The sequence below is a fragment of the Fistularia commersonii genome, chromosome 10, assembly GCF_037954325.1.
Source record: "Fistularia commersonii isolate RoL2024-O1a breed Wild chromosome 10, RoL_Fcom_v1.0, whole genome shotgun sequence".
In the NCBI taxonomy this organism is placed as follows: Eukaryota; Metazoa; Chordata; class Actinopteri; order Syngnathiformes; family Fistulariidae; genus Fistularia; species Fistularia commersonii.
The window spans coordinates 15,057,700-15,195,063 of record NC_141293.1 but is presented as its reverse complement, the minus strand read 5'-3'; the positions used below and the strand labels follow the sequence as shown (position 1 = coordinate 15,195,063).

The following is a 137,364-nucleotide window of genomic DNA, read 5'->3' as shown; positions in this document are numbered from 1 at the left end:
TTCGTCCGCGACTGACATGCACGAACACTCGCTTTAAAACATTTTTTTTTTTTAAGCCCCCCCCCAGAAGATACGAGCGCTATATTGGTTGAGGGTCAGTTTCACCGATCAATCGCAAGGGGTGCATTTGCCTATTTCTCAACATGTTTATTTTATTTTATATCTGACATGTTTATCAAATATGAAAGCCCACGATCTATAACAGTATAAGAAAGTAGCGCGCTTACCTTCACCGGTGCACCTTCATTGACTCGACCAATAGCTCCCACCTGGGGGGCGTTGACGGGAATCCCGCAGAGGACTGATGGTTATCTGGGTAGTTTCTCTTTTTTTTTTTTTTTCTTTTTTCTTTCTTTCTTTTTTTTTTTTTAACCTCGCATCTTTCCACCCCGCGCGTTTAAAACCACGCTGACAGGGAGTCGCGCCGACATGGTGCGCCGGAAGCTTATCAGCGCGAAGTCCCAGATCGAATGAGGAGATGGAGAAGGAGGAGGAGATGGTGGAGGGGGGGGAAGGGAAGGGAAGGGAAGGGAAGGGAAGGGGGTGGAAGAAGGGGTGGGGGTTCGAGGGGTGGAATGAGACCGGGACAGAGCGCACGGCGAAAAGTTGTCTTCCGTGCGTCCGAAAAAAAGTTGACAGGGTTGGAAGAAGGGGGCGCGCAAAGAGGAAAGAAGGAAGAGCGACGGAGAGATCAATGGAAGGGAACGCGTGTGTGCGTGTGCATGTGCATGTGCATGTGCGTGTGTGTGTGTGTGTGTGTGGACCTCTCCGCCCCCCACGCACGCGTTTAAGTTTCTGCAGCCCCAGCGCGGACTGCGCTCTGAGTGCCAAAATTGACCTGCGTGGAGGAGGAGAGGAAAATATATGTAGACGGGCGGTGGCCTAGAAAGCGGATCGATCGGGTTATAATTTTGTCCGAAGTCGGGGGAAAATAAAGTTCACGGAGGAATGAAATTTGAAAACAGATGGCGAATCCCGTCGCCCCCTAAATAAGATTCGATCCCGTGGAATGGAGTGTAGATAATATTTGGTTGGACGTTTGATGAAAATGACGGATTTTTCATTTTGGACAGGGTGGGGGTTGATGGAGTGGCGAGTGCACGGGAGGGGAGGGTGGATATGATGTGTCTAGTGGTGGTGGAGAAGGAAAGGGGTGGGGGGGGAACTAAACTTGAGAGAGGAGGACACCCCCCAACCTTTTAAGATTTTCATCCCAGGATCTCATTCCCGTCCGCCCCCCCAACACACACACACACACACACACACACACACACCCTCACACACACATACATACACCTCGGTCCCCCAACACCCACCTCCTCCGGCTTGCCCCTCCAAGAGAGAGGTGGATGAAGGAAAAAAAAAAAAAAAAAAAAAAAAGGAGAGAAAACAAGAATACCAAATAAATGAGAAATTTTCGTACAGGCCCCGCTTCCGTGCGTTCCATGCTAGCAATAACAATTAAATATCGACCGCTTTCCCGGCCGGAGAGAACCTGAGATACCCTGAGACTGCCAAGTACTGAGACCCCCCCCCCCCTCCCCTCCGGTTCTCCCCGTCTCCCACATATGCACCGGCTCACCTCCTTTCCTCGTCACCCCCCCCCTCCCCATATTCAACCCCCGAGCCTCCCCTCCTCCCTCCTTCCTAATCCAAGTCCATCAGGCCAATCTCTTCTAATTTGGTGTATCTCATTTCTCTTGATTCCATCCCCGCAACCCATTTCGGCTGCATCGCCGATTTGGGGGAAGAAAGGTGGGTGGCGGCGTCCTCATCCTGGACACACTCTTGATTTTCTCCTGTTGCGAGAGGACTTCCTCACACCCACGCGTGTTAGTTTATCAAAATCAATTATGGGATCCAGATTAACGTGGCTCGCCACCCCCGTCATCCACTTAAAAAAAAACAAAAAAAAACCCACCCATCGTCGCCTCTCAGCCGGGCTCAAAGCTGATCCTGCTTCGCCCCTGGGACCCGGGTGTCATTATTTTTTACTGTTCAGGTTTAAAAAATTCACTTTTGAGCCGCAAAATGATCTCAGTTTGTAGCAGGTCGCGGAAGTCAACTTACTGTAACGCTCCGCGGCGTTGAATAAAGTAAGTCGAAGGTCAATGGGCAGGAAGCCTGACATAACTTTTGTTATTTGGTATAAATGATGCTGAGAATAGTTCCTTAAATGTCACCTTTTTGTTGCAGAACAAACTCGCGTCAAGTCTATTTAAGATCTGATTGGACGGGAGGTTCTTTCTATTCAACCGGTCTTGATTCTTTCTTCTTCCAACTTCTTCCATCTATTCTCTCTCCGAATGCCATTATTAAGTTTCAGAATCAAGCCGATGCGACCAAACATGGGGTTCAGGTTGTTTGTGACGCCGTAAAATCTTGACCTCCTATAAAAACGAACCCCCTTTCTTATCCGCTTTGGGAAAGTTGATTTTTAGACGCCTCAACCGAAAAGTCAAAGTAAGGCTCGGGTCGTCTTCACAAACATGAGAATCCGAATCAGCACGACGTCATAATTCGATAAATCGTCGCCACAAAAACGAACCGACGTGCAAACCCGTCGCACCGGATGGTTTCGTCTTTCGGCGAATTATTCGAGGAAGAAGAAGGAGCCCGATGAAGCGACTAGATATTTATTAGATGAGTTTATTTGTTTGTCCCTCAGCGGCGATCCAATATTACTTAAAAAACCGTGGGGATTATTCTGCTCTATTCTGGTGATATCCAACAGAGAGCAATTGGTGTGGTGTTAGTGAGCGAGTGAGGATAGTGGCGGTGGCGGTTGTGGGAGTGGGGAGGGGGGCGCTTTAGACCAAAAGACAAATAGTTGGACTCCATTCCTTTCCAACCACCTCCCTGGGTTGATTGACGGGCTCCTGGATTTGTGCAAGTCGTGACAAGACTGCCAGAGGAGGGGCATTATGTTGGACTTAGCACGTCGGGCCAACTTTCCGAAGGAATCGCGCACAACTATCAAAAGTTTCTTCATCACCGCCGTTGTGTCATTTCTCACTCCTCTTTATGTTTTTTTCCGCCTCAGAACTCTCCGCTTGCACCCGAGCCATTCAATTTCTATTTATTTCACCCTGCCTCCCCTCCCTCCCTCACACACACACACACACACACACACATCACCGAACGCTCATCTCTCCCCTTTTCACACCCGTTCCTCCACCCTGTTGTCACCCCGCTTCTACCTCACCCAGACCTCACCCACAATGTATAATTGATAAATGCATGAATTATCTACGCACCAATACCTGTCTTCTGCACACAGCGCCCTTCCTCCATCCAGAGGACGCGGATCCGAAGGCGCGGCGCTCAAAACTCCCTTTTTTTTTTCCCTACCTCATACCTCTTTTTCACTCTATTTCTCGGTCCTACACTCTTTGCCCCCTACCTATTCCCCTGCCATCCCTCCTAAGTCATCTCTCCCTGCACCCCTCCTCCCCCGGTCCATCTTCTTCCTCCCCTGCTCTCTCTTTCTCTCTCTCTCTCTCTCTCTCTGCCTTGCAGTCGCCTCTGCCGGCTGGTCCCTCTCCCCGGCGACGGAATTATGAAAAATGCGCCCATCGACAGAGCGCCTCAGCTTCGATTAGCCGAGATGGGACATGACAGGCCGCGATCAATACTTATACCGTCCTATAACGTGTCAACTAATGAATCAATCTCGGCTAAATTTTCCATTTTTCAAAAGCCGACGCGAGAGACTGGAATATCCTCTTTTGTAAAGATATTATTATCGATTTCGTCGGCAATTTGACATCGGGGGTAGTTAATTCCACTCTAGAATAAAATTGAAAACACTTGAGATTGAAGTGAGAGAGGGGAGTGAGGGAGAGAGAGAGGGAGAGGGAGAGGGAGAGGAGGGGAGGGCAAAGGCAGGAGGGGAGGGAGAGAAGGTGGGGGGGAGAGACGGCTGTTGACTTGATAAAAGAGAATGGGAAGATGGAAGGAAGGGGGAAGGAAGAAGAGATACTAATGGCGCTGCTGCAGAGAGCAACATCTATCTATCTATCTATCTATCTATCTATCTATCTATCTATCTATCTATCTATCTATCTATCTATCTATCTATCTATCTATCTATCTATCTATCTATCTATCTATCTATCTATCTATCTATCTAGTTTTAATCATATGGTGCATTTTTTGTAGTTGCCATCCTGTCAGTGTGTTTTTGCAAGAATATAGATATCTGATAACACTTGCTCATGTTTGACACATGCAGGTATTTTACCAGATTGAGGTGTGTGTGTGTGTGTGTGTGTGTGTGTGTGTGTGTGTGTGTGTGTGTGTGTGTGTGTAAACCCTGAATGAAAGGGATTCAGAATATATAATAGCAAGGAAGTTATGGAATTCCCCGCAGCGTCAGATCATTTGAATGGCATGAAAAACATCCCGTGTTATGTCGGTTGGTATTTTTTAAATGTGTGTCTGGGGTACCTCTGAAAGTGTGTGTTTGTTGTTTTTTTTTTGTATATGTGTGTGTGTGTGTGTGTGTGTTCCAGAGTGGCGGAGAGTCAGCATGTGTGTCAGAGTGAAATATAGATGGAGGAGGCCGGTGTGTGTGAGGGTCAGCAAGGTGCAGTGTAACTGTCGACAATCACAGCCTTATTTACCTGTCAAAAACACTATCATCCCACACAGCCCCAGCCAAGCAATTTCTCCTGTCTCTTCCTCCCTCCTCTCCCTCACTCCCTTTCTCTCTCTCTACCTCCAATTACAACCTAGAGGGCTATTTCTCTCCAGGACAAAAACACTCCCCGCGAGCCCTCCCTCTTCTTTCCGATAGCCCCCCCCTTTCTCCTACCCTTTGCTCGCTACCCCCCCCCCCCAACACACACACACACACACACTCTCTCTCCCTTGTTCTTTTCGTCTGCTGAGAGTTGGAGAGTGGAAACGAACAAGCTGTAAACACATGCCACTTATCCCGGTGTACGCTGTTGTGTATTTGCCGGCGAAAGGCTGGCAAGGTGAGGCGGTGGCCGCACGAGGCCAGAGGTTTTTGGGGGCCGCGCCGGTGAAAGGAAGATGCGGCGGCCCCAGCTGGGAAAGCAGCCTGATCAATCTCTCTGTCAATCTGGCGGAGCGTTGGGTTGAAGCGTTGAATTTTTATGGATTGTGTCGGTTTTGAGGTCTCACGGACAAAAGCGGCAATAATTGACGTTCATTTTGCGGTGATTTAAGGATTCCATGTGAAATTAGGAAACCAGCCATGAATCATCATCAAGCAACTATTGCCCATGTGGCGCAAGATGGGTATAACCGGTTCCTTCGTATCACAGTTTAGTCCAAATGCACGCATGCGGCTTTACCAGACCATTTCCACCTTGCCGCCTTAAATACTTAACACAAATCTGTATTAATGCAAAAATGAAAAGATTTCCAAGGTCATGTAACGTTTCCCCTGCCAGGGATTACGCCGAGAGCTACATAAAACCCAGTGTTTTAAATTTCATATTTGGATTTTTTTAAATTACGTCGATAGTATTTTTTTAAAAGTTGCCCGAGAAAGTGCATTTCAGGCATTTGTATTGCCCTCTTTAAAAGTACAGGTTGTTTTTCTGACAATGTGCAAGTATTATTACAAAGAAGCTTGTGGGTGGTATGCTGCAATATAGCGATGTATTTTTTAGGTTGCCAATTGTGGTGAAAAGTTATGAAAGCTATCCTGACTTCCATGAAATTGATTGAATTATCATTTGGAGGTCACTAATGTCAATACATCGATACTTGGGGTAAAAAAAAAAAAATTCTGTCAATTGTTTTCATCTTCTTAGTTTTAGGTAACCGCACGTTCATTTTAGAATGTCCTTTTCCCATGACTGTAGAGGCAGTGTAATGAATTTTCCGCAGAAAAGGGAAGTAATCCATCCATTATCTACTGCTTATCCTGCACTTGAGGTCGCAGGGATGCTGGAGTCTATCCCAGCTGTCATCGGGCAAGGGGCAGGGTGCACCCTGGACCGGTCGCCAGTCGATCGCAGGGCCACATATAGAGACAAACAACCATTCACTCTCTCGTTCACACATCCGGGCAACTTTCCAATTAACCTCCTGCGTGTTTTTGGACCGCGGGAGGAAATCGAAGAACCCAGAGGAAACCAAGGCAGACACATGCATACTCCGTACAAAAAGGCCCTTCGTGGTAATGGAACCAGGGGCCGCCATGTTGTCGGGTGGAATTGCAACCACTGTGCCACTGCGCTGTCCGGAAGGGGAAGTAAAAAACAAAAAACTAATTTGCGACACTGACATGACACATGGACACAAGAGGGTGTTGTTTTTTTTCATAGACTTTTGTGATGAGTGATGATATCACTGAATGAAATCTTGCATTAACAAACACTTCATGCCTGAGAGGACGCCTTGGTTTTCTTTAAAACGATCAAAAGGTGCATAGCAAAGCTTTGAATGTGCCTTTAGAAATGAAAACATTGTCCCAAAAAATGCATAAGATATCACATTTAATTACAATAGTTGAAATATAGCTTTTAGATATTTGGCGAGAATGCCTAAAAGGGTGCATATTAGAATTAATTTGTGTCAATAAGTGCGATTAAAGGTATCACAATCTTATCAATTGCTCATAATAACACTACAACAGCCACGTTAGCCCTTTAGAGACTGTCTCTGAATGGGGCTTATAACTTACTGTTATATATGATATGAGGAAATGCTACGCCACTTGTGGTTCAGTGCCACTTTCACACATAAAATCCCAAATTACAAGAGTGTCTTTTGCACTTCCAGCACCAGATCTGAGCCTGTTTAGGTCTTCCAACATACCAAAGTTTGTCTGCTCCCTGTGGTCTTTCCCAGAGGAACTCCCTCGCCACTTATGCTTGATGTTTTGAGGGGTGTATCAAGCTTTTGGGGATTTTAGGTGGCTTTTAGGTCTCGCACATGACAGTAGCCTGTTGTTACTGCACTTTTTTTGGCTGTTGCACTTTGTCATATTTCTTTTGGGGCTATGCTTGCCAGGATATACAGACAGTTTGTAGGTGTTGATTTTAACCAGCCTGTGCTAAGGTAGCAGCTAGCATTGAGAGCAGGATCTGACTTCTGCGCATGGGTCGCTCGCTCCCATACGGGACAGGTATACTTGGCTGAGTAGCAGAGGGTTTGTACAGGGGATTTCAAAGTCTTTGAATTAACAGCCCAGTAGCCAGTAAGGTTTGTGGATCATGTTGCTACTCCTCAAAATGGCATCTAACAGAAAAGCATCTTTCCAGGCTACCCCAAGGTAGACTAGGTGCTCACAGGGCTCGGGTGGATTGTTAGCTCCTTAAGAGCGTTAGAGAGCCTCACTTCCACCATTGTGAAGTTGGTATCTCATGCAACTATGCTAAGATGCCCATAGAGTCCTGGTTCACTCTTAGACAATGTTTTCCTTCAGCTCATCACCTTGGGCTGTTTTTTCTCATGGGAAAGGATCAGCTTCAAACATGTTCAGGTACATATTGGACTCTTCGGCCTCCTGGGTGATGTCTGAGCAGTTTTTTTGCACAAGATTAGTAAATAGATTATTGTTATTTCCTGTTGGTTTTACATGTTTGTTCTTCTCTTCCAGCTTGTTGGTGAAAGCGGCATTGATTTGGATCCTGATGGGACGGTGTTGGCTTGATGGAATAGGATCCAACCCAGCTACTGTGTCTCGTTCCATAGTTTAGCAATGTTTCTTGTGTTGTTTCCATGTTTCATGGCCCCATGATATGGATCCACATTTGGATGAGCGATGGGGTTTTAGCTGGGATGGTTACCTGTCAATCACAGGGCACAGCCATTCACTCACACATTCATACCTATGGACGAGTCTTCAATTCAAACTGAAGAAGCGTTCATAGACTGGCTTTTTTTTTGTTTTTTGTTTTAATAGTTGGGCCAAATCGCGCAGACACACGCAAACACGTGTGATGTTTTTTTTTGGAATTGAATCTGCTGCGGACTGTGTACCTGAGCTTCAATTAGACGAGGGTGTGGCTTCAAACTATTTGTGATTTCATAAATCCTGACCAAAGTCTTATCCATTTCACATCACATTTTTAGTGAGCGCAGAGAAAATGTGACACTTGGCCTGAAGAATTTAAGGACAGCCTCTTGGTGTCAAACTGAATTTACCTGACATCGTTCTGTAGAAACAAGAAGAGGAACATGCACGGAGGACTTTATGCGACTACACTGCCAACTTATAATTTGAAATGTGATTTATGAGATGTGGGATTGTTCATCGAACACACACAACCAGGTTGTGGTGGTAATTATGCATCGATGAAAGTGTGAATTAGACAAATGAATCAGAGTGGCGGCGGACGGAAGGACAGACAGTGACGGATTTGAACAGCTGTTCTGTCATCTGATTGAAAAGCCACTTGAAGGAATCGTTGCCTGATGCAGGTTTCCAGCGGATACTTCGGCGGCCTTCATTTCCTGGACTAAGTTCTCGCCTCCTGTGAATGAATAATTCGCACGAACGGCGCGCGCACATGCTCACAATCGGCGGCTATCCCCTGTCTGTCTTCGTGACTGGCTCTGCGAAAAGGCTATCTGACAAAGCCATTAACAGGGAGCTGTAATACCTGTGTCTGTAGCGAGCTGAGACGTTTATGGGCGCTGCAATGGAGCGCTGTGAGGTCTGACTGAGCGACTGACTGCAAGCTAAGTTGACAGATGAGAGCGAATGGAGAAGCTGGGGACAAAATAAATGGAGAAACAAAAGGGGACAGGCAGTGAGCGAAGAGTCACATAATCAAAATGACTGCAGGATATCCATGCCAGAATTAGTCAGTATGGTCTGACTTTTGACCTCACACAGCATTTCATATCTGAGAAAACAAAGTTTTTTCAATAAAGCAGGGTGACAGGATCTGAAAACGAACCCCCGCTACTATATATAGTCTTATAAAAACTCAAGATATTACATCATTATATTTAATCATTTCTCCAGTACATCTCTTAACATGTCTACGTTTTTACATCTACATTTTTTGAGTGCCTCTTAGCTAGCATTTAGGCCTAAAACCTGAAATGTTTGTGTGTTTTTTTTCTCATTCCCGTGGCTCCTATGCTTAAAAACTGCTCTTGAGGTTTGTAGCTTGTGTCCAGTTGCAAAGCTGTGGAAGTTTCGTCCCAGCCTAAGTCCTCTGAGACATTTCGGGTTTTGACGGTCACCCTCAGAAAACCTGAATCTTGCATATGTACTTGATAAGGTCCGACCTTTTCGATGCATTTCGTGTTAAAAAAGAGAAAGAAAGGATCTGTGTGCGGAAGCAGAATCATTTACAATCTGGTGTCCTGGTATCAAAAGTTATATGATGATGTGACACAGTGAAGAAGGTGAGATTTGGTCAAAATATGTGCCTTTGGTAACATTTGTTGTGGCTCCACCTGCTGGCACGGAGACCGCTTAAAAAGTGTGACAGTAAAGAGGGACGATTTCACTCTACCTGGATGAAGCGGCCTTTTGAGCTGAACACCTTTTGTATAAAATGATAAATGCGACAAAGTTATTGGAAATGACTTACTTTTACCCTGCCGATGTTTCGGGGTCTCATGAGGGAACTGAAGAGCCAAAGGGCTCAGATAGCTAAAGACACAGTACGCAAGTCGGAGCAGAAATGTAAAGCGGGAGACAGAGACAAAGCAAGCGACCAAGAGAAAGAAGAATGATGTTGAATTGAGTGTGTGAGTGTGTGTGTAGGTGTGTGTTGTAGTGTGCAGCCTGGGTAGCAGGCAGAGGCAGCTAAGCAGAACCAGCCAGCCCTCACAAACCAATCAGGCCTTCATTAGCCTGGGCGGGAGGGATCGATGGCCAGCCTGCATCAATTAAACAGCACCCGCACCATACTATATACACACAAATACAAACACACACACACACACACACACAGATTCTACACACCACTATCACCGTCATTTACTTAAAACTATTCTATAACAGCAACACAGCAGATGTAGATACACACTTAACACTGAATGGCCTTCCCTTTAATGCATTCATCATTTACAGACATTGGTGATATATGTGCTAAAATATAAATACGTTGTTCTCGGTTGATCAAATGTGTGCCATGTGCTTGTTTGAAATCATTGTTGTTTTAAGGAGGGCCCCTGGAGATCCTTTACTGTAATGCAACAACTTTAGATACCATTTCTGAAAAGTTCAAAATGTATTTCTCAAAGTCCATGAAATGTTAAAGGAATTAAAAAAAAAACAAAAAAAAAAAAACGCAATTCCACAGGATCTCCTCCATCTGTCCGATCTTTCACCTGCGACACGCACTCACACATCTATAACACCCAATTAAAAACAAGCTCACACATGGTGGATCCTGAAAACACACAATTACACACGCTCCGGACACACTTTTTATTAACACTCAATTACACACGCGCATAAATCACTGATGGAGGATGGATGCGCAAGGAGCCGGGGACTGTCGTATGAGAGATAGATGGCATTCCCTTTATCCCCTAGGCTTTTCACAAAACTGTGAAAAAGTACATTTAAAACCCGGAGACAAAAAAAAAAAACAAACAAAAAAAAAACACTGAGATGTTTGAACATAGTGGAGTTAATTCAATCTCTCATGGGTTTCCTTACGGAGCTTTGCTTTCCCAAAGGTTGATTCAGAAGGAGATGAAAAGAGACTGAATGCCAGAGCTTTGGGTGCATTGATGGAGATCAGTCAGGAATCCACGAACAACATGTGATGAAGAATATTATATGAAAAGGGTAAGTGTTCCCTGTAAGTACAGATACACAGCATTTACAGTTACAATTACAAAAAAAAAAAAAAATGTACATTCTGGATTCATTACAAATCAACTGAAATATTGCAAGCATTTTATTATTTTAATATTCCTGATTATGGCTTACATCTTGAGAAAACTCAAAAATCCTATCTCAAAATATTAGAATATCATGAACATTTTTTTTGTTTTTCTATTGCATTACAGAAGATAAAGAACTTTATCACAATATTCAAATTTTCTGAGACAGTCCTGTATATTATATAATGTGTTTGGCCTCACCTTGCATCAAATACACAGTCCATGATCCGAATCAACCAAACAAAATCAAGCTTATATCATTTTATAAAAATATAGAGTCAAAGAGAAAAAGAGAGAAGGAGAAAGAGCAATAAATGTTATTAATTTATTGATCAGTCTTTTTAAATAAACCTTTTAACAAATCAAAAATTTTTCCATTGCTACAAAAATCAGACAGGAATTTCACGAGTGCACCGGAAAAATTTATTGATATAAATTGCACATGACGATTCCTAAAAATCACAAGTTCTCCAAAAATGTCCAAAAGGATGAGGAGGTCATAAACTAATGATGAGCAACAATTTTTGGAAAAAAAAAACACAAGAGGACTTACCCATCGAAAAAGTGGTTGAAATATATCGGAGATTATGTGAAGTACTTTGTGAAAATGTCCATACTGGACATTACAGGGCTGTCTCAGAAAATTAGAATATTGTGATAAAGTTCTTTTTCTTCTGTAATGCAATTACAAAAACAAAAATGTCATACATTCTGGATTCATTACAAATCAACTGAAATATTGCAAGCCTTTTATTGTCTTAATATTCCTGATTATGGCTTGCATCTTAAGAAAACTCAAAAATCCTATCTCAAAATATTAGAATATCATGAAAAAGTAATTTTTGTTTTTTAAATTGCATTACAGAAGATAAAGAACTTTATCACAATATTCTAATTTTCCATTACAGTCCTGTATATTTAGTAGCACAGGAGTTTCCAAAGTTTACCTGCTTTGCCAAATATAGCGTTCTTAATATTGTGATATTCAGTTTTTCCACGACATCCAGGCCTTAGTGATAAAATTCACCCCAATCTGGCGCACCTTTCCTTTCATTCTGGCCACACCTGAAACTTTGCTCCACCTGTTCCAACCTGCTGAAACCCATTCTTTTCCACACTCTGTTGCTCTGTAACTCTTGCGCGGGTTAGAGCCGTCGTCTCGGATTGATTCCCTCCCTCCTCCAAACCCGTCGAAGCGTCGTTGAGCGAGACACTGAACCCCAAACCGCTCCCCTGGCACTGCTCATACAGCCGCCTTCTGCTCATGCTTGAACCCACCCATAATGGTGGCTTAAATGCAGTGGTCAAATTTCACCTATCTGGTGCTGTATGTGAAACCGAATGTGATGAAAAAAAGCGCTTTCTTCTTCTTTCTTTCTTAACCCTCGGTGCCTAAAAACCTTATCATTCAATCTAGGTCCCTCTCATTCACACACGTACTCTTGTCTTGCTAACCTTCACGCCTCTCCTTTGCAGGGTAAATCTACACCGCTCTAGATTTGCCACCACCTGCTCCCTGTTGTCACGACATATCACAATGTCATCTGCATGCGTCATTGTTTACGGAGATTCCTGTCTCATCCGGGATTCCTTTCCTCAGCTGTCAGGTTGTCTATCACCGTGGTTTAACAAGAAGAGCCGATCCCTGATGCATTCCCACCTCCGGCTAGAGCTCCCCTGTCACACCTATGGCGCACCTCAGCACTGTCTTACATGCTATCCTGCGTGTCCTGCACGAATACACGACATACTTCTCTGCCGCACCCCGACTTCCAAGAACAAATCCGATCATTTTCAAGATCTGCAAAGGCACAATGCAGCTCCCTCTGACCTTCTCTGTAGCTTTCCATCAACATTCTCAAAGTAAATACTGTGTCCATTGTACTCAGTACAGTACTTGGCACGAAACCTCACCGCTGCTCGAAAATGCTTACTCCTGCCCTCAGTCTAGCCTCCGCTGCTCTTTCCCATAATTTCATTGTATGGTTCATCAACTTTAATCCTGTGTAGTTACCACAATGCTGCACACCTCCCCTATTCTTAAAAAATAGTCACCAGCACACTTCTCTTCTCACATCCTCTAACTCTCTAGGATCCTGTCGAATGGTCTGGTCAAAATTCTACCACCCGCTCTCCCAGACACTTTTATACCTCACAGGTATATCATTTGGATGTATTCCCCTTCCACCCTTCATTGTCTTTTATACCCTCTTCACACTGCTTCAACTAATATTTGTATCTTTGTGGTCCATGACGTCCACCTCTTCTACTTTGCATTCTTTCTCATTTTCCTCATTCATCAAGTTTTCAAAGTATTCTTTCTATCTTCCCACCACAACTCTGACACCTGCCTATACATACACCTGACCTGCTGCATCTTTGTCTCTCTGTATAAGGCAGTGTCTCCCTCCTTACTGTCCAACCAAGTATCATCCAGTCCCCTCATGGTCCAAACCTCTTTCTAAATAAACATTTCTGCAATCAACAAATCTCCTTATCTACTTTCTTTCCAGATGGTACAATCATCTACCAGTCTCCCCGATCATATTTGCCACAGTTGTCCAGTCTTCTAGAAATTCCTCCTCATCACCCGGGGTGTGTCTCAGCTGTTCCCTGAAAACCAAATGAAATTCTTCCTCATTCAGCTTTCGCCAATTTATTCTCTGCTCTGCCTACATCTTCCTTGCATCCAGATCCATCCTACAAACTCGTCCTATGCGGCCGGGCTACACTCTCACCTACCACTACCGTATTTTCCACACTATAAGGCGCATTGGATTATAAGGCGCACCTTCAATGAATGGCCTGTTTTAAAACTGTTTTCATATATAGGGCGCACCGCATTAGAAGACGCATAGAATAGAAACTGCTGTAGTGGCTGAGGTTGCTTTATACATCCACAAGATGAAGCTGCGCTAAAGGGAATGTCAACAGAACAGCCAGATAAGTCAGTCAGTCAAACTTCAATAATAAAATACAATCCAACGTTCTGACAACTCCGCTCACTTCCAAAACAAGCTAGTGCATTCACAATAAGGTACCATACATACCGATAGCTCTTACCGGTATTTGCGCCACCTTTGTAAAAAAACAATTTTTTTCCAACTCCATTTGTCACAGTTCAAAGCTTTTCATAAAAGGAAAGCACCAAGAAGGATCGCCTCTAAATTAATTGATGTTCATGTCACTAGCTAGCGCTGTAGCCTTCATTCGAATAGTGACGCTTCCACTTGCTGCTCTCTGTTCTCAACCCTCTGTTCGAGTATGTCCTCCAACTGTGGCCATCTTGCTTTGTTTCCTCGGAAACTCTGTTTAGTCTTCTTTACTCGGCGCAGGTCATCTTGTTGCTCCCTCCACTTCTGCACTATTGATTCATTAATGTTGAATCCTCTCGCTGCTGATCTATTGCCGCGTTCTACTGTGCGACTGATCGCCTTGAGTTTGAGCTCTGCGTTGTAAGCGTGTCTCTTGAAAGGTGCCATTTTGAGGTCTTGGTACACACACAAGTGGTATGGGACTGGAATTCACCTTTACCGTTTTTACTGCTGCTACTTCGACGACACCCCCTGGCTACGATAGCCATAATTAACCAATATTGGTCCATATATAAGGCGCATTGGATTGTAAGGCGCTGAAATCTTTTGAGAAAATTGAAGGCTTTTAGGTGTGCCTTATAGTACAGAAAATATAGTACTTGGCGCCATGGATCTCCACGAGATTGTGTTGTCTACACAAGATGCTCTAATTAGTAACTTTATGCCTCAGTCTCCTCTGGAAGAAAATATTGAGGTAAGCCATTTCTTATTTGCACCACAATCTGTGCCTCTGCCTCCCTATCCTGGATACCAAATCTTCCTTGTCATCTCTGTTGCCTTCGCCGTCATGTCCATTGAGGTCTGTACTAAACTCCACTCTCTCACCTCGAGGGATTTGAATCACTCCAGAATGTCTCCTTCTATTCTACCTCACATCCTATGACCTAACGACATCAGAGGACCAAACAACGCAGAGCAACAACTTCAGTTTCTAGCTTCAGACTCATCACTATCTTACACTCTTTTCACTTTCATAACATTTCTGACAAACTCCCCCTCTAAAGATAACTTGTTTTCCATTTCTATTCCCATCAAAACCATGATAGAACTAGTTAGATTTCCTATTGTTCTAGCCTTGCTACCCTTCCACTGGTCTCCTGGTCACACAGTAAATCCATCTTTCACCTCTGCATCGGGTCAACTAATTCTCAAGCTTTTCCTGTCATAGTCCAAACATTCTCAGCCCTAGCTTTTTGCCAATCCTCTTAGTCTCAATGGACACGCCTTTCTCCTCTCCTTCTTTGACCCACTTTAGCCCTATTTCCACCGATACCATGTAGTGGTAGTTGGTAGTGACTGAAAGAGCAAGGTCACGGATCCAAGCAGCTAATGTGTGTTTTCTACTTAGAGATAGGGTGAGGAGTGCGTCATCGGAGTCATCTGGGAGTGACTAAGAGTAGAGTCGCTGCTCCTCCTCCTGTATTGTGAGGAGTCTAAGGCATCTGGTCAGGATGCCTCCTGGACGCCTCCCCAGTGAGGTGGTCCAGGCATGTCCAACTGGGAGGAGGCCCCAAGGATGATCCAGGACATGCATGGGACTGTGTGACTCAGGTGATCTGGGAATGCTTTGGGATCCCCCCATAAAGGCGTGACATAGTGGCCAAGGAGAGGGAAGTCTGGGTCTCTGCTTGTTCTCTCTCCCCCGTGACCCAACTCTGGAAATAGTGGTCAGGTCGAGTATAACTGTCCGTCTCGGTCCTTGCAGGTCGTCAGGTGTTGGAAGAGCCCAATCTTGGACTCTACTATTCCTGTGCAATGTGGGCAGGATTATGTGGTTTCATTGGGAAGTTTGGGTTGGGCCTGTTTGGTGGATGTCCTCTCCTTCCAAAGACAACACTTGCTTTCTGAACCATGGTGGAGGTCATCCTTATATAGTGCAGCACCCTCATGGACAGAGCAACCCCAAGTTGTCCTGTTTTTAACCATGTCGCCCCAAACCTTTCGGTCTTTGTGGCAATTATCAGTGGCACTTGTTTTGATGTTGTCCGTGTGTTGGTGTCAGAGAAGCGGACAACATCTTCACTCCATCTGAGCTGGTGTTGAGCAATGGTGGCAGTGATAGTGGGGATGTCAGCCTCCTCTAGCAGGGTGACATTAGTATGGCGATCCTCCCAATTTATAGTGGGGATTTTTCCGGACCTCCCACGGGTCTTTCTCCGACAGCTATGGGGGTACCGGTGTCTCGTAGGGCCTTTTCCCATGATGTTTCCCAGGAAATTGTAGAAAAGAAGAGTGAAGAGTAGCCAGCCTTGACAGATTGGTTGTTGTTTTAAATGGTCTCCCAATATGATTGTTTGTTTGAAGTGCACATGTTGCGTCCGTATAAAGTGCCTAGATGATTTGTATGAGGTCATTGTCAACCTTCATGCTAAACACAATCAAAAGCCGGTACTGAAAAGGCTTCTTAATGAGTAGTCCAATGTAGAAGATCTGTTCAGTAGTGCATGTTTTTGGTCCGAATCCTGCCTGTTCTTTGGCTAAAGTTTCCACTGCCATATTTCTCAATCTGTCAAAGACGATCCAGAGCATTACTTTGCTGGTGTGACAGATTAGGCTGATTTTGCTGTAGTTTCTAGCATTATCTCGGGCTTTTCCTCTGGGATGGGCCACAAAGCGGTTTCCCATATCCTTTGGCAGATGTACGTGAGTTCTTTTATCATTTCTTTGTCCTCCATGTTTCGGAAGCTTTACTTTGATGTTGCCTGGTGATTTACCGGTTTCTAAACCCCTTCTGCACCCTCTGCTTCGGCTTGAAGTGTTGGCGGATCATAACCTCCTCTGCTGGTTCTGGGGGGATTAGATAGACTGCTGATGTCTGGTGTCAATGCAAAGTTGTAATGTTCCTAACATTATTTGTCATTTTTTTTATTGTCCATCATTCGGTTACTGCTTCTTTCTCAGTTCGTGACGAACCAGCTTCGTCTTCGATTATTTTTTATTATATAGGTTGCTGTGTTTTAGTCAGTGTCTTCAATATGGCATAGGCTGCTTTGCTCTTTGCTCTTGTATCACTGCCTTATATTTTCATATTGTTCTTTGACCTCTGGCTTCCTTCATTGTTTCCTCATGTTTTGTTAACAGACGTGTACTGTTTTGCTGCCTCTAAGTCAAACTTCTTGGTCTTCCTCTTACACAAGTCTAGGATGTCATCATTAACTCACAGTTTGTATAGATATAGATATAGATATAGATATAGATATAGATATAGATATAGATATATGACCTTCTCTCAAATATTTGCTTTAAAATGCAACAGGAAAAGAAGAAATGAGAAAAACCAAAGAACTGGAAAAAAATCTGGCAATAACAGATTTAGAAAAACAAATTGGCTTTGAAACCCCGTCAAATACAAGTCATACAAAAAAAAGGCTTTTGATTTGACAAAAAGTGTCCTGTGTTTGGAACAAAAACCTCTGTGCTTATTGTGTAGAATATAATTACAGTTGTGAGAAAATCTCTCGAAGGTCAAGGTTGAAGGTCAGAGTTGGCAAGTCCGGAAAGATGTTAATTCACTTTTGTCTGAATGAGGAAATTGGACTCATACTTTATTCAATGTTTGATGTTTCAGAAATGCTCTATTGACTTCCTCTCAGAACGAAAGATGCAAAGCTTCCCCAGAACAAAGGATTATCAAAACTTTCCTATGAATATTCACGGACGCGGTGGCAAAACCCCCTGCTGGGGAAAAATATTCAAGTAAATTTGTCTATATTGCACAATTACCGGTCTGTGCTTTCTCAGCCTCACTCATCACCTGCTCACTGTGGCATTGACACATCAGTTTCCCACAGCTAACGCATTGTGACAGTGGTTAGATTATAATATCTGGCCCGTATTACCAGGCATTAAAGCTATTATGCCCCCACCCCAACCCCCAACAACCACTGCTCAGGTGGGCGGCTCCAAGGTTGAGAGAGAGAGAGAGAGAGACAGAGAGCATGGGAAATTGAGAGAAGACATTCTGAAAGCGTTGAGTGAATAAATTGGATGGAAGATTTTGAGAAAATTGGGGAAGCAGTTGTAAAAAGGGAGATGGTTCAAACATCAAGCATTTGAATGGAGAGAAATTGAGCATTTCTGTCTGATTTTATGGCATTTTAAGAGGATGTATCCAAGTAGAAATGGCAGCTTATTGTCATTCTGCGCCGAACATGTAAACAGTTTACAGAATAATGATGATGAAATCCGCTATTCACGCCGCTGTGAATGTGCGTGTGTGTGTGTGTGTGTGTGTGTGCTCCTTATGTCGGGGGGTAGGGGTGGGGGGGTGTCGGCTTATGTGATATAAAATGAAGAACAGGCATGAGAAGATTTGGATGAAGCTATTCTAATAATGAACATCTCTTGAGCCATCACTTCACATGATTTAATGTTTACACCATGCCACGCTTGGTTTCATATTGCTTTTCCGGCGCCTTCATTTGTTTCATCTAAAGAAACCACTTCTATTCAGCAGCTTTGTTGTTTTAATTAGGGGAATTAATAAATAAGAATAAATTAATGTGGCCTCCTCGCCTCCTCTTTTACCCCCCGGAACAGAGGCAGACACCGCTGTCTACCTCCCCTGCTCGCTCACCGATGCGGGATGTATTTGCGTGCTGTAATTAATGCTTAATAAGCAAGTGATTCATTATGATTAGCGTGCGGATTCGCCGTAATGGCCTCTCACTGTGATGGCAATCAACCTCACTCTGTTTATCCACACTTTTACCCCTCCGCGATCAATCTCTGTCTGAGCTCCGCTACACATCTACCACTGTACTCCATTGTTCTGGTCCCGATGAGGGCCATTTGTTGGGCCGCCGGTGGGGGTCTCTATCAATCTGAGTGTCATTAGGCGAAACCGAGGAGGAGGAAGGGGCCTCGCTGTCATCAAAAAGAAGTGGTTGGGGGAAGGGGGCGAGTGTCATAAAACAAGAGGATCGCTCATTCTGATGACGAGGAACGCTTATAGGTATGAAGGATGTGTTTATCTGAGAGGGGGGTTGTAGATTTGCAAGGAAAATATGGCACGAAGAAGTTTTCAGACGTCAGAAGATCAGTCACAATCACTCGCCGACCAGATGATACTGATGGTGGGTTATCGCAAACCCTCCAGTGTAAAGAAGTCGAATTAATTGTTGTTGTCATATTGGTGATAGGGAGCGGAGAGGCGCCGAAGTAGTGTGACTTCCCTAATGTGATATACAGTCATCTAACTTAAGACCCCGGGGGGAAGATTTTCATTTTTTGCTTTCAGGGGAGATGCTCGATGCGACGGCGATGAAAAATCAAATGGCTTTCAATTCAATTCAAGTGGTTTTTGTTGGACAGCGGTCAACCTGTGTATCATGAAATAAGAATGGCCCGAGCATCAAGAAATGACTTTGGCTTTTCTCTATTTGCTCTACTCTCAAACGCACAATAGAAAGGCTGATCACAATTAACTTTTGCCTGTTGGAGTGCAAAGGAAAAGTGTTTTTTTCTGTCTATCCTGTCATATAGAATGTCAAAATATAATTAATTGTACAAATGCCAATAGTGAGGACCATTTTAAGAGTCTGTATTTGAAGGGTTTAGCTTTCTCTGCAGTGTTTGTCACCCTCTGCCCCTGGATTCCTTACAGAGGACTTAGCTTTATGAAACATATTGCTTCGGTCATTTGCCAAGCATCCGGATGTGTTTATGTGTTTGTTTGCATTTAAGGGATCAAAACGGTGAGATCTTCAACAGCTATGGAGTGAGAGGCAGACGCCGATGATAACGTTCAATAGGATGAAAATAAACATATGCAGGAGGTCGTGGCAGAATGGAAAGCAGAACATCGGACTTTAGGAAACATTCCCATAAACACCTCTTTAAAAAAAGCACCCCGTTATCTTAACTATTACAATCATAACAATCCAAACCTGACCTTTGGGCACGCCAGGGCGGATTCAAGTTTCCCGCTTGGCTCCATGGACCATTCTGACAAGAGCACAAGACAAAAATGTGATGGATAAATAATTTTCCAATTCCAGAATAAAAGTATGGTTAGCTTTTTAGCTCTTGTAAGCATGCGTCTATAATATCTCTTGCTGCCTTAAGCAAGATGCTAAGCTGCAAAGCTGCACTTACCGCAAAATTGTGGCCAATGCTTGCAGTTTATTGAGGCAAAATTGGCAGTTTGCATCGATTCTAACAGCTTGAGAGAAAGACTGGAATGCAGTGGCTACGTCTATATATAGACTGATATACCAAAATACTTTTGTATGGTTGATTTAACCACATTTAAATGACATAGACATAAAGAATTTTATTGTGTTTTATTAAAAAAGATGAACAAATGACAAAGAACCATGTATTTTGTATTATCATGCATTTATTGTCAAATTATAACAAGGAAAAGTAAAGTGTTGAAAAAAGCATTTTGTGTCTGAAAAGTAAAAAAAAATGAAGCTCTGTATGATTATTTCTTTTGCCTAAGTTTGCCTTTATTTAAAAAAGTCTGTTTCCATATATCCCTGCAGGCTTTTTTTTGTTTTTTGGGGGTTTATATTTTCACGGCCCTCAACAAAAAAAAAAAAAAATCACATTTGTTACTATAAAGGAGTATCCAGGCATTTGCTTGTAGTTTTGAATAAAAATGTTTTTTGGGGAAAATAATATTTTCTATTTCACCCAAAAAAAAACACCGGCAAACCCCCAAACTGTCCATAAATGGTTCAGTTAAAGTTGTGAAGCATTTTCTATATTATGATAAACAGAAAGATTCCTATAAAGGGTATAGCTGATGTGATGAAAATATACAATATTTTCTGGGGTCATTTTTTTGTGTGTTTCCATTTCTTTTTTTCCATTTTACAGAAATATAAATGAAAGTTAATGCCGCTGGTATTTTCTGAAATTTGTGACAAGTGGCAAAAGAGAAAACACTCATTTAATTCCCTCTTTTTTCGATCTGCTTTAACATTCAGAGATGTGCATACTCTCATGAACCCTCTGTCTGAGCAGCAACTTCACTTGACAGCGGGTCGCTAGAACCATTTTAAAGCATTTAGGAAAGGTTTGCACTTTCCTTCAGCTCTCTCTCCTTTCCAGCCGTAGCTCCTAGAATGTTCATTGCCCAGAAAATTATTTCTCTAGTCATTTCAGCGCCTTTGTGAGCGGCAATCAATTTCTCTTCTCTTCATGATGGGCCCGTATGTGCGCACAGAAGTTTGACCTTCTCTAAAAGATCTATCAATTTATCCGTCCATCCTGCAACCTATCCATTAATGTTTTCATCTTCCCCTGTTGTTTTTTTTTTTTTTTTTTTGTTCTCGCTGGCTGCCGACTGTTGGGTGGTAAAGTGGCCCTAAAGTCATGTGCTCATCAGGGCCCAGTGTGTGTCTGTTTGTGCAATTATACCTCCGTCTTACAGTTCTACCAAAATCAGCCGGCGGAGAAAATGATGGTCATTTCGACTGAGGAGAATATGCACTTGAGACAAAGGAAAACCCATCTGAAGCATGGCGATAGTTGTGAAACCCGGGAGGGGACGGGGTCGGCCTGGGGCTAAATGACATATCGCATTACCAGCTAGGGGTCACCCAATTTCTCCTTGCTCTGTCACCAGCCTTTTAGCGGCAACAAAACTGTCCAACGCCTACCCTATCGTTCATGCGTAGGTCTGATAGTGTCACGCTCTCCCCCCTGTGTTGCAAATGATCTGCTATCGAGCTATGAAAATTAAAATCAGAAAACTAACATCCCCTCGTGCATCAGCAGGCTTGGACTTCTGGGAGAATAATAATGTCACGGATTGATGATATACAGTCAGATTGTAAGATTCTTTATATCGAAACCATAATCATTTCGCTGTGGTTTTTTTTTTTTTGGTGGGGGGAGAAACGTTACAAAGAACACACACACACTAATAAAAAGACACGCCTTGCTTTTTTTTTATCTGGCACAGGGAGACAGAACGGACAATAAGAGGGGCTGCAAAGCCATCAGTGTAAGGAAACATTTATTCAAGAAGTGTTTAAAATGTTTATAGTGGTCAAATTATGGAACTGCAAGAAATGGGTTGGTTATAAGGCCTTTCCTTTAGTTCCATTGAAAGACGCAAAGATCGATTCAACATTCCCAGAGCTGAGTTGTATTTCAGCTTTCTTAGCGTCTCAAATTTTTCACCTTTGTGTAACTAAAGAGCAGAACGCTGAACGTGGATGTCCAGTCATTTTCTTGCATTTCATAGAAATACATTTCAGTCTAAAATCCAATCTCTGATTATCCATTTCTGTAAACCTTCACATTCCAAGCAGCACAAAAAAACAAAGAGGTCAGGACCTAAGGAAGTCATAGCAAGGTAGAAGCCGGTCTCGTCTCGTCTCTTCCCGAAAGGAATGTTTAATAATATCGAAATATTCAGGAATTTGTCATAGACTGCAGCGATGTAACTCGGGAATGCACCGGATGATCCAACCAACAGCAGGTAAGGCTACAGAACAATGCTAACACATCGCTAATAGCGACTAATGCAGACCGAGAATCTTGCTTACACCAACTGAGGAGGAAGCTGGCTCGATATAAGCTCTATCGTTTTGTAGACGTGATCGTAGGCGATGTTTTGAACTTGTTTTGCTTACTTGATTCGCTGCTTCTGTCTCGGCTATTGCGCTTATAGAAATAACACAAAATACACACAGACAATTCCAAAAATTATGAAATATTCATTCATCGAGCCCACAATAGCCAAAGTTTGTTTCCAAATTGGAAGTTTGATGAGAAAATGTAAATCCACTCTTAAATATATTTCAAAAAAACACTTTTTCAATCAACAAACATGATGTACAGGGCCTTGTCACCCCAGCCTGGTTAACCATTTTTGGATGAGCGGCAGATTCATTTGGCATGCTTTTGGGTAAAATGTATCTTCAGTTTGTTCATTTGTGTGTAAACTTAATGGCAGTTAATCTCCCCGATACAAATGCTTATCTCGTAAATATTCAGTTGGAACAAAGAAGCCGACAAAAGGATCATTAGTGCCTCAAGGAATCAAATTATGTGCAGAATTGCTGTGAGATTCAAGATGAAAAGTCACATTTAAAAAAAATTCATCCTTATGCTTGTATGACAATGTCACGAGACAGATGTTGTCTAAAATGACCCTTTTTATTGTTTTTTTTACCCAAGGAGAACTCTCTCTCTCTCTCTCTCTCTCTCTCTCTCGCTCTCTCTCTGTCTTCCTCCTCTCCTTCAGCCCTTCTCTTCTCTCTCCTATGCAGAGCCTTTCCATTCTCATCTCTCTCCCTCACTTGTTGTCTCTTTCCTTCATTCGCGCTCCTTTCTCTGTCCCTTCCAATCTCTCGCCTCCTCTCGTTCCCCCTCTCGGCAGCTCGCAGGACAGTATTATATATTCCAGTCTCATGCTTTGCATGATTTGGGCAATAGATGAAGCCATATCCCTCTCTCCTCTTCGGGCTCTCCCCTCCCTCTCTCTCTCGCCTTGTTGTTTAATGTTTCAATTTGGAGGAAGCAAACATTCAATCAGACAGATTAACTGTTTAATGCATGTCATCAGTCAAACTGTCTACGAAAGGGGGGCCCCTCGGCCTGCCTCTGCCTCCCCCTTCAACTGCTGCGACGTCCTTCTCACTCCCCTGCTCTCTACGTGCGCACTGTCTACTCTCATATAGACGGGCCCATCCAGCCTCCAGCCCAGACGCATATGCACACATACACACCCGCATGTTCACAAGTGCACACACACACACACACACACACATGAAGGTTCAAAAACATATCGCACACAAGAGCACGCGGAACCCGCGTTCATGTGCACAAATCATATTCAGGCGACCTTATGCATGAAATGCTGCATGCTGATATACATATAAATACAATTTAAATCAAGCAAAGAATCTGCCAGGACACCTGCAACTGAAACAGAAAATGTATTTTTTTGTGTTTGTATGCGCTTCTGCTTCCATAGCATGTCATTTCAAACATTATGCGCTTTAAGGATACGTCCAAAAATTCACTTATGACTGGAAACCTGCGTTACACAATTAAGTCACAGCATTCAAACGCGCGTACGTCCTTAAATTCCATCTCTTACCCACACGAACACACACACACACACACACACACAGACCCGCGCACGCGCGCGCACGTACACGTCCCACAGGCCAGTGGATAGGGAAATCAAAGTGACACGGAGGTAGAGCAAGGGAGAGTGAGAGATTAGAGGAAATGAAAAGAGTAAAGAGGAAAGAGGGAAAGAGGGATTGGGAGGCCGAGCGTGCTGCAGGTGGAGCAGACTGTAAAATAGGTAGCAACACTCACACAGAGTTTATAAATGCTACTGTATGAATTCTGGATTAGTGCCCGTAGAATTGCATGGCCGTAATTCAAAGCACAAACGGCGACGTCATGCGTGTGACTCAAAGAGCGCAGATACGTCGGTTTTCGGACGTTACACGAATTATGTAACGCGAACAACACCAAGACTCCCATATGGCTCGACTATCCGCTTCTGCTCTCTCAACGGGAATACAGCTAATCCTTATAATTGCATACATTTCCAAGTAAAAATAAGAATAAGAACAACTTTATTTATCCTGAAGGACATTGTTGTGCCAGAATTACCAGTAAAACCTAACAATAATAAATAATAGTAGAAAATTGTATAAACAGTAAAAAAAAAAAAAAGGGAGGGAGAATAAGAAATACAAATAAACTATAAAGTGTCTAAGTAACAAGTCAAGGCTATAAAGTGTCTTAAGGTCGTAAGTACCAGGTGAAAGATAAGGAGTGCACAAGAGTATAATATTGCACATGCAGCTGTTATGAAATGAAATATTGCACAGTTATGAATATATATACAGATAAATTATTACGATTTACAGTAAGTAGGTGAGTTTTTTTTTTTTTTTTTTTAAGGTTTAAGATTTTGAGATTCCCTGCGGCTGAAGGGAGAGGAATTAAAAAGTCTGATAGCCTCAGGTAGGAAAGAAAGTGAGTTGGAGTCGCAAATATGTATATTCATTTCACGGAGGAGAAGGTGAACGTCCACCGAACGACCACTTTACACGCACTTTAAATTGCCGGATCCCAACGGGATTGGATGACGTGGCGCACAACGCTTGTGAGAAGCCATTACCATCAGCTCACGTGCAAAATCCTTTTCCCTCGCACAAAAGGCACGCTCGCTCCCTGCGAGGATTTTAATATCCAACCTCTCCATCATTTTCTCCTGCGCTCCCATTGTTTTGTTTTTTTTTGTTTGTTTTTTTTTCCCCTCCCACTTTTTCATTATTATTTTATCTCTCGGTGCCGTGGAGCATCTTCTGCATCTCCCTCTCTCTCTCTCTCCCCTTTACTCACTGATGGCAGCGCAGAGGGTGGCCAAACCTGGTAAGTATCGACAGGGAGCTCCAGTGACACGGAGAGAGCCAGTCAATGCCCAGACACCCAGGGCAGGGGTCAATGACAAAAGGTAGGGCCGCCTGGAGAGACGGAGGGAGAAATGAGGGGACTGAATGGAAGGGCGGTTGATAGATGGGGAGGTGCGAGAGATATGCAAGAGAGATAGTATAAGTTTAAGGCAAGACGAATACAAGGTGAAAGAAAAACAAAAGAAAAGCATGCAGCAGGACACGCCGGAGAGAGGAACACGGAAAAATGGGAAGATTAGTGATAAATGGGAAATTTAGCACACATCTGAAGCTCTTCTTAAGTCTGGGAATTAAAGAAACAATGCAAAAAAAGTCAGTCTTCATGATGGAGTTTGAGGTGGAGATTTGGGGGAAAAAAAACTTTAAGATCTCCATCAATTGTTCCAAATGATTGTCGTCGGTGGATTGTTACATTTTAGCTTTACAGTATCAGAGGACATTTACGTTCAACCGTGGACTTCAAAAACAACAAAATGTTTGCATTTTAATTCGAGATTCACGGTTTAACACGTGTAACACGCGTGTGTGTGAGGGCAGCCGGGCGCTTCAGCGAGGTCTGGTTCCTTCCCCTCACCCCGCTTTGCCACCTGGATGACAATATTTAAAAAAAAATCATGATTGCTTCTTTGACATCTAGATTATGGTTCACTTAAACCACACCCTAAAAACTTCTGCTGTTTTTTCTCAATATCTTAATGCCGGTATAAGAGGTCTTCACAACTTCAGCTGGGAATGCAGATACAATGTTGACCTGTAAAACTTTTATACCACATGAATTCATGGCGATAATACGGTCCAGCCATGATGTCGGGTTCTGTTTTTTTAAATAAATATTCCATTCAGTCGTAATGAAACCGGAGAAGACACCATGGAAGTGAAGATGAACCGCGATACGAGGAATGAACGTTCCCCCGAGACCTCCGACGAGACACGCGAGACGGGCTGCTGGACTAGGATTAACAGACGAACGCACACACACACACACACACACGGAGGGTGTTTGTGTATTGACACAGAGAGAAAGTGTCAGTGTGTATTGAACGGCGGGAGGTAAATGGGCCGATCCTCCCTTGCACATCCTCCATCTCTCCTTCTCTATCGGATATCAGTCCCTTCTCCTCTAATCATTTCCTTCCTTTTGGCCCTCTCTTCTTTCTAATGCAATTATCCCTCATTCCTCCTTTTCTTCCTCTTCCTGTGTCCATCCCTCCGTTCCAGGCAGGCGGAGAGAGACTCGATCGCCAAACCTAGCATGTGACCTGGCAAATGGAGAAAACATGAAAGAAAATGTGCTTTTGCCACGGGGCATCCAACACGCGGGGAAAACTTTAAGTGGTGTTTTTGTTCGTTTCGAAAAGTGAACGGTCCATCGGGGGGGCGTTCGATCCGCGCCTGTGTCGACAAAAACATAGGATTGGTCCTGCGTTTGCTAACCTGTAGGAATGAAACGGGAGGCGCGTGAGGACGATAATTAAGTCGAGTTCATTTTCTGGTTTCCGGGTGAGTATCCTTCCGTCCCCCTTTTACTTCGGGATGTTTTTGTTTTTTTTTCTTTCCTCTTTTTCTTCATCTTCCTCGTTTCGATTCCGGGTAACAATCCGGCGTCGGCCGTTGTCACTGTTATTTAACGTTGCACATCGTTTGTTCTTACCCGCTCGTCCGCTTTGTTTTGATCAGCCCCCTGTTTCCTCTGTGAGTCACCAAACATCGCTTTTATCAGTCCTCCTTAATATACTTCTCTAAGGCTCATGGAAACACAAGGCCAAATAAATAGAATAGCTTTTAAAGTGTCACAATAATATTTTAGACAGATTTAAAACTACCGGTGTCTTCTATTTCAACTGTTTTGTATTCAGATGTGTATATACAAATAGAACTGCGAATACCTTCTTATAATGTTTTCATTCATTTGGGGACCTGGCAGCGTTATGTGATTTTTGTTTTCCGCTCAAATTTTATTCACAAGTCCCTTACAGTTTAAATCCCAGTCGCCTCAGACGACTAGTTTTTAGACTTACTAGATTCCAGCATGAGGAAATACTTTCAAAAAAAAAAAAACAAAATCAAATGTGTGAACGATACCTTCCGCGGAATGTAAGGATGTATAATCTTCTCCATCGAGAGGTCGTCGATAGGTTTTAATTTTCCTCCGTATGGAAATCTGTAACATGAAAGAAACTCAAATAGGAAACAAACACAGAGAAGGATGACAAGCTCTGAGAGAATAGAGATCTCAGTCCTCGGCCTCAGGCTACGATCCTGTTAACACTTCACCTGCTGTGAAGCGTCTGCAGCTTCCCGTGGTGTTCGGCGACTCGACCGCAGGCCCCGTCGGCTCACCTTTCACAGGTTTTGCGGAGCAACGTGCACCCCGAGCACGCCGCAAACCTGTCAACCGTGTTAACGCGACACTGACGTCACGTATTTCGGCGCTTTATAGACCATCTGGTATCATTTATATTAGTTTAATGTTTTGTTTATAAAAGAGTCCATATTGACGACTTCTACTGCGATACCGATCCATCGGAATCATTTCGGTGTCTGTGTGGTTTTTTTTCATAACATCAGTTAAAGGTCGAGCTCTTTCTCTTCACTTCTTTTCTGGTGATCATAGCAACCAATGCATTAAGTTGGGAGATGTTCCTCTTGATACCTGGTGTCTTCCTTCCTTCAGCAGCTGAGATTTCCCCAAATGCATCTCTGAATCTGACAGTTATGGTAAAACAATCGGATCAATAATTAGAAGTTCAAACAAGAACTGAAAGGATTGTAGTTTGAGGTGTATGGATCCCATGTTGAAATCACACATGGATCTAAGAACAGATGTGGATAGAGCATACACACACACACACTCACATACACACACACACAAGAGCTACAAATAAATGTGTGCAAATACAAATCTGATTTTGAGGCCCTTCCGTCTGTTGATTTTCAGGCCGACCAAAGACGTAGAAGCCTGAACTGACTCCTTGTCTCCCTTTTCTCCCTTTTCCAAGGTGTTCTTGTTTTGGGGTGCGTTCAGTGTCTATACCAGGGCTGGGCAATTATTTTGGCGGTCGGTCCACATTTCTAATTTATGCGCGGGCCAACTAGGTATCATGTGAATGAAAATTGTAATTTGAATATTTTTTAGCATTTTATTTTTAACAGTAAAATCATGAATAATCATATAAATGTACCGACATTATTTTGTATGTAATCGGCCGCACAAAATTTAACAAAAGAAATAAGGAGTTTCTAAATTCACTACTGATTGAAAATATTTATTGGTCGTCCCAAGCTGGTCCCTCCTCAATTTCCAACAAAAATTCCGGGTGAATTCAATTTGATCCATATGTGGCTGATTTGTTGCAAATATGTAGCTACTTTTAAACGTTATCCGTGCATGTTCCAACTAAAGCAATTTCATGCTTATTTTCAATGAATTTCTGCTTGAATGTCAATGTTATTTTCAAAACATTTGGAGGGAAATTGATTGATTTATTTTTCAAACCATTTTTTCCAGGTTGTGCATCGTTTTTAATTTACCATTAAAATTGTAATATTACAAGAGTCAACCCAGTCTTTTCTTGTATACTCTGCATCCTTTTACTATATGTTAAAAAAAATCTTGGAGCGACGAGTGTGATATGACTACATGGACAGAAATGTCTTTTGAACAGATCGCATCGTAATGGGGGGATTTTAATTTCTTTTAAAACGTTTTGATGCATATTCCAAGGTAATTTCATCTAAACTATGAGGAGTTTCTTTTTTTTTATTTGTTTTCAATCAATTTCATGGAATTGATTCATGATTTTTTTTTTTCTTTTTTTTATCAATCACTTTAAAGTCATTTTGTGATAGCTTTAAAAACATTCCTCAGAATATTTCATGCGTTCATGTTTCAACGGAATTATAACTTTGCTTTTTAAATTTCAAGTCCTTCCATTTCCCCCATTTGTTTATGATCACTTTTTAAAGTTACTGAAGTCGATTTGCTGCGGCGACCCCCGAGGGGAGCAGCCGGAAGGAAAAGAAGACAAAGCTTTCAAGGCTATTTTTTTCTAAATCTTAACAGATTTTTTTGCAATTTTCTATCAAGTCAATTTGTGCATAATCATCGATTTTCTGGTCACTCCCTCCCTCCCTCCCCCTTCGACATGACGTCTGAAATATTTCATCATGACTACAAAATATTTTCTAGCATCACTTGTGCCACCGGTTTAATCATGTCACTCTATGTTAATGGTCTCATAAATCAATATTTGGAGAGGCCAATTTAAGTGAGATTGAAAACATGGGATTGCAAAGACGGAGAGAGCACATCCTCGCCACCGTGCGGTGTCATGATCCTGGCTGCAAAAGCCCCCCCACCCCCCCCCCCACCCCACCCAACCCCGCACGTCTCATCTGCGAGGTCGAGACCGGTTTGACGCTCCCTTTTCTTCATCGGCGTCGCACGTGCACACCTGAGCACCTGGCTTTCCCCCTACCAATGAACCCATTGTAGTCACGGGAAAGATTGAAATCGACCTTGAGATCCCAACCCCCACCTACCCGTAAAAACAAAAAAAAAAAAACCCCTTCAAACAAGATGCATCTCTGCAAACTACCGCGACACCAAACTGTTCTCCCGCTGAGTTCTCCCGCTAAGATGCTTCACTTCTCACTGGGGGAGGTAGGCTGCGTAGAAAAGAGAGGGAGGTGGGGGGGAGCAGACATTGGCAATGCAGACGACCACCTTTCTCCGCAAATTTGTGCGCCCTGTTTCCTGCACGCCCCCGAGCCGGCGCTCTACCGGAAACAGATGGTTCCCCGGAATGCCCTTGGGCGCATCTCCGGAGAAGCTGCGAAAGAGCCCGACGGGCGCGTGAAGCAGGGAGGGGTGCGTTTTCTCTCTCCGAGCAAACTCAAGTTCATCGGCGCCCCGCCACCGCCTCCCCGCAGCCAGATACTTTGCGATACTTGGGTTTAATTACTGTCAGGTGGAAGAGCTCGTCTGCGTCAAATGCAACACCTTAAATCCAGCGTGACTTTATTCACTTCGTCTGCGATATAATTGGCTCGTACAATAACGTCCGGGCATCTTGACAGCTCGGGGCGCACAAAAATTTCTTCTGCAGGAAATTTTCGTATCCAAAACAAATCCTCTGATACAAAGATGCCAGCATGAGACGTGATGAGCCGTGGTTTCCGGGTGGCAGATATGTGACAAGTGACTCGGTTGCCTGGAGAAGGTCACCTAACGAATAGGGGACTTCTGAACACCATGAAATTCCTTTTTTTTTTTTTTAACCCACATTGCCCACTCAACATGTGATTATTAAAACACAAACCAAACCAACGATTGTCCGGTGTCTGAACGACAAATACTTGGATGGGTTCTGTAATTACATGCAACAAAAATATAATAGGCTACCCGTCTATTAGCTTCTGTATCAGCGGCTCCAAACCCCCGGGTCGCGGACCGGTACCGGGTCGTGGATCAATTGGAACCGGGCCGCCCGAGCAATAATCAATTATTTCCAATGGATTTGTAACCATGTAAATGATGTGTTATTATGATTTTAGGTTGTATGTTGGTGCTCTTTCAATTTGGTTTGTCGTTGGCAGTTGCCTAAAGGGGTGCATTGGGGAGAAAGTATGGGGGTGATTGTTTCTACCTGACCTTCTTTTGTGGTTTTGAGGGCAGGTCGGTTCCGGTTGGCCGCGTGCGACAGCTTGAACCTGACTGTCCCGCAAGTGAGTACGAAATAAAGTCTTTCCTGTCCTGCCGTAACGGCGTCCTTTTCACTGGAAGAATCTTGGGTTCTTTACACCGTAACCCAAAAACTCCCACGGTCCTGGCACGCTACCCCTTAAAAATTAGGGTTACAGATTTATTATCCGAGTCTGAACAATCTTTATTTTGAAAAATCTTTTATTTTTAAAAATCTCTCGGTTACATTTCGGTCACAAAAATGTAACCCGCAAGCTCCAAGATGAGTAAAAAACAGACGTCAGGCGGGGAAGCTGCTAATAAAGTTGCATGTGAGTGGATTCGGGTTTATTATTATAGTCGCGATATAATCAACCTACGTTTACCCCCCCCCCATATGACAAAAAACAGTTATTGCTTGAGTTTTTCTTGTTCCTGTTTTTAGATTCATTCAGACAGAATACATTTTAACGTTTCAGTCAGGGAAAACACCCGGTTGACGGTAAAACATCCGTTTAATAAGCAATACTAGCGATACAACCAACCGTTCCCTGCTAAATTCCAGGTAAAAAAAAAAAAAAACAGAATTTCTTGCAACCCAAAAACCCCAACATTTGTGACTCGCTGCAATATTTTCCTCCAATCGTATTCACCATTCGTCACGGGAGGAACGCATCGCTATCGGTAGAACCAGAAAACGACGCAAAAATATGAATCGCAACCGGCGCCAAACCCAAGCGGTTTAAAGATACAGGCTTTACATCCAACTGCCAATTAATGGAGCGAAGGTATCCTTTCCAATTAGCCCGCCGTGATCCGCGGCTCATCCCGGCTTTTTACGCCCCGCTTGTCCGACACCCGATACTTTGATCCGGACTCGGCTTCCCGTGATTCGTCTCTCAGGAGCACCGCGAGGCCGGGGGTTAACCTTCCTGACCCCGCGCACCCTCAGCCGCCCACTCGTACGGCCTTCGGGCTCGCTTCACCGGAGCCCCCGACGCACAAACACTTCCCGGGAGAGAAAAAGAGAGAGAGATCCTTGATTGTTTCATCAAAACGTGTGTCCGCCGTGCGCACCGCCGCCGCCGCCGCCGCCGCCGCCGCCGCCGCCCTCTCGCTCGTCCGAGCAGCAGCAGGGATAAGAGGGAAGTCGATGCAACAGCACCAACGCGGTAAATGATCCATAAACGGAAGCCGATAGGCATCCGGTAACGAGGGACTTCATTTGAACTTTGTGTAACGAACGAACGAGGCGATTCTTGCACGGGAAGCGACGATCCCTTGTTTTTTTAAGAGGGCGTTTTAACCAACACACGAAACCGACGGGTAAATATATAGATGAAGAAATAAAGCGTAAAGGCGAAGTTTTATTTTGAATGCAAATGGTAAGCACAAAAAAAAAACACGCTTAAAGTCAGACAGAGAAGGAAAGAAGCGCCTTCAGCACCTCGCTATCTCTCTCTTCACCCCCTCCTCTTCTCTCTTTCTTTCCAGGAGAGAAAGAGAGAGAGAGAAAGAGAGAGAGAGAGAGAGAGAGAGAGTCGGCAAGGAGGCGCGACTCGCAGGGCCGCACATAGCTGATCAATATTCGATTTAGTTGCTAATTTAGGGTCTTTCTATAGCTGTCATCCCGTGATGTATGAGTCCTAACCTGAGGGTCGCCGCAGAAAAGACGAATAAGAAAAAAACATAAGAGAGAGAGAGAGAGAGAGAGAAAGAGAGGGAGAGAGAAATCAAACACCGGTCAACTTTTCACTTAACAATAGGGTGACTTGAATATTATTTATTACGAAGGAGCCAGTTTATGGGTGAATTGCTCCGATCGCCGGTGGGATGATGAAGCGCCTTGTAAGTACACGCCGTGCGTGTTTAGCGTGGAAACGTAAGGAGCTTGAGGAAAAAAAATAAATAGGCAAAGTGGGGAAATATTCATATCGTGGTGCGTCAATATCTCCATGTCTTGTGTTTAGGCCGCGATTTTTATGCGCGCATTTGATGAACGGCGTGCGCGTTGGCGTGGAACCCCCGCCTCACGCACGGGCAAGTTGGAAGTGACGCTCTCTGTTGTCGTGCGTTGCGTGCGGGGGGGCTTTGCGCGTCCACGCGTCGATGCACCCCATCCAATCGGGACGCCGCCGCTTTATTGTGCCACTTTAATGTCTTCCCGATCGATCACTGTTGTAAGGATGTTATCAATAATTTGAAAGGCCGATTAACTCCAATGTCTCCATAAAAAATCCCGCAACGTTTATCCGCTCTCGAAAATTTTAATTAACGTTTGCTTAATTAGTTCGAGATCGTTTGGGTGGGAGATACTTTATTTTAAGGTGGGAGGGGGCGTGAAAATGAACATAAAACCCCTGCTGATAAATTGATATATTATCAGGAAAGAAATGTTGTAGGGATTTCTTGGCGGAACGACGCACACACGGCCATCCATCAACGCAGGACAGCGCCAGACAACGCCAATTTGAATTATTTAATGACAGGCGTTGTTTATCCCCTTCTAAATACTGCATTTGGTTTGAATTGCCTGTGGAAAGACGATTTACAAAAGGAAACCCTGAGTAGTAAAGAGAGGGATGCACTTCGGGCCTTGCGAACAATCCAGTCGGATTACAATTTTCGGAAGGGTTCTGAGTTTAAATTTGAGGCGCGCGTTTCCCCCATGGATGTGCAACAATTGATTTTTGAAAAAGAACCTGGTCATGTGAAGTGTTGAATGAAGGAAATCCACGTCACTCAGAGCGATTTGTTCTTAAAATATTAGTGGATTTGCACCAATGAGGAACTGAGATATGCAAGGACAACCGAAAATGAAGCGGTGGTGATGCCGGGGAAGTGTCGGTAAATATTATGGGTAACCGATGAAATTGCACACTATGTCCAAACGCGCTCCCCAACACACACACACACACACACATTTTGGACGTGTGATTCTCACATTAAATGTCACAGATGCAGTTTGCTTAAGGGTCTCTTTGCATGTAAACTAGGAAATAGAGACAGAGTGTGTGTGTGTGTGTGTATTGGTCGCTGCCAGCTGCCACACAGCTGACCCCCACCCCCACCCCCACACACACACACACACCCCCCATGCTTTGGTGAAAGAGGGAGTTTGATTTCCCCAGACCCTACTCTCTTGGGAACCTGCCTGCCGCACACCCCTTCGCCCCCATCCTGCCATCTCCCCGGTACCCCACCGGTTAAATGGACAGGTCATTGACGTGCACGCGGACGCACGCTCGCACACACACATATACACACACACTCAGTCCCAGTCTTTCAATCTCCTCTCCCTATAGGCCCCCACGCTGCCATATAAAGGCCACATTTCCCCCGTCGTTACCGGCAAGTCACATGAAATCTCTCACCCCACAGTACTTGAGCTAATCCGACCAAACCCGGAATTACCGTCATCAGAAAATAATACGGGCGGGGTTTAAAGAAATAACCCCATAAATAATTGCAGGAGTCGTATTTGTAAATCTTACTCTACCCTTTAAAAATAAATGCCGTCATGAGCGTTGTCTAAAGACTTAAATGAAATTCATGTCAATTCATTGAGCACGAATGACAGCTCGTATGAAGACGTTTGCCGGGGATGAGATATGATGCGGATTCGGGTGCGTGGGCGCGGGAAGCGCACGTGCACGCGCGCGAGATGCTCGAGCGGGGTGTTAAACAGCGGTATTAATAAGCTCCATGATCAATGAGCTCTTCTAGTGTCACTCAGCCATTTAGAGACGCTGCATCTCTGTGTCTTCAACACCCCCCACACCCAAATAATTGGGTGTTAATGGGTGGGACGCGGGTAGAGATTCGGGCCGGTTAAGGCGGGACGGGAGGATTACGAGAGAGACGGGTCGCTGTTAACGGAGGAGATGATTAGCTGTGACGGCTGACCCTTAAGCGAGGGGAGCCGCGAAGCTTAGCGCCGTTAGCTGGAGATATTCCCTGTAAAAAGTCCGGGGAGAGAAGAATCGGGCCGAAAACAGGTTTCGCTCGATTCCCTTCTCTAAACTCCAGACGGCCCTTCTCTTTGTCGCGTCCTCTCACCCGCCAACTCAGAGTTGTCAGGCATTCACGGGACCCCGGGGATGCGTCGGCGAGGACGGCGAGGACGACGAACGCCTTTTGGCGTGAAGTAAAGGCTAAAACAACAAGTCAGGACATTGAAGCATTCCTAATTTACATAAACTCTTACAGAGACTGAAACTGGTGGCTGGCTTCCCTTTTTTTTGGGGGGGGGGGTGAAAAGGGGATATTAGAGCGATAGATAGATAGATAGATAGATAGATAGATAGATAGATAGATAGATAGATAGATGGATGGATGGATGGATGGATGGATGGATGGATGGATGGATGGATGGATGGATGGATGGATGGATGGATAGATAGATAGATAGATAGATAGATAGATAGATAGATAGATAGATAGATAGATAGATAGATAGATAGATAGATATCAATTTTATTTCTAATACTGCGTGTTGATTTTTTTCCTTAATCTGATTGATTCTCTAGATAGATAGATAGATAGATGGATGGATGGATGGATGGATGGATGGATGGATGGATGGATGGATGGATGGATGGATGGATAGATAGATAGATAGATAGATAGATAGATAGATAGATAGATAGATAGATAGATAGATAGATAGATAGATAGATAGATAGATATGGGAAGGGAGTGTAATAGTGATCAATCTAACAGTAAGAGTTCCTCCCTGCCATGTGGTATAAAGAGAGGCGGTAACAAAACAAACCCGGTTTCTTCGATCATCTCATCAAACCTTGGTCCCCCCCCCCCCCCCGCCCCTCTTCGACCCCCCGCCCATTTTCTGTCGAGCTCCGTGGGTCAATTTACTCCCTGCCTCCCCCTATCTGTCCCTCTTCTTATACACAGCGCTGGTTTCGTCCTGGCGGAGGCTGGCGGACGCCTCCTAATGGGCCGGCGTAGAGAGTGGCCGTGGCATCGCGGGGAACGGTCTCAAGTCTTTAGACGGACGAGAGAAGCCCGATTTTGTTTGCGCGAGGCTGAGATTACCCAGAGATCAAAAAAGCGGTGGCGGGGCGACACGCTGAAATAACAATAACGCACCCGTCCCACGATGCATACGGGCCCGGGAACCATTCATATGCACCTGGAGATGACGAGGTGACTCTTAATTCGGCGTCGGGGCGGGAAGTTTAATTGGCCATAATTCCACTCTTATGGGAGTAAACGTGCCTGAGCTTTTGTTAAGGGTTGGCCCTGAGCGCTGCCTGAAGGTTACCCCATTTACCAGCACATCACTTCACATCATTTTTGATTAAGCACTCAGCTCATGTGAATATAAACCCCGGTGTATAAACCGGTGTAAAAATACAGACTCTACAAAAGTATTGCGGGGGGGCCACGCGCCTGTCGATAAGAAAAAAAAAAAAAAAAATGACAGGACGCGATGACACGGTCTCGGGATTAAAGCTTTGGCGCGCGTGTGCGTCAAGGTGTAATCCCACGCTGGAGGGGGGGGGGGTCTACAGGGTGGATGGAGAGAGAACGGGGTTGGGGTTGAGCGGGGTGGGCGGTTGGGCGGGCGGGGGGGGGACCCCCGACACCCCCTCCTCCTCGTCCTCCTCCTCCTTCAAACATACACACCGAGAACTGGCTCCGGCTTCGCTGGAGTGGAGAACCATAAATCTTCATATAGCGGCTGTTTTGATTAATGCAGCCGAGTCGAGCTAGGGGGCTGGACCTATCCCATTATGGCCTAATGGAAGATGGAGCGGCGCTGTCTCCACCACTAGGCCCCTGTCATTTGTTCCACTTTGCAGTCCATTTGGCCGAGAGACTACAAGCCACTCCATCAAAAATATTTTCAGAGTTAATTTCCGCCCGCTTAATTCGCCTTGATTCGGATTGCGTATCGAATGGCAGGATCGATTTTCGCCTGGCGTCTAAATTAAATAAAAGAGAGAGAAAGGAGCTGGGGGGTATACTTTTAGTCGGCGTTTTCTTTCTTTTTTTTTTCCCCCCTCATTCCATTCTTTCACCTATTTTCCAGCCATCCTTTACCGCTGGCCTTCTTCTTCGTCTTTTTATGATGCATCTCATTTCCCCCTCCTCTGGAGATTTTGATTGAGCCGCGTTCACCGAAAAAGAGGAGGAGGAGGAGGAGAAGGAGGAGGTAGGCGCGGATCTGATCGTAGTCGGAGACGAAGGGGAAACCCGTCGAAAAAGAGACGGAGGGGGAACTCGGGTGGATGGATTTATGCGTTTGTCATAAATTACTGACACGCGCAAAAAAAGAGTTTGACAGCCGGACGAGGTAGGTTTCTATTCGCACCGCAGGAGATCCTGAAGGCTGAGCTGTGTGCGGAAAGTAGCGTAAATTAGGGGCATCGGGGTATTGGGGATGGGTGTCGGGTAAGAGGAGCGTGATGGCAAAAAATGAAAAGGAAAAAAGAGAAAAGGGGGGGGAGCAACGGTGACAAATTGGTCAAGTGTGTCGCGAATTCCCTTTTAGATTTAAAGCCGCGTGTAGCCCATCGTCATATCTTTCCAGAGTAATTTATTTTCTCATTTCTCTCTCTCTCTCTCTTGCTCTCTCTCTTCCTCTCTGCTTGCTATATTCGCCTCTTTCTCCGTCTCTGGGCGAATTTATCTGGTCGTCACCTGAACGGCGGAGGAGGAGGTCGGTGTAAGTCAATAAAAGTCAGACGACACCCTCTTCTCTCGTCTCATTGTTGCCTCCCACCCCCTCCTCGCCGCGCCCTCTCTTTCTTTATTCACCCAAGTTGTTCTCGCTCTCCTCGTTTCCTCCTCCTTCGGCGACGTTTCCTGTTTCGGCTCCTTTTCTCTGTCACGTGACCGCGAGCTTTCGTACCCGCTTCCTACTCGGGGCCCCCCTCCTTCGCCTCCAGGCGACCCTAAGAAAGCTCACGATGTGAGGATGTCTACGAGTTTGCTAGAAAGTTCTGATGGGGTCTGGAAACAAGGAGAAACTGTCATGTTTGTTCTCTGTGAGAAATAAGATTTAAAATAATTCATTTCATGAAGCAGCCTAATGTGAAATATGAACACTAAACATTTACATAACCATAATAAAACCATTCGCTTTCTGGTGCGAAAGACCAAAAACAGCCCGAATCATGAGGAGACAAATAAATGAGTTGCTTTTAAATAAATGTTTTTAGTTGATAAGGTCCTAAAACAAGGCTTTAAATTAAATGCAGAAGTTCACTTCTGTAGTTGTGAGCAGACTAAAGTGACATACGGAGGTTGAATGGGCTGCAATTAAACCTTACAAAATAATATAAACGTTAATAAGAAAGCCACAAAATTTAGCAAATTCTTTGTATGACATTTTGGACTTCTAAAACTTGTGCAATGCGCGCTTCTTTCCGACAAATATCGGTATATGACTTTTTACCGCTTTCGATTTCAGTGCCACGATTATGTGCAATTGAAATTTGAATCCAAATATGCAGGACTGATGCAGATCCGTCAAACGAGAAAACCATTTGCATCATGCAGATATAAAATGAACAACGATAACGTGCAAGTGGTCGGCGCCGCCGCTTCACGGCGAGGAGGCCCCTCGTTTCTATGGCGTGTGGAGTTTGCATCTTTTCCCGTCGCTGCGTGAGTTTTTCTCCAGGTTCTCCAATTTCCTCAAAAACATTCAAAAGGGAACCAAACTGCGTTGCGTGAGACGTGCGAATGACGGAGCCAACGGTTATTTCTCTCTATATATCATATTTGGCTCCAGCACCCCCACAAAGTTCACAAATAATTCCTAAATAAGCCAGCGATGAGCAAGGTGACACATTGAAGTTGCATTTTAATGATTAAAATGAGTGAACGAAACATGTTAAGCATTTACAACCGTTGGAACCGATGGAAAAAAATTAAAACCAACCCGATCTTAAACAGAGTGAAGCGGTAGAAGTGCCCCAGAATTGTATTTAGACCATATTGATATCTCGCTAAGCTCTTGCTCATATATATTAGCTGATATGTGCAATAGAACATGTAGCGGCTAACAGCCGCGGCTGCGGTGGAGGTTGACGGGAGGGTTTCGGTGCTCCGGGTTTCCTCCGGGGGTCACACTTCCACAGCAACCAGGACTGATGGCCGACCCGCCCGGCGATATGACTTGTTCACTCAGGCTCTCCAATATCGGTGTCTCTATTTTGGTGGCCGCATCTGTTATTGTCTGATTCTTAAGGAAAAAAAAAAAAAAAAGCAACTGAGCAGAGGATAATGAAATCAAAGAGCAACACACACAGTCAACAAGCCCCTGGTAAGAAACTCACTGTGTCAATATTAATCTCCATGACAGAAAGTCGAAATATGGCATCTGTCACACATCATCTTCCCTCTCTACTGTCTTTCTGCTGAGTGAAAAAAGATGGAGCAAGGTAGTGGCGGGGACATTGGTGGATATTTTGTCCACAGGCCAGAAAAGGAGAAAAGAGCTAAAAAAAAAAAAAAAAAAAAAAAAAAAAAAAACACGTGAGTGTGTTTTGGTGCAGAATAATTTGAGCTCTTGATAAAACAGAATATATAAATATGGAGTTGTGTCAAGGACTTTTGGTAAAATGAGGGGAAAAATAGTTTGATTGACTAAAGTAACATTAGTTACACATGGTTATTTGCAAATCAAAGAGTAGGGTGACTACTATATGGACTGTTACTGTAAAAACGTGTAATGTGGTCTATTAGGTCTGTTATAAAATCACCACTGCCTTTGTTTACTCATGCGCTACAGAAATGTTTTTTTTTTTTGTAATATTTTTCTGCCTTGATTCTGTTTTCATTTGGGATGTACACAGGATTATCAGGGGAGCCGATCCAGCTGCGAATTTAATGTGGACCAGTCACCTGTCAATGGCACGGCCACATGTTCACACCTCCAACCATTCATTCTCTCATTCACACCCACGGGCAGTTTAGGTTTTCAATTAATATACTGATTATTTTTCTGGACAGCTCGGGGGAAGTGGATACCTAGAGAAAAACACCTAACCAGGTATGCAGAAAGCTTTACAAGGAAAAATTGGAGAATCCAACAACCATTTATTTCAGATTTGTTTGCAATTTGGCGATAAATATGATATGATTTATTGATTTATTGGTCTTAGTCTTGTGAGGTCGCATAGATGGTGATAACTGGTCGGGCGTAGACTTCTGCAAAGTACTGTAGGGTTCACACGTTTTCAGGAGAAGTAATATTTTGGTTATCACTGTCGGTCTGAACAGCGAATCCTTTAGAATTGCAACATTTATCCACTGAAACGATGCAAAATTCAATGGTCAGGTCATCGCGTTCTCTATCCCAGACCCTCGATGTTCTAAAAGTAGCAAATATTTCATACGGCAAAGTTGATTAGGGCTCACAATAGTCTTATATTCTCCACCTGTGAATGGGAGCGGGCAAAACCTCTCTCGTGAAGCATCGATATCTTGGTCGATTTCCTGACATTCTGGATTCTCTCGCGTATCCGGTTCCACTCCTTCTATTCCCCCAATTCCTGTGAATATCAAATAGGGAATTAAAATGTCTTTTTCAATGTGAGCAATATAGGGAGTTTGGAAAGAGCTACCCCTTATTGCTATAGAATCAGCAAGCCGGAACGTTATCAACATTATCAAGTTCAAAAGAGTCAATGGTAGGCCTATATCTGATCAGAAATATGATATAAATATGAATAAATAAATATTATAAATTATCTTATCTTTTGGGATGTAATTGATCAAAAAGTGACAGCTTTTTGTGTGAATCCAGGGCGGCAAAACAGGAAACAGTAGAAATAAACACATTGGATTTCATTAATGAATAAGAACGACAAACATTAATTGGAGTGAGTGGAACAAAAGACGAGATGAGGCCAAGCAAGTAAATGAGTCCTTAAGGAAAATTAAATTTTTTTTTGCACATTTTTTTAAGGTAAATAAAGTTCCAAGGTCATTCAGTCCACAGTTGGGGACGTATTCCAGCTTTCAGTATGTGGAGGGAATTTGTCCCATCTTTCCTTTCAACACCAGAGCTTCATTTTATCATAATAATAATAATAATAATAATAATAATAATAATAATAATAATAATAATAATAATAATAATAATAATAATAATAGTAATAATGATAATTAAAAAAATAATAGTAATGTTATTAAAAACCGCTTTTAAACAAGGCACTATGCAAACAATAGGAAATAACAGCAAGACACAAGTGAATTAGATTTGTTTGCTAAACAGTCCAACATGTTTTTGGACTGTGGAAGGAAAACGGAGAACCCGGAGGAAACCCATGCAGACACATAGAGAAATTCTTAATTGTTACAATTTAGAAAAAAACGCAGAACAAAAAAATGCAGAATATTAACAGTATTGAACCATCGGCTTGGCGTGAGAGAGGAGGACAACAAGAATAGGGTTAGACGGAGAATGTTGAAGATGCAAATATTTATCATTAATAAAATCCAGTGGGTTTGGATCTGAGCACCAGAGGCAAACATAGACAGTCAAGGATTTCCTTGCAAATTGTTGAATGACAATTTCTGTCACTGCTCAAAATGCATGTTTCCCTCTGCAGCTACACCTGTCCATGTAACTTTCACCATATGTAGTGTTAGACACTGGTAGTGAATGTTGAACATCTCATTTCACAGGGCTTTCTTTTTTTTCAAGCAGAATCCAACACAGCAAAGTAGTTTATATTCTCCAAATAAAAGTGAGATGAGGAAATCTGAAGCTTGTAGTGCACCAACACTGACGTGAAGCTGTACTGACAATTAACGTGCCAAAGTGGGTTCCTTAAAAATAATGTGTGAACACATTTGTGGATTAGCGGTTTGCGCTTCTCCCAATCATACGGATGGTTTTATAGCAAGAATTTGGCAAAAACAAGTAAAGAGGCCTGTCTGCCTTTCTCAGAGAGCACATTCAAACTGCTTATGACGTATGAAAAGGAGAAAGTCCTGAAGAAATTTTAGCATGCATTTTTTGTACATTTTCATTTGATTAAGTTGACAGTTCCCCATTGTTTCTCTCTGAATGTTCCTTTGCAAGAAACACAGTGCAGTTTGGATTTTTGAGTTCCCCCCCCAGACTGGACATAATTTACAATTTTATTTTATTTTTTATTTTTTCAAATCCTGTGCTACGAAACAGTGAGCACATGCAATACCTATATATTTTCCATCGTGTGAACCTATGGCCTGGAAAACCGAGACAGTCATACTCATCGACAAAAAATCGACAAAAAATCCACAAAACACAACTGGTCGAACCTTTGGCCAAACAGGTTGATGGACTGTGCGACACGCTTTTGTGTGTTTGTTTGTTTGTTTTTGTTTTTAGTGTAAACATGCAGTCCAGGTTTGTTCAATACTGACGGAATGGTGGAAGAAGCCTCCTTCAAAAGAAGCCTCCATTGATTTTATGTTTACAAAAATGCCCGTCTGGTTGCCAGGAAACAGGTTTAGCGCATACAATTTGAAATCAACATTTATAGCATGTGCACTTTTTGTGGATTGACAAGTTGGTGTTTTATTTTTTTTCCTAACATGTACACCCCTAACAAATTAGCAAGGCATGTTGTGCTCATCTGTTAACTTGTTCAAGCCGTCTCTTGCAGAAAATATTTATTGGACCCTGGAATTTTCGCATGCTTTAATATATTGTTTTTCAGTGATTCAAGCCATGGGAGCAATTCATTTTTCCAATCTTTGGACAAAATTATGCATGACAGTCTGAGTTCTGGTGCACTGGCACAACGTGACCTTCTGAGGTTCAAGGAACTATCCTGGAGTGAATGTTCGGGGTCAAAAGACGAGATGCAACAAGTCCAAGTGAGACGTGAGAAAGCTGAAAGCAACGGTAACAATGACTCGTAAGAAAGATGCTTCGGGCAGCAATCACAACAAAACCTCCGCTGCTAATGAGATATAAAATGTCCTTTCATATTTCATCAGCTCTCCCACTTTTCTGTTTTTCCTCCCCATGCATATCCACCTCCTTTATTCATCCTTCAGTCATCATTTCCAGCGGCACAGCCTTTCTCCTACTCGTTTCACCCGGAACACTTTCCTCTCTTTCATCCTTTTTCCATCTGCTTCCTATTCCTCCCACTCCTCTTCCTTCTCCTCCTTCCTGCTTTTCTCTGTGTTTTGGACATTTCTCTTAGTCCCTTCTGCAGCCCCACGCCATGCCGCTCCACTCGCTTTCCCCCTTTTTACCCCTGTGATGAATGAGTCTGTCTGCTGGGTGCAGTTCATATTTACTGAGCAGGGGAGCACACACTGTCAGTCTCTCTCGCCCTCTACATCTCTATCCTTCTACTAAAGAGACAGAGGGAGCAAGAGGTTACAGCGGGATGAAAAGAGGAGGCCAGCCCCTGCTCAGGAGGCAGCCGTCACCGGGATGGTAGCCGGCTCGGCGGGGGGAACGTGCTAATCTGCACAAGTTAGCTTCTCCGTGCGACCATTGGATGTAACTGGGAAAAAAAAAATTCTGCTTATCTCCCGACCGGCCGGTCAATATAGAAATACAAAGAGGGGGGGGGGCAGAAAAAAAAAAACCTGTCTTTATTTGTAACGCCGCAGCCCACTCTCAGCACTCACCGCAGCACGATTTAATGGCATTTCTCTCTCTTTCCTTTGTGTGAGCTGTGCTTTTAGGCACATTTTGACTTCTGAGGGAGAAAAATAAGAGCGGCTAACGGCTGCGGTTTACCAAAGACTCACAAAATACCCAGTTTCATCTACACCCACACATGTGGGTGTGTTGCAGGGGGAGTCAAGCAGTGTGTTTTGACCTGCGTGTTGACCCTTTCATGAATGAGAGTAGTAGACGCGGGGCCGCCGGAGCCCGATGGGACAGGCCGTGAGCCGAGGCAAAGCCCCGCAGAGCCACCGTCTCTTCCCACACGCTGACCTCGGAGGCCAGCTAACACCAAAACCACCGCAGTGTGACGACACCGGTGACACGCGGCGTCGATGCGCACGATGTGTTCCTCTGCCAAATTGACAAAATATAAACAGTAAATACAAAGAAAATTGGATGTCTCAAATAACAACACAAAAAGAAAATCCCTCTCGACTGGGCATTTATTTTATTCAATATGGGGTAATTCAATTCCCAAATGGTAAGCTGAAACCCAAACAACTGTCCATCAAGAAAATGACAATTTGAAATGTCTTGACCATTTGGCTTTGGGATATTGAATTTTGAATCATTGTTACATTTATTATGTTCAATCTGCTGATAATTTGTGGGGGACATTTGCAGATTCTTTAGTTACACTAAAACACAATGTGACTGAACATGGGTATCATTTGGCTGATTCTGGGGAGAATAGTGAATGAGAATTAGGGGAAATAGGAGCAGGAGAGTAAAAGAGTAGACACTAAAGTAGGAGAAAGGAAAGGCCCGTGCAGTAATCATCTGAATATAAGGGAAAATTGGGCACTGAAAAAGGTGAAAATTGGATGTGGGAAGGATTTTGGAGGAGCAGAGAAAAGCCTGAATGCATCAAATGTGGAAACAATGACCAATATCAGAACGGATGGAAACAAATATGGGCCCCTCTGGATATATCACTGCGGTGAAATATCCTTTAGATGTTCCAAAAGCCATCTTCAGCAGACAAATGACACGGTCAAAGGTCTTTCAAGGGAAGCACTATCACTCACAGCAGCAACGCCTCTGATGGATGAGGCGTGATGCGTTCCTGGAGGGCATACAAATATTTGTTTCAGTGCACGCGATATTGACCAAAGACATATTCAATATCACACCTCCAACAAATCCTCCAAACTTCTGGAGCCGGAGATGTTTCCTGGACTTGCCTATTCCCTGAAGCATCTTTTCTGCAGCTATCCATTTCCCCCTAGTGCCTTAAGAGAGGAACTACTGCTTCTTGCGAGAGGCCTTTCGAAGAAACAACCGCTGGACTTGTATGCTTTGGCCTCAGACGGTGATATATTCATATATTCGGCAATCCCCCACCAGAAGAGGAGACACACACACACACGCACACACACACACACACACACACACACATATGTGTACTGGAAGGGTAAACAGAAGCAGGTTTCTTTGTCAGGATGCATTTCCAACTGTCCGATGTTTGTTTGCGACGGTGTCTCCCCACCACAATTACCTCTTCCTCCCTGGATCATATTTGTCCGTCTGCCTGGCACTCCAATGGAAGGTTCCTCAAAAAAAAAAAAAAAAAAAAAAAAAAAGACAGCACAGGCTGTGCTATGCAATCCATCTCAATTTTCCAAATCTATTAACTTTCTTTGTGCGGCCTGGCATTCTTGGAGCCCAATCTTTAAAAACTGTGGTTGTTCAACAATTATGATAACTGCAACACGGGGAATTAGAGGATCCACCCATTCATCTCTCTGTCCCTCCTCTGCACAGACATGATGCGGCTAAATGAAAAATGGACGCACTTTAAAAAGTATTGATTCCAGCTTTAAACAAAGGTACAGTCAATATTATTTACTCCTAAATATATCTTTGTTATCTGCACAAGAGTCATAGTTACTGCTGTGTTCTCGTAATTGCTGACATAAAAATAATAAACCCATTGCCTCTGAATTGACAGAGACTGTCTGAGACGTTTTTTTTTTTTTTATCTCAAGATGCATATTCTGTAACGTGTAAATGAATTTACGGGGGAAGGTTTTCCACGACGGGTCTTCCCCGGTAACACGTTTATACACTGCTCAAAAAAGTAATTACACATCCCAGATCTGAATGAAAGAAATATTCGTATTAAATACTTTGCTCTTTACATAGTTGAATGTGCTGACTACAAAATCACACAAAAATGATCAATGGAAATCAAATGTATGAACCCATGGAGGTCTGGATTTGGAGTCACACTCAGAATTAAAGTGGCAAAACACACTCTAAGCTGATCCAACGTTGATGTAACGTCCTTAAAACGAGTCAAAATGAATCTGTTGCTTTTTAAGTGGACAGTTGGATTTCACACAAGTGTGATTGACATTGTGTTGTTTAAGTGTTCCCTTTATTACGTTTGATTGGTAAAAGTAGAAATAACTGGGGAGGAGCCAAAGAAAAGATATCCTCCACACACAGTTGCATACCTGATTTTATTTATTTGTTTATTTTTTGTTTTAAATTAAATATGATAAGTAGGGGTGAGGAAGGTTAAAAGGTGATAAAGCAATGTCTGCAGTTGCCTGAAGAGAAGCGATTATAAATCATAAAACGGTGCTCAGAATTACACGATCTCTAACATTATCCTGCAACTTATTGTATATTATATCACAGGTGACATTTCAAGCACGTCAGACTTTACTTGCTTAATCAGAGATGTTATAATTATAGAAATACAGAATGTTAAATATTGTTTTCGTGAGTGTCCTGGAATTTTCCCCTGGCCCAGAGGTTCTTGAACAGCAGAAGTCAGGACACCCGAGTAATAGCGCAACATTTCAGCGCTTTTATCCTCCACGCAAGAGGGGAAAAGGATAATACAGACTTCTTGAGGAAGTCTGCACACGAATCCCACCGGTGGAAGAGGCAGCTCGGAGTTTGGAGCCCTCGGAGGTCTTCGGAGTCGGGTCTCCGATGGGGCGTTCTTCCTCAGCGATCACATTCTTTTCTCCTTCTAGGGGGTTGACTTCTTCCCTACACGGGTCGTTGTAGGTCAGGATAATAATTATCCGTTACACACAACATGAAGGAAGACATTAGAGCGAGAAATACAAACAATTTAGCGGTAAATAATGTTCCCATTACACGTATAAATGGTAAATGATAGGAACTCAAGAGGAATACTAAGGTTACAGGAAGTAGAGATAAGGCAGATGAAGGATCTTAAGTGCACAGGGTCAACAGTCCAAAAGGAACGGAGAGTGGAAAAGAGTGAAGAAACATGTTCTACCAGGTTGAAACGGGTGGAGATTAGTGTCGGGAGAACGTGCGAGAAAAGAGTATCAGCCAGAATGAAAGGAAAATTGTACTAGATAGTGGTGAAAGAAGTGATGTTGTATGGTTTAGAAAACTGGCACTGAAAAAAAAGAGGCAGAACAGGAGATAGCAGAGATAAAAAATGTTGAAGTAGTTATCCGTGGGAGTGATGAGGATGAATAGAGATAAAAATGAGTACATTACAGAGACGGCGCGAGATGTTTTGGAGATAAGGTCAGAGAGGCTTCGACACGTACGGAGAAGGGACAGTGAATATCTGAGAAGAAGTTACGCCGACGCTGGAACTACCAAGGAGAACTGAAGGAGTCTCTTGGGCGGGAGGTGGTATGTTGTCAGTTTTGCCACAAAAAGATTCAGACAAGGACTTACCAAGCAAAAGGCCAAGCGGAAGACGAAAGAGGAGATTTACGGAGGTAGTAAAAGAGGATATGAGTTAGTTGGTGCGAGAGAAGAGGATGCAGAGAACAGGGTTCAATGGAGGCTGATGATTAACTGTGGCGACACCTGAAGGGAACAGCCGCAAGGAAAAGAAGAGGTACTATTTTCTGCAAAGGGGCGATGACAGCGAGTAGTTTTCCATAAAAGACATACATCTTGACTTCAACTTTTAATGCCTTGTGACTTCAATCAGTGATGAGACTCAACATTTGATTACCTTAACAAGATAGAAACAGTTGAGCAAAGCTGCTTCTTATTGAATCAAGATTTTTTTTTTTCCAAATCAAAACCTGACTGCTTTAAACTCATATCTAACTCAATTATAACTTGCTTATCTTGACTCCAGACTTGAAAAAGAACATTTGTTTACTTTTGTCAGTAATAATCGGTCAGTCCATGTCTGGTGTTATTGTCTGGATTATGGAATTTTATGTATTACAATGAAACCATTGCAGAAGGTTCAACCTCAAAGAAGTTGTAGTTTGCATTTTCTTCCCCTGGTCGACGTGGGTTCCATTCAGGTTCTCTAATTTCCCCCCACAGTCCAAAAACATGCAGCAGGTCAATTGGAAAAATTAAGAAAAGTGTCCAGACGTGCAAATAACAGAGTACATGGTTGTCTGTGTTTATACTTGTCCTTGTTATTGAAGCTGCCTCTTGTACGATGGCAGCTGGGATAGGCTCCTGCATCCACCATCCTGGGTAGCAGCAGGCAATGGATGGATGGATGGATGGATGGATGGATGGATGGATGGATGGATGGATGGATGGATGGATGGATGGATGCATGGATGGATGGATGGATGGATGCATGGATGGATACGTTGCATTAACCACTGTGGGAGAGAGAGATCTACTTGAAGTCTAACTGTGGGTAACAGTTGGGGAGAAGGATCTGTTGTGAGGAATATCGATCAGGTGTTGATGGTTACCAATTGCCCATAAATCATGTCTGGCTTCATTCCAGGTCAGCAAAAAACGGTGCCTGGTGGTTTGATAGGACATATAGATTCTAAACTTCTGAGTTTTTTGAAAGTCAAAGATTTACTGCTGTGGCAACCAGCAGTAAATGAATCAACAGATGAGCAGGAACCAGTGGCAGATTTAATCTTTCCCCAACTTAAAAACTCAGGTTGATGTGATTTTTTTTTTTTTTAGTTTGTACAAAAGGTACATCTAAGTTAATTGGAATAATCAATACTTTTTCTGCGTTACTTGCATCCAGATACCTACACAGTGAGAACTGGTTGGGGGAGAGCACTGAAGCCTCCAGGGGCTGTTAACATATTAACGAATGAACATAAAAACAAATGTTTTATTGTAACCCTAGAATTATTTAATGAAGACAAGCTACGGGGGTACAACTGTGCATACAGTGCAAAAAACACTCAGATTTGCACAAAACAGGAAAATTTTATGAAACAGAAGATATAGGATACATTTATATGTGTGTACATCTGCATGTGTGTGCATGTATATGAATGTAGATACTGTATAAATTATCTTTATAAATTGTAAAATTGAAAATTTACTTTATATATGTATTATTTAATTCAAAATGTGATACTCATATATTAGATAGGTTCATTACAAACAGTCATGATTCAAATGACATGATTCTATCGATTTTCACGATATTAGCTTATACTGGAGGTAACTCCAAATTCAGTTTCTCGGGAAATTAGAATATTACACAAGACCAATAAAGACAGTTTTTTTTTTTTTAAAAACAAAATGTTGCCTACAGAAAAGTATATGCACTCAGTACTGCATGAGTGCATGACTACATGGCCTGGCATGGAGGTGACCAGCTAATGAAACTGCTGAGGTGTGATGGAAGCCCAGGAAAGTGTGTCCAGTTCTTCAAGAGTCGCCCCTCACAGACTTTTCAGCACATGGGATAAGATTTTTACATTTACTGTGTCAAACCACCCCTGAACCAGAGACCAAATCGGAAGAGTCTCACCTGGGCTAAGGAGAAAATTGACTAGACTCAGCCCAGTGGTCCAAAATCCTCTTTTCAGATTATTGAACAATTTGCATTTCATTTGGAAATAAGAGTCCCAGAGAATCCAGAAGAAAAGTTGCTTGAGGTCCACACTCAGAGATGGTTTGGGGAGCCATATTATCTGCTGTTGTTGGTCCAGTGTTTTTTTTTTAAGTCCAAAGTCAGCATAGTAGTCTACCAGGAAAATTTAGACCACTTCACGCTACCCTCTGCAGCCTGTCGTTCAGTCTGGATGTATGTGTGATTGACAGGTAGAATCTTTGGGGCTAAATGCATTTCCCAGAGCAGACAGAAAATCGGCCAATAGTATTGCGTTATGACATCTTCCAAAATGCTGTTCCGAGGCTGTTAAAAGGCAAAAGATTCCGCTTAAAACAGTCGTAATTTTCCGTTTGCTAATCCTGCTGAATGCTGGGTTGCCAGTTGTCCGCTGCAGTAAGTTAATTGTGTGCTTCCAGTAAAAGTGGTGTTAGTCGCGAAGTAAATGTTAACTGCTAATATAGCTTCTCGCGTGTATTAGCCACTAAGGAGAAACTTGCCTTCGATGCAGTCAGTTGGATAGGATTCACTGGACTAAAATACAACAGACTAAACACAAGGACAACACAGGAGGTCATATTTCATCTTGATCTCACTGATTTGTGGACACTTTGTTATTTTCAGCTCCACTGATGGTTTGTTGCTACTTGTTGGTTATTTGTGATTTAGAATACATACCTGTGTCAAATTGAATTTTGTGTGGTATTGTCAGTCTTGATGTTCTATCCTGGGTTCCATGAGTGACTTCCTAGAATCCCGGTAAGTAATTGTGAACTGCAATGTATTACTATTAAAGCCTGTTTGAATAGAAATGGGTTACAATAAATTGGTGAGCGAGCCGGGAGCCCGGTGTAGTTGAATATAAATATTGATCTCTTATGCCATGGATTGTATCCAGAGATCCAAGATACCCAATGCAGTCATAATTGATGGAATAACGAACAAGACGAAGAGGTGATTGACTTCCTTGTTAGGTACGGCGCCATTCAGTGCTCTGTTTTGATTGATGATGATCGTCGGGTACTCCGGTGGCTCGGCTGTACAAGCTTTGAAGCCACTTTTACCGTCGAGTAAACTAAAGTAACACTAAAAGATAATTCCAGCATTGTGTATCATGTTAAGGCTTTTAGTAATCTTTACACTTCCAAGTTAGGTAGCAGTGCTACTAAAACCTATCTAACAGAGCAAAAAGAGCTAGCGATGCTAAGCAGCAAAGCTAAACAGTAAAGGCTACGCGGCAGTCTTAAGAGACATGATGATACAGATCCGTAGTGATGTTGAAAGTATGCAACCTGCAGATGAGCCGCCCTCTTTAGCCGCTCAGTGAGACTCCTGTGGAGTCGCCACAGCCTATCGGTCCTTTTTCTAATCAATCTCAGAATCACAGTGTGGCTACATCAGGAAAAGTTGGCGGTAAAGTAAAGTTCTGTCACTTTTTCCGAGTGATGTAAATCAGTCAGAGATTCAGAAAGTTGTAGTTAAACACATTGTGAGGAGGGAGGTCACAACTTCTTTTTTTGTCTCCTTTCCAACTTTTCTTCTTATGACAGGGAGATTACGACAACTGGCGCTCACACGCCGCACTGTGTTTGAACGCTCCCAGCATGCCTCCTCTTCAAGTGTCCTGAAGGATCCTGGAGTGCTTGCTTAAACCTGCTACAGATGTGGTTTATGCTCCCATTCACTGCTTACTTGCGACTGCTAGATGCAGTCTGGAGGATGGAGAAGAGCTGCTCAATTCATGAATACTCTCCAGGATCCAGGCAAGAAGCTATCCACTTATCTGTAGTAGCCTGAAGCTTGTACTGAACCAGGCCATTAAAAAGTGTGGGGAGTGAAGGGGGTTGCACCAGGGGAAGTGGATAAACATCATACCCAAGCAGTTTTGGAGAGGGTGCTGGGATGCCACTCAGCTTTCTAGTCTGCAACATGAATAGAGGAAAAGCTCTCCACCTTTGTTTTCAGAGTTTTTGCTAATGGTACATTTGGAGGACACACAGGCAGCAAAAGCTAGTCGCATTAGAAAACACCTCATGGCAGGTGGTTAGCCTCCAGAATCAGCTAACCCCTTTAATGGCTGAGAAGAAGTCTAAGGGGTTTTGTGATGGTGCTGCTACAAGTAAAACACAGGAAAGTGTTGGTATCACACAATGCTAAATCAGACATGTCAGAGAAACCCAAAAGGAACTCTACAAGCAAACCTAGACCTTGGTATAACAGCAATGGCATGGTGAGGCTAAATAGTAGGAACTTTGAGGGCATTCCAGCTGGAAAGACCACGGTCATTGAGGGTATTGTTGTAGCTGAGGACCTCCAGAGTGAGAAGACTGTTGTTGAGGTGTGGACAATTCATTTTTACAAGGGTCCATATGAGAAACTCGAATGGTGTTGGAGCAACCAATGATAACAGAAAGGAATAAAAATACTTCTCATTGGTGTGCCGTTATACCTCACAGAGGCCGGACGGGGAAACCCAAGGGGCCACATGTGGCCCCTGTGCTGTAAAGTACCCTGGGTGTGCTGTTGACATTAGGCATTCATCTTCATCTGCCTTGAATGGTGAAGACTTGCTTGGTTGACGTTCCCAACCAACGACGAATTGTTGCTTTGTAGGTGGAATTCTTTCCCCCTTCTCAATTGATGTACGACTTTAGTTGCACAACAGTCCGGGGTCTCCGTTGTCACATTTTATGCTCCATAATGCGCCACGCATTTTCAATGAGAGACAGTTCTGGACAGCAGGCAGGCCATTCCAGTACCTGCACTCTGTCCCTGCAAAGTTGGAACAGGTCCTGAAGGTGGTTTGGCTTGCAGATATAAGATGGGATGTCCCTTAAAAAGGCAGCACTTGTATGGCAGCATATGTTACTCCAAAATTTTCATGTACCTTTCAGCATTAATGGTGCGAGTAGCCCATGCAAGGGCCACTAACCGCCCCCATTCCATCTCAGATGCTGGCTTTTGACGTTTGCGCGAATAACAATCTGGACGATCCTTTTCCTTGTTACCCTGAAGGAAAGGATATCCACTGTTCCCCAAAAGAAATTTGAAATGTGGATTGTGACAGTCCATCTGAGATGAGCTTAGGGCCGGAGAAGCCAGCAGCATTTTCGGGTGTTGTTGATAAATTGCTTTCACTTTGCTCAGTATTTTGACTTGCACTTATAGATGATGCTACAAAATGTGTAAGCTGACTATGGGGTGCCCTAAAGTTCCTAAGTTCAAGTGGTAATATCCTTCACAGAATAGTGTTTTTTAATCCAGTGTTGCATAAAGGCTTAAAGATTATGAGCATTCGGTGCTGGTTCTTGGCCGTGCCACTTTAATGCAGAGATTTCTCTCACTTAATCTTTTGACTGGACACGATGAAATCCCTTTCATTTAAAATAATCATTTTATAGAGACACATTGTTCTTAAACTTTTGGACTAATTTATTAAGCAGTTAACACCTTTTTCTACATAACCCATTCACCTGTGAACATTCCTCAATTTTCTCTGTCTTTTGAGACCCCTGTTTTTTTGTTGGTTTTTTTTTGGAGTATTTTGCAAAAATCAAATTCTAAATTAGAAAATATTTGGAAAAAAAAAACAACAGTTTGAACAATAAATATCTTGTTTGTTGTGAATTCAACTAAAGATAGATCAAAAAAGGATTTCTAAAGGGTTGTATTTTGCTTTTATTCATGTTTAACAAAATGTCCCAACTTGATTTGAACTCAGAATTGTACTACATATTGGTGATAACCAGGTGAGGCTCCACAAAAGCCCCTTGAAGCTTTGCATCGTATTGGTTAAAAGAGGTTATTTCTTGAGGCTTCATGTGCACACAAACCCTCCTACCGATCAAAACATTTATTGTCATTTTAACTATTTATGATGGCCCTTGGCTATCTTGCAGTGGTGTCAGCATAGGAATAGTCACTGCCAAAAACTGAAATAAAAACACCTTGCCTTGATTTTGTGTGGTCAGTTCATTGGTTGTTTGGTTGGTTGGTTCGATCATCTAATCTGTTTTTTAAATTAATGTCTGGATATTGGTAATTGAGGTCTTTACTTTTCATAAAAATTGCGTGATTTCAGTCAATGTTTAGATAAATCCAATAAGACATGAGATGTTTATGCTAAAACTGTTGCATTGTTCTCCAAACAGGGGACAGTTTTACTCAAAACTCTGCAAAAACTGCAGAAACGCACCACATGAATTGTAGCAGTGTCTCCCCAATCCTCTGCAGGGTTTGTCTTCTATACAGGACTTATGTCACAGTTGGCATTGGCATGACGGAAGAAAGTATAAAAGTTTATATAGTCTATGATCTGTCCATGAACTACGTTGTCTATAGCACAAAGTGGGGTACAAGGGTCTATTGGATGTGTCTAGTATGCCTGTTTGCACGGACAATAACTGTGTTTTACGGAAACAAAACATCTGCTTGAGTTTGTGAAGGAAGTAGAGGCACCGCTGTGCCTTCTTCTCCAGTGATGCGGTGTTGGTGGTCCAGGAGAGGTCCTCACTAATGTGAATTTAATGCCGCTCACTCTCTCCACTGCAGCGCCATGGATGGTCAGTGGGGAATGCTCCACCAGAATTGTGTCATCCTAAAACTTCACCATGGTGACTCTTATAAAGATATCCCAATATCTGCCCATTAATATCTTTGTTGGATCTTAACTGGGTGTCCTAAGAGAACAATATTAAATATCTTACAGACTTGGGGGACTGTTTTCTAAATAAGTGGGGAGGAGATGCAATGTATAGGGTTGTGTTTGTCTGCTCTGGTCATTCCCCCAGGTGCCGCCAGGAAGCAATAGCGATTATTTGTGCTGTGGTTAAGGCCGTATGGTTCGTCTTTCTCCCCAGTGTGAGAATAAAGTACTTCCGGAATGGCAGCACAATATCGCGGCCTCGCCCCTGTTGCGCTTGGATGAGTCCTAGCAATTTATGTACTTAAGTGCATTCACTTAAGGAACATAATACTCACTATTTCAGCTACAACAGCATTAGTAGGGCGGTCATTCTCTGCATTTGAACCTGAAATCATACAGTGGGAGTCGGAGAGATGAAGAACGACCGTCTTTTTTGGCTACTGTATTATCTCCGTTGAGGTTGATCGATTTTTAAAGCTAAAATAAAATAAGGACAACAAAGTAACAGCTTTTTTCTGGTAGATAGGCGCATGCACAAATACATTTAAGACGACAAATGATTTTCCGCATTATGAAAAAAAATGAGACAACACCAAGTTAAAAAAGGTACCAGATAAAAATTTACCTTAAGTGAATTAATCTCTTCTTTTTCTTGTTATCCTCTTGATGAGCAATGTAAAATGAACTGATTAAAGCACAAGGATTTAAAGTTTTAAAAACAACGCAAGATTAAACTGAATGTCAAAATTGAAATTGTGTCGCACGCCACTGTTTACAATGAATATGATTGTTTAGAACATGCAGAGGATGCACAGCAAATATATTCAATCCATTGTCTCTTGCTGCTATAAAAGAAATGTTCTTTCTGGGTCAAATATATTCCCATGTATGCGATTGAGTGAGAGAAACTCTAATGAAACATGAAACACTACCAGAAGTCAATATCCATGCTGCCAATGGAATAGGGAATAAGATTCTTTTTTGAGTTTTTATAATTGTAAATCTGACTCCAAAGGATTTAGTGCCTCGCCGGCCATGAACCTCACTGCACGTTACTGCTCTAATGGGCCTGCAGTTTGCTGCAGTATTTGCTGGCTAATGTTTCCAACTCAGCATCTTTCTCTGCTTTAAATTTCAGATATTCAGGTTAATTAGCTGCTCTCTCAATTTTGTCTTTGTCTTCTAGGGCTACATACAGTGTGCAGCTCCTGCTTTAGCTGCCTCTGCTTTATGTCAAGTACGTGCTGATGAGGAATGACCGTAAACTACGCCCTTTAGCTGTTATAAGCTTATCACTGTTTAATTGATCCATTCTACGTTGGAATTTTACACAAATGTTTCCAATCTTTTCACTTGGTTCTCTTCTCTACAGCTTAGAAGTATCCAGCGAGGATTACTCTTTTCTGCATGAAAAGATGACTCGGGCCATACCAAGTTTCCTTTAGCAAAACACAATTTATCACCATTTAGATGCTCTTTTTGAACAGTGTGTGTGTGTGTATATATATATCAAAATAAGGTCATTTTAACCGAAAACAAAGATTCATGATTTCAAATAACATTTTTAAGTGTAACTTTACAACGGATTGATTAATATTAATAACTTATGACATTGTGGCTCCAGTGTGTACAGCATGTAGTGACATCCATCCAGCCCCTCCCCAAGATGGCAAACAGGACATGATCTAAACATATCAACAATACAATAGTTTCAAATTAAAAGTCAAACATTATACGTCAGGGGCAACACAGTAGTTGTAACACATTTCCTTATTTACAAGCACAGTCTATTCCAATTCCATAATATACCAATATTAACCAATTAAAAAGCACCTGAATTTCCATTGCAAAGAAAGGAAAACAAAGCTTGAAATCCTTTTACTTCAATGTGGAGCCTCCACATGAATATATATGGGAATATATGGGAAAGATAAGCTCAAAGTGTTGCTATACAAGGGAAACCCTTTTCCTTATAGGAGGCTCCATGAAAAAAAATGCTCCGGGTCACAGACCAATTGGCAAAAGTTAAACATAAGCACTAACATGCAACCTTTTTGGCTTGGGGTGGGGGGACTGTTATACAGGATTGTCAGAATCGTCGAACTCTGCCTCCTTCCAGGTGAGTTGGGTTCCTTGAAGTGTTGTTGCCACATCAACAGTATTCTAAGTAAAGTACAGAAGGTCTCCCCTGATGCCGAAACCAGCTTTGATCAAGCCTTGCTTCCCTTTCATGAGTCACCTGACATTTTTCAAGAATCTCCTTGAGGCCGACCAAGAGAGCTTCTATACAGCTTCTCCTAAATCCTTCCAAATCTGAGCTTTTGCTCCTTCCAACACAGATCATGGCAGCCCCTGTACCAGCCTTGCGCAAAGTCATCCTACTTGACAACCTCCTCTTCTGCCAGTGTCAACCAATGGGTTCCCAGGTTGCTGCCACGCCTAGCGCGAATTACTTTTCGACCACCAATCCAGGAAGCAGCTTCCCCAGCGAAGACCCCCTGAACATGGATCACATGGTTTTCCCTTGTATCGGTGCTGCCTGGGATACGGGAGAAATTCCTTCAGAGCTGGGGAGTGAAGACACTTCAGATGGGGTCCACCAAATGTTCTCACTTCTTCTGAACAAAGCAGTTGGGTTTCACAGGTCTGTCCAGCAGACTTCCGTGAAACCTGATCCAACGCACAACAAGGCGGTGATCAGTCGACGGCTCTGTTCCCCCTTCAACCCGAGCCGCAGATCTGTTGATATAACTGTGACGCTAGCCATTGATTTTTGTCCTACGGTGTTCTGTTGTACACATATGAACATTCTTGGGCACAAACGTGGTATTTGGACAGAAGTTCTGTTAACATACAAAATTAACTTTTAGATTGAGAAGATGATTCCTCAAGATGATACACGCTCACCGGCCACTTTATTAGGTACACCATGCTAGTAACGGGTTGGACCCCCTTTTGCCTTCAGAACTGCCTCAATTCTTGGTGGCATAGATTCAACAAGGTGCTGGAAGCATTCCTCAGAGAGTTTGGTCCATATTGACATGATGGCATCACACGGTTGGCGCAGATTTGTCGGCTGCACATCCATGATGCGAATCTCCCGTTCCACCACATTCCAAAGATGCTCTATTGGATTGAGATCTGGTGACTGTGGAGGCCATTTGAGTACAGTGAACTCATTGTCATGTTCAAGAAACCAGTCTGAGATGATTCCAGCTTTATGACATGGCACATTATCCTGCCGAAAGTAGCCATCAGAAGTTGGGTACATTGTGGTCATCAAGAGATGGACGTGGTCAGCAACAATACTCAGGTAGGCTGTGGCGTTGCAACGATGCTCAATTGGTACCAAGGGGCCCAAAGAGTGCCAAGAAAATATTCCCCACACCATTACACCACCACCACCAGCCTGAACCGTGATACAAGGCAGGATGGAGCCATGCTTTCATGTTGTTGACGCCAAATTCTGACCCTACCATCCGAATGTCGCAGCAGAAATCGAGACTCATCAGACCAGGCAACATTTTTCCAATCTTCTATTGTCCAATTTCGATAAAGTGGCCGGTGAGTGTAGTTACCTCCAGGTCTGTTTGTTGTTACCCATGTGGGATATGAAGCCCCTCAGCAAAACTATGGAGTAATCAGGTCGCTTCCCTTCCAGGACACCTCCAAGCTACTCCAAGAAGGCAGGATAACCATATGGAGTGTTCATTGCGTCATGACACCATCATGTGTCACAAGTTTCCTACCCTCTACATATACTAAAGTTGTTCTTATACTTCCAGGGAGGTCGTCACAAGCATTGCCACACCCAATGCCTTTTATCTTCAGCAACTCCTAAGAGGTATAGTTAAAGTTGGTTCCAGAGCCTTTCATAGAGTCCGACCATTTCTAGCAGATGCTGCTCCACCTCTTGCATCAGCTCTGAACTTATGTGAACCCCTGTGTCATTTAAAATGACACTGAGGGCAAATAGAGGCTCAAATTACGATGCGATTTATCTCACAGCAACATGTCACGGTCCTTACACAGGGATTTGGGGATTGAAAGTAAACCCTTTGTTAATAAACAAAAGTACCTTGAGTGTTTTTTAAGAAAAGTTTCACCATGAAGGTTTGAGGGGCTATCCTTACAAAAAAAAAAGTGCAGTTGCTTTGACACCTTCATTTATTTCACTTGGGTGGAACGCTGGTTAGTGCTTCAGCCTGGTTCCATTCCCACAGGAGGCCATTCTATGTGGAGTTTTGCATGTGTTACCTCTGAGTTCTCCGGTTTCCTCAGAGAACATGTATGAGGTTAATTGGAATAATTGCCAAGATGTGTGGAAAAGAGAATAATGTTGGTTTGTGGCCCTGGTGGCAACCGGTCCAGGGTGCACCCTGCCTCCTGCCCAACGGCAGCTGGGATAGACTCCAGCATCCCTGTGGCCCTTAGAGCCACAGATCAGTGATCAATAATGGATTTATTTGACGTTTACCCAGAGAAGTAAGACTTTTGCAAATGCATCATCACAGCCAAACTACCAAAAACACAGAAAGAGTAATTGATAATCAAATAATTTGTAGTCTAAGTAAACGCTTTGTACTATTTCTGAGTATCCATGTCATAAATTTATACTAGAGTTCAACTCAGCCTCATTTAGTGGGAAAATTATGTGTTACTATTACTATTATGTTACTATTTCTACTTAATCTGAAATGTTTTCACAAGAATAGTTTAGTGATAATATAGTACAGTGAAAATACAATGCTACATATTTTATTTTTGATGCTTAAAAGTACATATGTTTGATAATTATCCATTTTAATTGAATTTATTTTTTAAAAGGAATTAGTGAGGACTTTGCCTTTTTTTTTTTTTTTGCAAAACAAAAATAGATTCTGTATTCTCTGACCTTTTGAGTGCAGATTAGACTTTTGAAAATACAATGCTACATATTTTATTTTTGATGCTTAAAAGTACATATGTTTGATAATTCTCCATTTTAACTGAATTTATTTTTTAAAAGGAATTAGTGAGGACTTTGCCTTTTTTTTTTTTTTTTTTTTTTTTTTTTTGCAAAACAAAAATAGATTCTGTATTCTCTGACCCTTTGAGTGCAGATTAGACTTTTGAAAATCTATTTTCTATCTTCTATTCCAGTCATCATCTTGGCGTTCTGGTTGTAAAGGGCTAACAACAGGAATTTAATTTAAACTCCGCTAACAGAGCGTTGGCCTCTTTTAGGTCAAATAGGAATTCCTGCAATTAAAAAAAAAACAAAAAAAAAACCATCAACTAAGATATTAAACAGGCATTTCACAACGTCTGTAGCCTGATGAGCAGATAAATCCGTCGAAAGAACTCCTTTAAGAACCCTTGAATTCATGAACAGATGAGTATGAATGATTTTTTTTTTTTTATTCCAATGTAAGTAACACTTCAAGAGTCAAAAAGTCAATTTGTTTGAGTTGTTCAGTTATTCAGCGCCCACGACGACGAGCCGATGATTCAAATGTCACTGGTTGGCAATAGAAGGGGATTGAATTCTTGACTACACTCGATCATTTTTTAATCATTGTTCATGCATTTGTCATACAATTTATCACTTTTTATGGCTTATACACCATTGATAACAAGGGCCGGAGTCCACCTCTGTGGTGTCGCTTTATTTTCAATTTTGACTAATATGACAATGACTTAAGGTAAAGTTACATGCATTAAGAGATATTGGTTGAGTGTACGATTCACTTCTCACAACTTGGTACAGCCATCTTAGTCAGGTTACAGATTTTAGATGACAAAAAACCTATTTACATATTAAGAGTTTAACTTTGACACATTCGTAAAGGGGGCTTCGTCTGCATTTCCCCAGTCATTTAATACAATCCTCTTTTTATGATTTCATCAGGAAGTCATCTGTAGAGTGAATTTTTAGAGCTGCAATCCAGCCTCGTGAGTTGTTTCGAAGCGCAGATATGGGCTGGATATGAAAAAATAAGGAAAATCACAAGAGGCACCCTCGAAAATATTGTTTGGAACTGTTTAGAATTAATATTAGTCTGTTTGTGCCAAAACACTTAGGTTTGAGTATATGAGTAAAGTGTATTTCTAACTATAGTTTTGATATCGCTTACTGCGGCAGTGTTAGTGAGTCAAGATATTTCTTTCCTTACAGCCAGTGAAATTGTGACTTTTCACAAAAAAGTCCCCCCTTCCTGTAGCTATCAAATGATTAGTTTTCCAGCTGGCAGCTTGATGCTTGACTTTTTTATGTGTCATCACGGTGAACGCTGTCTGGGGGAAGGATACGATCTTAAGTACTTGTGTAAAAGTGAAGCTGAACTGTGTTTTAATTAGAAATATGTAGTCAGGAACTTTGACAAGATCCCTTCATGCTTGCTCTCACAGCGTCATGCTGAATTGTGAGGCCGTTTTAGTTTTTGTTTGAACGACACTTTCGATGTAGTGAGGTGCAAGTGAGGTAATTAAATTGAATTTTCTGACATACTTACGGAGCGTTTAAGTAGTGTTGGGAACTCTTCCGTCTAGTAACCCTTTTTATAAGTGCGCATGATCGAAACACACCCTTAAACCCTCCCTTCAGTTCTCAGTGGCATTTAACGATATGGCCAGAGAGGTGGTGAGAGCGGGCAAACCTACGGAGGCATTTGGGGCACGAGTACGGCTTCTCCCCGGTGTGAGTTAACATGTGAGTTTTCAGATGGCCTGACAAACGAAAGCTCTTCCCGCATTCTTGACACATGTAGGGACGCAGGTTGGTATGGCTCCTCCGGTGTTTGCCAAGGTCACCAGAGGACGTGTAGCAGTGGTGGCAGTCCGGACATTCAAAAGGTTTTTCGCCGGAATGTGTCCTCTTGTGCTTCACAAGGTCACCGGATTGAGTGAAACTCTTGTCACACTCGGTGCATTTATATGGTCTTTCCCCAGTGTGTGTGCGCTGGTGGTTTCGCAGGTGTGAAAGGCGGATGAACCTCTTGCCGCAGACCGTGCAGTGATAAGGCCGTTCTCCGGTGTGTGTCCGGAGGTGTATTTTTAAAGCTCCCAGATCCCCAATCTTCAGCCCGCAGTCCCCACACTGGTGAGCTTTCTCATTAGTGTGGAGTTTGCTGTGAACCCGCAGATTTCTCCGAGTGTTAAAGTTCTTCCCGCAGACGTTGCAGTGAAAAGGTTTCTCGCTGGAGTGTGTCCTCAGGTGGAGATCGAGACTTGACTTTAATCCAAACTCTTTCCCGCATTCGGAACAGGAATATTCCTTCTTTCCTGAGTGTGTGGTTAAGTGGCACTTGAGGTGGTGTGACCGCAGAAAGGCCTTCTCGCACACCTGACACTTATATGGCTTTTCCCCGGTGTGGATTTTCATATGCTGCCGCCAGCCGCTGCGTTCCACAAACCTCCTGCCACAATCCTTGCAGACAAACGGCCGGTCACCTGTGTGGGTGCGCATGTGATCTTCTAAGCTCTGCGGGGTGCGCACCTTTTTACCGCATTCCGGGCATTCGACGCCAATGTCAAGACAAATAGGCTTGTCTTCAGATTCTGTGCTTTCAGGTTGATGGCACAGGTGTGGCCCTTGACCCCAAGTAGCCTTGAAGCTCTTCCCGCAATCAGTGCAACTGAGATGCCCCCCTCTGATGGCGACGGACATATTGTGCCAACGCTGACAATGATTCTTCAGATTCTTCAAGTACTGGAAGCTGCGTGCGCAGGTTGGGCAGGGGTGCAGCCTGCGAGGAGGAGCTGATGGATGGACCTCTTGCTTGTGAACCCTCAGATATACTTTGGAGCTAAAGGTGCGGCTGCAGATGCTGCAGGTATGTTGGGGGATGAGGTTTAGCGTGTGGCTCGAGAGGCATTTTTTCAGCTTGGCGAGATATTGTTTCTGATGGACCCATTTGATGTGCTTTTCCAAGAAATCCAGATCCGTAAAGGACACCGTGCAGTGAGGACATGGGAAAAACTCAGATGATGTTTCTAAGCAGGGGAGACACAAACACACAGTATTAAGTCAACATTTAGTTTTAGGTTACACCCGAAAAATGCACAAATCAGGAAAAGTTTTTCACAAACTCATATGGCCATAGATTTAACATTAGAGTTTAACATCACAGAATTGTCATGGATAATCATCCACAGCAAGAGGAGGGAATAATAATGATAGCTAAAATCAAAGCTAGGATACCCACCATATTGGAATGTTTAACATACCAGAAGCTTAGCATGATACACACGCACACGCACGCACACGCACACACGGGCTTTAACATGTTTGTTTAGAACAGACTGAGGAGGATAAGATAAGTAAATAGTTAGCGCCGCTGCGACATGCTGCCATCTTCCAGCGCCATATTGAGAAAAAAAAAAGTATAACAGTAAAAAGATAAGTAGAATAGGATTAGTTAAAGGAGGTTTATTTGCTGTGGTGAAAGACAAAGAAGGGCTGGGACTTTAACATGTTAATTAATCTATCCATCCATCCAATGTCTACCGCTTATCCTCCAGTTAGGGTCGTGGGGGATGCTGGAGCCTATCCCAGCTGCCAGCAGGCAAGAGGCGGGGTACACCCTGGTCTGGTCGCCAATCGATCGCAGGGCTACACATAGAAACAAACAACCATTCACACATGAGGGCAATTCTCCCATTTTTCGCCCCAATTAACCTCCTGCATGTTCTTGGACTATGGGAGGAAACTGGAGAAAACCCACACATGCAAACATGCAATTCACCACAGAAAGGTCCCCTGTCTGAATTGAACCAGGGAACATGTCAATTATGATAAATCAATTACAGACAAATAACTTGGCAGGAAAATGATTCCACTTCCATCCGTCATTTCTCTGCTACAGTCACCATGCATTGGACGAAGCATTACATCTCCATAGTCAGTCCCCTTGTATTTGCATGTATGTGCTGTCTAGCCACCAAACTGGCAATGGCAAAAGAAAAGTTTGCTAATATGGACAAGCACTGTGTGTCATTTCAAAAGCCCATGGAATGTACCATTGGACATGGTCCACAAAGCGCCCCAATTTTCTGGTGGATTTAGCGGGGGCTACCATCGGGTGTTTATTAATCCAGCAGATTTTAATACATCTGTTATAATGACAAGCCTCAGTTTGAGAGTTCAACTTTAATTCAGCTGGGATGCTATAGTCAAGAGCCAAACCCTGACCATATGTGACGTCAGATGGACAATTCTCTGACTCTGCTTCATCCTCTTACAGTCGCCTGCTTATTGGTAACATGGAAGCATCTGAAAAACTAGATTATAACAGGGTCCCAAAACTTTTCAGCCCACGACCCTCAAATGAACGGCGACAGAGACTGGCGACTCCCACTATCCTCAAAGGTGACTGGAACATAAGAAAACGTAAATACAGTACTCACGCACTAATAAGCATAAACAAACACGGCATTACAATAGCACAAAAGAAGAGGCCAGCCTGGCACCCATGATATGATTTTACATGTCAGCAGGACAATTAGCCAAAGTAATAGCCATAAACTATAGCACTGTTTAACATGTTTACAGAGCAAATTTATATTTTGTAAAAATCCTATGTGTCAGCATTTGTCTTTTGAGATGGGCTGCTCAGAGATCATGCTCAGAGATCATCCTCCATGTTAAGTTACGATCTCTATTTATTTTGTTTATATACATGTCAGTGCAGAGGAAGTCTTTCTCGCACAGATATGTAGAGCTGAACGCCATCAGTACGTTCATGCAATGCTGTGGATATTCTCTCTCAACTGAATTCCAGAACTCCGAAAGCGTCATTGAATAAAAAGCTGTCTTTAAGATGCGGCCACTTAACAGTTCATCCAGTGCGTCCTCCATGTCAGATGACTTGCGGCCGTTACTGTGAATTGTAGCTTACGACTGCTGCGTGAAGTGGTATGTCTTTTGCAACTGATACTGTTGTTAATCTGTTAAAATCATCTCAGGAGAATGCTAAAAATTTTCTAGTGACCCTCCCTCAAAAGTCTTGCATGTCTATAATCTCAGAATCCATGCATTAAGCAGGGATGGGCAAACCTGAAACCAGGAGGGCCGAACCAGGGGTAACAGTAAAGAAACACACTTGTTTAACATGAGCGGAATAAATGTTTTTTCATTCATGTTCTGATTGACCTCACACGAGCCAGGCAGGGACGTCCACCGGCCCATAAATGCCCACGTCTGCATTAGAGGATGACAGACCGTGTCATTGACCTTCATGAAGAAATTAAAGATCACATTGCTCCTTCCAGAGAATTAATATGTTGCACTGATGCATGTGGAACAGTAACAAATGACATTGTTAAAGTGAATTATGAAGGGATATCAGTAGCATGACAGTGAAGCAAGAATACAGCGTATTTGTGAACTTCGACAAAGATTATAGGCTCATGTCGATGCTCTAGTAAGGCTCCCAGTCAGTGACTGAAGCGCTATCAGCAAAGGAAGCAGAGTATGAAGTGTTATTGAAGAAAGAAAAACTACAACAACTTTTGTTGTTCTCTCCTGCAGGAAAGGCAGGAAAAAAAACCTTGAAGCTCAGAAACTCGAGCTAGATTGACTCAAACTTGAAAAAGACTACTTTCCTGTTCGAGCTCGATTGGAGACATACAATAAACACACAACTTAATGTGTCACTATAACTACCAGCACATTCACCACTTACCCATTATTCCATTAATGTAACTGTAGCTGCCCTATTACCACAGTCAGATGTATTTTACCTCGCACAGGCATTTCAACATAGCATATCCCTTAACAGACTTCTATTGCCAGAACCAGCTGAATTTAATGGTGATCTCGTTCCGTTAACTGAGTCGAAGGCTTCATTCATATCATAAACAACATCATTTGAGAAAAGTATGGATGAAAAATACAATGATGCATGGAACCAACGCAACCAAAGCTATGGTCAACCCTTCATAACACAAGACTGTTCAGAGATAAGCTAAAATACTGTCAAAAGATCCAGTCAAAGGATGCAGCAGGATTTAGGAGGTTTGCTGTTTTCCTAAATGCATGTCAAGAGACTATGTCTCACATTAGAGGGCCTGGATATTCTTAATGACAGTGAAGAGAATCAGAAATTGATTCAAAGTTATTCGACCGGGCTGCATCAAGATGGAATTGCCAAGCTACTCAAGCCATCGGAGAAAAAGGAGAATTTGGAAGATTTAAAGATTTCATCAAATCATGGCAATGGAAGCAGAGACACCTGTAACCCCATAACGTCCTTCCATGCCTTCAGTTTGTCAGATCTCACTGCAGATAAAAGCACTTTCACAAAGGAAACACATCAAATGTTTCGCACACACAGAAAACCACTGAGACTGAGAGTAAGATACATAAAGACGAGTTTCGAACAGCCAAGTATGCTTTATCAAGTTATTACACATCACATGCACAGCGGTTCAGAGTTTGAAAGAAAATCTCTCGACGAATGAACATAAATGAAAGAAAAGAAATTATGCTAGGGTTGTCAATATAGACGCTCTTAAAAGGGTGAAAGATTCAAGAAAAAAAAAACTACTTATTTTCATGATGAAAGCTATACAAGGGCAAAACAAACAGCAGTTTGGACTGAAGCAGCACAGATGAAGTAGCGACTACATAGTGACTCACCACAGAAACTGGAGATTTATCAGTTATCACATCCGAGATTGTGCCAGTAAGGGTATTCTTCTGTAAGTCATACAGGTATGGAAAAGCTTGTTTGTGACACATATAGCGATAGTCTTCATTGTAAAGAAACAACCTTCGAAAAGGAGAGTCAAGTCCAGTAGGGTTAAAGCTGATTGTAATAGTCAAAAAATATACTTTAATGCACAGTGAAAAGGTCTCAGGTCATCGAGGAAGAGGTAACAACTCTACAAATATCATTGGTCTCTGTCCCTCTTAGACAAAAAGCTGTGTACCAGTGGTTTGAAAACATATTCCTTCTAAGTCATCTACAGTTGAGGTCCCCCAATCACTGGGCCAAAGTACTTGGTTGAGGACCATTTCATATCAGGCAGCAAAAAAAGAAAAAAGTTGTTTGAATTGCATGCATTTTATTTTTATCTTCGTCTTCTGGATCTTTTATTTTGAAACACTGCCACTTCTCCCTGCACCCAACTCAGCTGTAAGGTTTTTCAGTGCATCAGTAAGTCAGCAAGCAACTCCTCGCTAAAATGGCCCCAAAACAATTTCAGGGCTCCCACTGATTCGGCATTATGGTGAGTAATTATTGGTGTGATAATGGTTTGATAGATTATCAAAAGCACATACTAGGGTGTAGTGGTTACACTTACATTTCCCTTTATTTGGAAAATGTAAATAATCCCATCCCCCACTCCTCAAAAGAGTTGTCAGGCATGGTCCATGGCACAAACACCACAACACCCGCCTTGCCAACAAGGTCCTGAACTGCAGTTGATCCCTCCCACTTCTATCACATTTTCTTCAGCCTGCTGCCATCAAGGATTCTACGGCAGAGTCTCTGGGCCTGGATCACTAGACTCGAGAACAGTTTCATCCACCAGGCTATCAGGAAGCTCAACTCCCTCCCCAAAGTGCTCACTTAAAGGTATTCTGTGTAGATTACCACATATACATATATATGTGATTTGAATAGCTCTCGTTTAGAGATTGTAATGTTAAAGTTAAAAAAAGGCAATTCGTGGATTCTATGTAATTCATAAGGTTGATTTGATAGTATCAAAGACAATGCTTTTTTATTGTATTGGGATCACAAATGTATGGCCATAGTTGTAAAAGGTTTACTTTATGGATGAAGTTGTATATACTCTGTTTTCTCTATAGGTCTCAATGTGGATTCACAAGGTACGTTTACAAGGTGTGTTGACAAGGTGTATCTACAAAGTGGTCCATTTGATCCACATTACTCACAAGATGTGTCCATGAGGTACTTTCCAAAGTGTGTACAAAAGGTGTTCATACAGACTACAAACAAGATTGCTTCAAGGTTTACAACATTTATGTATGCACAAATGTTTATTTAAATAAAGCTGTAACTTGTGGACAATCAGTATAAGAGTTCAACCATTCAGCTGGGATGCTACATATTCACTAATGAGAAGTAGTACTCTTAGGCTCGCACATAAAAGGTTTGGCTTTCATAAGTCTTGGCTTTCATAATTCTGAAATGATCTCTCTGAAATGAGCTCTAACCAAAGTTGTTATGGGAGCCAGAGGTACAACGGCTTCACTGGATCCTCTGCCGGCTTCGCTTGTTCAAGAATTATAGTTGACATTAGAGCTTAATGTTGTAAATATTCTACATTTATCACTTTCTTGCAGCTGATGTGAGACAAAACGGTCAGGCTTGAGCCAGGTCTGTAGTTTGTCAGTAGGTCAGCATCCAAGCCAGGCTTCTTCTTGTCTATCAACAAACCGCTTCTTTGGGTCACTTCGGTTGGCTTTTAGAGCAAAACACTCCACTGAAGCAGCAATCACAAAGGTGATGAACTATTTGTAACTGTCACTAGACACAGTCTTCCCTGTTCTTATTGTTATACCTGAAAGCTGCTTTTGAACTGTGCATTACTATAATGTTGGACAGTGTTGAGAACTTTTTGGCATCTCAGGTAAGGTCCTAAAGTGGATTCATTCTTATTTATCGAAGAGATATCAGATCTGTTCAGTCATCACAGAGCTGTTCTGTTTAATAATACCCTATTTGAGCCCTGTACTGAGAAGTATGGGGTTCCATAGGGTTCTGTCCTGGGACCGTCGCTTATTTCATTATACATGGGCCAGATTCTGCACTTATTTCAAATCAGCATTCATCTCCATGCAGATGATCTGCAGCTTTATATAGCCAGGCCAGATGTGAGGGATACATGTAAACGTGATACCTGTCTGGCTGCAGTTAAGACGTGGTTATCAGCAAATTTCTTGCTTCTGAACTTAGCCAAGACAGAATTGATTATGATTGGACCTGTCAGGCTGTGCCACATTTATTTAACAATTTAACTCTGCTATTCAGTATGGAAACGTGTAGGTATTATATTTCAAATCAAAATGCATTGGCAGATTGCCTTTTCATTTTCACAATGAGGCAGCATAAGATAAGATAAGAACAACTTTATTAATCCCGAAGGAAATTGTTGTGCCAGAGTTACAGAAAATATAACAGTAATAAAAAATAAAAAGAAAAGGCAGAATTAGACATAAAAATAAAGTATAAACTATAAAGTGTCTCAGTGAAACTATAAAGTGTCTTAGTAAACAAGTGATAAAACTATAAGTGTCTTAGTAACAAGTGAGGTAAGGAGTGCACAATAGTATGATAAAAGGAAAAATTGTAGTGTAGCTGTTATGAAATGAAATATTGCACAGTTCTGAATATTGCACATATTTTGACTCACAAGTAAAATGAGTGATAAGTGATCCAAACTTTTTATTTTCTTCTTCAGGTCTGCTCATTCTGCAACTTAATCCAAATGAAAACGCAAAATACATTTAAGATTTCTGTTGGTTGGGCACCCCTTTCCAGGCACCATCGCATCGAGTTGTTGAAAGACTGAGAAGAGGCTAACTCTGTTGATCATGATGTCTTTTTGGGAAAAGAATTCAGCCAAGCTCTCTATAACCCGCTCAGGTCTATGACGGGCATCCGATTCACAAACCGTCTGAGAGGGAGGGCGTGCCATGGCAGTGTCACGCTAACAACTATCTGAGATCAGCTAGCAGATAAACTGCCCAAAGTTGTATTCTAATGCCCAAACAAGCCGCGAAGAAGATCAGCCTCTGAGGTGACTCTCCTGTGGTGCACGGGATTGCAAATCCAAATAGAAAATACCTTTTTAAATACCTTTTTTGCACAGCGGGACATGAAAATGAGAGAGAATTGTTCTTTTCATTTTCTTTTTAATCGTGCCATAAAATGTGAAACCTCAAAATTATAATGAAAATGGGGTTTGGATTACTTATAACTAGTTTTAGTTATGAGTCAAAATATGCTGCTACATTCTGAAAATGAAACACCATTTCAGCTCATGCATTTCAGTTTTCAAATAATACATTTCTAATTGAAATGTGATAACTAAATGCAGGGATGAGTTTTGAAAATTAAATCTTAAATGTATTTTGCTTTTCAATTTTATGTAAGAATGAGCAGTCTGGAATAAGAAAATGAAAATGCAGTTTGGATTAATTATAACTAATTTTAGTTATGAGTCAAAATATGTTGTCACATTCTGATAATGAAAAAGCATTCTGTTAATGCATTTTAATTTGAATTGTGACACTTACATGCTTCCCTAATTCAGTGCAATAAGTTAGGAACTTTAGTTTGTTCTCCTTTGACCTTCAACCCATTATTATAAGGTCACCATCTATTATTTCAAAAACATTGGCTTGCCATCAAAGGATGAAGACATTTTAATCCATGCATTCTGTACATTGCAATTTGTTTATTGGAAAGTCCTTTTACACCTTTGACTTTGTTTTGAAAAGTCAATGTGTCGACTATGAAAGGACTCCATTACAATCAAAAACACCCAGAAAATTGTTTTTGAGAGCAGACACATTTTGAACACATGACAAGTGATTTTTTTTAGGAACTGAAACGTATATTAAACCTTAAGCAAAATCCTCCCTTTTTACATCATTTATTGTTTTCGTAGTATATTTGGTATGATATTCTTGTTTATTAACAAGTAAATTATTTTTTTATATTTAAAACAAACTTTCCATGCAACAATTTGAAAATATAGAAACTATTTCAGGTGTTTGGTTTTTTTTTTCTAAATAAAACTTTTTCAAGCCTTCTTGTCCAACCCCCTACTGACAAGTCAGTTTCCAGTCAGCTAAAAAGTTTAAAACGTTAGACTATGACATGAGTGTGTCCTCACACTTGACGATTGGAGTGATTTTATAAACGCTAAAAAACAATTTCTACAAGATGCAGGGAAATGATCTACCACTAGATAGCAGCAAATTTACACCAAGTCATGTACGAGCGGCTTTAAATGAAAGAGTTGATCGTACATATATGATGGAGGTCTCCGAAAGTCGCACAAATTGATATAGAGTTATTGTAACACAAATACACATATTAAGGAGAATAAGGGAGGATAATATCTAGATGCACACATTTAAAATAGTCTCCTACCTGTACTGACCTGCTCCCCTTCTCCATCGCCTCCCTGGTTGTCGGCTGCATCCTGCGCTTCCTCGCCGCTCACCGCCTCCTCTTTCACCTCCGAATCGGACTCATCTTTCATGACCGCCTCACACACACTGGAGGATTCATACCCGGGTTCGGGGTCGGGCTCCCCTTTTAGATGGGGATCATCCGAACCGAGTGTGACAGCGTCGGGCCGGTCCCCGCCGATCTCCGGTGAGTGCGGTTCTTCCTTGATCTGGACGCCGAGAGCGTCCCCGTTGGGGCGGCAGTGATTGAGATCTTCCCCCGGTTGCGGCTCGTCCTCGGTTTTAATGACCACGGAGACGAGGCGCGGCGCCTCGCCTTCTTTTGTGTCGTTTTGCGGGGATTGCCTCCTGCCGGTCTTCATCTTCTGTCGTCACCGGACGGATACCGTCTCCCTAGAGGCTGGCGGGGGAATATTGTTGGGGTATAACGCGGAAAGGAACTGTGTTAAGAGTCAACTGCGCACTATAACAAATATTAAGAGTAATACACTGAAGATAGATGTGATAAAACGCGACGCTCGGCTTGTTTTGTTATGAGCTAATTTAGCACCGTAGCTGGGCTACACTAGGATAACGTTAGCCTAGCCGTGCTGCTAAAATGTCACTCTTTCATAGCCTTGCTAGCCGGATTCGCTTATTTCACTTTGGCTTGGAATAATAAAAGAAAAGGGGCACATACCTGTTTAAGGTACCCAGTTTCGCCCACCTTGCGCTTATTTTATTTTATTTTTTTGTGTAGATTTTTTTACCGACTGGATATATTCGGGGATAGTAGTAGAGAAACCCAGCAAGGGCGACAGATTTTATGCAGCCATGACCAGTCGGCTCATGTCAGTGACGTCCAGTATCTAAGCTATTAAAGCCACAGCAGCAAATATTTACATTTCATTCTCTCTTTCCGTGTATCTATATAAAACACAAAAATATATATATGTCATATATACACACACAAACACATATGTATTAAGTGTGCGCTTTATTTCAAAGTCCAAATATTAATATTAGGCTTTTAGCCCTTGTTTTCCATTCGCTGACTGGGTAATTTTAGGTAATTGTGACTTCATCGACGTTCAATAATACATTGTATTTCTTTCTTAAAAGTCTTATTTGCCTTTCTCAAAAGTCAAGATGTTTATGTATACAGAGAAATTCATAAACAAGAAATAACTGAATAAAAGTAAATTAAAAAAAAACAAACAGTATCATCTTTATTGCTTAACAATAAAGTGAATTCTGCTTCAAAACATTTAGGGTTGTAATGTATTTACAAGAAATGCTGTCCAGAAGTCAGACAGGTGCCCACTGACTGTGAAGAGACTTAAAAGAAAGACTGTAAAGGTAAATAACACATATGTTGAGGTAAACTCGAGATATTTTAAAGCATTTGACTGTGCTTAACTTAGTTGTACTTTTCATCCAATTGTACAATCATACTAAATTTGAAACTTATATTTTTAAGTCATCAACAATGAATAATTGATAATCAGTTCATAAACAGAGTCTGTTAAAAAAATGTACCGAAATTAAAAACTGCAGTAAACTCCAATGAGTCATGTGGCCAGATTTTTTGAGAAAAAAACACAAAAACGTATTCTAGGGTATGAGCAGTTTTCAGCATAAGAATTCAATCCATCCAAAAATTTGAAAGCAGTCACAGCCAGAACTAAACCGCTAAAAATTTTTTGCCAATATATTGGGACATACACAATCATGTGCTCTGTAGACCTCTGGTCTATAACATTAATTCAGTGATGCAAGAAATCTGCTAAATAAGGTTACACCAGCTTGTGTAAAACTTTACAAACAAGTAGAAAAACTCAAAATCAATCCTGATATAAGGAGAGAACCACGAACGAGTCAAAATTTGGAGAAACTCTTTTTCCACTACAACAGCTTTTTCAATATTGCAGAGAAGACATTTGATTGAAAATAATTCTCAGAATTATTGCAGCTGAGTTCAACCTTCACACTAACAGTATTTATTTATGAAGCTCATGGCATTAAAGTGCTGTACAAACAAGAAGAAATTAGTAAAATACAATGGAATAAAGAAATATATATTAATTCATATTTCTATTGTCTTTCCCACTAATCCTGCAGTCGGGTTGCAATGGAGCTGGAGGTCTCCAATTAAGCTGCTGCTTCCTTCTGGGAGGAACTGGAGAATCCAGACACAAGGAGAGATTGCATTCTGTTCACAGAGAGAGCTTCTGTCACAATCAGGACCGGAAGCTTCTTGCTGTAAGGTGGAGGCGCTAACCACTGATGGAAAACCACACCTAGGTTTAAATAAACATTTACTTTACAAAAAGCCAAAGTGCAAGGGCCATTTAAAAGATACATCCTCAAAACAAGAGGACCATTCAGATGGAGAGGGTTTAGGATTACTTTATTGTTTTCACACACCATCTAACAGAAAAAGTAAATTATTTTCTTTAAAAGTGGGACCTTGAAGAAAGTGTGTATTACGAAAAGTGAACATTGCCCATGTTGGAACCTTGAGGGACCTCATCAATGAGTAGTGCCTGAGACAAATTTTCAGTTTAACTGGAAAGGTCTGCAGAACTATTTGAGAACATAACAGTAAATGCTAACTGATGGCAATGTAATGTAAGAATGTCTAATATCAGTAAAAAGCACAATTCCCTAAACAAAAGATAAAATGTACAAATGCTTGTAGGGGAAAAAAACAGCAAGGGTCACTGGAGTGATTCAAAGTATGACAAGTTTTAAAGGTAGAAGATAGTATTAGAAATTAAAACAGAAACTTGTCATCCAGTATTCTCCATGGAGAGGTTGTAATTTAGGGTAACTTTCCTGTTACCACTTTGTTTAGACACATACTCGAAGGTGGTGAGTATCATTTAACTGTAGTAATTAAGGTTTGAAGCATCTAAAACCAGGGACAAATGAAACAGCAGTTAGGTATAAACCCAAATTTAAATTCAAATAGTTTGACTTATGGTGTTGTCAGAGAGGTGCATTGTTACACTCCAGCATCAACGAAAACAATTTCATTGAATTCTTTTAAATATTTTTAACATTTGTATTGTTTCAACAGACGAATCCATGTAACAACCAATGAGGCAGCATTGCAACTGCAGGACTAATGTTTCAAGGAATTTCCTTTTTATTCATCCAATAGTTATGTTTGTCTTCCCAAATCACATTCACTTCTGTTACCCAGGATGTTAAAATGACAAAACCTCACAATTATAAACAACACTTTATTTCATCCAACTTAAGACAGATAATCTTAGGGCAATCTTCTGTACAACCGTTTCTTTCAACAACAAAGGTAATGTACAAAATATGTATGTAAAAAAAAAAAAAAAATAACAGTGATATAAGCAAAAGTTAAAAGGAAAATGTGTACAATTGCTTATCCACGGGTGACTGCTATAAATAATGAGAATATTTGAATAAACTTTGCTCAAATCAAACACTGAAAAAAATCCTTCTGATTTATCTGATAACTCTCGAAAAGCACCATTCTGAATTCTTCTGTGACACCATCTGCAACCCATTCGGGATGATGCTGCATTTTTGTGTCTCACATGATTACCGGGGCTCCTTGCCTCCATGCAGTGCAAAAAGAAAAGAAAAACAAGTGCATCCACACATAACGGTATTATCCTACCACTGAGTGTGTAATTCGGGCTCATCGCATTGAATAGTGCTGTCAAATCTCTCACCAGGAGAAGATTCTGACAACTCTTTCCATTTTCATTGTACATCCAATGTGGTACATTCCGTTTTTTATCCGTAATTTTAGACACATGACTTATCCTCCCCCGAGTCTGTAGTTATGATTAATAAAATGACCTCTGTCAGCAGGATGCCTAAAAAAAGAGAATTCAGGCAAAACAAGCCTAACAGACAAACATTTCACATTAACAAAATGAAGACGTATTTTTTCATTTCTATGGACATATTCTGCTGTGTCATTGAGTTATAATAGAACCAAGAACATAAAACTTCTGGAGTAATGATCCTTCATCTTTTCTATTTTTTTTAACGAAATGATAATAATAGGTTACATACAGTATATTATTGTCTTTACCTACTCCAGGACATCATAACACATTTCTGTTAATGTGAATCTTGGTGTAAGTCAGATGACTCACAGACAAGGCAAGAAGAGAAGGCAGATGAGCAGGATAGAAAAAACAAACCGACCACACCATTGATCAAGAACTGAATGAATATACAAAATTATACTCAACGATCTTGCATCTTTTAAAGAATAACATGAATCTTAAAAGCTTGCCACATACAGAGTTAACAATTCTAGCTTGTCTTTAGGAAGATAAAAAAAACATCTCACAAGCAACGTCGACTGTTTCCTGCACTGACATCCGAAATCAACCTCATTTTGTGGCACTGGCTCTGTCTCTCATTCTCAACATCACTTCTGATTGTCACCTTTTGGCAAATAAAGGACATGCTGGTTGTGAGTAACCGATGTCTTACTTTATGCTTTTGTTATGTGAAATTAATTTGAGTCGTAGTTCATCTTAAGTCTTTGTGCGAGAATGACTGTCAAATGTGCTCATACCTATCAAGTGAAAAGCCAGAATGCAACATTGTTTTGTTGATGCATGTAGCTGTTGTAGTGCATTCAAAAAGCCAGCTGGCTAGTCACATGAAGCTTTGAAATATAGTTTAGCAATACATCATACAATGAAAGACACTTAATGCATGATACAGTGTATGTACAACTTTGTTCAACTAACTCACCACAGGTGACCAACAGAACTTTCTTTTGGACTTGACTTCCCGCTGTTTCTTCCAAAATATTTAATGAGTAAATGATCCTTTTTTTTTTTTTTTACCATCACCTTTGTCATATTTTCTCATTCATTTTTGTTTCCTACATAGCCATAGTTGTAAGGTGCTGATGCCCCAGCAGCCCCTTGCGCCCGGCACCCACCCCAGGGTGTCCACCTCCATTGCCATGGCCACAATATTCTTGCAGGTTCTGGCGCAAAGTAACGAGTGCAGAGCCCAGACAGGCACGATTTTGAGCCAAGACACCCCCAGGCAGCTGAAAGAGGACAGTGGCCACACCGGCCATGCCATCATCTGTGGGTTCAAGGGTGATGGGCCCCACCTTAAAAGATGAATATGAAAAGCCCATCAGCTGAGACAGAAAGGGGTCGGAACGGCAAAAGTGCTGGTAGCCGCTGTACGTTGATGGGTGGTGTTGATGAGATCCTGGGGTGCCAGCAGTGGTACTGCCATAGTGGTGTGTGTTCAGATAATGGAGCGGCAGGTGCTGGCCACTGTTGCCCCCGCCCAGGGTGAGATGATGTTGGTGGTGGGCGGTGGGCCCAGAGCCCAGTTCATGTTTGTAGGAGACAGCTCCTGCCCTACCCCTCTGGCCCACCAAAACTCCTCCCAACTTGCCTGTGCGAGCATGGGCGAGTGAGACAGTGCTGCCTCCAACCCCGCCACCAGAGGAAGGTAAGTAGATGAGCTGAGGCTCTTCTGGTTCCAAGTATATGGTCAGTTTGGCAAAGGGACGCGACGCCATCTTAGTCATCTCTTGTATATGACGCCGCTGTTCCCGGCGAAAGTCAAGGAACTGCTTAACCTTCCATAGAAGGACACAGACAGACAGGAAGAGGAAAAAGCAAGAGAAAAAAACTGAAAAGAAAACAAACAGGTCAATGTGGGCTTGGTCCTGTCGCAAAAACAACAGACCCTGGGACTCTCCTTGTTTCTCTGCTGTACCTACACCTCGGAGGGCAATGTAGAAGCGGCTGGATTTTAGAGAGTGCACTTCATGAGGGAATGTGATGACCACACGATCCCGAACCTCTCGAACAATCAGCACTGTCTGCGGTTTCCAAACCGTGATGTACGTGATCAGTCCTTTGGCCAGCTCTTCTCTAATTTCCCTCTCCACCCCAGTGGATTTTGCTTGCAGCTGCAGTGGGTTATGTGAAAGTATTGGACCTCCGAGGCTGGATGAGGCATTAGCAAACACCTTTATGGGGGAAGGAGGTGATTCCTTGTCTGTTGTGGTCCCCCGGGTCACTGATTCCTCCTCGATTTTGATGGTATGAATCCCTGTGTGCCGGTCCACATCCACAATGAAGGTATCATGAGAGTTTGACACATATACTTCCACTTCCCCAAAGGTGACATCAATTGTAACTCGAATGTCCACGTTGGTGAACTTTGGCTGAGCCGCAAAGAACACAGTGCGCCCCTTTGGTAGGTTGCGAATTGTGGGATCATGGAAACAATTGGTCTGGGATGTGGGGTCGAAGCAGCACTCGGTGTCAACGTTGAACTGACGATAACACTGGCGCCCGTTCACTGGTGTTCCGTTGAACGAGTCTTTGCACTTGGCACACTGAATGAAATTTAGATAGAAACGGATACAAGAGCAAATGAGACGTGAATTTAACAACTGTATACAGTGTGACAAAAAGTATGTCATTCAACCTGTATTTTTCAGTGATTTCAGTAAACAACACAAGGCATCACTTGTTCTTACATATTTAAGTGCTTCGATAAACGGACAATGCCTGCCTTGAAATATTTACACTTTCAAACACATCATATGAATACCTGCTGCCTGTAGCAGTCCTTACGGTCACTCTGAGGACTACTGAGACAGGATGATGTCTCTGTGTTATTTTGGCATGGGCAGCCTGTGCCATCATGCTCATTGCAAGTATCTGCATGGCCATTACACTGACACCTAGAATGGGAAAAAAAATAAATTAAAAAAATAAATAAATCAATCAATACTTATGAGACACTCTACACATCAAAAATTAACTTTTACTTTGATCACATAAAGGACTCATCTCTTTACTTGTCTTTCAGCATTGCATTGGACACCATTAATAATCAAATCATATTTTAAAGGCTCAAAAATGTATTTGAATTAAAAGAGACCGCTGGCCTGGATCAAGTACGATTGGCTCTCTCATTTCGCAGGTTGGGCATGGGATATGTCTTGGCCTACAACAGCGATCTTGCCCAGCATCCACAATTGCTATTTGTTTTATGGTCATTAAAGTTGTGATTGTATCATTGCAGCTATTATGATGTAACAGTAAACATTACTGTTAGGACAGTGTGGCTCAAGGGGTTTGCATGGTCATCCTTGGAACTGATCACTCCTGTTTCGATTCCCTCACTCCTCCTTGCCTATCGAAGTGTTGGGCAAATCACTGAACCCTTAATGCTCATGGTTCATCCATGATAGATTAAATGCGGTGCACCTCCCTGGTGAGCTGTTCCAGGCATGTCCAACGGGGAGTAGACCCCAGGGAAGACCAAGGACACACCGGAAGAACTGTCTCTAGGCCGGCCCTCTTCCCCCCGGAAGAGTCGGAGCAAGTACCAGGGCTGAGGTGTGTCTGGGCCTTTCTGCCTCCTGCCCCTGTGACTCGACCCCGGCTATGCGGAGGAAGATGGATGGATTTTACTCACTTATCACACTTTCCCTGAAGTAGGAAGTAACCACTCAGGCAGCTTTCACACTTGTCACCCACACTGTTGTTTCGGCAACTGACACAAACGGCATTCTCTTCTGTGGGACCCTCAGACACCCAGTCCTGTATCTGATGAAGAAATAAAGAAAAATAAACCTCTGGAAATGGATAAGGAGTTATAACAAGGACAGTACTGAGGATATAAGAGTAAGTTCTCATGTCAGCGTGATTGCTTTTTTGTAGTCAATTGAGAGAAACACCCAGACTGCAGCTACTTACACTGTTTGGGTCTAAGAAGAAGAGGTGGGGGTTCTCCAGCGCCTTCTTGTGTTCATCCCGGGACAGACATACCGCACTGTTCCCCCTGCAAAACTCCCGACACGGACGACAGGTGCCACCACCCTTGGCAGAACCCACAAACAGTGGTCTACATTTCTCACAGTGCTTTCCCTGGAATAAGGGGAAGGAGAATGCATAAATTCGCCTTTGGATTTGGAAATCATGTACCTGAAAAAATGCGTGTACATTTACTGGCCACACTTACTATTGTGTTGTTGTGGCACTCGAGGCAAACATCTGGTTTTGAGACGCTGGCACAGTTGCTGTGTTTGTTGCAGCTACACTGAGAGGAGCAGTTGTCCCCTACAAAGCCAAAATGACACTGGCAGACTCCCGGGGACAAGCATGTCCCATTCAGACAGCCTTGTGCACACACAGGCTCACACTGACCAGAGATACTGAAAAAGGGTGAAAAGAAAGTGACTTGGGTTTATTCTATGCATGTAATAATACAACAACGGTGCCTTTTAGCAAAATATGAATGCATTGAACATCCATTGCAGATATATATCTCACCTGCTGAGTATGTAACCCTGTTTGCAGGTGCAGTGGTATCCCTGGGGTAGGTCGTGGCAATCCTGAGTGCTGTTACAGTGGTGGTGGCTGTTAGCACACTCATCCTCTTCTGGGCAATGGAGAAAAGACCAGCTGCTATTTCTCAGGGGGCAAACACCTTCACTTACACCTGGAGGAAGAACATGGAGACTAGCTGTTTATTTTCTGTCATTGGCAGCAACCTTGAGTAAATCAGCTTAAATGCAATTCTCACCATCAAGTCCTCCTTGCAGGCACCGTCCAGCCCCATTGCCTCCTCTTGTGGCACACCAGCCACACTGTGGCCTGGCAATGCACTGGGAGCATTGGGTGAGCTGCGCACACTGGGGAGAGCAAGAATCCCCCCCAGAGAGGAGACGGCCGCATTGACCTGCTTCACATCGCAGAGGCAAAAACGATGGACTCATACACTGCAAAAACAGGGGAGGTCAATCACACATTTGTATTGTTTTGATATAACACTAATACACTGATCTTTAAACTTCAATGTCTCACTTGCTGCAGAGCCATGCTCCATACACAGTGCTGCCAGCCCCCATCAGAGCCTCTGGATCCCAGACAAAGGCTGCAGTTATGTAGGGTGTGACAGGGTGGTGGACAAGGCAGAGGGGGAGATGACTCAACCTGCATTGGTGAGACGTTGAGCAGGGCGTAGCTGAAACATGTCCAGTCGTACGTGGGATTCACACTTAAAATGCGTCTTGTCTCTCCTGGAGAAAAAAAAAGCAGTCCATTTTCACCTCAAGAAAAAGACACTCTACACAGATGAATGGTTTTGCAGCGCAGGGTAAAATTAATGGGACTGAGACCAGAGAAATCATATAACGTCACTACCCAGACCGCATGGCAATATAAATAACAATGGCGGCGGTGGAGAAAAGTTTTTTTCAAATTCTATATAAATCACAATATGTTTAGAGATTTTATAATCTCTCTGATGTAGCTGGTACAAATATTGATCAAATAGGACAATGAAGTTTTGGTAACCCGGGATCTAATTAACATACCACATACCAAGGTGATCATTTCAGGCATATGCACATACTCATTGAGTGCAAAAGCTCATCAGCTAATAAGCTAGCTGTCCTGCAAATGAATGTTCAATTTATTAGTTTGACTTGGTAAGGGCATATAAAAATTAACTAAAGTAGGGTATTGAAGTTAAGAAAATATTATATGGATTGATGTTCATTGGTTTCTATGGTTCATTAAAAGTGTTTTGACCACCTACTCTACATATAATGCTTTATTGATCAGATAATACTTTATTAATCAGATAATAAGAGGCCGCTTTTGAGTTGGGGAGCAATTAGACTTGCCTCAGGATAACAAGTACCTCCTTCATGCAGGCCAATGAAAAACTCCATTATGATTAATTCACTCAGCGAGTGTTGGCATGCCAACATAGGCGAAAAGACAGTCTTTTTCATTTTTCCCCTTACCGAAGACAGATAATACGTGACTTATAAATCACATATCAAAGTAGTGCAGAGTGGGTTGTACAGGCCTTTATATTTGTGATAGAACTACATCAAAATTAATGACCTGTTTTGAAAGTTCCTAAAAAACATTGTCAGTACCTGTTCTTTTGAACTGGCGTGTCCACATGCATTTCCCAGAGGCTGTGCACTTTGGACAGTCAGATGCCTCACAGCTGGTTTCAGTGCAGTTGCTGGAGAGGAAGATCTCTCGTTGGTTGATGCGACAGTCATGTTCCGAAGTGCAACTGACGGAGCTGCTGATACAAGCTCCCTCTGGACAATTGGTGCACCACTTACATTGTAAAGCCAGCTAGAAGTTGAATTGAGCAGTTTTAGTTAACAAATACGGTACAACTTAATTTGGGGTAGTAATAAAAGGTATGAGTGTTACACCGTGCTACCTCTGATGGACTGGAGAATGTCTTGGGATGTCGGGCGAGGCACTCGCTACAAGTTTTAAGTCTGCGGCACTGATCTGGCTGACGAGGAGTTGGGGAGCAAGGAGACTGCCCCACGAAACAGCCCATTCTGATAAAAAGAATCGAAGATAAGACTAAGAAGCCCCTAGTACTTGTAAACCAGCTCTATATTAAAATTGACAATGTGTCTCTCACTATTACCTTTCAGCTGTATCAGAAGATGCACAGCCTCCCCTGCACCAAATGCAACTGCCAGTGGTGGTATTACAGGCCTCTGGTGTGAGCATCAGGGTGCAAGGGTCTGATGGCACAGTCAGAGTCAGAAGTCTTCCCAAGGTGACCCCATTGAAGCCACCAGACAGGAAAAGACGACCATCCCAACTCGTCATGGCAAGAGACACTGACCGATTAACTGGATCACCTATTGCAGAGACTGAGAAAAGGTTGTATCATGGTAAGTTCATGGTACAATATAGGGAATGATTCAATGATTCATGATTGAAGCTCAAGAAGGACATTGAGACAGCTACCTGGTTGGATCCAAGTGTTGCAGTTAATCTGGTAAAGGGATACAGAGTTACTATAGTCTTCAGCTTCCGTCCTCCCCCCAACAATGACCATGGTGTCTTTCATCAGGGCAGCGGCATGAAAGAAACGTGACAGGGGCTGTGCGGAGAAGTGATTGAACAGAAATGGTTAGGATATTTTGGCTCACTGGCCAATGAAGGGTGATAAGGGATAGAATACTACTCTCACCTTATTACCCTGTGATGGGACCAGCAGAGACCAGGTGAGGTTTGGGTAGTACAGACTGTAAAGCTCTCCTGAAGGCTCAACAGTCTCCACGTGAAAACGGTAGCCTCCAAAGACATAAATGGCATCGGTCTGTTCATGGTAGACTGCCGAGTGGCCATATAAACCTATGTTCAGAATGTAAGAGGGAAACATTTAAATAAATTCTCAATAATTTTGCCATCTGTTGACAATATATACAACTCTACTTGATGTAAATGCCAATCTTACTTGAAACTGTGGTTTAATTAAAATAATAGTAAACACCATGTACACAACAAGAATGAAAAAGAAGGCCTCAAACCTGTAGGTGGCGTTCCAGTGTGTGGGGCGATGGTCCAATTTCCAGTAGAAGTACTGAACTCCAAAAGATGGTGGTTGAATCCGTTCTCCGGAGAGTAGCCTCCTATTAACAGCACAGAGGTGTCTCGACGTACAGTTAAGGTATGCCCTGCCACTGAAGGAAGCACTGAGCTCTGTCATGAGAATAAAAGTAAACGGGCATGAGGTAATATGTAAGATTTTGCAAATATTGTCCACTTTGACAAAGAATCTGCAGCTATGGGTATACCTTATGTTCTCTCCAAACTAAACTGCTGAGATTGAGAGTCCAAGAATCTCTTGCAACAGACGTCTTAGTGACACCACCCACCACCAGCATGAAGTTTTGACCAGCTCCATGGATTCCAGACTCATGACCGATAAGCAGTGCTGATGCATGGTGATAGCGAGGGGTAGGAGAGGAACCCTCATCCATTGTGCTGGTCAACATCTGAGTCCAACGACGCTCTAAAACTGAATACCTATACCAACATGATATGTGGATCATTTTACATTTATACATGGTTGATAAGATTTCACAACATGGTGACTGCTAAAAATAGCTTTTGCCTAAACTTCCTAAATATTAAGACAATATTTTCTTACCTGTAGATATCTCCCAGAATCCCTTCTGACAGAGACAGCCCACCGTACATCCAGAGGTTGCCTTGTGGTCCAGACACTATAGTGTGGCCCAATCGGTGGAGGAATCTATGAGCCTGATTCTGTTGGTACAGTGTGTATCGATGTTATAGATTAATTATTTTATGGGGGAATGTACATCATTATGTTGTTATGTGTTGGAAACATGCTCATTTCTGTACCATTGTCAATTGTGTGTCCAGCAGGGTTTCCCAGACCAAACTGTTGGTGTCCCACGGAACAGAACAATCTGAGCCGGCCCAACCGTCTGAGCACACACACACTCCTAGGGACTGAGACGAACAAAATGTACTGACGATCAGTGTATATCCATTGGTTCCGGAACCAGAGCTTCTTAAATTATCAGAGAAATAGAGTTTGACTTGTGTCAAAATTCACATCAACGGAGGTTCTCAGTCATCCTCATCATGGATAATTTTTGCTGAAATCTTTTCATGGCAACTGGACTTGAATTTGGATTTCCCTTGAAGATGCTTCACCTCTTATGCAACAGGCTTCTTCAGTGGGGAGTTTTCTCTATATTGATGGCATGATTGGGGGTTGGTCATTGCAATGACTAATGTTAATGAGAGTTTTTTGCAGAGGCTAGGTTGTTGTGTCAATGGGGTGTTGTAAGGGGGAACAAAGGTACAACTTCGGGGGACTTACCCAAGTTAAAATTTGGTACAGTTAAAATGCAACTATGTGAAACAAAGGAGAGAAACCTTTTAGATCACTTGCACTGAGGTTCAAGTGCAAGTCACCGGGTACTGATTTTGGAGGTGGATCTTCCTGGGTGGTTTGGAGGGTGCAAATAGGCCTGGTGTGTTAGTTGATCTGTCAACTGGATCCCAGTACAGATTACAAAAGGGGGACAAAAGATCGTGCCCCCCTCCTTTGTTCAGAGACTTTTTCTGTTAAAATAAATAAAATAAAAATATACAAAAAAAATAAAAACCTGGTTCCCCCTAAACTTCCTTTAAATAAGTGACAAAATCGATGTTCTCCTCATTGATTCAAAATCCACTTTACCCAAAGCCAAAAGCTTTTCTATCATCATTTATCATCCTTGACAGTGCGCTATCTTTTCAATCCCACATCAATAATATTACCCGGTCTGCCCACTTCCACCTACGAAACATCAATTTTCTCCGCCCCTCCATTACCACACCCCCGACCCCACACTGCCGCCATCCTTGTCCAGTCTTGTCACTTCCCATCTGGACTACTGCAACTCTCCTTTTCGGGCTCCCTCAAAAATCCCTCCTTACACATCAACTGGCCCAGGATTCAGCTGGCTGTATCATCACTAGAATCCGCTCTCTCCACCACATCACTGTGGTCCTCAAATAGCTCCACAGGTTCTTGGTACTCCCTCCCCCCAAGTCCACTACCCTGCCAATTATATGCATAAAATTCCTCAAAATCTATTGAAGTGAAAAAGCCTCTCAGATGAAGGGTGAAACGTTTTCAAGGAAAAAAATCTAAGTGCAGTTGCAACGAGAAGATTTCAACAAGAATTTGTCAAAATTAAATCAAAGCATGCTATTTAACACCCTTGTAATCAGTGAATGCTTGTCAATATGCCTTTAAATGTGACTTACTATGTTACAAGTTCCTCTTCCCTCTACAAATCCACAATCCTGAGGACACATTTGACGGTCACAGTAGGGTCCCCTATATCCCAGAGGACACTGGCAAAGCCCTGCTTGGCACTGGGCACCCCCTGGGCATGCAGGTGACCCCTCATCGCCATCATCGACACCTTGGTGGCAACGTCGCACCCAGAAAGATGCGTTGAAACCCTGAGGTTTGTTTGAAGAAACGTTGGCCTCAAAGTACACAGATATCACCCCTGGTGGTGGAGGAAGGAAAAATAGCATGAAATCATAGTGACTTCCATATCTACACAGATGGATGAGTAGAAGTGTAGCTGAATATAGATACTTCAACGCTTGCATTTTGCAAGTATTGCCCATTAGGTTAAATATTTTATTTGGGTATTATTTTGAAAATTATAACGGGGAAAGATACCAGATGTGGCCTCTACGGTGATTGGCTTAGTCCTTGTGGTGCCACAAAATGCCCCTATCAGGTTGTGATCTGAATGTACAACTCCATTGGCCAAAAATCGCGGAAGGCCATCAAATACATAAACATAGGAACTCTGCAAAAATAAGATAATTACCATCATCAATTCCTGATGCTACAGGACAACAAAAAAAGTTAGGTTCCAAGCATAATGAATTTTACATGCGGTTCATGTTTGTACTTACTTTACAATGCGTATGAGAGTCTGGGTGCAGAGTGAGGGCCACAGGGGGGCATAGCTGTCTGGGGAGGCAAGGACTCAGGTTCTCTGTCACTGACAGGACCCAGAGGCAATGAGAAAGTCCTACTTTTCCCTCCGTACCACTTCTCCATCCAAGGGAGGAGGATAGTGGGATGGTAGAGGACGAGGTCGATGAAAGCAGCACAGACCGCCCCTGACACTGGCGGTAACATGTGCCGTTGTTCCTAAGAGACAGAAAAGAAGACGTCTGCGATCAAGTCCAAGCTCCCTCACAATCTTTGTGCTTATGATCAGAAAGATAAATCATTCTAAATTACAAAGCTGACAAACTTTTATTGAACGTTAAAAAACAAAATTCACTCCTTACCTTGGGTCTCCATAGTAGCCAGGCAAGCAGGACTCACAGTGTGGACCCTGAGTATTATGTGCACAGTAACACTGGCCCGTCTGATTGTGGCAATAACCCCGGAGGGGATCGCCATGGCCATTACACTCACATGGCACACAGCCGCTGCCGCCAGCCAGGGCTGAACCAAAGCTACCGGGACGGCAGTGCTCACAGTGGGGGCCTATTGTCCAATCTGAGAAAATAAGCAGGAAAATAAAGCAAATGTAAAAAAACAGTAGACTTTCAGTGTCTTATGCTGCTCAAATCTGCTTGATTGATTAATCTCTGAGTTGAAACTCTCATCTTTTTTGTGAGTTAAAACAAAATAAAGCTATCAAAAAAAGAAATTACAAAGGTCTCACCCTGGCATTCATCACAGATCCCTGGTGCTGTAATACAGGTGGAATGGAAGTTGCAGCCACAGTCCACATCGCATTCAACACCACTTAAAACCAAAGTGGCAGGATCCGAGGTCCAACCGAGGGAACATTCACACTCAAACCGTGGGCTGCCGCTACATAGACCCTCTCGACACTCGTTGTAGCACCTGATGGTTTTGTTTTTTGTCAGTTATTTCTCTTGGAAGAGCAATTTTGCCAAACCGAAAAACAAAAAGTCGACGTACGTCTGGTTGCAGTGCAGAGTGCCATCCCCTGTGTAGCCTCTTTCACAGTGGCACTCATAGGAGGTAGGCGTGTTGATGCATGTGGCAAAAGGGTGACAGTTATGCAGACCCAGTCTGCATTCTTCTACATCGGGGCAGGTTGGATAGGACCAGATTGCATCTTTGTCAATGTTGTCAAAGTGCTCGAGCTCCATATCCATTTCCAGGGGTCGAGGAGGAGCTGAGGTTTGAGGCTCAGGGCTGGACAAGTGGAAACGGATAAAAAATGAATTGCTAAGAGAGCCAAAATATATTGATGTATCTAAGGGTTTCTTTTATAGCAATATTTCGAAATTATGAAGTTAAAAGAGGCTGGCCTGGCATCCTTCCATCCATCCATTCATTACCTTCCCCTTATCCTACACAGGGTCATGGCGGACGCTGGATCCAGTCCCAGCTGCCACCAAGAGCCAGAGTACACCCTGAACTGGTTGCCAGTCAATTGCAGGGCCAAATAAACAAACAGACAACCATTCACTCTCTCATTCGCACATCTGGGCAATTTTTCCCAATTGACCTGCAGCATGTTCTTGGACTGAGGGAGGAAACCCAAGTAGACAAGATACGAACGCCACACAGAAAGACACCCTGTCAGAATCGCACCAGGGTCCTTCATGAGGGTGTGGGGCTAACCGCTACGCCACCATGCCGCTCAATGGCCTGACATGGCAATTTAAAAGATGTGTGATTTATGATATCTACTTTCAATTGATATCTACTTTAAATTGATGGATTAATTGAGGGTTTGAACATAAAAAAAGGACGACATTTTGTAAGTATCCAATGAATACATAAATAAATAATTAAAGATTTAGTCAAGGTTATATCAAATAATCAACGTATGCCACCCATATGACTAGTCTTCAAAAAGCTTTGGAAAAACTATCATCTCTCTCCTACCAAGGACGTTCTCCGCTTTTCCCGTTCATCCATACCGCCAACAAATACAGTCTCTGCCGCCAATGCCGTTAATTAACTTAACTTCTAGCTACAGATTTAATACATGCCAGCTGTGGTGTATTGAGTGGAAAGCTATCTATCCAACACAATACCCTATTCCGTAAAACAGTTTTTGTGATTTTGTGCTGGATGTCTTACTTTGCAGCCCTTGCTTCAGCTACAGCCACACTGCAATTGTAGACAGAAGGGTCATCCATGCCTGCCCAGTCTCCCCTCAGACATCTAATATTTTTTTAGAACATAGAGAAATCACAGCTCAAATGAAGTCACATGTATTTCTGCCATCTGATTAAACAAAAGTTATTGACGACTTACTGAAAAATATGTGATAAGCAGATTTCTCCCAAGTATTATTTATAAGTATTATTATCCATCTTTATAGTACTTACTTTCCAATTGTGGGATTATTATAGTCACCACACCAGCCACACTGGAATGTTCTCAGGCACTCTGTGCATGTGGAAATGGCCGAACATTGTTTACACTGGGGAACCGAATGAACACTAAAAAAGCGAAAACAAAGATTAGTGACTCAGGTTTTTGAACAAAGTTTTCATTGTTTCAATTCAATTAATTATTTCTAGATAACCTAATAATATAGTGTTCCTGAACACCGTATTTGTCATTGAAAATGTGTTCTGACTCAGAATTAGAAAAAAAAAAGAAAACATTTAGAGTGTCGTTTTACCTGTCATACCAGTCTCTGCACTCTCCATAGGGGTATTTTGTGAGATATGCAGCAAAATAGAAGCAGGCCTGGGCCGACTCACACCACGCACACTGGCTCGAGTTGGAGAGACACTCACTACATGTCTTCCTCCTTTGAAGAAGAAAAAATAGATAAAAGTTAGGTTTCAGCTTTTGCAGTTTAATGTTTTTCTTGCAATTATTAGCACAGGAAGCAATGTATATGACTCACTGGTTGCAGACTTTTGGACAACCTTGTGGGTTACGAATCGAGCCATCGAGCCTTCCTCTTCGACTGCATTGGTAGTCCCCTTTTTTGCTTGAGTTTATTTGCCACTCACAATAAGGATCCTGCAGGCAAAAATAAGTGATTCAAACACACAGCAGTAATTAAGTCTTTTTAATCATTTAAGCCAATGCAATATTGGGGTAAATTTGCTATAACGCAACAAAGGCTCCCCCCCAAAAGGGCTCTTAAGAAACATTGCACTTAAGTTTTTTTCCTTGAACCAGACTCTTTTGGTTTTAATTAAGTTTACATTTTTATTTGCAGTACCACAATCAATCTATTTGAGGGTTAGGGTTAAGACAGACAAGGCAAGAATCCAATCATATAATATGGGGGTTGATATTTCTGACCACTAGCCAATAAAATTAGTATTAGTAATAAAGCAAAATTCACTTAATGGAAACTGAATTCAAATATCTTAAATAATCACTTGGTATAAAAAAGAACTAAATTAGGCGTTATAAGCTTACAATAAAGAGAATGATGATGTGTGGCATGCATGAAAAGTGATACTAAGAGGGAAAATAATTTCTTTATCCACATTACTTAGAAACACAAACAAGAGAAGCTCAATAATTTAAATACCTCAAAGAATAAAAAAAGATATTAAAAAGATGATAGAACAGAGCCAGACAAACACACTGCAATCAAAAAGTACAAAACGAGATGAATGAGCTACATTAAGAGGATGTAAACTGAGGAGAGGATAAGCTGATAAAAACCTTCAATAAAGTAAGCATTGTCCAACCAGTAGAAAACAATATATATTTGAACAAAATTTTGAAGATACTGATGAGTCATACTCGCAACCACAACTCAGTAAGTTGTGACACTGGTTCAAAATGAAGCTCTGGTTACAGTGATAACTGGAAACACATAAAAGCCCAGGCTCTGATGGATTGATTGCTGATTGAAACAAATTCTTCTATGAACCGCTGATTCTAAAAATGTACTATACATTTTTTGGATACCCAAAAGGGGAGAGATCCCCCCTCATCGATTAGAGCTATTATTTCCAAAAGACAGACTGCGAACAATATCAGCCCTGATTGGTATTGTGTGCAGATTATGAAATATTTGTGCCAAATAAGCCAGAATGATAGATGAAGTTTTAGCATCGCTCATCCATTTTGATAAGAGGGGATTTATCCATCAGAGATACAACCAAGACAGTCAATACAGACACTTCATATAACATGGAATATATAAAAACGCGAGCGATGGTAATGGGTTTAGACGAGAAAGGCGTTTCACTTAGTCAGGTGGACCTTCTATATGTGGTTTTAGGCATATTGAGTTTCCATGTAACTCTTAAGGCCTTCCAAGCAATATATGCAAATCCAACAGCAAAGATGAAGATTAATGGCAGTCTCTCAAACTCACTTACATTGGAGCATTCATGTAGGGAGGGTTGCCCTTGTTCTCCACATGCGCTAACATTGAATCACACACCACACTATCTAAATACTGTCACCTATATCTGGTTGTATTTGCTCTTTTTAACTTCGTTATTGATGTGTCTTGAAACTAGTCATATTTTATCCTTACCTTTATTATAGTATTTCTGAATCTGATTTACAGAACCTGTTAGCCTATATATCTGGTGAAAGGAAGAGATCTACAGATCTATATTTGATTTCCATCTTACTGGCATGAATATGAGCTATGTCAGAATAACTACATATATGGATATTTCACAGTCTGTATTTGCTTTGAATGCTTTTTAAACTCTGTATAGCCTCCCTAATAAAAAAATGATTTACTGCTAGTGTAAATGTGTAATGTAGTGGTGGCAAAAGCAATGTGTACAAGTCTTTGTTAGAACTGTAAGTATAGAAAAGCCCCAGCTCATATGAGCTGTTGAGCAAATGACATGATTTTATAGCATGGTGAGAGTTCTTCCCTATCCAAGCCTTTGGTGCAGAACAGAAAATATTAAATTTGCCTTGGCATCAAATTACTAATGGAGCAAAATTCATTGTCAGCAAGCAATGTCTTTCGTTTCAAGGGGTGAGAGCATAAAACAGATAGTCTTATGTGTGAAACAGCTATGCTAATTAATAACACTGATAAAAATAAATAGTTTTCATACACTATAAATTGTTATAATTTTTTGCCCAAGCAAATATTTCAGAAAAATATTGCATGACACGACAGGTGGCTTATAAGAATAGTGGAATTAGATGGGGGGGATGGGAGGTTGGGGGATTGATGAAATAAAGCCAATGTCATTAAATGCCCTGATAGAATTCCACTCACATCAATAATACAACTAAACAAAATGAATTAGTATTAGATGGTGCTTTGAGTGACGTACCTGAGTGCAAGCAGAGCAGTCTCTATACTCTTCACACAATGTGCAGTGTTGAGGTGCCAGCAGTAGATGGCGCTGCCCCGCTCCCTTCTCTGCCTCAGGACATGGCTCTAGGTCAGGGCTCCCCCGCAACAGGCAGCGGGACAGGGAAGGGCACCAACCACAAGACTGGTCTGACAGACAGGCCAGACAGGACATGTACCCTGAGCAGGAGCCTGAGCGGTAGGGCTCTAAAAACAGGAAGGATATCTCCTGAAAAGGTAGATCGGTTTGAGAGAGTTAGGTAAGTTTGCTTTATGAAAAGGAAAGAAATCACAGTGTAACGTCAAATATCAATTATGTATGCCATGTGTGGATGTACTCTAACATGATTAAATAAAAAGATAATTCATATGTTTATTGGCTTTGAATATCTTTGGGTTCTTTTTCAACTAACTGCTTATGCAGAAAGTATCTGTCTTGCAGAAATGGAGAACTTTTTAATTTGCCAGTACTTACACTCCCTCCAGGCAAAGTTCTATTCCAGGTTAGGGCCATTTCACTGGTCTGTCCCGAGCCTGAGTTATTGAGGTAACCCTCGGCCTGAACAAGATAATGGTTGCCCCTTGTCAAGTTAGAGAAGAGTCTACTCCCATCTGCACGAGCCAGCAGCTTGAGCTCTTTCTCCTGCTGAGCTGCCCAACTACCCACCACCTCCTGCCAGGAAGCAAAGATAAAGTGGAGAAAGGTTTGAGTCGTTTGAGTCAGTGCTGGAAATAAATCAATCCCTTAGCTATATTATGCAAATGCAATTTGCATGTCGAAATTTTCACAAAATTTCAAATGCAGACTTGCCAAAATATATTAATTTGAAATGTCAGTTCACAATGCAATAAAAATAGGATGTTTTGAACTTAGCTTCTGAAAACTTCCCTTTTTTCCTACATAGTGTTCTCATACATCTTGATTCTGCCTTATCACTATTTGTACTATTTGAAAAAACTGCAGATCAGTTATTCTGCTGTTTCACAAGTGCTATATGCTGCTGCACTGCATGTAGCCTACTCATTGCTGATGAGAGCATTATGAAAACACTATTGAGTTCATTGATCCAAAGGAAAAAAAACAATTATATAGCTAAAGAAGTGCTAAATTCTAATCCAATTGTGAGTGTTTGTGCACAATCAAGGTTAAAGGAAAAACTGTCTGCTGGCCTGAGAGCAAATGATCTGCTACCTAGTGCATATCACTAATCCCAACACCCACTGGTACGACTATGGATATATTTTAGACATGTCAGATACACTGTATTATCTGTACAATACTATTTCTTTCTAGAGATAAATTATTTCTCCTTAACTGTGGTGAAAGATGTCAAATGTGAATGGTAGGCAATCATTACACAATCGATACAAGCTGATAAATAAACATTCTCCCAGTACCCAGTACTAAGTCTCTCACTTCTCCCTGTAAGACGACCACTACCAGCTTTACAGAGGCCCAATATACGATTCTACACTTAATGTCATTACTGTTTGTTAGCTGACATCAGTCAATTCTCCATCCTCACACAACTCAGGCTCTCTCCTCTGGCAGTTACTTCTCCTGACCCTGGTCTCCCTGGATGTCTAGCTGGTTTGTAAATGTAACATGGATTTCCTTTGCTGCCAGGCAGGAGGTCTAGAGGAAGACCAAAGAAAAGATTTATGGATGTCATGAGAGAGGATATGAAGTTAGTTGGTGGGAGAGAGCAGGATACAGAGAATAGGGTTAGCTAGAGAAGTTTGATTCGCTGTGGCAACCCCTGAAGGGAAAAGCCAAAAGGAAAAGAAGACGACATTTCTCAATTCTTAGAGTAAAACTTGCAATTGGTTAAATGTCATTTCACTGGACTCCGTAGCCTTTTGGATGTATAGAATTAACATGTTGCAAAGCCTCTTTTGTAGTGAATCAGCATCTAAATAATATGTACATTGTGCAGCACCTTAAGGGAACACCTGCTGCAGTATAAATAAGATGAAATTAAGCAGATAAATTATTTGAAGAAATGGGATTTTGTCAGGAAAAGATCTGGTGTTGTCTGTATGCTGTGGGAATGCTTGTTTTATTCATTGCCAACCAAATTCAGCTGATCGGTTGAATGTATCTTTTTATCTACTGCTTTTGAAATGAGTCCCAGACCGTAACAGAAAAACCTTTTGAATATAATTTTTCTCACCAGTTGGCTGGAGTTGGGCCCCGACGCCATTCGGGCCTCGAAGTGGAGTCTCTGGATGCGAGCCCACATGGAGACAGTTTCAGTGGGAGGGGGAGCAGGCGGTGGAGCCCCCCAAAGTGGGTGGATGAAGCCCCTGAACTGCAGGGCTACATCCATCTCTGTCGTAGGGCTAAGAATGATGGTTGTGCTGCGGAGGATGGACACCTAATGAACAGTGAAGAGGATGTAGGACAGGTGGAAGTGGAAACACATCAACAGAAGCACTATTCTCTATAAACTTCACAAGCTTGACAAACTTCATAAAAAGGGAATCCTCTACGAGGGCATTGCAAAACAGACAAGGAAAAACAAAAGAAAGGTGAGCAAGAGGTTGAAAAGACAAAAGCACAAACATGAATGTTAAAATAAAAAGAATGTTAGAAACATTTTTCATGTAGAGGATAGACCCCTTCAGTGGAATCAGTGTCTAAGTCATACAGAAGGAAGGAAGGAAGGAAGGAAGGAAGGAAGGAAGGAAGGAAGGAAGAAAGGAAGGAAGGATAAGTAGAGGGAAGGAGTTACAACCACAACTAGTACAGTTACCACTTGAAATTTGGACTCTGTACCTTGTCAGGCTGGGAGTCATTGCGGGGATGCTGGAAGGTGAGCAGGTGCAGTCCCGGGACATAGTTCTCGGTGCGACAGGAGTGGAGGGAGGTTAGGAAAAGGGTACGCTCCCCCCACCAGCCGTACGCCCCTGAGATCTGGTCCACACGGCACGCACTTCGCTCTGTGAGACCGAGAGGGAGAGGTCAGCACACAAGCAAAACATGTGACCTCTTAAAATCTCATAACAGCATTTTGCTCAATGCATTACTGCACTGAAATGAACATAAGCAGCGACTCTAATTTGCCGTGTGTTGAAAAGGAGTAAAACAACATGATCTCACTACAGCAACATAAGTTGTGATTGAAAAGGCAAGTCAAATCATGGCCTGAGTTGCCTGGCCAGTCACACCTAGATGTAGAAAATCACAATGTTTCATCTCAGACACAGCCAACATGAGTCTCGCCCCTCCCATGCCAACTCCCAACATCTTTTCTGTCAGCCTGACACTCAGATCACTTTTATCCTCCTTCCTTCCTAAGTCTCACCTGACACAGGTAGGCAAGATTCATTCTGAACACACCAGCCAAATTCCCCAGGTGCGCGGGCTAGGGAGGCTGGAGTGCCACTGAACACCAGACAGGATTGACAATCTGACAAGAAGCGTGCCAGGCCCAGGCAACCGGTACTGCCACACTGTTCACAAAAAAAGGTAATGAATTTCATTAGTCAGTCTTATACACTGTCACTTAGCTCCATTTAAGTCACAAGTCCAATTTCAAGAGCGCTACGATTAAAGACCCATTATGTTCTGTGTTACCGGATTAGTGGGCTGATATTCTCGACAGCGGCCTTCACACCAGCTGCATTCGGGGTTCTTGAGACACATGCTCTCGTCCAGTGCCTCAGCACAGACAGCATCCTGATAAAGCAACCCCCAGACACAGATATTCAGTTGTTCCATGTTGTGTTTGGTCAATTCATAGTGTCATTCCAGTACCAATGTGTGTGTCTTTCTTCATCTACATAATAAGATCTTCTGTTTTCTTCTGAACAACTTTGACTCACCCTATCACCTTGATCGCTACTGACAAACAGAGGGACTTTGTAAGCTGCCAGGTCCCCACGAGCAACACCGCTGTAACCCCCCGCTATCAGCAGCACTCGCCCTTCCATCACGGCAGCAACATGTGAGTATCGCCCCTTCACAGACTCCCCGTCTTGAAGAAGAAAAACAGTTTTCTCACATTATTGCAAGGATGAGAAAGACAATTGTGCTGAGTGAAAGATAAGTAACTTACTGAGGGACCATCTCTCCCCTGCTGACACCCACTGGTGGCAGCCCAGATGGTAAAAGAAGATCTCTTCATCATAGCACTTCTCCTCTTGGTAGTGAATATGAACATTTCCACCTGAAAAAAAGCGGCAGAAAAAAGTGTTGCGGCATAATGCACTGCAACTGATTTTGCTGCTCATCCCTCAGTTGCTACTTACCATAGACCACCATGTAGTTGCCAATGACAGTCGCGGAGTGGAAGGCTCTCTCTCTGGGACCCGTTGTAGGAAACCGAGACCGGAAGGATGTCCAGAACCGTCTGTCTACGTGGAATACGTCAGTGTTGTTCACCCTGACGCTGAACCTGAATTGAAAAATGAGCGGGTAATAAATACACTTTTGCACTATATGGTTTGAAAAACATTGCTTATCTTGAATGTAAGGGTTTTATGATTATCACATTATTTTTTATTATTTCTACCTTTGCTGCTTATTCTTACAAAAGCACTGCCAAAATAAATCCAAGCCAACTTAAAACTGGAAATCAGCAGAAAACAATGTTTAAGAATCATACAAGGGCATCTATCAGAAGTGACAGAGAAAGTTTCATGACATATACTGGAAAAATAGGGCCCCTGATGCTTTGCCAGATTTTTTTCCTCCTAATGTCGGAATGGCTGAGAATAACCCTAAATTTAACTTGTACTTTTATTTCATATGTAACTTCCCTTACCATCACTATTTTATGTTTTTTATCGCCTTGCACCCCTTTTACCTGATCTGAGTCATGTGATCACTGACACTTCATTCATCTGACCAATCATTCTTTAAGTGTATCTTAATGTCATTTCAGTTACACATAGGCTTAGAAAAAGGCCAGAAGATCACCAACTTAAAGTCACTTCCAATGTTTTACCTTGTCTTTGCCTCACTCCTGAAAGGGTTCTAGTTTCATTGTACAACTGTGCAATGAAAAATAGGTAATTAGGCTATAATGTTGCATGATTTGGGAACACTACTGCTACTGACTCAAGTAATATTGTGTATATTTGCTTTTGTTCTCTTCCTGAATTCGCATTAATTAATTGAGAATGTTCTTATTCTTGTTTTTTACAAGATGGGAATGTGGGATTGATTTATTTTTCTAACATTTTCATCTTGTGTCTACTTTTTTTAAAGTCTAGGGCCCATGTTACCAAACTTTGATCACAAACACAGTTCCTTGAAGTTTTGAAAAATAACTAGTTGTTCAGAAAGCTGAAGAATTTTAGGGATTTCTTCCACACATTTTGATGTGATGCCTGACACACTTCTCAAGATAATATAAAATAATCACTAAAAGAAAGTGTAATCAAGCTCTCAGCATGCTAGAGAAGAACTCTGATAATGTGCTGTGCATCTGACATGTTTTTGGTCAGGCACATATTAAGTATATCAAAGAAATGAACTTCTTACTCCTATATTTTTTACTGTATAAATGAGCACCGCCTGTTTATGAGATAACCTCCTGCAAAAGAGTGTATCTACCGAGCAGTGGTGGGTCTGTGACCTCCATAAACAAGCAGGGTCCTGGAGGGGCTGTGGAACACCATAGAGTGACCAGCAGTGGCTGGTGGTTTCCCACCAGTCGAATGAATTGTCTCCCATCGTCCAGAGCCACGCAGGCTGAATCGATAAAGGGAGGATGAGAACATGTCCTCCTCTGTGCGTCCTATGGGTAAAAATGGATAGGAGGTAAGCATAGGTGGCTGCACAGTGGTTAGCAATTCTGCCTCACAGAAGGAAGGACTCTGATTCAATTCCCTCGGGGGGGGGTCTGTGTGGAATTTGCATGTTCTCTACCATTCCACTCCCACAAAAAGTCAGAAAGTCCAAAGAACATTCAGGATGTTAATTGGAATACAATCTGTAAGGTTTTGACACATTGGAAAAATGCCCAGATGTGAATAGTTGTTTGTCTTGCCCAATGACAGCTAGGATACACTCGGAATCCTGACTGCAGGACAAGCAGTAGGAATGGAATAGGTAAAATGTTGTAGGCACTGTATTTATCACTCAACAAAAATTACAGTTTTGATGAATTTCAACTGTCACGCAAGACATAAGATACATACCTCCAAATACATAGAGATAACTGTCAACTACAGCTGCAGCATGATTGGCCAGTTTGGGAGCACCACCTGGATGTGAAAAGCCAAGCTGCTGCCAGTTGTCCTGGAGTGGCCGGTACATCCAAACATCATTAGCCAGGGAGCCCTTTGCGAGCTCCCCCCCAAAGATAACCATATTTCCCATCCACTCTATGGCTGTGTGGGAATGACGGGCAGCCTGTCAACATGGAACGAAACTATGTTCAAGCTCAAATTAGGGATAGAATGAAAATAAAAACAATTCCTGATGTCATGAAAATAATTAACTTGAGCAGACCACCCACATATTCATCACAACTAGTAGATTTGGACATTTTAAAGAGCCAAACGCAAGGACTCAGAACAAATACAGAAACATGTGAGCATTCATACCCAGCAGAGAAACAGATGACTGTATGAGACCCATTAATAAAACAGTGGGAGTAAAACAATGATACTTTGTCAAGAAAATACTCTAATTTCATTGTTAAACTATGACACACAACAAAAGTGATGAATACGACTGTTTTACAGATTGATTAAGTAGTCAATTCAAGTGTTTACTCACAGAACTGCAGAGCAAACCAATAAAAGCTAGCAGAAGGCACACTGCAAACGAATACAGAAAGAAACACTAGGCGTGTTTGTGTATATCCTTAACCACTTACTGGAGCGTGACCATAAGACCTGCTTTCCCACTGATTGGTTGTGAAGTTGTATTTGATCAAATCACCAAGAGCTCTGTTCAGATCAAACCCTGTAATGACAAACGGCAATCAAAAACGTAAATGAGAAATAAATAGACTAAGGGGAGAAGCCTAAGTTTTTCTTTGGTCCCCATGTTTTACACAGCATCTATAATTTGACACATCATTACAAATTGGATGAAGCTTAACACCATGCTGACTTTCTTCTTATTTGTAGATATATGTTGGTTTTTAAAGAAATTCTTAGACAATTTGTGACGCTTTATAGGCACTGTGTGAATCTTTTTCAAAAATGTATTGAAGATTTATAATTAATATTTTCAAGTATTTTTTGAATTTCACAAGTTAGATGTTGAGATTGTTCAGTCATGTACAGAGGAGGGATAGTGAATATAGTGGTAGATGGATGCTGGAGTTGGAGCTGCGATCCAGGAGGTCTAGAGGAAGACCAAAGAGAAGATTTATGGACGTAGTGAGAGAGGATACAAAGTTAGTTGGTGTGAGGGAGGAGGATGCAGAGAATAGGGTTTGATGGAGAAAGTTGATTCGCTGTGGCGACCCGACTACGAAGTATATTTTGAATGATTTTTTGCTTGATTTTTCTGTGCATGTAGTTATACTGGCAGGCTGGAATTTCATTTTATAAACTATAAATCTATACACATTTCATAAACAAAACTAAAGAAAAAAAGGTTCTCTCACCTCCAAACAAATACATAGCTCCAGTCGAGGACAGGTAGACACCTGCAGAACCAATCCTTGGAGGGATGTGGGGGCTCCCCTCACTTACACGCCACCACTGCCCCGCCCCATTGTCATCATGGAAACTAAGCTGGCAGCTATGACCCAAAGAACCTGGGTTACATAGACAATGATCTCCACGCTGAGATAAAACAATGAGGGAGAGAATTATATCAGACCAATGGTTGTAGAGCTACGGCACCACCAGGACTTCTTAACACAGAAATCAATCTTTAACATTTCTGACAAAAGTGCTTACCTTGTCACACTGGCCGTGTGCAGAGCAGGCCTGTGAGCAAAGAGGGACTGTACAAGCTGGTCCCCCCCAACCCTGATGGCAATGGCACTTTGACGTAGAGGAGTCACAGCGCCCATGACCACCACAGGCTCCAGGGCACAAAGAGAAAGTGTAGGTTGCATTGAAGCCAAGGAGGTTGTAATTAGCATCACTAAAGAGATGAAGCAGCATCTAAAACCAAGAAAGAATTCAACATTAGCGTTCACATATTTCAAGCATCTGAGTCATGAGGTTCAAATGAGTTACCTTGCCAGACTTTGCCTCAATTGACTGTGGTAGAGTGTTGCCACTTAGACTGGCGAGGAGGGGGCTCTGGTACGAGTCTCCATCATAAACAAAGAGGTAATCATAGGTGCATTCTGTGTCCATAAAGGTGAAGTTCAAGACAATGCGATGACTGTTGCTAGGCGCTGTTGGATATAAAGTGATAAAAATGATCATTTGGTGCAACTGACCTCAAAGATGTGCCTACCCCTATTATAAATGGAGTTCCTTCTTTATCTGGAGTCCTGTGCAAAAGACATTATTTTGGCTCTAAGCACCTTTGATAAGCCACTCGCAGTTTCCGTTGACAGAGTAGTTTCCGGGTCCATCTGTGACATGGCCAGGTGGTCCCCTTAGAACCTGCCTGTGACCCTTGCAGTCACCCGACTGGGACACAGGCAACCCTGCCAACAACGCAACCAGGACGAAGGAGGTGGGGAAAGGGGAGGCCATCACTGGGACAACCTGGTTTAAGAGAAAAGGAAGAGAAATGGATAAAGTGTAGCATGGTTTCTTTAAGACACTTTTCTGCAAAACGGTTACAGTAGGATCATAATTTATACTGTGCAATTTCAACAAGGTCAACGGAGTCATTTGAGAGTAAACCATACCAATTAATAGTAATCAAGGATATAAGGATGCCCTTACTTCAAAATAAAATCAAGCAGCTCAGCCATCCTGATTTGAGTTCATTGCAATACAGTTTGTCAACAGGAACTCTTGACTGCAAACTCATTTGCACTACTATAAAGAAGTGACCAACAGCAAGCAAAACTACACTGCCTTACACTGCTAGAATGAACCTGAAAACAGGTTGTGGCGAATTAGCAGGGGGCTTATTAGCCAGATACAGCTCACTAACATCAAACTATTCCGGATACGGAATGTTGCATGCATGGGAAAAAAGCAAGTTACAGCTGTACGTAAATTAATGGCCTCCTTATATCGGCAGCAATGGAGTGCAGGCAACGACAATGCCAATCCAGAGTGCGAAGTCAGATAGGCAAACCAAACACCATTAACTAGCCGGAGCCGTTAGCTAGCATCCCACTTACCAGTTCCCGTTTCTTTGGAACCACGGCAATTTACATTTCCGGCGTTCCTTCTGTTCGTAGCTACAACATGAGCTAAACTAACTGTAATCACCCCTAGACTGACAGCTACTGAAATGGCCAGTTATAAACTAGTAACTGCCAAGCGCTTCCTTGGCTAAGGCTAACACTACCCGATTGTTGCTAGCTAGCTTGTTAGCAAGCTAAGCCAAATCCAGATGCGCAATCGTCAGTGGCTGCAAAATCTACCGGACTCAACCATTATTGGGAATAATGTTTTTCGGTAGCAAAACAGCGTTGCCACAACTAATGTAGCGTAAGCGCATCTATTTCAAAATAGAAAACAAGGAAGTATTTCAACAAAACTGACGTGGCTTCTATTCTATCTGAAGAATAAGTGCTCCTTGTTTTGGTGCTCACGACTAGCTGGCAGTCCCAAGAATCCCCTCCTCGACCGGGAGTGACGCTCGGTCAGCGCCATCGAGCAGTGATGGGCAAACAAACAAAACATCAGGACCCAAACCTGCGGTACCGCCTCTCACTTGGGATGAGAATAGGTAGACTCATGCTTTCACGATTCACTTTATTTTTAAAATCAACCCTGTGAAATGTCAGAGAAGAGTGTCGCACAGTGTAACAGTTCTTCTGTACAGAAATAGGACAGAAATGATGATTTCCTTTTCATTCGTGTAGTCGTTGACCATATTTATTCTGGGTTGCTGGAGCCTCTCTCCATACAGATAAAAATCCAGACAACTGATAAAACGGATTTTTGTGTGAATAACAGGATTTTCTACTTCTTGTCCAACCACTGTATAGCTTGTTATGCCACAGTGAGTACCCCTACTTTAGAAATTTTCATAAAATAGGATAACTTTGGGGTGTGCAAGAAGGCAAAGTTCTCTGACAAAAGGTTTTTGATTTCACTATTAAATACATATTCTGTTAATAAAATGTCTTTTTGGAAAAATTACCCAATATTGTATATTAAAATTTTCCTCCAAAATGGTTTAAATAATTGCCACTGAAAGAACGTTTGGACCCTTTTTTGCAAAAAAAAAATAAAAAAAAAAATAAAAAAAATAACAAACAACAACAACCAAAAAAAGGGTGACGAATAGGAACAAATTCCAGGATCCTAATTCCTTTTGTTGTCATTGAATACGGCGTGAGCAAAATCCTTCATTTTTGAAAGTCTGACTTAAGGTTTTGATATCACTTTTAAGAGCAGATGACAGTACTGTAAGCTGGCCCATGACACAGGCCAGTCATGTTGCTCATGCATGGTGTTGTAGCAGATTCAAACAGGTATAAATCATTTTGTATGACTAATCTGGCAGTGATTTGAACTCCCACACTAAAGAAGATCAAATATAATGAATACAGGGTGGTCCATTTCGAATGCTCAGGGTAAATTTACATTTTACAAATTTATTCACAGATATTATCACACAGCAACCAGGATTTACAAAATGAGCTTTAGGCAGAACAACATGTTTGAAATATAACACACTTTGGTAACCTTCTTACACTCATTTAAGTTCTGCTATATGTCTCTTCCTTCCAAGATAAAAAGATTAGAATGGGTGGCTTGAAATATCATTGTCGGAAACCCTTGGACTTTTGGCAGACAGGACAAAATTACCACCAGGAAATTATAAGGCAGATATGGGTTAGCACACTCAGGCTTCTTCAATCCAGTTAATTATCCTTTGCCTCTTAAAGAGTAGGACCCGCTCTGAATATAAATACTGGATTAAAATTATGACAGACAGTCCTGTGAATTTTGGAGGCCTAACATGGGGAAAGGGAGATTCAATGATTTAAACAGTCTTTTCATTTCATCTGATGTACTAAGTTGTGTTACATGTTTTCTCAGAGAGTAAATATATTGGTAGAACAATGCTGAGGAACTGAGAGGAAGAGGAAGACTCAAAACAAGACTTATGGATATTGTGAAAGAGAACATGAAGTTAGAAGGTATGAAAAAAAGAGGGAACAGAGAATAGGTTTGGGTTCAGGAAGTCGATTCCCTGTGGTGAGCCTTGAAGGGAACTGCCGAAAGAAAAAGACTAAGAAGTACTCTATTGTTTGGTATTTATGCATTGTGCTGTAAATTTTAAGCAATGTTGATTGGCTTCAAATGATAAAAATAACTTTTGATTAAATGGAAATATTTATCAGTTGTCATAATCAAATATCAGAACACCTCCACAGACATACGGTAATCCTTAAGACACATTTGCGATATCTTCGATGTTGTTAGTTATTCATTTATACCAAGGCTATTTTGCTGTATATTGTAGACAAACACACACCGTCCAGTCAGGAAGAGTGTACAACAATTTTTCCCGGAGCCAGAGTCATCGGTATACTTTGGAGACCAGGGCCGAAAATAGGAAATATTTTCTCACTGAAAGGGTGCGTCAAAGTAACCAGGTGCTTTTCTGTTCCGACATCCCAGAATGAAACTTCTCCTTTATCCATATTCAGTTTAACACGGATCCTCTCTGGCCGTTGCTGCACGTGTAGCTCTGTGGGTTCAGGCACTAAGGCGGAGTACACACCTTTGCTGAGCCCTATGGCCCACACCCCTCGGCTTGTGGAGATGGTAAACTTCTTTTTGCGGATCAACGACTCCCTGCACACCCCCAAGACCCACTTGGGGTTTTCTCCGACAATGACCTCCCATCTGTGTTTACCGCACGTGTAGCCTTCGGCCCCCAGGGCGAACACACACGGCTCAAAGCGCTCTGGGTTGTCGGGGAACGTGAGCCGCTCTGAGCTTTCCTTCATGCTGGTCAAGTCAGTGCTCAACGACAACCATGGAGACGCTGTGTTTGGATTCAGCACCACTGGATCTGCACTCAACAGATGCAAAAAAAAAAAAAGGTTTACAGCAGTACCACGGCAAGCTATCAAGAAAGGTAATTATAAATCTCTTTGGTCATTTTTTGGCGGTTAATGTCTCTTTGCTGAGATGAGATCTGCACTTTCTTTTCAACCTGTATCCGTTATGGAATATTTTAAGACTACTCTATTTCTAAGTTAAAAGTACTTTCACTACGATGGGAGGAAGGGGCAGAACAATAGTTCCGCGTAGTCCATCACTGCAGGTGGTTTGTATTCTTGTGCCAACTGTTACTTTTTCCGACGTCTGAAAAATCTTGCACTTAAGCTGGACAAAAAAAGAAGAAAACACAAGGTTTGTTTCACTCACTATATGTGATATGAGCCTGTAGTTTCTTCCAGATTTTGAAGCCCAGGGAGCCGACATGTTCGCCCATGTTTAAAAGAGAGTTCTGAGGATATTGGGGTTCTTCCTGAGTCCAATGGGCACTGGCAAAGAGATCCAAATAGTGTTAAAACACATGGATATTGCAAATCATTGGGACTGTAAGACTAAAAGAGCTGCATCACATTCACCAGAAATAGAAGCTAATGATATAAAATCGCCATGTTCTGGATATTAAGGCTTTCTTAGGTGCAAGATATATGAACATTTGCAGTTACTTACTTTCTTTTAACTTTTTGGAAACTCTGCAACAAAGAAGAAAGAATGTATTCGTGGATTAAAATGTATTTAAAACATTTTAAAAGTGGCATCAAACAGAAAAAAGATATGGAGGACTTTAAGTCACCTCTTACCTGCAGGAGGGGTAGGTCTTCTTTTCCCATCTCCTTTTTTACATCATCTATGAGCTTTTTCAAAGAGACAATATCAAAACTTAATTTTGCAATCATATCCTCAACAGCGGAGGTCTTTTGTCTCCCCTCAGCTGCAAGGTCATTCAGACGCCTGTTCTCTTCAGCAGCCAGGATCTTGTGAAGTCTCTCGAACTCCTCCCTGATCTGTCTCTCCCCTTGGTTGGCTTGATACTGTGTCAAATCAAAAGTTTCAGCATTCAGGTTTCAGCATCTGTTACCATGGTGACAATAATTATGATGCTTTGTGTCTTTCAAAAGGGGCAAGATAAAAAAAAAGGCAGTCATTTTACCTTGATGTGTTCCACAGTTTTGCTGAGCTTGCGTGCCATTGTCTCTGATGATTCCAATTTCTTCTCAAAAATCCTGACAATGAAGCTCAGCTCCTTCTGCAGGGCAAAAAAAGAAAAAAATAAAACAAGTGAAATCTTAAAAGATAAAAAGATAAAAATAAAAAAAAAGCAGTGGGTGACATATACCATATTAAATTTGAATAGTTTCTCAAAAAAAAATCTCTAAATCTTTGTACTTAAGACACTTTATAGCCTGACTTGTTACTTAGACACTTTATAGTTTAATTTGTATTTCTTATTTTTCCCCCCTTTTTTATACTGTTTATACAATTTCGTACTATTATTTATTATTGTTATGTTTTACTTGAAACTCTGGGACAAGAATTTCCTTCGGAATAAATAAAGTGGTTCTTATTCTTATTCTTGATTGAACTTTGAATTTATGATCTCGGATATTGTTGTAAGTAAATCTATTTCAATGTAAGGTCAGTTTAGTTGCCACTCTGAATTGTATCCAAAATCTTTAAACGTTAATAAAATGTGTCAAGAGCTGACAGTCACAGTTTGATGGGGTCTCTGGCCACCACGCGAAATCCCTTTTCTGCATCTGGACTGTTTTCACTTTCGATTCGAAAGCAAATCCAAACATTTAAGCACTATTCTCAATAGGCTGTGGAACTAGCGTCCTCCTAAAGGACGTTCTGCACGCAGAACCAAAACAACAAACCAAAACAATCGTGTATTTCCAAGTTTTCCGGTCCGATCCGACACCTAAGCGGTAAGTGCGTACCTTGCATCGCTGCGCTCCGTCTCGGATGGACAGCAACCCGTGCGCGCTGTGGAGACTCACACATTCAACACAAACGGGCTCCTCGTCCTTCTCACAGTACAGATCCAGACTCCTCAAGTGGATATTACACGTCTCGGCCGTGGGACATTTGAGGGAAGCCCCCCAGTGGGCCTGTTTGAGGAACGACTCGGACGCGCCAGCAAGCGCACGGTTAGATATAATTTGGTCTTCCTCAAACGAGTCTCTGCACACCGGACACTTACTGCTGACCTGCCTGCTTCTCTCCACACACTCTCGACAGAAGGAGTGTGAGCACTGCAGCAGAACGGGATCCTGGAAAATCCCCCGACACACTGGACAGGTGAGCTCCTGCTCGAGAGGCAGCCGCTGGTCCGCGTCTTCATCCATGACAGCGATCGACATCAACTCTTAAAACTCCTCAGATGGATGTGAGCATGTTCGTCTGTAGGCCCGAACCGTGCATTTCCTGGTTGTCTGAACAGTTTTTAGTGACCCTGTCTTGAGTTTCGATTCAAGCGCCTTCTAGTGGACATGCAAAGCAAGTTTTTGGCATTTTGCTTTCACTTCTAGTCCACGGGTTGGCGATATTTACCACTCCAAGAGCCGTTTGGGCCCGTTTGCACACAGTAAGGAAAACACAGGGAGCCCCTTTGAAATTTAAAATGAATTAACACGACACATACACTTTTTTTTGCCTATACAGACAAATATGTGTCGCTTTTTTTTTTTAATTAATGAACAGCTGCAGAGAAAATAATTAGATTTCTGCATGCAGCAAAATTTTTTCGGTGTTTTTTACTGTGTTGAAAAAAACTCACAGTGTGTTTGAGTCCTTCTTGTATTTATGTAAAAAAAAATACACCAAACTGAAAATGCCGTCCTCTCATCCTTTTACTGGTGTGTGTGGTCGCTTATTAAGAGCAACACAAATTGTTTGAGGCGTTTTATTTCGATGTTACAAGATCGGTGTCATCTTCAAATTTTAAAATTACATTTTCAAAATGAATGAACTGAAATAAAATACATTTTAATGTATGAAATAAAATTTAATTTAATTAATTTAGTTTAATTATTTTCAAAAGCCACATGGAGCTTCATCAGAGGGATCGAAGAGCTGCGGGTTGCCGACCCCTGGTCTATTACATAGATTTACCACCTTGGAAATGACAGAGAAATATTGTTTATAATCTTCAAAACCACATCAACAATGCAATTAAAATATTAGATAAAAAAATATTTCATGGTTCTTTAGGTGAGAAACACCTGAATTTTATTGCTCTTTTGACTATTTCGCCAATTGATCTTTTGATCTCTGTCCTTTGAGGTGTTAAAGGGAATGGTCAAAAGTTAAGATAAGATCAGCTCACAGGTCGTTTTTCCTCGTATACGTGAATGATCAACTCCATTAACGCCCAGGCGTTTATCTAAATGTAGGAAAAGTGATCTTGTGCTTTGGGAGTCACCAAATCCAATGAATTTAATAAAGTGCATCCATCTGGTGATGCAAGGATGCTCGCTTTTCACTTGCAGAAACTGTCAACAAGAAAATAAGTACAGTAAGAAAGAACAATAACACAGGCTTGTTTTGTAAACAGGAGAGTTGTTTTGACCTGTGTTTTGGCGCTTTTATGTCTGTTTGTTACAGTTTTGACAAAGGCTCAATTAGGATAGGCACTAATACGACCTTTCTGGTAAAAAAATGCAAGGACAAAGTCATACCATACATCGCTGGTATTGCAGAAAAAAAATATAAATCTGTTCCAGCCCCCTGCTTTGTTTGAAAAAGAAAAAAGTCCTTCATAAATAACATATTATGGAAAATAATAACACATAAAAAGGAAAACGTAAAGAAATGAACTGGTTTTATTAAGTGTATTTACCATGAATATCTGACAAAGATGCTGGTGGAGGCGGAAGAGGTCAGTGCTGGAAGTTGGTGGAGCTTTTCATTTCATGTCTTAACACTTGATAGTTTATTAGTATTTCTTATTCTCCCCCCCCCCCCTTTTTTTTATACTGTTTATACAATTTTATACTATTATTTATTATTGTTATGTTTTTCTTGTAACGCTAGCACAACAATTTCCTTCGAGATAAATAAAGTTGTTCTTATTCTTACTCACTACAGTTATTGCGACAGTGAATTGCTAATTTAACTTGCACTCTATGCTACGCTTTATCACTAGACTTAATTTAGCGAGGGAAGTCAGTGTCGGTCCTCTTTTTAAAATGATCAAACCAACCTGATGGCTTTTAATGACTCTTCCAAATCTGTTGTCTGCCGCACGAATTCCCCATCAATGTGCCATGCCTTCTCGCAAACGCTTCTTACGATCACTCGTAACTCAGATCTTGGTTAATTTTACAAAGCAAAAAAAAAAAATTTGACCGAGCGACGGCTCATATTTCGGAAAACTCACAAGTCGGAGGACTCATAAGTCAAACTCCAGGTCCCCGAGCCAACAAACAGGTTTAATCCGGCTTGCAAAGCTTAAAGAAACCAAGTTTAAGGGGTGAATTGAACATTAGGCACATTAACAGTATTAATGTCATAATTTTACCTGTCTGACCCACTTGATGATAGATTTTCCTTCACGTGGCCCCTGAACTAAAATGAGTTTGACTCCCCTGAAAATATGCCTGTGTGCGAATCTGCATGCACTGTAGTCACAATATGGTCCCTTCTTTTGTGTGTATATGGTTATGATTTTTTTTGGATTTGGTTTGAACAAGCTACACATTAGTGTATTTACAGAAAACTCCCCACAGTCCTTTCAAACTGAGGAAGCATCTCCAATTAGAGGTGAAATGTCTTCAAGGTAAGAAAGTCCAGTCTAGTTGCCACGGGAAGAAGATTCTGAAAAGTGTTTTTTCTCTATGTTCTTTAGTTTTTGATACTTTGTCAAAGTAAACAAAATGTACACTTCCATCACTCCAAAAAAATAAAAAATCATGGAAAGGCCGTACATCTTTATTTAGTCGCTTTAGTCGTGACCGAGAGTACGAGTTTAGAAGTTAACTGAATGAAAGACCCTATTGATAGTTTGCAATTTAGCCAGCAGAGAGCACCGTCCTTGCCACAATGTTATACTTTATTCTAGATTTCATGGGATAACCCAAGAGTGAAACGAGCCTTTAAAATGCAAACAAGATAAACTCTGTATATGTTGTTCCTCTTTTGCAAGAATAGCGGAGTGAGTGGTAGTGCAATGCAGATTGCCACCACCAAATGCAATCATTATGCCCTCAACTACCCGGCACTCTTCAGTTCTCACTCCAGAGTAAAAAAGAGTCCATCTGTATCTAGCCAGAACCCCAAACTCAGGCTCCTCCTCCACCATAGAGGTAACGTTCCATGTTCCTAGATGCAGCTTCTGCAGCCGTGGATCGGATCGCCAAGGTCCCCGACTCTGGCCACCACCCAGCTCACATTGCACCTGACCTCCATGGGTGCTGAAGAGGGGGGAGGGGGGCTGCGCTACCCTTTTGGGACTGAGCCCAGCCAAGTCCCATGGGTAGAGGTCCGGGGACCAAGCCCTCGACATCGAGCCCCATTTCCGGGCCCGGCTTCAGGGAGGAGCCCCGGTGTCCCGCGGCCGGGCAAAAGAAAACCAGGTCTTCTTCATTGGGGTCTTCTTGAGCCACGTTTGTCTGGTCCCTCACCTTGGGTGACCCTACCAGGGGCAGAAAGACCCCGACAACATAGCTTCCATGATCACTGGGACACGCAAACCCCTCCACCATGTTAAGGTGGTGGCTTGAGGAGGCGGTCTTTCAGACCTAATGAATAATAAACAATCATTAAACCTATGTTATATCAACCTATTTTCAGGCTAAACATACTAAATGGTCATTTAGCTAATTGGAAAGAAACCGTTGAATGATGGGGAATCATGTTTTACATGTTTGAGGCCCTAGATCTGATCAGACCCACATGCACAAGCAGGAATCATTCATACAGGAAAATAACATAATGAGCCTCTGTTGTTGCTAAATTCTTACCCATCATGCGTTCTATTTGCTCATAATGGTGATAAAAACAGCGTAACTGTGTTGAAAAAACATTGAAAACCTTTTACCACATACCAGGAGCATTATTTCTGTTTATTTGTGACATATCGATGACTGGAGTGCAAAACCTCCTATCTGAAAAACACTTTTTTCAGGAAATGAAAAAAACGTTTAATTTGATTATTGTATGGTCTTTGTTAAAGATATTCAAGAATAGTCTGTTGTTCACAGACTATATTTCTATGTTATAATTTAAAAATACATAGCATATATTTTTACCACTGACAATGCAGATGAGTGTTTTTTTCCTATTTTTTTCTGCGTCATTGTGCACATAGGAGTTTTGTCATTTGACATTTATGTCAAAAGAAAGGGGGGGATTATCTTGCAGATTGACTGAAAATGTGGAGTCATCCCATTGTTCACCATTTAATGCAAAAACCCAAAATTGAAAAATTTGCAGATAGGTTTTGCATTCCAGCCATCGATACATTGTTATGAAGAATGATATAGAAGTATATTTTGTTTGTCTGTTTTCTGATGTACAGTGGGAAAGTCATAGAATCACATTAGTTTTACTTTTCCTTCTAGTATTTAATAGAAGATATGCCTCTTGTCCTTCGAGGGAGAATTAAAAATAGCAGAACTGTTCCCTCTCCGTGCAAAACAACGAAAACCTTCACCCTTAAGGTCATATATGTGTGTGCGGTGTGTTCTCTTACCATGCACAGTGCAAACATGTGGTTTTTGAGTAAATGCAACACAGGAACTCCAAAGGTTTTTGAGGTTGCATGACTTTACAAGGGACACCTGGGCTTAAAAGTTGTTTGCATGTTGGATGTTTGTGCAGTTTGATGTCAAGCTGCAAAACAAACGAGCAAGCAAAGTCAAATGCATGATTAGCAAACAAATGCTTCCTATTTCAGAATGTTTAATTTGTGGCACAATAAAATATTTATCCCATCATTCTTCAGTTGTGTGGTAGCCACACTGTAGACATTTTATCTGATATCTGGGGATCCCTGCCACACTATCAAAACTGACAAAAAGGAAGGAGAGGGTTTTGGTTACTTTTCAAAGGATGTTTAAAGAAAACCACATTATAACAATAATATTATTATTATTATAATCACCGTGCTTGTCTCTCCCAACCCCCTCTGTTTCTATTGATCTCTTACTTTGTATCACCCAGGGCTTCGCTCTCCGTCTTTCTACCCAAACTGGTCACGACAGCAGGGCACCCGTATTGAGCTTGGATCTGTCCAAGGTTTCTGCCTGGTAAAAAGCAAATTTAGAAAGCAGTTTTTCCTTGCCGCTGTCGCCAAGTGCTTGCTCTGTGGGGAGTGCTGGGTTTCTGTAAATCATCTTAAAGAGTCCAGACCTGCTGTACACACAGTGCCATGGGTTTAAGGCTATATGACTTCTTTTGATATTTTTTTTTTTTTTGTAGATAATAATGGTAGCTCATGTTGATATACTGTGTATGTCTTTCTTGTAAAACATGGTAAATATAATGATAAATCTGGGCTGTTAGTGATCACAGGGTCACTAAACCTTTGCATTTTATTGTGAGCTATACAGAGGTTAAGGTTTCACTGCCACACTGTTCATATTTATAATATTCATAAAAATGATTATTATCAGTATTTCTCATCAGTTCATATCCAAATGCACTGTGGACGGCAAAGTAAGAAATTCACGTTTCTACGCTGACTATAAACGCTTTCAATCTTGAATCGGAAAATGACCTGCATTTTTTTTGTATTTTTTTCCTTTCAGTTCCTCCCATGAAACTCCCATGGATTTGCATGTCAACAATCACTGGATCTGTGCAAGCACACACACACACAAACACACACACAAACACACACACACGGATTGATAGAGTCAGAAATGAGTCCACATCAGAGGAACAGCACATGGTAGATGTTTTTGAGAGAAGGTCAGCGGGACATGAACGGAGGAGGGATAGTGAATATATGGGTGGAGGGATGGTGATGTTGCAGCCATCAGACAGGAAGACCAAGGAGATGATTTTATAGTGAAAGAGCTGGAAAAAAAAAATGACACATGCGCTGCCCAATTAGGGATGGGTGCTGGATCCAAAATAAGTCAACTAAATAGAGGTTTGAAAAAGTTTGCTCACTGAGTGAGCAACTAGTGATGCTGAGAACCTTACAGGGTGCCGAGAAGAGGAAGACGTGACAATAGGCAGAGAAAAAGGAGGAATGACAAGAGTCTAGGATTGAGAAGCAGGACTTTGAATTTTTGGGACGACAGAGATGGTTGATGGATGGATTGAAAGGGTCGACAATAGTTGGTGTGAGAGAAGATGATGCTGGGAATAGGGTTAGATGGAGGCAGGCAAGTAGCCTTGGCGGCCCCTGAGGGGAGCAACCCAAAGGAAAAGTAGGTATATAAAATGAGTGGTATTTTCATACACACACACACACACCTCCGAAAAATAGAGTAGCATTAAAAAAGTTCAATGTTTTTGTCACTTTGCATTCTTCATGTCACTTTCCTCTTGACAAAACCCTATTGATTCTCACTGGGGTTCAGGTAAGTTTTCTGGCCACTAAATAGCAGTGACATCGTGGTCACTGGACTAGCTTTTGGTGCCTTTGGCAGTGTGGGCAGGTGCCAAGTCCTGCTGGAAAATGTAATCAGTTTCTCCATAAAAATTGTCACCAAAATAAGCATGAAGTACTCGAAAATATCTTGGTCGATGGCTGCGTTGACGGTGGACTTCAGAAAACACAGGACCATCAAAACCATCATAATAAGACGCTTCTGACCTGGTCTGGGGTTCAGGAGGGGCTCGACACCAGAACTGGATGTAGGATTCGTCCGTGCGAAGTAGCTCTTGACCCGCTGACTCCAGCCGCCATCCATAACTTTAAAAGGCTCCCCCAAAATCTTAAACGGATTTGCTTGACAGTCCTCTCGTGGCTGCGGTTATCCTTTTTGCCGGTGTACCCTTTCTAATCGCGCTTTTTCTTTCCATTCAAATTTCTATGAATATGCTTGGATTCAGTGCTCTATGAACAACTTGTTTCTTTAGCCATGGCTTTTTGATAAGGCTGTGACAACTTGACTTTCTAGCATTGAACTTTTTCATGATATTATCATTTTTTGAGATGTGCCCGTAGGTGTATATGAATACATCTCAAAATCAGGAATTGGGTAATGAGTATGCTCTCCTGAGCAGCTGCAATGTAGTTGAGGAAAAGCAAAGATTGAACTACGCAAAAGTGCGGTTAGGATGAGTTGCTAGGTATTGACCTGGCAAATATACAACATGAATGACTGCCAGACCGTTCACTGCATCGCAGACACAGCTACTTCACCATTTAAGTGAAATCGGCTAATTTCCCGTGCCATTCGGGATGATCTCTGCTACCTGGGTGCAGCGGCTGTAGGTAAAAAGCCAAGGTTTTTCATTGTCAGATGGGATACGGGTGTGTTCTGGGTCGACCTTGGACCCGCTCTCAAGATATACAAGCCCGGAAAGAGGTCCTGTTGCCTTGCCCTGAAGTCGCTTCTTGAACACCTCGGTTATTTCCACCACGGATATGCGCTCTCCAGAAGCGTCCGGCTCAACATCTCTTCACTGAGGGCATGTAAGCCAGTTTAGGAGTTCCTCAAAGTTCTCGTTCCATTGCTAAAAAAAAAAAAAAAAAAAAAAAACTTACCCTTTCAATGTAACCGCTCTCGTCTTGAACAATACAAGTCTGTATGGGTGAGCGTGATTTTCTGAGCACAGCTCCGGGAAACTGCTTCCGCAATGGAGGCCGTGACCACTGACCCATCACGGACCCGCCTGAGGATTTGGGAGAAATTCTTTCGGACGTAGGAGTTGAAGGTTTAGATTTACCATGTGCGTCTACGTGGATTACCTGCCACAACTCACCAACAGGAGACCATGAAGTCGATTGTGAATCTTTGACCTAGATTGTAATGGTACAATGTATCCTTGTGAACAGTTGATGAAGATGTTGAGTGTCACGAAGCGGGCGGACTCGGGCAGGAAACCACACCTCAGAGCAGGAATCTGGGTTGAAAACGCTTTATTTGGAATCCGGATGACAGGCTGAGTTGCAGGACAGGCCCCAGGCAGGGTGGCAGGCAGGACAAGCCCCCAGGCAGGGGGGGTGAAGGCAAGAAGGGTCATGGCAGGATCTCAGGAAGGGTCACGGCAGGGTCAGGGTCCAATGTTACACCGGCTGGCTGGGTCCAGTCGTAACAGGGTGGGGGTCCAGTCGTGGGTGGAAGGGACAATCCCCCAGCGCCCTTTATAGGGATCTTGATTAGTGGCATCTGCTGCAGCTGGCACCGATTGTAATTGGGATCAGGTGTGAAACCCTGACAGTTGAGGTTCTCTTTGGGAGTGACCAGGATGGATAGGATCAGGAATGAGTCTATCAGAGGAACGGCACATGTTAGATGTTTTGGAGAGAAGGTCAGAGAAGCCAGACTGAGATGGTTCGGTCATTTACAGAGGAGGGATAGAGAATATATTCGTAGACGGATGCTGGAATTGGAGCTGCCAGGCAAGAAGTCTCAAGGAAGACCAAAGAGAAGATTTATGGGCGTAGTGAGAGAAGATATGAAGGTAGTTGGTGTGACGGTAAGTTTCTCGATCTGGTCAGAATCAACTTTTTGATGACTTTTTCAATACTTTGAAGCACGTAATGGAGCTTTGTCTTGCATAGAAATTAAAGTCTTCTTGAAAGATGCGAGCTTTTTCCTGTTCCACTGCTTTAAGAAAGTTACTTCTAAAAATTGGCAATAGGTCTGAGAGTTTATTTTGTGTCCAACTAGCTCATCTTTAATAATACCTGCCCATACCAGCACCCCACCTCCACCTTGCTGGCATCTGAGCGGAGGTGGCACTCTACGTCCGTCACCGACGTAACAGACTTCGTGTTTGATTCTTCTGCACGTTTCTTGCGACCCTGATGACTATTTGCAACAAAATGTTTTATTTTATTAAAAAAATACTGTGTTAATTAATGCATTAATTATAATGCATTAATTCCAATAAGAATCCAAGTGTATACAGCTTGGAGTTGGAAATTATGGATAAAACTCAAATTTAAAACAATGACTACTTTTTTACAATGTTTTCTTTTGTTTGTGATTTTATGAACAAGTTGTCATGCACCTATCTCTGTGCAGGTTAACCGCATACATTTCATCCGCACGGCAAAACAGAAGTGAAAATAAAGGTGTGAATGAAAACAGGAACAGACTTTTTGCACTGCACATGGTAACTAAAAAGCGAATGCTGTTTTTTTCAAACCCATAGCCTTTACAGGTGCTCTGCCTACAGATTTGTATGATTCTGCAAGCATCAATTCAAAAACAAGAGGCAATGAAAATCTGGATATCTGTACAGATTTAACTGTCTTCAGAGTGTTGGTAAAAAAAAAAATTTTAAAAAAGGATTCATTTTTACGTATATATACATTCATTTATACATTGATAATTCTACAAAAAGTAAGAAATCTTGTGTGATGTAGAGACAGCAGATAAAATTAAATAAGCAAACTGCGTTTTAAGCCAGCATGCAATCCTGCAATAGATGAGTTGCATTAAGAATAAATTAGTTACAAGAACCAGTGCAAATAAATGCATGTTTACAGGTTAATGCCATTTCTTGTAATTACTTGATAGAAATGATGATTTAATAATGTTTCCTTTATTAATCCCTATAGGGAAATGGGTTATCTACAATTGACTCATCGTGGATGCTGCCGTTGACCAGAGTAGTAAGTAGATCAGTATCTTGCTGTATCACTTCAACAAACTAAGGCGAGGTAGAAATGTTCAGTTTTCAAAGACAAATGTTCTACATCCTGCACACCTAAAGTAACGTTGTCGGCAGGATTTGAACCTGCGCGGGGAAACCCCAATGGATTTCTAGTCCATCGCCTTAACCACTCGGCCACAACAACATATCAGATGACCTTGTCAAGGTCATCTATCTATTGTGGCCCTGGTATTCAACATCATGTAAAAACTGAAAAATACGAAGCTAAAAGGTGGGTCGGCAATAAGTTTATCAAAGGAAATGCAAAAATTTTATCCTCCATATCCTGTGCATTGGGCCAGTGACTTTCTAGAGTTAAAAAAATTTTTTTGTTTACTTCCTCTTTCCACGCCTATAAAAATGAGTCACCTCAGCCGCTTTGCACATGAAGGGGGAGAATACAGGTGTGACCGATTTTGAAGCTGGTAAGCCATTCATTACTTTGAGTATCATATCATTGATGCACTTATGGGGGTGCATCGTCTGTGTAGATAAATGGAATTATCACATACTGTCTCTTTCCCACAGTTGTGAAGTTTTCTGTCTCTATGCAAATTCATTCATCAATGAGGGTCTGATACAGGATTATATAACCCATGCTCGTTTGACCAGCTGTGCTGTAAAAGTTGGGGTATTCACTTAACACGACAGATTATTTAATCCAGAAAACTGGATTATGAGAATGCAATTTATGAAATGACATAAAAGTGCCATATGCTGATTTTTCAATTCATACCTTCTGTTCATACACTTGTACTATTTCAGTGTCTTTTGATTAAACTTCTGCACTTAAAGAGGCAATTGAGCTATCGAGTTTGCATTTACTTCTTCAAAAAGCTTTTTTTAATGGTTTCTGAGAAATTGGAAACCATAACTTCGTCTGAAATGTGGTTTAAACCAGACTGCAATGTAGCTTTGGCAGTACCTCCTAAAAAGTTTACAAAGACAGATCTAAGTATTTGTCTAAGCGATTAGAATCAGTTTTTAAGCATGCAATGTTTTGTCAGTTATCTTCTTCTGGCTTTTCCCGTTAGGGGTCGCCACAGCAAGTCAACTTTCTCCATCTAACCCTATTCTCTGTATCTTCCTCTCTCACACCAACTACCTTCATATCCTCTCTCACTACATCCATAAATCTTCTCTTTGGTCTTCCTCAAGACCTCTTGCCTGGCAGCTCCAATTCCAGCATCCGTCTACCAATATATTCTCTATCTCTTCTCTGTACATGACCGAACCATCTCAGTCTGGTTTCTCTGACCTTCTCTCCAAAACATCGAACATGTGCCGTCCCTCTGATAGACTCATTCCTGATCCTATCCATCCTGGTCACTCCCAAAGAGAACCTCAACATCTTCATTTCTGCAACCTCTAGTTCTGCCTGCTGTCTTTTGGTCATTGTAACAGTTTCTAGTCCATACATCATGGCTGGTCTCACCACTGTCTTGTACACCTTTCCTTTTATTCTGCCCGATAGTCTTCTATCACATAGTACCCCTGACACTTTTCTCCACCCATTCCAACCTGCTTGGACCCGTCTCTTCACCTCTTTTCCGCACTGTCCGTTGCTCTGGACTGTTGACCCTAAGTACCTGAAATCCTCCAGCTTCTTGATCTCCACTCCCTGTAGCCTCACCGCTCCACCCAAGTTCCTCTCGTTCACACACATATATTCTGTCTTGCTGCGACTAACTTTCATTCCTCTCCTTTCCAGAGCATACCTCCACCTCTCTAGATTTTCCTCTACCTGTTGTCTGCTCTCACTACAGATCACAATGTCATCCGCGAACATCATGGTCCATGGGGATTCCTGTCTAACCTCATCTGTCAGCCTATCCATCACCATTGCGAACAAGAAGGGGCTCAGAGCTGATCCCTGATAGTGTCCCACCTCCACTTTGAACTTCTCTGTTACCCCTACAGCACACCGTACCAGTGTCTCACAGCTAGCATACATGTCCTGCACCAGTCTAACATACTTCTCTGCCACTCCAGACTTCCTCATACAATACCAGAGCTCCTCTCTTGGCACCCTGTCATATGCTTTTTCTAGGTCTACAAAAACACAATGTAACTCCCTCTGGCCTTCTCTGTACTTTTCTATTAGCATTCTCAACGCAAATACTGCATCTGTAGTACTCTTCCTAGGCATGAAGCCATACTGCTGTTCACAAATGCTGACTTCTGCTCTCAGTCTAGTTTCCACTACTCTTTCCCATAACTTCATTGTATGGCTCATCAACTTTATCCCTCTGTAGTTGCCACAATTCTGCACATCCCCTTTATTCTTAAAAATAGGCACCATCACACTTTGTCTCCATTCTTCAGGCATCTTCTCACTCTCTAAGATCCTGTTGAATAATCTAGTCAGAAAATCTACCGCTGCCTCTCCTAGGCACTTCCACAGGTATGTCATCAGGACCAACTGCTTTTCCACTCTTCATCCTCTTCAATGCCTTCCTCACTTCACTTTTACTAATTTTTGCTACTTTGTGGTCTACGATAATCACCTCTTCTACCCTTGCCTCTCTTTCATTTTCCACATTCATCAGCTCTTCAAAGTACTCTTTCCATCTTCCCATCACTCTTCTAGCATCTGTCAATACATTTCCCTCTCTGTCCTTAATCACCCAGACCTGTTGTACATCCTTTCCATCTTTATCTCTCTGTTTCGCCAACCTGTATAGATCATTCTCACCCTCCTTACTATCCAACCGAGCATACAAGTCATCATAAGCCCTTTGTTTTGCCTTTGCTACCTCTATCTTTACCTTTCGCCGCACCTCCCTGAACTCCTGTCTGTTCTCTTCAGTCCTCTCGGTATCCCACTTCTTTTTCGCTAACCGCTTTCTCTGTATACACTCCTGCACTTCCTCATTCCACCACCAAGTCTCCTTATCTACTTTCCTTCCAGATGACACACCAAGTACTCTTCTACCTGTCTCCCTGATAACACTAGCTGTTGTCCAATCATCTGGAAGCTCATCCTGACCACCCAGACCCTTTCTCAATTCCTCCCTGAAAACCATGCAACACTCCTCCCTTTTCAGCTTCCACCATTTTGTCCTCTGCTCTGCCTTTGTCCTCTTCATCTTCCTTGTCACCAGAGTCATCCTACAAACCAGCATCCTATGCTGTCTGGCTACACTCTCACCCACAACTACTTTGCAGTCACTGATCTCTTTCAGGTTACCTCGTCTATACAAGATGTTGTCTACCTGCGTGCTCCTACCTCTGCTCTTATAAGTTACCCTATGTTCCTGTTTTTTCTGGAAAAAGGTGTTCACTACAGCCATTTCCATCCTTTTTGCAAAATCTACCACCATCTGTCCCTCGGCATTCCTATCCTGGATACCAAATCTGCCCATCACTTCTTCATCCCCTCTATTGCCTTCACCGACATGTCCATCGAAGTCTGCACCAATGACCACTCTCTCATTTCTGGGAATATTCTGCATCACTTCATCTAACTCATTCCAGAACTTCTCCTTCTCTTCAGATTCACATCCCACCTGCGGGGCATAGCCACTAACAACATTGAGTATCACACCTTTGATTTCCAGTTTCAGACTCATAAGTCTATCTGACATTCTTTTCACCTCTAGGACGTTCCTAACAAACTCCTCCTTCAAGATAACTCCTACTCTATTTCTCTTCTTGTCAGTACCATAATAGTACAACTTAAAGCCTGCTCCTAAGCTTTTAGCCTTACTACCTTTCCACCTGGTCTCCTGGACACACAGTATATCCACCTTCCTTCTCTGCATCATGTCAACCAACTCTCTACCTTTTCCTGTCATAGTCCCAACATTCAAAGTCCCTACTCTCAGTCCCAGACTCTTTCCTTTCCTCCTCTCTCTCTGCTTCCGAACACGCACTCCTCATCTTCTTCTTGTTTGTCAGGGTTCACAGCTGATCCCCGTTGTAATCTGCGCCAGCTGCAGCAGATGCCGCTGATCAAGATCCCTATAAAGGGCAGCGGCACTCTCTGCCTGGCGCCGGGGGATTGTGGTCCTCACGGACTACTGTGGGGCCCTGCTACGACCCGGACCTCACCCCTGCTATGACCGGACCCCAGGTGTGACCTCTGTTCCCTTCCCGAGTCACGGCCGGGCCCAGACGGCCGGCGTGACCTCTGTTCCCTTCCCGAGTCACGGCCGGGCCCAGACGGCCGGCGTGACCTCTGTTCCCTTCCCGAGTCACGGCCGGGCCCAGACGGCCGGCGTGACCTCTGTTCCCTCCCGCAACCCGTACTGTTGAGGCCCAGCCTCTGCCGTTCTGTCTGCAACTCGTCCTGTCTGCATCCCGTACTGTTCAGTCTGCCACCCTGCCTGGGGCCCGCCCCGTCTGCAATCCGTACTGTTGAGGCCCAGCCTCTGCCGTTCTGTCTGCAACTCGTCCAGTCCAGTCTGCAACCAGTCCAGTCTGCATCCCGCTCTGCCACTGCAACCAAATAAAAGCGCTTTCCACCCATCTCTGCCCCGAAATGTGGTTCCCTGCTCGAGTCCGCCCCAGCACATCGTGACATTATTCTTCGACCCACAGTAGCCCAATTTCCATTAGTACCCTGTAGGTCATCAGTACCAATGGCGGTCGTTGTTAACTCGGTCCACGACCGATCCGGTATGGTATAGTTTTGGTTGTCTTGCATATTTGGTTTTGGCAAAAGTTTTACGCCGGATGCCCTTCCTGACGCAACCCTCTGCATTTATCCGGGCTTGGGACCGGCACAGGGAGACACTGCTCCGTGTCCCCCCCAAGGCAGGCTTGGAGAGGCACGGGCCAGTGCCGCCCTGAGGCTGCATTAATGTTTTGTCAGTTATCTAATTTTTTTTATTTCAACCCAGGACTGGACTACCATTGCACTGGAAGATTTTGAGCCTCAGGAAAAAATAGATTTTTATTTTGCTGTAAACACAGAAAGAGGACAGTAAAGATCACCAGAGACTAAACAAAGATTAATTGTAGAAACGAAGCAACAAAGCAGTAATGACATCTTAAATTGCTGGAGTACAATTTGTCCACTTTTTATAGCAAAATACCTGAAGACTCACTATTTGCTGCAGTGATTCAAAGCTACATAACAAGATGCTCAAAATTTCTAGATCATTATTTGAAGAAATGGAGAGCAAAAGGGACAAAAATGACAAATATAAATATATAGAAATATTTTTGATTCTACAGTCTACTGTCTTACAAGCGTATTCGAAAATCGTATGTGTTTGGATTACAGTGCCATCTTGTGGTACGAGGTCGTGCTCATCTTCTGATGTCTAAACCACTTTCTCTGACCTTATCTCAAAAACATCTAACCTGAGGTGTCCCTCCAAAGGACTTTTTCTTGATCCCACCCATCCCTGTCACTCCAAAAAAAACCTCAATATTTTCATCTCCGCTTCCTGTCTTTCCTCGGATACACAACCCTCTGCATTGATCCGAGCCTGCAGTGGCTCGAGGAGAAACCCGACATCCACCCATGGCCGAGCACTTGGCGACAGTAGCGAGGAAAAACTTTCCTTTACTGGACAGACACCTTGGACAGATCAAAACTCAAGTTTTTTTCATACACACACACACATATCGTTTGTTGTTTCTTTTAACCCTTGTGTTGTCTTGTGGGTTAAAAGCTACCCACTACCATGTTTAGCTGTAGAAAAACACCTTAATCTATTTTTTTTCCATCTTCAAATTTTATGACTTTTCCTAAAGAGACCCCATAATTAGAAAAAGTGATACTTCTTTTTTTGTTTATGTTTCCATGTGGGCTGTACACCACTAGGGTACAAAGATTGTCTTATGGGTCATTTTTGACCCGTAGGACAAGGGGAGTAAACACAACGTTAAGATCGCACGAGGGTTAACATGTAATAATGGTGACATACAAATCCAAACCCCTTTTTTAAAACACAAATCCATGCTTTGATTGAACACTGACGTGATGTTGTTTTTTTTCTTTTCGCTGACAGAAAGCGGCAGAACGATGGATGATGACCAGTGGTTTCTCAATGGCTACAATGACTCTTACGAGACCGCGTTTCCTGACACGGGTAACACCTGTGACTCCGATGAGGCTTTACACCTCGTGACAGTGTTGATCCCGGTCATGTACTCCATAGCCTTTGTCTTTGGAGTCCTGGGGAATGGCGTGCTACTAGGAATTCTCTTTCGGAGTAGGAAGAACTGGAGTGTTACAAACACCTTCATTCTCCACCTGGGTGTAGCCGACATCCTTCTGCTGGTTACGTTGCCTTTCTGGATGTCAGAGGCAACCAATGAAAATGGTTGGACCTTTGGTACATCTCTCTGCAAGATCACCGGAGCCGTTTTTACAGTAAGTGAAGAAATAACGCAAAGTCATTTAAATGCACCGCGTGTGTTTGAAGATAACCTTTTATTCAGAAAGTAACAGTAGTAGTAAGTGGAGGTCTTGACAAAAGCTGATCCATCCACCCCGGTGACATGCAGTCAGGGGAGGCGGGAGAGGCCGTGCCTCACCTGACTGCACGTTCTTGGAAAGAAAAAATGTAAAATAAAATAGAATGAAATTATATTAATCAGCGATTTGCACTATAAGGTATTTTTTAACTGAAGGACAACAAGGACAACTTGTATAATCAAGTTCTCGACACTCTTGTTCAGAAGGGAGGTGAGACCAAAATAACTTCTTTTTTTTTTTTTATGTTAAATGTGCTTTTTTTGTGTGTGCTACAGTTTGCATGTGTGAAGAAAGCCCATTAACTGCTGCCAATAAAATGCTGAATAAGCCATACGTTCATATGTAAATCTGATTGTTATGAAGTCGGTGCCTCACCAGCCATGAACCTCAGCTGTAGATAGTAAACTGTCCAATGGGATATACTAGAAACACTGGGTGTAAACAGTTACGGACATTAAAAAAACTGTTTTCTAAAACTGGGGTGCTTCACCCTGATATGGTGGCGGTGGACACTTTTTCTTTGGAAAAAGGAAATAATTCAATGCAACATGCTTGAGACATCCGGTTTTGATGTTTAAGAAAACAACAAGACATCCATTTAATTTCCCTTGCAGGGAGAAAAAAAAGGCCGTCCAGAAGGGGGTGTCAGGGACAAGCTTTGCTAGCGCCGCTTTATTTATTCACCTTTGTTTTCCGATCTCTTCGCACCATCAGGTTAACTTCTTCTGTGGGATCTTTCTCCTAACCTGCATCAGCCTGGACCGCTACCTGTCCATCGTCCATGCGACCCAGATGTACAATCGAAAGAAGCCCTGGGTGGTTCATACAAGCTGTATGACAGTCTGGTTCTTCTCCCTGCTCCTCTCTATCCCTGACTGGATCTTCCTGGAAGCGGCGGAACAAGAAAGAGTGAAAAAAACACAGTGTAATCACAACTTTATTGATGTTTTGGGGTCACTTGACTGGCAGATGATCTCACGTCTGCCGCAGCACATATTGGGTTTCCTGCTGCCTTCGGCCATCATCATCTTCTGCTATTCCAGCATCCTGCGACGCCTGCAATGCGGCTCGAAGGGCCTCCAAAAACAGAAGGCTTTCAGGGTCATTCTGGCTCTGGTGGGGGTTTTCTTTATTTGCTGGACACCGTACAACATCACGCTCATGATAGATACTCTCTATGCCAGCAGCAGAAATGGCACCTGTCCCGTCAGAGCATCTATGGAGAAAGCCATGGTCTTCACCAACTCGTTGGCCTACTTCCACTGCGGCCTCAATCCTGTCCTGTATGCGTTGGTGGGTGTGAAGTTCAGGCGTCAGGCCGTGGAGATCCTGAGGGCCATGAGCTGCAACCTGAGGAGGACCGTGACTTTCCCGCCTGCCGGGAAAAGCAGGGGAGCCTCGATTTGGTCCGACTCTGCAGAAACCTCTAACTCCATCGTCATCTGACGGAGACAGAAAGACAAAAAAGGACATTTAAAACTTCTTGAAGATCTCTCTTTAGACAAATTTTGTCAAGCCATATATTCCTAAATACAGTCACTTTTTTATTGTAATGGAATTTTATATAATTCAAGGTTTAAATTCAACTGTTAACATTTTGTTTGATACTTGGTAATTTCTTGCAAAGTTGTCATTAATTGTTTTTACACATTTTTAGATCGTTTTGTGGTTATTTGTAGGAAATTAGTTTTGTTTCTTGGCTGTTTAAGCCATGCAATTTCTCAGGGTTTACAAAAAAAAATGTAATGAATGTGTTGAGAATGGAAATGGCATGAACAACTAGAATTGATAATTGTGACAGATTAGATTTTTTGGTGTTTAACCTGTAAGCCTTTATCCATCTTTATCCTTTAACAATTCTGTTTGCAATGTGAATTTTAATGTAAAGGAAGTTGTACATAAATCCATGAATTGATTTCTCAAATATTTCATTTATCATCTGTACTACTGTAGCCCATCCCAGCTGTCACTGGGTGAGACCTTGGTCCGGTAACCACCACAGGGACACACACACAGACGAGCAACCATTCGCTCACTCACACACACAAACATGACCCGTGAACCCTGAAGAAACTCTCAGTCATGGGAAAAACATGCAAACTGCACACAGAAAGGCCTCCCTGTAGGAATGAAACCAGGGGCCTTCTTGCTGTGAGGCAGAAGCGCTCACTGCTGCACCAGCGTGCCACGCTTGCACATAAAATCATATTTAAAATATCTTTAAAATGTAAAATTACCTTATCGAAGAAGAAGAAGTGACGGGCAGGTTCTGCAGCCGGGATAGGAACACAGAGGGACAGATGGTGGTAGACTTTGCGATAAGGATGGAAATGGCTGTACTGAATCCTTTTTTTTGTCCAGAAAAGGTTGTAATATAGAACACTTAAAAGTGCGGTGGAAGGAGAACACGGGCAGACGACGTCTTGTATCGAGGGAAGAGGAGATCGCAGTCGTGGGAGGTGAGAGTGTGGCCGGGCAGCGTAGGATGGTGGTTTGTACGATAAATCGGGGCACAAGTAAGATGAAGGGGACTAAGGCGGGGCGGAGGATGAAGTGGCGGAAGCTGAAAAGGGAGGAGTGTTGTATGGCTTTCAGGGAAGAGTTGGGAAAGGCTCTGGGTGGTCAAGGAGAGCTTCCAGATGACTGAACAACTGCAGGTGATCGGGGACACAAGAAGGTTGTACTTGGCGTGCCGGAAAGTAGATAGGGACACTTAGTGGTGGAATGAGGACGTGCAGGAGGAAGAGGCTTGCAGAGTGGCTCCTGGTGGGATTATCTTTGATAAAATGTATTATTATTAGAGCTGGATATGTTGCAAGCATCTTTAACACAAGACAGCGACACATCTGATATCGATTTTGATCCGTCGAGCGGACCGAGATCTGTGCATGACAGAGGAGCTTTTGGGGTTAAGATCAATGCATGGCACAACGACGAGAAAGGATATTTTTTAAGCGGTATACGAATAAATGAATTGGGCCTGCTTTGGGATAAACTCGTGGCACTGACAACAGATGTGCGGTCAAAAGAGAAAAGAGGGAGAAATTGCACGAGGAATTATTCAGGAAAATTCTCAGGAGAAGCTACTTAAAGCAGCCTGTTCTCATCCCAACGCGTGAATGTTGAGGGCTTCCTTTCGGGTCACATAGCGACGCATTAGGAACCCCTTTCTCGTCATTTTTCGCCAGACCTGGAGCGTCATGTCTACGTCGACACTTGGATTTCTCTCTAAACCCGACGTAAATAAAAGCGGGATTAGTATTTTGTGTTCTAAAGGAGGAATAGATTCCTCCACTGACGCGACACCCGAAAAGAGCGGTATGTGACATCACGGGACGCCTCACCATTCGTCAGGGGGTTGAAATGTGTCTTAAGAAAAACATGTGATAGATTTTTTTTTTTTTGTATTTAATATTCATATGCAATATCTTAGAAGCTTTGTCAGTTCAAGTTTCGGGCTTTGACTAGAGAGTATCTGATAACAGGAAACTGAGCTGCAATGAAGTTTCCTTCTTGTACTTTTTCTTGCTACTAAAAGGCGTAATGGACTCTTTAAGGGAAACTTTTTTTTGGCAGTGGAAATACTGTTTCCATTCGAAATGACCTTGGTAATGCTGCAGATAGAGCCATAACAAATGGTTGCAACTGATTTTTAATCAATCTAATGTTTAATAGTCTTTTAATAGGCATTAATTTCAAAGCTTTGTTAGTTTCATCTCAATAAGTTTTTCAATAAACATTGAACCACTCCGTCCCTCAACTTGCACCTATTTTTAAATTTCAGCCCACCCTGCATTCGCGTTTGACACCTCTGACCTAACCCATCTTCCTTGTTGCATTTGAGACGCAAGCAAATTCTGCTTTCTGCAATCATGTTGAACATGTTTTTCTTTGTTTACCACCAAATGCACCAACATGTATAGAAACAGGAAGCTTTGAGAAGCTTAAGAGAAGTTTTCTTGCCTTTATTTTCTCCCCTTGTCTGTTCCTTATTTGGTCAGCTGAATGACAGTATTACACCACGTCACTGCCAAAAACCTGTTTTGTAACAATTAAGTCACAAGGTCTAGCCTTGGGATTTACAGGGAGAAAACACTCTCCTGTCTTGCAACAGTCACAAAACCCCCCTTGTATTGTGCAATCATGAAATCCACATTTTGTGAATGTCCCACACATGAGAAAAACACATGATTATATTTTAAAAACGGTTATGACTATGAAACAAACTGAAAATTCCCTTTTTCTCCCCCCCCCCCGCTACAAGTAAAATACAATAAAATACAGAAAAATATATAAAATCTTTGAAGAACACTCATAATAACACGCAGCAAGAGCCTACTGCAGCCCATTTTCCCAAGTCAGAATCCTGAGCCTCGAAAATTATACAATAAAAGAAAAACAAATGTGTATTACTAATAAATAATTGTGCTTCAGATACAAAAATAAAAAAATGTCAAAGTTATACAGAAAAATGAAGAGATCGCTTCTCCTAAATTTTATGCTAAGATTAATTTCATAGTATTCATTCATTCATTATCTATATCTTGCACTCGGGGTCATGGGGCGGCTTCTGGAGCTTATCTGAGCAGTCATTGGCCAAGAAGTAAACAACCATTCACTCTCCCTTTCATACAGCTGGGCAATTAAAGGGTCTCCAATGAACCCGCTGCATGTTTCTGGACTGTGAGAGGAAACCGGAGAACCCGACGGAGACGACAAGCAAACTCCACACGAAAAAAAAGCCCCACGAACCAGTGCCTGCTGTGAGGCAGAAATGCTAACTACTGCACCACCGTGACGCTCCAATTTAATACCGGATGAACATCATCGCTAATTTTTTTTCTCCAGGATGAGCACATGTCTGTTTTTACATGTCTTTTAGTCCTATGCGTTTAAGCGCTAGACTCAACAACGGAGTTTAGTTTGACAGTTCATTCCCTTTTCCAATCATTCAGTGTTAACGGGTAACAGAAGGATAAATCCTAGGTTAACACTGAATTGTTTGCAGCTGATGCTCATTGCACCCCGTCTGCTTCAAGTCTTCCCTCTCATAACTCTGGCTGGGTAGGTTCTCCTCATCCAGATCTAACTCCCACATGGATTGTGCGGCTTTGACCCTTTTGCATCTAAAAGTGTCCAACACAACTTCTCTGAAGGTCCTGCACAGGCCAACGTAAAGAAGAGGCCTGAGGCAGGCATGAACACACGATAGCGCAAAAGTGACCGTCAGAGCCACTTCCACCGCACTTTTTGAAGTTGAATCCTTATACGCATCTTGCGTTGCCGCTGAGCTACTGCTGAAGGTGTCCAAAATGAGCGTGACGTTGTACGGCGTCCAGCAGGCGATGAAGACTGATGCAAGGGTGAGGGTGATGACGTCCGATGTGTTCTTTTGTTTTTGTTTACAGCCGTACTGAAGCCAAACCAGGACACACGAGTAACCGGTGATCAGAGCGGATACGACAAAGATGGAACTGTGGAGCAGGCGTGACGGCAGCCGCCAACCCGGATTGTAAAAGTTGGGAACACATTGGATTTCTTTTCCGACCCACGGGTCTTTTTTTTCGAAAGCCAAAGCAACCCAGTCGGGGATGGTGAGGAGAACGGGGATGATCCAAACCAGCAGGAAGAGGAGTTTCGTCAACCAGCTGTTTTTGGGCCGGTAAAGCTTCTTGTGGACGACGGCGAGGTAGCGCTTCAGACTGATGCCCAGCAGAATAGAGATCCCACAGTAGAAGTTGATCTAGAAAAAAACAGGACAATTTACAGATTTCATAGTTACTCAAACTATCATTCGGTTAAAACAATACGGTTCCGGTAACTCAGGCCACTCTACAAGAATTTGTTCTAGATTGGAAACGTTCAATGAAATGTGATACAGAATGCAGCATTTATTCAAAATGAGGGTGTTCAAGGTCTGAATTCAAATTTGTATTTTAGCATTTTTTAGTATTATAAAATAATCAGTATCAATTTCACTAACTTTAGGTGTAACAGATCCCCAATCAAATATTTTCATGTTGTTTACTTTCTTGTTTTAGTAAAAGAAACCTTTTGAGACCTTGTATACCAATATATTTTTCCCAAAAGTCATTGCTGAAGTGTCTCATTAATTCTTCTAATCAGCAAACAAAGAAAAAAAAACTAATACGGTCATGCATGTTTAAAAATCAGATGGAGAAACATTATTTTTTTAAAAACACACAGACACATCAACACATGAACTGATTGTCAAAGTGGTGACCGGGTAAAACAGTAAAACAAAAACAAAAAAAATTGTAAAAGTAGGGTTAATAACCGCCTTCATTGTGTACAGTATGAGATGACTTGTTGATATTGGCTAAACTCAACTTTGCCCTGAAAAGCAAGCGGAATTCCCGTCGGTGCAGGGGGGGGGTTGTAAAAATATTTCGAGAATCTATTGGATAACAGTCCAGACACGGCCTGACAGAAACGTTTACATAGCTTGCCGAAAAAGTCTCCCTATCACTTTAACCCTTATTGTACCCGATACATACCTTGTAAACAGCTACGACGATCTTGCAGAGGAGGAGGCCGTACATCCAGTCCATACGTTTGCTGGCCGCAGTCCACAGAGGGAGGGTCAGCAGCAGCAGGACATCCGCCAGACTCAAGTGGAAGACGCAGGTGTCGGACAATCTCCAGCGTCTTCTCCTCTGGACCAGCACCCAAAGGAGGACGGCGTTGCCGATGGAGCCGATGACAAAAACCAAAGAGAGCAGAACTGGGATCCACACTGCCTCGCTGCCGTTTGAATCCGAGCTGCCCTTGTAGTCGTAGTCATAATCGATGGAAGTGTTTTCCAGAAAAATCCCATCGAGCTCCGCATCCATCCTCAGCCGCTGTAGAGATAATGTAAAACAAATAAATCTACGGTTGGTCTGTTGGGTGTTAAGAATCTTACGCTCTTCCCTTTTCTATTATCAGCAGTGCGGATTCAGCATGGGAAGTTCCAGTTTGAATTAACGGCAACAGAAACATTAAGGAAGGTTAAAAAACCCAAACAGAAAGTTCCCAGCTTACAGGGAACGGATGTACTTACATTTTCTGTCATTGCAGGAAGATGCGCTGCACGGTGAAAGAATAGATAAAAAAATACCAGTAACAAAGATAGTAGATTATAACTTCCGGCGCATATAGAGTATATGGCACCAAATAACAGCAGTAAAATTTAAGATAAAGGTTGTGGTCAGGTCAAATGCAGTGACACATAGAAAACTCCCTTAAGGAGAACCTGGTGGAGATACACAACTGACAAAGGAGGAGCAACCCGAGCACCGAGAACGACCTTCTAAAGTAAATGTTTTGCAATAAATTCACATTCTGAAGAACTCTGCATTTATCTGATTGGTAAATTACGTCATATTTACCAGAATTGAGTTTGTTTCGATTTCTAAAACGTTGCAACCCCGTCAATCGCTTTCAGACACCAGGAGCAGACATATCACGTGAGAAAAAAAAAAAAAAAGTTTTCAAAATAAAGTACATGACTTGTGTATAACTTTAACTTTTTTAAAGCAGGGGTCGCAACGGTCACATTTCTACTTTTGGTGAAACAATTAAATTGACAGATCTTGCAATAAACTTAACCCCCCGAGCCCAAGTTAGTCGAGTGGAAAATAAAAGTTTTATTTTGAAGGTCCTTTAAGCAAACTTCCGGATCTAAACGCACAATTCTATTATGTTTGTTTGTACACATGTATATCTGTTTATACTATTTGTGTTCAATAAAAATTTGTAAAAAAAAAAAAAAAAAAAAGAAGAAGAAAAAGAAGAAAAAAAAATTACTATTCTGAAAAAATGTGTAGTAAAACAGCCTCATTTCACACCAGAGGGTGCCATTTTATTACTTGACTCTTTAAACGAAAACAACTCGCAGTCTCTGAGAGGTTTTCAAAGAAAAAAAGCGGAGGTTTTCCAAAGAGGGAGAGAAGATAAGGAAAAAAAAATAGAGAAAATACCGTACTGCTCCTACTAAGATTGTGCAGTAACACAGAGAAGTCCAATATTGTGTTAATAAAAACAAAAAACTTTTCCTATTGCGTCCTTGTTGTTGCACATTGAATTATTTTCAGAGGACAGGTCATCAAAATAACTCGATCACTTAGGTAAGTAAATTTAAAAGGCCGTGTTGTATAGAGGAATTGTGTTGCTGGTGTGTTCCTGCAAGCGATAGATGAGCAAAGATGCAATCTTTTTCCAGTGAACTTACTTATTTAAGAAAAAAAAAAAATCATACGTGATCCAAATGATCACATATCACACCGTACTGGAAAGAACGTTAATGACAGCACACGAAATGCTGTCTTTCTGTTAAAAAAAAATATAACCGTGCCATTCAATACCCCCACTTGAACTTTGCTCAGTCTTACTTGAAAATTCAACAGTCAAAAGAAACAATTAACATATTACATAAACACTGATTACACTGTCAAGTGCCAAACATGTCTTGTGCAAACCTTTTTAATTGGAGTTTATAGTGATTGTAGACAGATTTATTATATTGTTACATACACCATGACTTTGTACAACCTGTTAAATGTCTTAAATTGAAGCGTGCCAGAGAATTATTATTTCTTATTGGACAATAAACTGAGAAAAGTCACGAGGTGAGGCAGATGAAACGTGAGCTGCAAGCTTGTTGTCTTTCTTCTGTATGCATTATAGGATAGAATAAATAAGATAAACAAACAAAATAAGGAGGACATTACCGGTATTCAACATGCATGCAGCCGGTTGAACATGAAACACGATACACTTTCGAGTTCTTACAAGGAGTTCCCCTCGTCGCTGTGTTTCCTCGCCCACCTCGACCTTCAGGCGTCCTCTGTCTTCGGCTCCGTCTCCCTTTGGTCGTCCTCTTGGTCGCAACCCTCGTCCTTCTCAGCCCAACCGGGTTTGCAAATGTTATTCGGGAATGGCTGGTGATCGATACAGCGATCATCTGAAATTTATTGCGGGTCGACTCGTGCTAAGCTACGCTGAGTGTAACGTTAATGATCTGTAATCATGTAGGACCTTCGCTATAACAGGCAGCAAATGCCATAAATCTGTTGCGATTCAAAACTGCTAAACTGAAGACGTATCTTAAATCCTGCAAAACATGTTGCCCTACTCTTGACATCATTTTTTGTAAATAAAGTGGCTGGTAAAGACGGTAAACCCGTCTGGTGCATGTGTGGATGTTACAATATGTTAAACTGTTACATTTAGAGTAATAAGCAATGCGCTTTTGTCGCAATAAAATATATGAAATACATAAAGCTCTGCCCCTTGTATCCTAGTTTGATTTAAAAAATATGCTACTATTGGGATGCATGCATGCAGTATCATTCTGTTCATTTGGACAGCATGTCCCCAACATTTTTCTTGTATAAAACATCTTTTTTTATGTAACACAATATTGACATTCGGCTGATCTCACTCAGTGAAAGCAGTTTGTTAAACTATGACAGTGAGGAGTGACAACAACAGCCTATTAGTCGATCATAGCACAACTATGACCGTAATGCAACAAGCACATGAGTGCATGTTCATAAATGTCATAAAAACACATGATAAAGTAACACACAACTTTAATGTTTTTATATGTTTGTGAAGACCTGTATTCAATGAGTCATCACAATTATCATTATACAATACATTTGCTAATGCACTGTTATTGTCCAGTCTTTTTTTTACAATACATTATTCTCTCAAAACACAAAGCATAATACATTTAATTTTATAAAATCAGCTTCCCGTATGTACATATATATGAATATATATGTGTGTAAATTAAATTTATCAGAATTGATATATTTTGATACAACGAGAGGATTGAGAATGTGTCACCTTCATCGAACTGTAACAGTTCACATTTATTGGGATTTTTGTTGCGGGGCAGAGGCCACAAAGCTGGTGGAAGAGACCCAAAAAGTTGCAGCGCAATTGACCAAATACGACGTAATGTGTCTTTTTCACTATTCTGGTTGAAAAGGCCAATATTGAAAATATGTGTTATTACGTTAAACATAACGTTCAGGATTCACTCAGTGTAGTTTTTTTTTTTTTTCAGTCAAGAGTGCGTCTTGACAACTAGACAAACTTTTTCTGAAATCATCAAAAAATCGAATCGAAAAATAAAATCAAGAATAAAACAAACTTTGGATGATTTGTTTGTTCTTTAACAAAGGGCAGCACCGCTAAAGTAACATAGCGGGATTTGAATATTTCTCCACAGCCTCAAACCCTAACACTGCTCCCAACAAACCAGCCGGAGGGCTCGCTGATATAATTCTTAACCCGAGAACATTTCCAATGGTTGGTTCACACACACACACACTTGCACGCAGACACACGTGGGCATTTACAATTTATTTTTCATCCTGACCAGCATTTGACTTTAACAGTGGCGGGTTGTGCATTTCATACCCAGGCCTTCAGTAGTGCTCCATTCATCCCCTTAATAACTGTTATATGGCTATAAAACTGTCAGTCTTTTTAAGATTTACCTATTTTTCTTCACCTTTTCATTGTGGAGCTGTGTTTCTCCGCGCACTTGCTCACTAAGTTGTAGATCCACTCTGGTGTCCCTCCAGGAAAGTTTTGCCCAAACTATAATTGTGTTCATGCACCTCGCTACAGATGCAGCCTGCTCGCTCTGGCTAGTACGCTCTCTAACGATCTAGTCAAAAGGCGCATGACACACTGACATTAGCGTAGCCTTCTGGAAGGCCTTGGCGTCACAACTCAAAATCTGATTGGTTGAAACAACAGTTTCATCGACATTTATTTTTCACCAGAGCACCTGTGAATCAGATTCTGCTGGCCCCCTGGGCAGATTTCTTTGACTTTGACCCTGACTGGCAACAAATAACATCTGAAATTTGAGTGGTTAAATGTTCTTTGTTGAATGAAAGTACATGTCTGGAAGCAGCACAGTCAGGGAAAAAGCTATGAAAGGAAGCGGACAGACCATTTGGAATTATTTAAACATTCAAAATATAATTAAGATTCAATTGTAATTAAAGTCAGTCTGTGATTCAGATTTTTTTTAGGCCAGCAGAGAAGCCCTTGCAGGGCCTGACGACCCACCACTGGACTTTAAACCATGACAGAGTGAGAAGTGCTTTCAGTTACCGCTGAAGTGAATGGGCTTGTCCTTCTTTGGAGCCTGCTTGCCCCCCTCTTCTCCTTCCTTCCCAGCCGTCCTTTCTGTACCAGCAGCGCCTTCCACATTCCAACCAGCTCCTTGCGGAACTTCACTCCGACAAAGCCGTACAGGAGAGGGTTAAGGGCGCAATGCGCAAGCCCCATACTCTGAGTGACCAGTGTTCCAATGTCAATAATGTGTCCAAACGTACAACCCCCCGTCACCAAGCCCAATCTCACCAGACAATCGGCCAGCTGGAAGCAGCTGTACGGCGCCCAGCAGAGGACAAAGATGGACACTAAAGAGATAATGAGGCGGAGAGACTTGCGTTTTTGGCGTTGTGTGGCATTACACAGTGACCTGAATATCTGGATGTAGCAGTACAACATGATCAGCAAGGGCAACCCAAAACCTAGAAACACACGTAGCAGTTGCAGCCCCGCTTGCCAGACTTCAGAGTTGCTAGTGAACCACAGGTCACACAAAAGGACTCCATTTTGGCCCGTAGTATACACTCGGTTTACTTGTCTGTAGTAAACGTCCACTCCCCCGAGGGCTAGGCACCCCACCCAGATGAGTACGCAGATAACATGCGCGTGGCTCGCGTTGTGCTTAAAGCCGGAGCCGATGGCGTGTACGATGGCCAAGTAGCGGTCAAAGCTGATGCAGGCTAGGAAAAGAATGCCACTGTAACGGTTCAGAGAGAAGAGAGCACCCGCAATCTTGCAAGCAGGCACGCCAAATACCCACTCATGAGCCCATTGCACTGTAAATAGGGGCAGGGTGAATGCCAGCAGAAGGTCAGAGATGGCCAAGTGGAGGAGAAACGTATCGGTAAGGGAGAACGCAGATGCACCCCGTCTCTGGGAACTTTGGTAGCGATGGATCACGCACAGCACCAGCACGTTGCCCACCACAGCCAGGATGAACACCAGGCTATATGCAAAAGGAGAGAACCTCCGGGCAAAATCATAAATATCTTCCTGTTTGCATGGGACTGCAATAACCCTGCTTGTTTCAGATGATGTGGCGTTATCATAATCCAACGCATAAGCCTGTGAGAGTAAAGACAGGAAGAAAAATTGTGTCAAAAATTGAAAACAAATAGGTTCACAGTGTTTCACATAGTTGAGAATTTGAGATACCACCACTTGATGCATTTTAAGATATAATTAAATGAACTAGAGCACCATTTTTGGCATGAAGATTAAAACATTTGCCAGATGTTTCACTTAAATAGTGATGAAAACAAAATAATGTGGACAAATCTCTGTAACCAGAATAGAGTAATAGTATTGTAACCTTTGCTCTGATAATTCATGCGAGCCTCGGAGTCGGTTAATTCCCTTTTCACTTAATAATTGCCATCCAAAAAAGTCAACGGCTGACACTACAATACACATTGGGGCTAACAACAACAACAGAATGGCCCCTTTTAAGGGACCCAAGAGAAGAAGCAGAGATTGACCTCACGAATGTTCGGAGGGCGTAACACAAATAAATGGAGCATAATCTCAATCTGTTTCTATACCTTTGATCCCTCACTGTAAAACCTGAAATGATTCATGACATGACCTTGGGAGCACTTTTAAAAACATACTGTACGTGAGTCTTTCTGGCTCTCAAGGAAGGCAGACGTCTCTGTTTGAACTAACGGAGCCTCTCTTTGCGTTTCGTCCAAAAATGGAATTGATCAACTGGTCTCTCAATGCAATTGACCAAATTGTCTTGATGAGCTGACAGGGTAAAGGTGAACCCTCGTGCCCTGACGGAACATTGATAGCCGGATACGCGATGGACTCCTGGGGGAATCGGAAGATCTTGTGCCTGTCGATCCTTTACGCTTAAAACATCTACGCAATTGGCTTTATGATAACAGGTATGCTGCTGTTGGGAGTTGGCGGTTTCCTGATTTATCGCAAAATATGGAAGACACAACCAGAAAGACTGAAGGCAGAAGGAAAATTACAATGTCGGTCTGAATCCAAAGCGATCGCTATCTTCGCCGCATCCCCGACGGCGGCCTTGGAAGGCTGGTATCTACACTCTCTGCGACCCCAGATGCGCTGCAGACAGTTAAGTAAGAATGTACAGATAAACTCTTTGAATGTTTGAATCTTGGATGAGTTGAATAAGATCTAACTTAATCTTCTATTCTTCAATCTCCTCCAATTGCAAGGGAAGTCCCTTGAGCTTAGAGGGAAGTCCAAGGGAAGGGAGCTATCTTGAGAGTGCTATCTGTCTATGATGCAAATTCAATTCAAAATGTTATTAGGGAAAAATTGCATCAACAACAGAACACACAGACAACATGTTGTCTGAGCTTTAGTAGAAAAGAACCAATCAGATAATCTCAGTGCAAAATTTTCAAGCCATATGGTTCAGAGGGGTTGGCGGTGACCTTATTGAGGCAAAACCTACACTTCTGTGAAATAAGTATTGCTGCCTGAAAGGTATATTATATTTCTGACAATACAAATCTACATTTTTTATTTGTTGCATCAACTTGCTTCTGTTGTAAGAGAATGCAGGTACTCGACTGGCCTGCTTTGTGCCACAGACCCATCTCCCATGTTTTGCACATTAAGATGAGCAAAATATGGTACCAGACACCTGGGACTACTGAGTGATCAATGTCATATATCAAAGAAAAGCATGGCACTTTTTAATCCTTAATATCTTTTTGTCTTCTGTCTATATCCTGCCATCTTCAAACGCTCACTAATCAAAAAAACGGGTATAACATGACAGTAAACAGGTTCTAACCTTTCTGCGACACATTGCAGGTAGCGATACGAAACAGTGGATATAATCATCACACAGCATTTCTTTGTGCAATTTTCAATTGAATATAGGGGCTAAAAAATTGCAAATAATCACATCCTTTCCCTGTTCACACTCTATAAAGGGTCCCAACTTTTAGGACTGGCAAAAAGCTGCTCACCCAATAGTCCTCAGTTGTTGACATGACTGGTTCCATGCTTTCTGGTAAAAAAAAAAAAATAATAAGGCAGCAAGACACCTGAAATCAAAAGAGCACACTCGCCTCTTAAACACATCAGTGAAGGAAAAACATTTTCAGCCAGTCTTTTTACATCCTTGCAGAACTTAATCGTAAATTTGGAGGGGAGGGCGGCAGAAAGAGGAAGTTTTAAATTCAGGAACTGAATCCTCATGTATTCAAGACAGATTCCAACATGCATTTTTAAGGAATTGGTGACTGTCTCAAGGAAATTATGACGCACAATTTTGAAAAACAAAGTTGCAGATGACTGTAAAGCTTTACCAGACAGACAGTGCATGACTGCCATTCTCTCCGTGGAAATCTAACTTGGGGGTAATTTTGAGCCACAGATTGATTATATTATCATAACATCACAGGAAAAATACAAGCAAATGCAAACGTTAATATCGAACAAAATGTTGTTTTCGTAAATTGACGGGAGGCGGGCCAGTTTGTAACAAAAGGTGTGACGATCGCAGAGGTATCTAAACGTATACATTTATTGTTTTCCAAAAATTAACCCTTTCTGAGATTGAGATTGACCGGGAAAAAAAAAATCAGAAAATAAATAATAACATCATTAATTAAATAAATAACACCATTTATGAAATAAATAATAACCAAATAACCCTTTTCAAGTTTTTCACAGAAAAAAAGAACAAGGAACATTAAATTTCTTGTAGAGACGACTGTTTGCAGCTCTCTTATATCAAATTCACTGTGAAAACCAGAAAGCAAGCAGTCTATGAAACCGAACTGATACCAACATCTACCAACACAACACATTTCACTACCAGAATGCTTGTAGAACGGATTTTATCCCAGTAGATTTCATGAGGATTATATTTCTATTACTATTTTCATTATGATTATAAAATAATTTGCATCTCTGGTATTGTTCGGGGGCCGGGCAAAATGTGGAGGCGGGCGCCATCCGGCCCCCGGGCCGTAGTTTGGGGACCACAATCTAACCCAAACAACACCAATCACTTGAAGGAAATGAAAAGGAGAAGTCCCTGTCGCTACCCCTCCAGAAGGAGATGTTCCTGGATTAAATGGGCCAAATGATGAATGGCGATGTGAATGATGAGGAGCTGCGACAGGCAGAGATGCCAAGCAGGAACCTAACTACCAACCAGCCTGTATATTCATCAAAGAAAATTTTGTTTGTGAGAGCACACATCGATGGCTCATCTCCTAAAATTAAGTTCTACTTGCATTTTCAGTCTGTCCCAAAGGGAGTATGAAGACCAATTTAACTGGAGTTGGACGTATTGGCCACTCAAGTGAATTCCAGTTAACCCCGCAGCCCCCTCCACACATAAGTAGACAAGTTTTGTGACAGTTTTACTGAACGTTTGAGAGAAATGTTGTATGTTTAGCTAAGAACACACAGGAAAACCAAAATAATATAAACGCCACCTTCACTCTGCGGTTTGGAGGGTTGGTGGGTGTTGTTGGAGTTGCTTGATGATTTCAAAAAAAGTAATACAAACACGTCCTGGGGGAACTCCGCTTTTTGCCCACTGACAACTGGGACTGGTCTTCTGCAAGCTCTTCTGCAACCCTTCTCTTCTTCTTTTCCCTTTGGCTGCTCCCTTCAGGGGTCACCACAGTGGATCATCTGTCTCCATCAAACACTATATTCTACAATCTCTTCTCGAACATCAAATAGCATCATGTCCTCTTTCACCACATCCATTATTTATTATATCATAGGAACAGAAGAAAATCTGTCTGAATGCTACCATACAAGTCATATGAAGGACCATGGGATACAAGAATGCTTAGTACCCGTAGTACCCTCAAAAGTTTGCGCAATACTCTGAGATCTCCTCTACAACCATGACAGAGAAGAACAGACCACAAAGCAAAGAGAAGGAGAGAAAACAGAGAAGTTGATTTCACTTTGGGGAAGAACAAAGAAATGAAGTACAACAAAAGATATATAAACAGGATGTTGTTTCCTGAATCAACCATAGTGTACTTGCAATGGCAAGCTATTAGCATATTAGCATGACAACAGGTTTACTCAGGGCTGAGATGAGAAGTTGTAGAAGCAATATTTGAAAGTAGAAAGCATCAAACAACAGCGACGTGGCAATACTCTATAACAAGATCTAGGATATACATATACACATACACATACATATACACATACACATACACATACACATACATATACATATACATATACATATACATATATACACTACTCAAAATAGCACATCCTATGCCTGAATGAATGAATGAAATATTCTTATTAAATATGTTGTTCTTTAAATAGTTGAATGTGCTGACAACAAAATCACACAAAAACGATCAATGGAAATAACATGTATGAACCCATGGGGGTTTGGATTTGGAATCACACTCAAAATTAAAGTGGAAAAACACTACAGGCTGATCCAACTTTGATGTAATGTCCTTAAAACAAGTCAAAATGAATCAGTGTTGCTTTCTAAGTGGACAGATTGATTTCACAGAAGTGTGATCGACTTGGAGTTAGATTGTGTTGTTTAAGTGTTACGTTTATTTTTTTGAGCAGTATACATTTACATACAGTTTTCTTCTTCTTTCAGCTTTTCCCTTCAGGAGTCACCACAGCGAATCAACTTTCTCCATCTAACCCTATTCTCTGTATCCTCTCTCACACAACAACCTTCATATCCTCGCTCACTACGTCCATAAATCTTCTCTTTGGTCCTCCTCGAGACCTCCTGCCGGGCAGCTCCAATTCCAGCATCCGTCTACTCACTATCTACTCACTGTATTCACTATCCCTCCTCTGTACATGATCGAACCATCTCAGTCTGGCTTCTCTGATCCTGGTCACTCCCAAAGAGAACCTCAACATCTTCATCTCTGCAACCTCTGCCTCCTGTCTTTAGGTCATTGTAACAACTTCTACTCCATACAGCATCGCTGGTCTCGGCACTGTCTTGTGTACCTTTCCTTTCATTCTGGCCGATAGTCTACTATCACATAGTACCCCTGAAACTTTTCTT

At 42.1% G+C, this 137,364-nt stretch overlaps 6 protein-coding genes, 1 long non-coding RNA gene and 1 other non-coding gene across 9 annotated transcripts; 2 read left to right on the top strand and 6 right to left on the bottom strand.

The window, feature by feature from the left end:
- Positions 1–55,567: 55,567 nt before the first annotated feature.
- Positions 55,568–71,099, bottom strand: LOC147230566 (uncharacterized). Of its 2 annotated transcripts, XM_086153960.1 has the most exons (3): positions 70,958–71,099; positions 70,238–70,678; positions 55,568–62,096 (listed from the first exon to the last, which is right to left on the bottom strand). In XM_086153960.1, exons 2-3 carry the CDS (start codon positions 70,638–70,640, stop codon positions 60,712–60,714), a joined length of 1,788 nt encoding a protein of 595 aa, XP_086010086.1. In that variant the 5' UTR covers positions 70,641–70,678; positions 70,958–71,099; the 3' UTR covers positions 55,568–60,711. The 2 variants fall into 2 exon arrangements, with proteins under 2 accessions (XP_086010086.1, XP_086010087.1); XM_086153961.1 differs by having other exon boundaries at positions 70,238–71,094.
- Positions 71,100–73,385: 2,286 nt separating this feature from the next.
- Positions 73,386–99,580, bottom strand: megf8 (multiple EGF-like-domains 8). The gene is made up of 44 exons (XM_086153956.1): positions 99,133–99,580; positions 98,356–98,542; positions 98,060–98,223; positions 97,775–97,984; positions 97,477–97,657; positions 96,736–96,824; positions 96,053–96,266; positions 95,466–95,649; positions 94,157–94,302; positions 93,964–94,074; positions 93,731–93,882; positions 93,483–93,584; positions 93,211–93,358; positions 92,682–92,845; positions 92,077–92,280; positions 90,378–90,575; positions 89,883–90,131; positions 87,509–87,627; positions 87,278–87,409; positions 86,979–87,092; positions 86,728–86,811; positions 85,591–85,830; positions 85,328–85,512; positions 84,945–85,158; positions 84,561–84,801; positions 84,319–84,451; positions 83,889–84,139; positions 82,467–82,577; positions 82,249–82,367; positions 81,893–82,124; positions 81,626–81,797; positions 81,286–81,449; positions 81,060–81,195; positions 80,731–80,962; positions 80,512–80,638; positions 80,210–80,420; positions 79,125–79,339; positions 78,844–79,039; positions 78,591–78,759; positions 78,280–78,472; positions 78,015–78,185; positions 77,734–77,864; positions 76,861–76,993; positions 73,386–76,642 (listed from the first exon to the last, which is right to left on the bottom strand). Exons 2-44 carry the CDS (start codon positions 98,528–98,530, stop codon positions 75,152–75,154), a joined length of 8,607 nt encoding a protein of 2,868 aa, XP_086010082.1. The 5' UTR covers positions 98,531–98,542; positions 99,133–99,580; the 3' UTR covers positions 73,386–75,151.
- A 158-nt stretch (positions 99,581–99,738) lies between these two features.
- On the bottom strand, positions 99,739–104,340 carry trim35-28 (tripartite motif containing 35-28). The gene is made up of 6 exons (XM_086153963.1): positions 103,918–104,340; positions 103,128–103,223; positions 102,778–103,008; positions 102,647–102,669; positions 102,350–102,468; positions 99,739–101,990 (listed from the first exon to the last, which is right to left on the bottom strand). Exons 1-6 carry the CDS (start codon positions 104,338–104,340, stop codon positions 101,455–101,457), a joined length of 1,428 nt encoding a protein of 475 aa, XP_086010089.1. The 3' UTR covers positions 99,739–101,454.
- Positions 103,252–104,338, top strand: LOC147230564 (uncharacterized). Its single transcript, XR_015106715.1, has 3 exons — positions 103,252–103,905; positions 104,015–104,127; positions 104,219–104,338. It is a non-coding gene; the product is annotated as an uncharacterized LOC147230564 (long non-coding RNA).
- A 9,487-nt stretch (positions 104,341–113,827) lies between the features above and the next one.
- Positions 113,828–113,909, bottom strand: trnas-aga (transfer RNA serine (anticodon AGA)). The gene has a single exon. It is a non-coding gene; the product is annotated as a tRNA-Ser (tRNA).
- A 253-nt stretch (positions 113,910–114,162) lies between these two features.
- Positions 114,163–122,202, top strand: cxcr3.1 (chemokine (C-X-C motif) receptor 3, tandem duplicate 1). The gene is made up of 3 exons (XM_086153966.1): positions 114,163–114,189; positions 119,728–120,092; positions 120,912–122,202. Exons 2-3 carry the CDS (start codon positions 119,742–119,744, stop codon positions 121,641–121,643), a joined length of 1,083 nt encoding a protein of 360 aa, XP_086010092.1. The 5' UTR covers positions 114,163–114,189; positions 119,728–119,741; the 3' UTR covers positions 121,644–122,202.
- Positions 122,203–124,141: 1,939 nt separating this feature from the next.
- LOC147230560 (C-X-C chemokine receptor type 3-like) lies at positions 124,142–127,688 on the bottom strand. The gene is made up of 3 exons (XM_086153965.1): positions 127,261–127,688; positions 126,716–127,060; positions 124,142–125,940 (listed from the first exon to the last, which is right to left on the bottom strand). The coding sequence occupies exons 1-3, from the start codon at positions 127,270–127,272 to the stop codon at positions 125,185–125,187; spliced, it is 1,113 nt and encodes a 370-aa protein (XP_086010091.1). The 5' UTR covers positions 127,273–127,688; the 3' UTR covers positions 124,142–125,184.
- Positions 127,689–128,662: 974 nt separating this feature from the next.
- Positions 128,663–134,531, bottom strand: cxcr3.2 (chemokine (C-X-C motif) receptor 3, tandem duplicate 2). The gene is made up of 2 exons (XM_086153964.1): positions 134,297–134,531; positions 128,663–132,407 (listed from the first exon to the last, which is right to left on the bottom strand). Exons 1-2 carry the CDS (start codon positions 134,330–134,332, stop codon positions 131,304–131,306), a joined length of 1,140 nt encoding a protein of 379 aa, XP_086010090.1. The 5' UTR covers positions 134,333–134,531; the 3' UTR covers positions 128,663–131,303.
- Between the last annotated feature and the right edge of the window lie 2,833 nt (positions 134,532–137,364).

Bases quoted from the DNA above. Each gene is read 5' to 3' on its own strand.
- LOC147230566 (XM_086153960.1), bottom strand. From the start codon at position 70,640: ATGAAGACCGGCAGGAGGCAATCCCCGCAAAACGACACAAAAGAAGGC. The intron at 62,097-70,237 runs GTAGGAGACTAT...TCCCCTGCTTAG, and splicing joins AGGGGAGCAGGTCAGTACAG to AAACATCATCTGAGTTTTTC.
- megf8 (XM_086153956.1), bottom strand. From the start codon at position 98,530: ATGGCCTCCCCTTTCCCCACCTCCTTCGTCCTGGTTGCGTTGTTGGCA. The intron at 93,883-93,963 runs GTAAGTTACTTA...TTCTTCTTCAAG, and splicing joins AGGGGAGAGATGGTCCCTCA to ACGGGGAGTCTGTGAAGGGG. The intron at 87,410-87,508 runs GTGAGTCATATA...TCTTCTTCAAAG, and splicing joins TGTCCAAAAGTCTGCAACCA to GAGGAAGACATGTAGTGAGT.
- trim35-28 (XM_086153963.1), bottom strand. From the start codon at position 104,340: ATGTCGATCGCTGTCATGGATGAAGACGCGGACCAGCGGCTGCCTCTC. The intron at 103,224-103,917 runs GTACGCACTTAC...TTTGCCCTGCAG, and splicing joins ACGGAGCGCAGCGATGCAAG to AAGGAGCTGAGCTTCATTGT. The intron at 103,009-103,127 runs GTAAAATGACTG...GATTTGACACAG, and splicing joins AAACTGTGGAACACATCAAG to TATCAAGCCAACCAAGGGGA.
- cxcr3.1 (XM_086153966.1), top strand. From the start codon at position 119,742: ATGGATGATGACCAGTGGTTTCTCAATGGCTACAATGACTCTTACGAG. The intron at 120,093-120,911 runs GTAAGTGAAGAA...TCGCACCATCAG, and splicing joins TCACCGGAGCCGTTTTTACA to GTTAACTTCTTCTGTGGGAT.
- LOC147230560 (XM_086153965.1), bottom strand. The intron at 125,941-126,715 runs GTATGTATCGGG...GTTTTTTTCTAG, and splicing joins TCGTCGTAGCTGTTTACAAG to ATCAACTTCTACTGTGGGAT.
- cxcr3.2 (XM_086153964.1), bottom strand. From the start codon at position 134,332: ATGGAACCAGTCATGTCAACAACTGAGGACTATTGG. The intron at 132,408-134,296 runs GTGAGCAGCTTT...TTACTCTCACAG, and splicing joins CAACAACTGAGGACTATTGG to GCTTATGCGTTGGATTATGA.